This window comes from Rhinolophus sinicus, linkage group LG07, assembly GCF_036562045.2.
Source record: "Rhinolophus sinicus isolate RSC01 linkage group LG07, ASM3656204v1, whole genome shotgun sequence".
Taxonomy (NCBI): Eukaryota; Metazoa; Chordata; class Mammalia; order Chiroptera; family Rhinolophidae; genus Rhinolophus; species Rhinolophus sinicus.
The window spans coordinates 58,404,482-58,548,660 of NC_133757.1; positions in this window are offsets into that span (position 1 = coordinate 58,404,482).

Consider the following 144,179-nt stretch of genomic DNA (forward strand, 5'->3'; position numbering starts at 1 on the left):
TATAAACAATGAAATACTATTCTGCTATAAGAAAAGATGAAATAGGGCCATTTGCAACAACATGGATGGATCTTGAAATTATTATGCTAAGCACAATAAGTCAGACAGAAAAAGTAGTAGAGGTCAATGCGATTTCACCTACATGTGGTATATAAAACTGAAAACAACAAAGGAAAAGGACAAAGAAATTAAGAAACAAAAACTGATAGACACAGACAATAGCTTAGTGGTAACCAGAGGGTAAAGTGGGAGGGGGGTGGTAGATGAGAGTAAAAGGATCAAATATATGGTGGATATACAACATGATATATAGATGAAGAATTACAGAATTGTACACTTGAAACCTATGTAACTTTACTAATAATCGTCACCCCAATAAACTTTAATTTAAAAAAGACAATTTAATAAATTTGTTGGTTAAAATTTTAATATTGTAACATTCATGGCCTCTCTGAATAGCAATAGTAACCATTTAGAAATTATGATGCAAGGTAGCAGACCTAATGAGATTTCAAATTGATCATATTAAATACCATAATATTTTTTTCTGAGTGTGTTGGTTTGCCTAGACTTCTAATAGAGGGATAGCAGGCAAGTAAATGCCAGTGAAATTTTGGTTGCTGGAAATTCCAGAGTCAGACATGTTTTCTAAACATGTAGGTTAGAAAAAGCAACTTTTGTTCACTTTGAAAAAACCATGAGGTGTTTTTCAGTCTTTTACTGTCTGTACTGAATTAGTATTCTAAATTATGTTCACCTGTATATTTGTTGTTTATTTATTTTTGTTTTATTATAAAAAATTCCAATTCTATACAAAATTAGACATACTAGTCTAATAAACCTCCATGTACCTGTCACCCAGTTCTACAATTAACAACTCGGCCAATTTTATTTTCTCTAATCCCTAACCTATGTATTTCCCTACAAAATTATTTTAAAGCAAATTCCAGATATCATATTTTATCTGTACTTATTTCAGTAAAAAACAAACAAACAAACAAAAACTCTTTTTAAACATAATCCCAGACCTCTATTCAACAAAGAATAAAATATAATTTCTTTATGTCATTAGATATCCAATTTGTTCCATTGAGTTATGTCATAACTTTTTAATAGTTTGAATCAGAATCTCAGTGACAAAAATGACATTTTTCAATCAGTTAAGAATTCTTTTTTTTTTTAATTAAATTTATTGGGGTGACAATTGTTAGTAAAATTACATAGATTTCAGGTGTACAATTCTATATTACATCATCTATAAATCCCATTGTGTGTTCATCACCCAGAGTCAGTTCTCCTTTCATCACCATATATTCGATCTCCCTTACCCTCATCTCCCACCACCCACCCCCCACCCACCTTACCCTCTGGCAACCACTAAACTATTGTCTGTGTCTATGAGTTTCTGTTTCTCATTTGTTTGTCTTGTTCTTTTGTTGTTTTTGGTTTATATACCACATATCAGTGAAATCACATGGTTCTCTGCTTTTTCTGTCTGACTTATTTCGCTCAGCATTACTCTCCCAAGATCCATCCATGTTGTCACAAATGTTCCTATATCATCTTTTCTTACCGCCGAATAGTATTCCATCGTGTATATATACCACAAGTTCTTTATCCATTCATTTATCGAAGGACATTTTGGTTGTTTCCAAGTCTTAGCCACTGTAAACAAAGCTGCAATAAACATTGGAGCGCACGTGTCTTTATCTCTAAATGTTTTCAGATTTTTTGGGGAGATACCCAGGAGAGGGATTGCTGGGTCATATGGCAATTCTATTCGTAATTCTTTGAGGAACCTCCACACTGCCTTCCATAATGGCTGCACCAGTCTACATTCCCACCAACAGTGTATGAGGGTTCCTTTTTCTCCACAGCCTCTCCAACATTTGTTACTATTTGTCTTGTTGATGATCGCCATTCTGACTGGGGTGAGGTGATATCTCATTGTGGTTTTGATTTGCATTTCTCTGATGATTAGTGATGTTGAGCATTTTTTCATATGTCTATTTGCCATTTGTATGTCCTCTTTGGAGAAATGTCTCTTCAAGTCCTCTGCCCATTTTTCAATTGGGTTGTTTGTTTTTTGTTGTTGAGTTGCATGAGTTCCTTGTATATTCTGGATACTAGCCCCTTATCGGAGGCACTGTTTGCAAAAATCTTCTCCCATTCAGTTGGTGGCCTCTTTATTTTGTCAATGGTTTCTTTTGCTGTGCAGAAGCTTTTAAGTTTCATATAGTCCCATTCGTTTATTTTAGCTTTTACTTCCATTGCCTTTGGAGTCAAGTTCATAAAATGCTCTTTGAACCCAAGGTCCATAAGTTTAGTACCTATGTTTTCTTCTATGCAGTTTATTGTGTCAGGTCTTATGCTTAAGTCTTTGATCCATTTTGAATTAACTTTGGTACATGGTGACAAATAGCAGTCCAGTTTCATTCTTTTGCACGTGGCTATCCAATTCTCCCAGCACCATTTATTGAAGAGGCTGTCTTTGCTCCATTGTATGTTTTAGCTTCTTTGTCAAAAATTATCTGTCCATATTTATGTGGTTTTATTTCTGGGTTCTCAATTCTATTCCATTGGTCTATGTGTCTGTTTTTCTGCCAATACCATGCTGTTTTGATTATTGTAGCCCTGTAGTACAAGCCAAAGTCAGGAAGTGTGATACCTCCATTATTGTTCTTTTTCTTAAGATTGCTTTGGCTATTCGGGGTCTTTTGTGGTTCCAAACAAATCTGATGATTTTTGTTCTATTTCTTTAAAATATGCCATTGGGATTTTGATGGGGATTGCATTGAATCTGTATATTGCTTTGGGTAATATGGCCATTTTAACTATGTTGATTCTTCCAATCCATGAGCACGGAATGTCTTTCCATTTCTTTGTGTCTTCTTCAATTTCTTTCAAAAATGTCTTATAGTTTTCAGCATATAGGTCTTTCACATCCTTGGTTAAGTTTATTCCTAGGTATTTTATTCTTTTTGCTGCAATTGCAAAAGGAATTGTTTTTTGTATTTCTTTTTCTGAGATTTCATTGTTAGTATATAGGAAGGCAATGGACTTTTGTGTGTTGATTTTGTAGCCAGTAACTTTACTGTATTCGTTGATTGTTTCTAATAGCTTTTTGGTGGAGTCTTTAGGGTTTTCTATATATAGCATCATGTCATCTGCAAAGAGTGATAATTTAACTTCTTCATTCCCAATTTGGATGCCTTTTATTTCTTTCTCTTGCCTGATTGCTCTGGCAAGGACTTCCAACACTATGTTGAAAAGCAGAGGTGATAGGGGACATCCCTGTTGTGTTCCTGAACGTAGAGCAAAGGGCTGCAGTTTTTCTCCATTAATTATGAGATTAGCAGAGGGCTTGTCATATACGGCCTTTATTATGTTAAGGTATTTTCATTTTATACCCATTTTATTAAGTGTTTTAATCATAAGAGGATGTTGTCTCTTGTCAAATGCTTTTTCTGCATCAATTGATATAATCATATGATTTTTGTCCTTTATTTTGTTTATGTGATGTCTCACATTGATGGATTTGCATATGTTGAACGATCCTTGTGCCCCGTGGATGAACCCCACTTGGTCGTGATGAATAATCTTTTTAATGCATTGTTGTATTCGATTTGCTAGAATTTTATTTAGGATTTTTGCATCGGTATTCATCAGAGATATTGGTCTGTAGTTTTCTTTTTTTGTGCTGTCCTTACCAGGTTTTGGTATCAGGGTAATGTTGGCCTCATAAAATGAGTTAGGGAGTACTGTCTCTTCTTCAATTTTTTGGAAGAGTTTGTGCAGGATTGGTATTAGATCCTCTTTGAAGGTTTGGTAGAATTCACTAGTGAAGCCATCTGGTCCCGGACTTTTGCTTTTGGGAAGGTTTTGGATGACTGATTCAATTTCGTTACTGGTGATCGGTCTGTTTAGATTTTCCAGTTCTTCATGGTTCAGCCTTGGAAGGCTATATGTTTCTAAGAACTTGTCCATTTCTTCTAAGTTGTTGAATTTGGTGGCATATAGTCCTTCATAGTATTCTTGGATGATCCTTTGTATTTCTGTGGTGTCCGTGATAACTTCCTCTTTTACGGTTCTGATTTTGTTAATCAGTGTCTTCTCTCTTCTTATCTTAGTGAGTCTAGCCAAGGTTTTGTCAATTTTGTTAATCTTTTCAAAGAACCAGCTCTTTGTCACATTAATTTTTTCTATTGTCTTTTTGTTCTCTATTTCATTTAGTTCTGCTCTAATTTTTGTTATTTCCTTTCTTCTGGTGACCTTGGGTTTTACTTGTTCTTCTTTTTCTAGTTCTTTAAGGTGTAACATGAGGTTATTTATTTGGGAGTTTTCTTGTTTCTTGAGATAGGCCTGTAATGAGATAAATTTCCCTCTTAAAACTGCTTTCGCTGCATCCCAAAAATTTTGGTAGGATGTATTTTCATTGTCATTTGTTTCTATGTATCTTTTGATCTCTCCTCTAATTTCTTCTTTGACCCAGTCCTTCTTTAAAAGTATGTTGTTTAATCTCCATGTATTTGTGTTTTTCCACTTTCTTTTTACAGTTGATATCCAATTTCAAAGCCTTGTGATCAGAGAATATGCATGGTATGATTTCAATCTTCTTAAATTTGTTGAGACTGATTTTATGTCCCAATATATGGTCTATCCTTGAGAATGTTCCATGTACACTAGAAAAGAATGTATAGTCTGATGTTTTAGGATGAAGTGCTCTATAAATGTCAATTATGTCCATTTCATCTAATGTGTCATTTAGGGCTACTATTTCGTTATTTATTTTCTGTTTGGATGATCTATCCATAGCTGTCAATGATGTATTTAAGTCCCCTAGTATAATTGTGTTTTGGTCAATTTCTCCCTTTAGTTCTGTTAGTAGTTGCTTGGTGTATTTCGGTGCTCCCTGATTGGGGGCATAAATATTGATGACTGTTATGTCTTCTTGTTGTACAGTCCCTTCACCATTATGAAATGTCCATCTTTGTCTCTTGTTATCTTTTTCACCTTGAAGTCTGTTTCATCTGATATCATTATGGCTACACCTGATTTTCTCTGGGTACCATTTGCTTGGAGTGTCAATTTCCACCCTTTCACTTTGAGTCTATGCTTGTCCTTGTAGCTGAGATGTGTCTCTTGGAGACAGCATATGGTTGGGTTTAGTTTTTGATCCAATCTGCTACTCTGTGCCTTTTTATTGGTGAGTTCAGTCCATTTACATTTAGGGTGATTATTGATATGTGAGGATTTCCTGTCATTCTATCTTTAGTTTTCTGGTAAGGCTGTGTCTCCATTGTTTCTTTGCCTTTTGTTGTTGTCTATTATTTCTGTGTGGTGGTATTCTATGATGTTTCCTCTGTTTCTTCTTTTATTTCAGTATATATTTCAGTTCTGGATTTATTTTGAGTGGTTACCCTTAAGTTTATGTAAAAGAAAGTTTGATATTTAGAGTATTCCATTTTCTTCAGCACGCTTACTTTCTCCATTCCCATATTCGGTTCAGGCCTTTACTCTCCCCTTTTTGAGTTTTGGTTGCCACAAATTGTCCCTGTTGATGGTGGTCGAATAGCCTCCTTTAGTATTTCTTGTAGTGCAGGTCGTGTATTAGAAAATTCCTCAGCTTCTGTATGTCTGGAAAGGTCTTTATTCCTCCTTCATATCTAAAGGATATCTTTGCTGGATATATTATTCTTGGCTCATGATTTCTCTCTTTCAATAGTTTGAATATTTGGTTCCACTCCTCCTGGCTTGTAGAGTTTCTGCTGAAAAATCTGATGATAATCTAATGGGCTTTCCTTTGTAAGTTACCGTCTTCTTTTCCCTGGCTGCCTTGAGGATTCTTTCTTTGTCGTTGATTTTAGACAGCTTCAATACAATGTGCCTTGGAGAAGGCCTGTTGGGATTGAGGTAACTAGGTGTTCTATTTGCTTCTTGGATTCGAGGGTCCAGTTCTGTCCACAAATTTGGGAAGTTCTCATCGACAATTTGTTTGAATATATTCTCTCTTCCCTTCTCTCTTTCTTCTCCTTCTGGTATGCCCATTATTCTTATATTGCTCTTTCTGATGGAGTCAGAAAGTTCTTGTAGAGTTCTTTCATTTCTTTTAAGTCTCAAGTCTCTTTCTTCTTCTATCTGTGTCATTTCCAGGTTTCTATCTTCGATGTCACTGATTCTTTCCTCCATCTGGTCAACTCTACTACCTAAGCTGGTTATTTCATTCTTAATTTCTTCTATTGAGTTCTTAATCTCCAGAAATTCTATTTGGTTCTTTTATAAAATTTGAATCTCTTTCGTAAAATGCTCATGCTGTTCTTTGATTGTGTTTCTGAGTTCATTAAACTGCCTATCTGTGTTTTCTTGCATCTCGTTGAGTTTTTTCAGAACTGCAATCTTGAATTCTCTGTCATTTAAGTCACATATTTCTGTATCTTTAAGTGCCTTCTCTGGAGATTTTTCACTTTCTTTCTGAGCTATCTTGTTGCCTTGGTTATTCATGGCGATTACTGGTTTACTATTTCTCTTCCTAGACATCTACAGGAGTGACTTCTGCAACAGGTTGATAGGAAGCGGTCTTTCTTTTGTTTTCCAGTACTTGTTGGTAGAATGTTTTATTATTTCTCCAACTGCAACTTATTTTTCTTCTCCCACACGGTAGTGCTATGTTTTCTCTGCACTATTCCAACTTCTCACACAATGGGGGGATTCCCTGGGAGACGGGCTTCTCCTCTGTTAATAGTTCATCTAGGTCACAGGGCGCAGTGTCCCGGTGGGTATGCGGAGAGCTTTTGATGTTCCAAAGCTCTTCCAGCTCCTGATTCAGAGCCCGTATGTTTCAGCAGTTCTGTTTACTCCTGCAGGGATCCGCCCAGATAGGTGGGGCCAGGGGTGGGGTGAGTTGTGAGAGGTGGCCCAGAGCAATGGCGGCGACCACCACAGCCGGTCCTGCTTCCACAGCTCCCTCCCCTTTGCCGGAACTAGTTGGGCTGTGAATTTGTGTCTGCGGTCCACAGTTCTCAAAACAGCAAATTTTCTGTTGTTTTGATCTGACACTGCTACTGGTTCGCTTCTAGCACCGGGCAGGTGGGGGCAGGGCAAGCTCTGGGAGGGGATGGAGGGGGCGGCTAGTCTCAGTGCCTAAGGCTCCATTCTCTGCTCGGCAGTGCGGGCTTAAACCACTGTTTTCAGCCTTTTTCCCTCAGTCTTTTCTCTGAGGTCTCTGCCGTGAGCGTTGGGTTCAGCCGTGTTATATGCTGTCCCCTCAGCCCTGTGGGCCATAAGCGGAGCCCTAGCTGTCCGAGCTCTTCCCTCTCCCGCAGCTGCGGTAGTTCCGGGAAGCAGCGAGCTCGGTGCACTGAGCGAGGTCTGCGTCCTGCGCCCGCGCGGCTCCGTCTCCACGCACTTCTCCCTTTCCTCCTCCCTCCACTCGCGCGAATCTCCCACCTGTAGGTGATTTCAGTCGGTAGTGGGCCTCTTCGTGTTGCCTGTCTGCTGTGCAGGGAGTCCTTTGTGGAGTTTTTGTTGTTTGATTCTTTGTAAATTCCAGGGGAGCTTTACAGAGGCTCACCTCACGCCGCCATTTTTCCAGAAATCCTCCAGTTAAGAATTCTTAAATCTCTTTCAATCTATTTGTACCCTTCTCTAATACTTCTCATTCTCTTGAAATTATTATTATTATTTTTTAAATGAACTTCTGTGGAGATTGTAAAATGATTGTATCATTAAAATGTTATCTGGTATGCTTCTCTGCATCTGTTTCCTCTAAATTAATAGTTGGGTACATAGGTTTGACCTGACTTAGTTTTGATATTTCTGAGAAATATCAAAGGGATTGTTGATATTTGATATATCAACAATCCCTTTGGTATTATGAGGTAAAAATACTTCATATTCATTGGAGGTGTTGCATTCCTCCAACAAGACATACATGATGTCTAGTTACCTTTCTTTCTGTAATACCAATAGCCAATGAAAAACAATGCTTAGATCCACTAATAATTCATTAAGTGTGGCAAAATGGTGATAATCCAGTTTTATTATTTTTTCTGCATGTATTACCAGGGATGCTTCTATAAATAACCCCCACTTCTATTTGATTATCTACTGGTATATTTTTAATTAAAAAAATAGACAACATTTTAATTTTTTTCCCATTAATTACCTGTGGTTCAAAATAATAATTTGGTCCTCTAACATCCTCCCAAACTGACTGTGTATTTTCTTTCATTTAAATTTTATAATATTGCCTTTTAAACTCTAATGGATTGGGTCCATCATTCGTAATATTCTAAATATGAATTAATAGTTAAATTTCCCATTTTATGTTCTGATTTTTTTCTTTTAATATAATTAATAGCTCACCATATTATTGAACCAAAATATTACATTATAAGAACTTCATTGAAGTAGATTTAGGAAATCTATCAATGTTGAATATTTTCACAAGGTTTCAAGAGTTAATTATTAAACGTAATGTAATAAAATGATTTAACACAACTCTCTTTGGTCATTTCTCATGATTTTTTCAAAGAATAAATTAGAGAAGAGTTTGTTCTGAATCAAACAGTATATGCAATTTATACCAAATGTAGTGTAAAATTAACTCAATTTTCCTTAAGAAACTGTACCACTTTAAATTGTTAGCTGTGGGGCTGAGGAATTCCATGTTTCCCATTACAATTATTATATATATTTTTTTAATTATTACAAAATAAAATATATGAAAAATCACATCATATGGTAAATACAAACTTTGATTACTCAACTAGTTAACTTCTTCTTTGCCCTAAGATCTCAGCTCTAATTTCTCTTCTTTCAAGAAATGTCTATGAACACTCAAGATGGTTAATGTACATATTTAAGTTGATATTAGATAAAGTTTAGATTTTCCAGGTACAATCCTGCACTTAGTTCCAAAGTGTGTGTTCACCCCACACACACACCACAAAGCAATTCTGCAACACCAGCAGGGCATCCGGCAAGTCAATCAATTCTGAGACTGTCTACTGGGAGGTAGCACCAGATTTCACAGGCAAAGGGCTCAGTGCCATAAGACTGCCCTTCATTTCAGATACCAATCACAAATCTAGGTTGTTAACTGTGCTTCTGACCAACTGGCTATAAATCAGAGATTCCCACAGCCCCTTCTTGGGTTCAATTCACTTGCTAGAGTAGCTCACAGAACTCAGGAAACCAGTTTACTCACTAGATCACCAATTTATTTAAAAGAATATTAAAATATATGAATCAACTGTCAGATGGAGAGATACATAGGGCAAACTATGGGAAAAGGATGCAGAGTTTTCACACCCTCTTCAAAGGCCTCTCTCCCTGTACCTCCACATATTCACTAACCTTGAAGTTCTCACAACCTTGTCCTTTGGGGTTTTAATGAAGATTATTTATATAGGTGTGATTGATTAAATCTTTGGTCATCAGTGATTGGATTCAATCTCTATCTCCTCTCTCCCCACCCAAGAATTGGGGGTGGGAGGAAGGTGGCACTGAAGGTTTCAACTCTAGTCAAATTGTTGTTCCACTGACAACCAAGACAACTTTATCACTCTCAGCACAGAAAATTCCAAGGATTTTAGGAGCTATGTATTTGAAATGGGGACAAAGACAAAAATATGTTTCTTATTATAAATCATAATATTACACCAGCCAAAAATGTCTTCATTCCACATTGTGATATGGCTTTTTGTGGAAATGTTCTGTGTTTCTTCAAAAGTCTTGCCAATGAGAGGTAGCTATAGAAGAATTGCCATGTGGTCCCCAGATCAGATATAGGTAGAGAAGCAAAAATAAAAGAATGTTATTAATTACAGTGGGAATAACTAGCTGGTTTAAACCTATATATATATTTATTTTTCTAAAGCTGTGTAAATGGTATATGCCTTTCCCTAGATCTCTGTCTACATATAATACGTCTTATAATATAAGACGCTTCTTGCATGACTCACTACAGCTTTGTTCGTGACTAAGTCAGGAACTGGATAAACCCATTTTTGCCGACAGTGCTCAGTGGCTGCAGATCGATAAGAGCTAGGGCAGACTGAGTCTTGCCACATACTCTAAACCCCTTGTAAGCAGCCACTCCAGCACATTTTATCAGTTAATTGTCCCAGTAGAGAGCAGATGGTAGAATCAAACTGGATTCTTAAAGAGTGTCTAATAAAAGCCTATTAGCAAAGTTATCACAGAGTGTTAGGGAAGCCAATAAGAAATGGTAAAATATCCCAGGGCTAGTGACAGCAGAGACCAACTATCATTCCCTAAACCTGAGGAAGTTTCCTTTTCTCAGTAATACGAGTTAATAATTCTGAAACTAATTTCCATATATTCTAGGATTGGACAAATAAATAAATATATACTATGAATAATGGCAACCAGGTTTCTGAAGGTTGGAGAAAGGAATGAAACATATGGAAAGGGGAAGACTAGAATGAATCCTATGGTCTTAGATTATATGTGGAGTTATCACTATAAACTGGTAGACCTTCCCTAGCTCTGTTTGCTGAGAGGACCTAGAAGCAGCAATAAGCTCACCATTAAACCACTAAGAGGAACTAGATATCTATGGAGAAATGGCTAGTCCTAGGGCTGGGGCACTAAAAGTACCAGAGGAGTCTAGAATATTGTTTTGATCCTCAAAGTAAGGCTGGGCTCAAAGAATAGTGTGACATGTCAAGAGGTATCAGAGCCAGCTTGAAGGGCCCTCAGTAGTCAAGACTAAAAAAATGACTTAAAAATAAATATGATGTAGCAGATTATAACCCCATTGCATGAAATTAAAATGCTTGATCCATGCTGATGGAAATAATGGATATATAAATGGGAGAGAAGGAACAGGAAGAAATCAGAACCTGTAGAAAGCTACACAGCAGGCGCTATAATCTTTGTTATAGGGATGCAGTTCACCAGTGGAGACCCAAAAGGAAGAAAGCTGGAAGGCAAAGCATAGCCCAATAGCACTCTCTTCCACCCCTCCAGTCTCCTACTAGTTCCTTCCATTGATGTACCTTTACCTGAGACTAGAGATCATGGCAGCACATTGCTGCAATCTATGCAGGTCAGATTCCTAGAAAATAGAGAGCAAGATGACAAAATGGTTTGTGGTCCTGCAGGAGCAAAGAGAACATTCCAGCGAACACTTTTCAACACGCCATAGAGATTTTTCTAAAATAAACATTTAGCCATTTTGCTTTCTTTTATTAAACATTTACCACCAAAAAAGATGGAGTTTCACGAAGGTCAAAGTACTTCACAACTTGGCTTCAACCTATCACTTTAAATTTTCCTCTACTACTGTGTCTTACTTTCCCTTATAAACTAACTTCCAGTCTTATCAGACTATGTGATGTTTTTGAAACCACTCACTCACAGCACTGTGGCTTTACCTGTTATTTCATTGCTTGGAGTGCTCCTTCCTCACTTAGTTCATATAAAATTTCCTACTAATTCTTAATAGTTTAGGTCAAATACAACCTCACTTCTCTTCTCCCCAACCATCATTAAACAAGTGAAGTTCTCCCCCACTTTCATTAGGCAGAGGTAATTAATGTGAGATTTGTGCTTCAATAACACTAATTCAAAAATCAATTAGCACCTACCTACCATGTAGTTAAATATGTAAGATCTTTCAGCTAAACTGAGATCTTTCTGTTTTGACATGTTCCTCATATGGAGTTGAGGCACTCTATAAATAGTTGTTGAAATGAATACATGATGTCTCAAGTTATATAGTCATCTGATTTCCACATTATTTTTTATGAAACCCTACATTTAGTTACAGTATTTGAAGAGTCAATTCCTCAGATCACCTGGCATTTTCATCACCACACAGCTAATTCAGACCACCAACTCTTATATTAGTCAAAATGCAATATTATCTGTGAACAAAAAATTCTACTACTAAAAAATATTGAAAAAGTACTAAGACACCACAAGATATTTTAGGAATATCTTACATTTATACAACTAACATAGAAAATTACATATATATATATATATATATATATATATATATATATATACACACACACACACACACACACACACACACACACATATATAATTGGATTTCCAATTACATATATATAATTGGATTTGATTATGGCATAACATCACATAGGAGAAATCACAGGGCTTTTATATCTCCTCTTTACAAATAAAGAAATGAAGAAGCAGAAGGCTTAAATAACTTGCTTAAGGTCAGATATCTTGCAATGAGGAAGGATAGAATGTGCATGGTGGATACTACTTTCTCTGAAAAAGTTTATAAAAACAAAAGAGAACATGTCAATAAAGAGACACTCTTCTGTCAAGGGCCTTCGGAAAAAGCCAAACTTCCTGAATTTGAAATCGTAATATCTATCTACATGAACTTCCCCTCTTCTCCTTCCTTGAGAAGCAGCAGCAAAGATTGCCAATTCTGCCTATGAAAAGGGAGGACAATCTTCTTTGACATGACTTCTTTCCTTCTTTCAGGTCATGAGTTAAATGATCCTTTTCTGTACAAGGAATGCCATCCTTGTACAGAAAAGAAATCAATCAATGCGCGTCCTAAACTGAACGGATCTGTTTTACCCTCACTGACCACCTCTGGCTGGGGAAATGAATTGCTGCCAACTTTTTGCACCAGAGAAATTGTTGCTCTTATTAGAATTACTGGGTTGAGTTGGAGATTTGGTCAATTAACACTTCAGTGATTGCTACTACAAAGTGTTTTGTTTTAGTGATATTTGTTGTAGGAAACAAAGAATCTCACACTGGTTCAAATAGCAGGGAAGTTCATTATAAATATCCACATGAAAGTTGTGACTTAAATCTAAGACTAGAAACATCATAGGAGGAACCTAAATCCCAGGAACTGGAAGAAGAGTCTAGATTTGGGGTAGCTACAGGAACCTCAGTAGTAGAAGGAATCACGGGGCTTTTATCGAATTGGTCATGAACATAAACATTTATACTTTGTAGGTGTCTGTTTCTTTCTAGCCTGATAATGACTCACATGTTTCTGATGTTTCTTAACTTCTCAAGACAGTCAAACCTACTGGTCTAGAGTTATGCTTCTTAAAATTTAATATGAATATGAATCATGTGGGATTCTTGGTAAAAAGCAGATTGATTCAGGAGGTCTTGGATAGAGCCTGAGACTGCATTTCTAACAAGCTGCCTGGTGATACCAAAGATACTTGTCCACAGATCATGTTTTGTGTGGCAAGGTAGTGTCATTGTACCACATCCGACAATAGTACCAGGCCAGTTTAATGGCTCGATTGTCCTCAGGTCATGTCTACCATTTGTCCAACAACCTGGGATCTGGGTTTGGGGATAGGTTCTTTATTGTATTAAATACCCTTTACAGGGGCTGTGAGAGGGGAAGTTTACCAAAGAAGGGACTGGGATCGGACTGACACTTTAAATTATGCCTCCCATAAGCAGTCACTTTCCACTGAGAGCTAGCTTTTTAGTTCAGTATCTTGTCTACTACTGAGTATCAGCTTTGAAGATCAAAAGAGAGTCAGACACTCAGAGGCTCCCTACTTACCTTTAGCTTTAATTTTCAGGTATGCAGAACTAACCTCATTTTCCTGTAGCCTATTGTATAGTTAGGAAAATTGTACTCACCAGTAATTTCACTAAAAATGTGTCCATTTTCAAAACAACAACCTTGGAAATTGATACGGATTAACAAAAACTGTGGCCTTGATCATTTTTTTCTACATGTTGTGAAAAATTTAGAATCAGGTATTTTTAATACAAATTCTCAATCCTGCCACTGGAGTCATCGTCCTAACACACTTCATCTGACTACAGTCACTGATTCGCCTCCAGAATAAAGACCAAGCTCTTCCACTCTTCAGTGTTCTTCAGAACCTGATCTCAACTTATCTTTCTGTAGCATCTCCCACCACTTCTGCCACGTCATATCCTAAGTCATCCTTACGTTATCCCGAATTATTTGCCATTACTTATCTCATAGAATCTACCAGACTCTGTGATTTTATTCTAGCTCTTTCTTCCTAGAACATGGTTCTTTATGTATTTGCAGCTCATATTTCTACTCATCCGCTGATCATTTCAGCCACAATTAATTATACTATTTTCTCTGTTCCAACATCTATCAGTAGATACACTAAAATAGCACTTGGCCTAGGAATACATTTGTTTGTGCATTCGTCTACTATAAATAATTTTAAATATTGTATCTCTATAGATGAGCACAGTACTTGGTACTGCCACTTGGTAAATAGTTATTACATGAGTAAGTGAAGAGAATGAAGGCATCACTTGATCTGTAGAGGCAGAGTTGGAGGAACAGTGGTGGGGGGAGTCCTAGTAACAGTAGGGGGAAGAAACCAGCAAGTGACAAAAGGCAAGCCACAGGTCAGCAATATGTCATATACCCAGTGCTTGGACTCATAGATATTTCTGCTGTTTTCTTCCCACGTGACTCTATGCTGTGTCTGTTTCCTTTCAGCAAGTTAGAATGGTTTCCAAATCCTGAGCTCATATTTACTTCTCCTAAATAAAACTACTGTTTTTTGCTCATAATTCAGGATTCTGGTGCTATAACAGCAGCTGAATTAAAAATCAGCACCAAAAGGTCACTCATTGAAATGGCAGGGAAAGTTAATCAAAAAGCAAATAAAGCCAATTCCTTCACTCTTCCTATCTGATTATATTTCCTTAGAAGATAAAATATTTAATATATCCTAGAGCTATAGAGCCCAGGGGCTCTTATCGCTGAACAGTCTTATTGCAACAGGTTAGATATTCTCATGTTAGCATTTTATAGTGTTTGCCTGGAAAATATTTATGCTCATAAGGTCATTTGGCTAAGCTTTATTGGCTTATATTTATTCCAGAGAAAAGAATTTATGTATTTTATTTATTTATTTATTCATTTATTTTGCAGAAGTAAGCTCAGTGCTTTCCTGACTTCTCATGCCATCCATGATTTTTAGTAGTTACAGTTTAAATCATCTGGCCCAGAGATTTTTATATCTACATGTTTCCCTTTTGCACCAGAGGGCATGATGTGAATGCATTTACTATGAAACATACAGTCTATTACAAAGAATGGTTTGATCTAGTCAGCTCAAAGAAATGCTAACACACAGTATGAGCTAATGGCAAGAAATGAGAGAGAGAGAGAGAGGTTTGGGGGGGCGGGGAGAGGTATGTGTGTGTTTCTATTTGGATGGTCTGTCTTTATTTTAATAGAACCATCTCCCCTACCCAACAGAAACAGAAGAAAAGACACAGAAAGTGACTGGAGATATAGACAAGTGCCCCAGGGGAAGTGCACTAATCCAGTCTCTGCAGTTTCTCCCAGGTGGGGGTAGACTGACTGGCCTGGCAGCTAGGACAGTTATCTGTCCTCTTGTCTTCCCGATAGCTCCTGGCAGCCTTTCAAAACTTAAACTCCATGGTTATTTTAGAGTCATTGTTTTTGAAGGCCATGAAAATGCCATGTATCCACTTGCGTCAAATGCGTAGAGATCCCTGTGGCACTTTGCATGCCTCCGTCTTCTACTGCACGCAGTCCTCTTGGCCCTGGTAGCTGTGCCTGCTCAGCAGTATGTGTTTTCTGTTTAGCTTGCACTGGCAGGAGTTTGCATCCAGGACCTTGCAGATCTTCCAAAGACGCCATGGAACCTGACATACTAATACTCAGCGTAAAGTATAGTGAGCACCACAAGAACTTTCGAAATTCCCTCATCATTGCCTCTGCTGTCCACTATGTGAAGTTTGTGTGTCTCCCCAAGGTCTTTGCTTTCAAGTTCATTTAGGCTCCTTCTGGTAAACCTGAAACACAGATGTCTCTATAAACTTGAATTGGAACTTGCTGAAGCAGCTCAGTCCCCTGCTGGCCCTGCCTATTGCCAGAGGGAGAGTGTGGGCCTTCCCATAGGGCAAATTCTGCTGGTTGTGCACTTCCTGGTATGGAAGAAATTTCCTGTCTAGAGCTCCACCATTGCTGCTGATGTGTAGGCAAAAGCGGAAGAGGCAGAGACATGCTGAGGGGCTGTGCTGAGGCACCTCACTGTTACTGTCTGTGGAGCACAGTCCAGAGGCCTGGCTGGGCTACACCAAGGCTTCCATGGGCTTCCAGTGCAGGCTGGGCAGGGCTTGGTCAACTGCAACAGAAGCCAAAGCCGTGGAAGCCCCCAGGCCCTACCTAGGTTAGGCTATTTGCTTTCTGAATGTTGGCCTGGTCAAGGCTGGACCTTTTTGAAAGCAGGGAATTCCTATTTTGTATACATACATGTTTTTAGACAACTTGGGACTTGAACAACAAAATAACATACAACTTTTGAATGGATGAGAAAGAAGGGAAACCTTGAAGCCCAGCCCTTACTATGCTATTTAATACATTATAAATTGCATACATAAAAAAAAAAAAAAAAAAAGCCCAATTTAATTATTGCTGTTCTTCTTAGCGGGGACAGAATTCAGAGGTGAGGAAGAAGCAAACAAGATAATTAATACAATGAAGACATACAAAACACAATATAATAAATATATTTATTGTCTTGTAAGGATTATTTAATGCCATATAGGAGACTGACGGCCACATGAACACTAGAAAGAAGTCACTAAGCAGAGAAGGTTGGTAGATACTGACTGTGGCTCATTGGTAAACAGCCAGCTTTAGGTTTCTAGTAAGGGTTAAACTGATGTCAGGGGATACCTTTTAGTCTTGTCCCAGAAACTATTTCTGAGATATTCTGACATAAATCTCTGTATTTATAAAAAAAATAAGTATAAAATATAATGATATGTAAAACATGTACATATTGTTGGTTATAATCTCTGATGCTGAGATTATAGGTAATTTTATTTTTATCTACATATTTTCTAATTTGCATCCAATATAAATAACTTTTATTAAAAATAAAATTTCTATAAATCACAACTAGCTCTTACAGATCCTTGTATTACAGAACGTATTGCACTATATATAATGTTTTGTGTTCCTCCAACTAGGTCATGAAACCTTTGATGGTAGATATGTGAGATTTTCCTTAAGTGGCCTCCTTCATTCCAAACTCTCAGACTATGAGACTTGGGTTGGATATTCAGCTGTGACTAAGAAAAAATTGGATTTCTTTTTACTCAATCTGACCGGTGGTTCAATCATGGCGTCAAGAATTAACAGCTGTGTGACCTTAGGCTAATAACTTGTCTGTGCACTGATACCCTCATCTATAAAATTACTATAATGGTGCTTAAATCTTAGATGACCTGCCTTCCCTTTCGGTATCTGTATGCCAGTTCCTCTCTACATGTGAGCCACAGACCAGCAGCCTCAGCATCACCTGGGTGCTTGTTGGCAAGTAGACTCTTGGCCTCATTCCTGAACTGAAATTTGCATTTTAACAAGTTCCCCAGGTGAAATCACTATACAAAAATGGTGAGAAAAATTTATGCTATAGTGTGTGTGTTCAGAACATAATTGAATCATCTAAGAAATTGAATACACAAATATATCCCCGTGTGAGGGTCTATTTGGTAAACAGTTTACTTCCATGTTCCCTGCCCTCACTACATGCAATAATTCCTGACAATTGTTGATAAACTGAGAAAGGGATCAGAGGAAATTAATGTTGGACTTGGCCCTCAATAGCTAATGCCAAATTTCAAGGGATCTTTTCACAGTCTTCTGTTTCCTAAGAAAGAATCCAAGCCATCTCTCTACCTACCTTTAATATTATTTTTTCCTCTCTTGGTTAAAAAGATCCCTGAATTTCTGACATTTAATACAATATTCAGTGATTATTCAGTCTCAAAGCCACATAATTTGAAGTAATGTAAAAACAAAAGCCTGGAAATGTCAATGATTATCTTGAGGTGATGAATTTGTAATCCATTTCTGAAAGTGCTTAATTCCCTTTCATTAATGATATCCAGTATTTTTGAGGGGATTTGAGAAGAGAACAATCATTCACCATCAGTGGCAGTGTAAATTGGTACAAGTGTTTTTTTAGTGGGGATTTTACAGTATCTATCAAATTAAAACATGCATACACTTTTAACTTGCAGTTCTATTTCTACAAATCTATTCTACAGAAATGTTTATAGGGATACAAAAATATGTGTAGAAATGATAGCAGCATTATTTATAATAATGAAAAATATTATTTGTAAAAATGAAAAATATGAACTAAGATGAATACCCATCCACACAGAGATGACAAATGATCTATGGTACAATCATACTTTGCTTAATGGGTTCCTATCATTTTGTCCATCAAGATAACTTTTTCCTTGTGATATTTTTTTAGGGATGTGGAGAAACCATCAAATCTTTGGGAATCTACACCCAATTCCTGCCCCAAAATATATCATTCAAAATGGAAACTGGCCTATTTGCAATGATTCTGTCCCCTAGGCCACTGTTGAACATCCCATGCTTGGGTACCTGAACAAAGATGTGACAGTCATAATTCCCTAGTCTTTTACATACAGTTGATTGATCCAGAGATGGATACCTAACTCAAGTCGAATCAATTTGAGTCATGTCACAGATTTCTTAAAATGGAACTGAGGACCTGGGAATTGCTCGGAGCCACATTTCCTTTCCTGTAGAGATAATCTGCTTTGCAATGAGAGAGATCAATCAAAGCGAAAACCTGCAGTAACATGAGATGAAAAGAGTGTGCAAATTCTTGGTTCCACGAGATACCTAGTTCTACCCTTCTGATTTTATAGTTTCATTCAATTCTTCCTTGGAATACGTGAACCAATAATTTCCCCTTTTAATTGAACTAGATCAAATTGAGTTTCTATTTTGATGTTACATTGGTCAGAAAAAGGCAAGCTTCATTACAATATGAATACTTTGGTATAATTTTTATAAAACAAAACATATGCATGGATAAATATTAAAATCATCACAGATGACAGAGCAAAGTGGTAACAGTGATTTGCCCTTGGAGTAGTGGGGAACAGGAGAAGGAAATGCTTTTGCTTTTATATTGCATACTTTTAGATCGACTAAAATTGTGATACTAAACTCTATTTCTCTATTATAATAGATAAATAATTTTATAAGCCCATAATCTCAACAGTTATAGGAAGACTTATAAAGAAAATCAAACAAGTGCTTTGCAACCACTCCTTCTCAGATGTTCTGATACGAAGTGCACCTGCATTCATTGGTCCCACAGTGAAGCCAGTAGAAAATCATGATCGCTTCTGATAGAAAGCCAAAGATGCAGAGTAACTTCCCAACTCACAAATGCCTAACTTATGAACACCTGGTACATAAAAAGAAAGGCCACTGGCCCAAGATGACTTGCCAGGAGACAGCACAGCAGAGTGGAAAATGCTTGAGCTTTGCAGTCAGACTGCTGAAATTCAAACTGTGCCCCACTATTTACTAGCTATGGAGCATCAGGTGAGTTACTTAGCCTTTCTGCACCTCATTTTCTCATCAATAAAGAGTGCTGACAATTGTTCTTAACTCATAAGATTGCTATGCAGGTTAGTAGAAATAATGCAAAACAAAGTGTGGCACATATGACACACTCAACCTAAGCAAGTGTTAGCTATTGGTGTTATTAGAAAGCAGCTTGACCTCTTGGTGCTGAAGATTTCACTATGTCACTATATTCTTTCTCTAATAGCTAACTTGGTATCTGTTACCAGGTACAGACAGCAAATCCCTCAGAGTAGTGATTTGCCTGTCATGGTGACAAATTTCAACATGTTAGAATCAATTTTCTCAGAATTACTTCTTGTCCCACACATGGGCACATTATTTGATTGGAGTACAGCTACCCTAAAGTTTATTACGTTCATCACAATAAGAGCAGAGAGCTTGTTCTATTTCAAAAATTCTAATATGTAATTTTTTTCACACAGTACAGATTCCTGAAATCTGATATCTCTCAGAGCCAATGGAGGGTTTCAATATCACCAACCAGGCAGCAGGCCAGGAGCTCCTGCTGCTATAGGTTCTTATTGCTTGATATGGGCAAGCTTTGCCATAGCCGTCTCTAGAATATGATTCTGAATGTGTGTATTTGCATTGTTAGTATGTAGAGCATTGAGTTTAGCTGCCATGTATAATGTCCTCAAAAATAATAGACTATAATCAAGAAAACAGAAGCAGAATGAGAAGATATTGTGTATTCAGAAAGTTATAGAGCAGCACGGCAGACATTAAAACACCATATCTGAATACATCTAAAAAATTCTACAGAAGAAAGCATTGTGTTGAAAGTTGACTACATTTTTTCTACCTTTGTAGTTCATGAAGTAATGACACTATATTAGATAGTAACTTAGATTCAAATTAATATCGTAATTCGCATCAAGAAATATGTGCCCTCTTCCCCCTCGAGTTTGCCCACTTTACTCTGTCCCACGGTTCTCAGCACAAAATCTACTGAACACATATCATGTGGCAGGCCTGCTGCTGGGCACTGTTTTCCTTCCTCCAGAGGTTAAAGCCTTTCCCACTGCACTTCATCCAAAACAAAGATCTTCCTCACACCACCATTTTCAATGGCTGGAATTTTGCTTGTGATTCCAAGACTTCCGCTACCTTTCTGAGCAAAAGGAATCGGTGATTCAGCTGGAGGCCTTTACAAGAGCTCCTGCCACTGAGGTCGAAGAGTTGATTCCTGAGGAAGAATATGTTTACTCATAGAGAAGATGCTACTTATTATGAGTTATAGACGCCACGGAGTCCTCAGGTATTTATTAAACGCACACTGCAGATACAGTATCAATATCAAATCCCTAGTATCAAGATAAATACCGTTGGGGCATCTATGATTTAAAAAAAAAAAAAAAGCACAGAGGAAAGAACTAGACCAAGCTACCCCTGGCTGCTGAGACGGGGAAAACATGGCAGGAACACCCAGAGAGTTGTCATAGAATTCTGGCTGTCATAAGAATTCAAAGATAGAAATCAGGAAATTTCCCTCAAAGAGGAAAGTGAGAGTTTTCAGGGAGAACTAGAGAGATGTTCTCATTGGAAAAAACATTCTAGTTAGAGAGGACGCGGACAGTCCTCTCTAAGAAAACGAAAGCAGCTCCTAGAGATGGAATAGTGGCTTCCATGTCCAGGAGAACTCCCCCTACAATCCCAACTCAAAAAGCCTTTCTATCTTTCACTCAGGAATCACTTTTAGCAGTCGACACACTCATTTAATGAAAAGTGAGTATGTGGAATATGTGCAGGCACCAGTCTCATGCCACTGTCTCATTGAGTTCACTTTTGGACATAATTTATTTGAATGAATTGTCAGATGGGACTCTAGGGGATCAGAAAACGTGACCCCCCCCCAAAAAAAAAAATATGCTACTTTGGCATGTAGGTTATTTTGAACTGAAGGCAGTCACGACCCCATAGGCTCAGGGAAACTTCTACCCCTCCCTTAACTACCCAGAAGAATCCAAATTGGGGGTCTTTCCCAGAATAAGAGCTTTTATTATCACAGACATATTTTATCCGAGTAAGCCATCTGTATGACAGGCCAAACATCTAATTACCACACCTCGGCTATTCTTCTTATAGTCCTGTGACTTGCCTTCCTCTGTGTAAATCCCCAAGCCTTTTATCCCACCCTTAACTCAGTATGTTATGTATGCCTCCTTTTATCTTTCTGTCTCTGAATCTCTCATTTACGTGAGGTTTCTGACCCTCTCAACTATGTGGGTTCCCATATGTACGAAATTTAATTGATTTCCTCCTGTTACTATGTCTCATGTTGATTTGATTATCACACCAGCCGAAAGAATCTTTGTCGGGTACAGGAAAATTCTTCATCCCCTGCAGGACCAACATTTGCTATTTAAAATGCTTCTCTTTATGTCTGCCCCACTCTATCTCTTTCCTTACTGTTGTTTAGTTGAATTTCCACAGTAAAGTGAAACTTCACTATAATCCAATTAATGCAGAATTTCTAAACTGCGGCCCTGGGGACATCAAGGGAAGATTCACTGCATACTTCTAGTACCACTGGAAGTTTTATTCCCTGCCACAATTAGGCTTTAATGAGATATTTATGGGGAAAACGTTGGAACTTCCTACCATGTATGCCATTGTATTTTTTAGGAAATACGATTTAAGTTTCAAAGAATTTATAAGCAAGCTTTATAATTGATCCTTATTTTAAAGTGAGCGCTACCTGTGTGAGAATGATACACTTGGGGAAGCTCATGTGAGCCACTAACTTCACATTCAAGTACATCTGAAAACAGATTCAAGTTATTAAATTTCCTACATTCCTGTCAGGCCCTTCCTTGCAACACTAAAATTTGTCTTTCCCCCTTTCTATTCTTCCTATCATCCAACACTTAACAAAAGAATTTGGAGTACTTTGGGGAGGCCGGTTGGCTCAGTTGGTTAGAGCGCCGTACTCATAACACCAATGTCACTGGTTCAATTCCCACATGGGCCAGTGAACTGTGCCCTCCACAACTAGATTGCAAACCTATGACTCCACAACTAGATTGAAAAAAACGACTTGACGTGGAGCTGATGGGTCCTGGAAAAAACACACTGTTCCCCAATATTCCCCAATTAAAAAAAAAAAAAAAGAAGAAGTATTTGGAGTATCTTTGACCTTGCAGATAGTAGACTTTCAAATTTTATTTGTTGATTAAATAAATAAATGCATGAGCAAGCGAATGAATGAGCGAATAAACAATGAATTGAAAAGTTGATTTTCTGATTCAATTTAAAACCTACTCTTAGTTCCAAGCATTTGAGGAACAGAGTTATAATGACACTTCCGTGGTCAGTAGGTAGCATTTCTATCCTACACCTCTTTGAGCTACACAATCACACACCACCCCAAACTTCTAGGAGCTCTCCTTTCTTAAAATTATGTCTCCAGGAAACTGAACAATCAGGCCACCCTCCTGAGTAGCAGTCCTTCCCCCTTGTTTCGTTGGCTTTTGGGTATACATGACTGTAGGGACAGAGCCCCAGAAAGTAGTTTACAGGCTCTCGGCCTCACGTGGAGGGGTGCTGGCTCAGGTAGTAGATGGCCGTCAGCTGTGGCTGATTGGCCGTCAGCTGTAGCCAGTTAGCCAATTAGCCGCTAATATAACTGCTGCGGCTACGGAGTAGAGTGGAGGAGAGTGAAAGAGAGTCGAGTCGGTCAGTTGGCAGAAAAGCGGACAGCAGGTCGCACATCGTGTGAATCCAGCCTCCAGTGAGACTATAGAGAGGAGAAGAGAGGAAGAATGGAGGCTGGCGAGAGGATGGCGGCTGGGCTGGCAAGTGTGGATGGCGGTTTGCGGACAGTGTGGATCCAGCCTCCAGTGAGAGTATAGTGCCGCCAGAGAGAATATAGTGGTATGACTCCCCTACCTGTGGCTCCATGGGTGTTCCTTTTTGGCCTCACCATATCCTGCGTTCTTGTATGGGGAGCGGGAGCAGAGACCCCGCAGGCCTCCCTGCACGACACATGGCGCAGCGAGCAGGGTATGGTGCCGGCCAAGGCTCTCCCAAGAGTGGTGGAGCAGTTTGTGTGTATGAACACTCAGTGTCAGGAAGACCAGGAGGAGCAGCTGCCGGAGAGCTGGACCCCCGTGGAGGGGTGGGAGGATGTGGACGTTTCTCCCACCAGCACAGGAAAAGCCATGCAGCTGCTGCAGAGATGGAGCCCCATGGAGAGGTGGAAAGATGTGGACGGTTCCCCAACCAGCACAGGCCGGAGAAAGCAAAGGTCGTTGCGGCCCTGTGGGCCGGGAAGTTCCTGCTCAGGCAGCCTGGATGCGGGACTTATAGTCCCAGGAGGTAACACTGGCTGAGTCCTCCGTGGGAGATGAGGGTGAGGTCCAGGTCATCCCTCACCCCCAGGACAGCCCTGGCGAATGACTATGGACTATGGGGAATTGCCTTCTATCCCTAATTTAATGGACCGCTTGACTGTTTGTTTGGGAACTGTTGTTAGTGGAACTGGGGGATATTTGCTTTTGTCTCTTGACTGGCCGCCATTGAGAATATGTAAGCACCTTGATTGTGAGTTGCTGTTGTTCCAGCAGGGTACCCTGAGAGGCCCAGAGAGAGAGTGGCAGTGCCCTGAGAAATCCTAGCTGTGCCCAGGGAAACTAGTGGTACCCTAAGAAGTCCAGGAAGTCTGGCCATGCCCAGAAGTACTGGTGGTGCCCTGAGAAACCCTGGCTGTGTCCGGGAAGACAGGTGGTACCCTAAGAAGTTCAGGAAGTCTGGCCGTGCCCAGAAGCACTGGTGGTGCCCTGAGAAACCCTAGCTGTGCCCAGAGAGCCTGGCTGTGTCCAGGATATTGCATTCACCCCCAGGCTCCTCGCACAGGACCCCTCGCGGAAGACGCTTGTCGCGTAGATTGTGAGGCGAGAGCCTGTAGGGGTGGAGTGTGGGGACAGAGCCCCAGAAAGTAGTTTACAGGCTCTCGGCCTCATGTGGAGGAGTGCTGGCTCGGGTAGTAAATGGCCGTCAGCTGTGGCTGATTGGCCATCAGCTGTAGCCAGTTAGTCAATTAGCCGCTAATATAACTGCTGCGGCTACGGAGTAGAGTGGAGGAGAGTGAAAGAGAGTCGAGTCGGTCAGTTGGCAGAAAAGCGGACAGCAGGTCGCACATCGTGTGAATCCAGCCTCCAGTGAGACTATAGAGAGGAGAAGAGAGGAAGAATGGAGGCTGGCGAGAGGATGGCGGCTGGGCTGGCAAGCGTGGATGGCGGTTTGCGGACAGTGTGGATCCAGCCTCCAGTGAGAGTATAGTGCCGCCAGAGAGAAGACAGTGGTATGACTCCCCTACCTATGGCTCCGTGGGTGTTCCTTTTTGGCCTCACCATATCCTGCGTTCTTATGTGGGGAGCGGGAGCAGAGACCCCACAGGCCTCCCTGCACGACAAATGGCGCAGAGAGCAGGGTCCCCCGCATGACAATGACTTTGCAGCTTTCCTGAGAAAAAGAAGAAATGGTGCATGACTAAACCTGACTAAATCAGATCTCCCTTTTCCCACTCCCTCTCCCTTTTACTGCTTCCCACAACCCTGTCTTTTCTCTTTCTCCCAATTTCTCAATATGGTGCCTAATCCTGCTTCAGTCTTTTCAACTATAGCCTCATTAACTCTTACTGATTAATTCATACACCTCTTTGCAACTTCTTCCCGAATTCTGTGGGTGTTCCTTAGAGCCTCCGAAATCTCTTTGCTGCACTTCAAAATCTATTTACATAATGTTCTGTGTTACAAGTGAACTTGTTTTTATGCCGTTCATGCACAGTAAACCTTTGCCATTCATTTGACTGCTTGTTGTTATTCCACTGTTTTCACTCACTTCCCTGGCCAGATGGCCAACTTCCAAAGGTAGGTTACTGCTGGGGGAGCTGCTGCATAGTTAACACCCACCACGCACCAACTCCACTTTCAGCTGCAGGTGCAGAGATCAGTAGTTGAAATAAACTGACATGTGTTAAATGTCCATTTTGTGAAAAGTCACACACACATCCACATAAGATTATATCACAACGATGCAATATTTTTGATACCATTATGTCATTTTACTGAGTGTGAAATTAAGCCTTGGGAGATGTGTTACATGCAGGGGAATAACTCATTTTTGGAAGGCCAGGATTAGATCTCAAGTGTTTCCACTTTACCTTGTTCTCTTTCAAGACAAATCTTTGCCTAAAACACTATACCATTATCTAGTTACAGAATGTTTTCATACCAAATGGGAACCCTGTAACCAATTTAACAGTTACTTCCCATAGTAGGGTTGGTTGCACATTGTGTATCTAATTAATGCCTCTGAATGTACACTTCAAAATGTTTAAAATGGTAAATTTTATGTTATTTGTATTTTACCATGATAAATGCACACACACAAATTTAAATAGTCTTCCACTTCCCACTTTTCCTCACAACTCCCTTTCCTTAAAAGTTATGTCAATAATTACAGAATCCAGGATGAAATAGCTAAGCTGGTTTCATTAAGTTAAAACATTGTACACTATTTTCTTTTTCTTATCTCCATTATGACTTTACCTAGTTAAATATAGATTTTATGGCATGGGGACAGAGATAGTATTATCACTTATCAAAAGCTGCACTTCACAGGAGGACTGCAATGAGCTTAAAAAAACTAAAGTTTGCCAGAATAGGAATGCCATTTCTCAGAGAGAAATGTACCGTTTGCACAAAAAATGTCCTGGTATGTATTTGGTCTGCTGGATATAAAATGAATCTTGGAGCTTTCACTTGAATTTCTGCTTGACAAGCCTTTGACAAGATGTCGATGACTTCCAAATCTCTTTTCCAGCCCACACCTCCCTCCTGAGCACTAGTGGACATCACCTTGATATCCCTCAGACACCTGAAACTTAACTTGTCCAAACCTGTACACATTATTTTGCACTTTCAGACCTGCTGCCACTTCTGTATATTTGATTTTGCTGAAGATATAACTATCCACTCAGATGTTCAAACAAGATATCTAGGCATCATTGTCAAATTTTCCTTCCCCACCCCCATATTATCAGTCATCATATTCTTTAGAGTCTATCATAGTATCTCTCAAGGCCTACTTCAAAGGATCAGCCTCCACACACCTACGCACATATGCACAAGCAAAGCCTTCCATTTTGATTGCCTTTATAACACATTCAGCTATCCATTTGCTCTGGTAAATTGATCTCTGAAGTCACAGAAGTGGCCTGGGATCTCAGAGAAAAGAAAACTTGGGAAGCTAAATCCATGGAAGATAAAGAAAAATGCATCATTTCCCTGGCGCCTTTAGTACAAATTTTAATACTCTGAGGTTTTTTTTTCTTGTCACGTCAACTATTTAAATGGAAGCAGGCAACCTGAGGCCCTTTCTGTCTTAGATGAGGCCTAGAAAGATAGCTTCCCCTTAACTCCTCTGCTCATCATCTCTTGGAGAAGCAATTGTAAACCATATGTAGAAATTATTTAAAAGTATAAATATGTTTACCTAATATCACAGTTGCTTTTACCCATAGGTAGGATACTCAGAAAATCCAGAATACTACAATTCCAGAATCTTGGCTCTTAGATTGGAAAATCTGTGATCTAAGTGTATTTGTAAGAATAATTTTTCCCAGACTTGTAGATTATATTTCATAACTTCTAACTTGAAGTTGGACATGGAAAAACATAGCCGTTCCTTTACTGCCTAATGGGAAATCATGCAAAACAACAATGTGAATGAGAAATAGCAACTCAACACTATCATCCCCAAATTTTGACACTTGTGAAAAGGGTGTCAAAAGAAATGGATAAATAGGAAAGAGTATATGATGAATCTTTCAGTTTCCTGCCTATATCAATTTACTAGTAAGACACAAAAGCCAAAAGAAGCCACCTGTAATACCTTCATTCTTAAGGAATACTCCGTTTACCATCACACATAGGCCTGGTCTCTCCTTCAATTAACTTCCTGAAAATAATGGTTTCAGAAGAAAAATTAATTACTTCAAAAAAATGTAATCAAAAAGGAAGAGCCACAGGATCAAAGATGACATAAGAAACAAACAATAAATAAACCAAATGTGCATAGAAAGCATGCTTATCATAAAATTATAATAATAATAATAATAATAATAATAATACAGAAAATCTTAAAGTATTTCACCCTGCATTTTAAAAAATATAATAAAATAATCAATAAAAACAAGATATCCTAGACAAAGAAACATGAGTTTAGACCAAAATGATAAGATTAGAATATGAAATATGAATAGAAGGGCTAAGAAGAAAATGAGAGAACAAGAAAAATCACAGAAATGAAGGCACAACTGTTAATGACAACAGGAGAAAGCATATTGCTAAATATTCTATAAGGTCATAAGAGACAGGATTTAAAAAGGCAAGCAAAATGAAATGGCTATAAGTATTTCTAAAAGAATTATGAGAAAACAAAAGATGAGGGAGGTAAAAAAAAATTGTGTAAATTGGCTAACTAAAGAAAAAATTTAGAATAGAAACTATCTTTAAAGACATTATATGAAAACTTTCCAGAAACAAACAAGGTCTTCAAACAGAGACTAAAATTTTTTCTGTTCCTTAGGGAAACCCGACACAGAAGATCAACATAAATAAATATCCTATTAAATTGATCAGGTCACTTAAAAGCAAAAATATAAATCTGGGCTGAGACTTCTCCATAGCCATATTCAATGATAGAACACAATTGGAAACTTAAAAATTCTCAAGAAAATAAATGTCTGACTCAAGATTTATACGAGGTCTGACAATTAAGTTCACAAACTGTTGCAATGATGTTGCTAACCTTTTTTTTTTTTTATATATATATCAGAGGGATTACTCATTATGAATTTGTACCAGCTGGACAAACAGTTAACAAAGTTACTATTTGGAAGTGCTGAAAAGGCTGCGTGAAAAAGTTAGACGACCTGAAATGTTGCCAACAATTCATGGCTCTTGCATCACGACAATGCACCACCTTGCACAGCACTGTCTGTGAGGAAGTTTTTAGCCAGTAAACAAAGAACTGTATTGGAACACCCTCCCTACTCACCTGATCTGGCCCCCAATGATGACTTCTTTCTTTACCCGAAGATAAAGGAAATATTGAAAGGAAGACATTTTGATGACATTCAGGACATCAAGGGTAATACAAAGACAGCTCTGATGGCCATTCCAAGAGTTCCAAAATTGCTTTGAAGGGTATACTAGGTGCTGGTGTCAGTGCAAAACTTCCCAAGGGGAGTACTTCGAAGGTGACTATAGTGATATTCAGCAATAAGGTATATAACACTTTTTCTAGGATAATTTCGTGAACTGTCCAATCTCGTATATACTGTCCTTCACACATAAATGACACAGATAATATTTCTGCAATATATACTCTGGAAATATTATTACGTTCACCCCTTTTAAAAGAAATCACTAGAGGATGTATTTTTGCTAACCAAGAAAATAAGAGGCAAAAAGACAGAGCAGTAATGTATTTAGCTACAGAATTAATTATTTTAAAATGTGGAAATAATGCTTCCAGAAACAGAATGGAATGTTTTTCATATTGACAATGTAAATATAATGAAACTAACATTAATTTGGAATTCTTTGACCATTATTTATTCAAATATTTTTTCTGTCCTTTCTCTCTCTCCTCTCCTGCAGGGATTCCTATAATGCTCATATTAGGACATTTGAAGTTGTATCTGTTAACTGATATTCTGTTCATTTCTCATTTTTCTCATATTTTATTTTAAATAGTGTCTATTGCCATTTTCCCCATTGCTATTGCTTCTGCTTTTAATCCCATCCCTTCTACGTTCCTGAATCAGTTAGGGACATTACTGATGCTTAAACCATAACCTCAGACATACACAATTCAACTCTTTGCCCTTGTCATAATTTTATTTCAAATTACTTTTCACTTTTTGGAATATACATTGAGCCAGTGAATTTCAGAGTCCTAGAGTAGCAAGATAATACTTAGAAGTCATATACTGTCAACTATCAATTTGCCTCATGTGGATCTCTAGCACAAGAATGAACTACATTTGTGCATGCGTGTGTGTGTGTCCACGTGCATACTTATTCTGTACAATTTTATTACATGTTTACGATCATGTATCTACCATAACAATCAAGATAATGAACAGGTGTTGCATTGTCCTTTCATAACTACACCCACCTGTCCACCTCCACTCTTCCCCAAACTCTGACAAACTTTAATATGTTCCATTAAAAAAAAAAAATGTTTCCAATTCTTCATGTCAGAAGCTTGGAGGTCAACACTCCATCCTAAGAACAAGTAAAAAGCTAAACAGACTGAAAAATCCACAACTCCTCTAGGAGCCATAAAGGACCCAGGACAAACTGCTGCTCCCTAGATTGGAGAGATGGACAGGTGAATGCAGGGAGTTGTGACCTAATGGGGCAGAGATTCATTAGCAGAACTGCAATTGACAAATTGCTACAGGCTCAATGTGGATGACTCAGAAAGTTAAAAATTTGGGGCCCCTATAATAGTATTATAAAATTTACCTCCAGGAGCTTGACCAGGTTCCCACAGTAAATATGAGAGAAAAATCTCTTCCTGCTTCTGAAAGAAGATGGGGAAAGAAACCATTCTGAAATATAATCATGTGCCACATACGGATGTTTTGGTCAATGACAGACTGCATATATGACGGTGGTTCCATAAGATTATAATGAAGTTCAAAAAGTTATGACTTAGTGACGTCGTAGCCATAGAAGTATCATCGCATAATGCATCAATCACTCTTATGTTTGTGGTGATGCTGGTGTAAATAAACCTACTGTGATACAAGTCATAAAAGTATAGCACATACACTTATGCAGTATGTATAATACTTAAGATAATAATTGACTATGTTACTGATTTATGTATTTACTATATTATACTTTTTATCATTATTTTAGAGTGTACAGTTTCTACTTACAAAAAAATGTTCGCTCTAAAACAGCATGGTGTATTACATGAGCAGCAGCCGCATACACCTCATATTTACTGTGTCTCTTCATTGCATTATTTTCTCTTGATTTAATCTTGTGCTGTCTTATAAATTTAGTATAGCCTAAGCATACAGTGTTTATAAAGTCTCGGTAATGTACAGTCATGTCCTAAGCTTTCTCATTTACTTACCACTCACCGACTCACCCAGAGCAATTCACCCAGAGCAAAGGTCCCACAAGCTTCATTGAAGTAAGTGCCCTATACAGGTGTACTATTTCTTATCTTTTATACTGCATTTTTACTGCACCTTTTCTATGTAAAAATACTTACTATTGTATTACAACTGCCTAAGTATTCAGTACAGTAACATGCTACACATATTTGTAACCTAGGAGCAATAGGCTATACCATATAGCCAAGGTGTGCAGTAGGCTATAGCACCAAGGTTTGTGTAAGTGCACTCTGTGATGTTTGCACAAAGATAAAATTGCCCAACAATGCATTTCTCAGAACGTGTCCCTGTCATGAAGCAGTACACGACTGCATATGAGAGCACCCTATCCTTCATAAAGAGGTCTGCTCTAAGGACACTAATTAAGTGCAGCCTAAGTGGCTGGGGCATTATCACAGCCTAACTGACCTGGGAAGGGAAATACCCAACGCCAGCCCACTCGAGTCATCCTGTTCCACCTACGGGAAGAAAACCTGAGATACGCTTGTAAAGTTCACTGTCCAGGAGCATAGGCTCACTAAAAGACTGAGACCTCACCACAGAACTATAGAATACTCCCCCTGCACCTCAGCAGCACAACAGTAAAGGCCTGTTTTATGCACACACACACACACACAGCCAAAAAATGTATATACATTTTAAGAAAGGAAAAAACTATTAAAATTATGCTGATGGTAACTACTTTGAGCACTTCTTGTAATTGCAGAAGTCAAATGTGACTTGTATTCATCTTTCGTTATCAGTATATATTGAGTATTACAATTTAAAACAGTTTTTTCCTTTCTTAAAATGTGTATACATTGTTTTTTCAATATATGGATCAAACAATTACGCTCATGAACTCATCCTAGAAAAAGTGCTGCATCCCTCACTGCCGAATATCAATCACTATGGTCACCTTTGAAGTACTCCCCTTGGGAAGCTATGCACTTACACCAGCACCTAGTCCACCCCTTAAAGCAATTTTGGAACTCTTTTTCTGGAGTGGCCATCAGAGCTGTTGTCATATTACTCTTGATACCCTGAATGTCATCAAAATGTCTTCCTTTCAATATTTGCTTTATCTTCAGGTGAAGAAAGAAGTCATTGGGGGCCGGATCAGGTGAGTAGGGAGGGTGCTACAATACAGCTATTTGTTTACTGGCTAAAACCTCCCTCACAGACAGTGCCGTGTAAGCTGGTGCATTGTCGTGATGCCAGAGCAATGCATTGTTGACGAAAAGTTCAGGGTGTCTAACCTTTTCATGTAGCCCTTTCAGCACCTCCATATAGTAAACTTGGTTAACTGTTTGTCCAGTTGGTAAAAATTCATAATGAATAATCCTTGTCATATAAAAGAAGTTTAGCAACATCGTTGCAACACGTTCATGAACTTAAATGTCAAATCTTGTGTGTGTGTGTGTGTGTGTGTGTGTGTGTGTGTGTGTTACCCAGTACATAATGTCCTGCTTAAAAAAAAAAAAAATTACAAAGCATATCAAAAGAAAAACAAACAAGCAACCAACACTCTTGAAGAGACAGAGCGAGTATCAAAACCAGACATGGCAGGGATAGTAGAATGATCAGAACAGGAATTTAAAAGAACTTTGATTAATATGCTATGGGTTCTAGTTTAGTGGTTACCAGAGGGTAAAGGGTTGGGGGGTGGTAGGAGAGGGTAAAAGGGATCAAATATATGGTGTTGGAAGGAGAACTGTCTCTGGGTATTGAGCACACAATGTGATATATAGATGATCTATTACAGAAATGTACACTTCAAATCTATGTAATTTTACTAACCATTGTCACCCCAATAAATTTAATTTTAAAATGCTAAGAGTTCTGATGGACAAAAAGAGAGCATGCAAGAATACATGGACAATGTAAGCAGAGAAATAGAAATCCTAAAAAAGAACCAAAAAGAAATGCTAGAGAAGAAAAGCACTGTATCATAAATAAAGAATGTCTTTGGTGGACATTAGTAGACTGGCCATGGCTCAAGAAAGATTTTGTGACCTAGAGGATATATCAATAGAATCCTCAAAAACTGAAAAAGCAAACAGAAAAAGGCTGAAAAAAAAAAGGCAGAGCAGAATATCTAAGGACTGTGAGACAACTACAAAAGGTGTAACATGGGAATAACAGAAGGGAAGGAAAGAGAGAAACAGAAGAAATATTTAAAATAATAATGACTGAGAATTTCCCCAGATTAATGTCAGATACCAAACCACAGGTATAGGAAATTAAGATAACACCAAGCAAGATAAAAAAATTACAGCTAGACGTATAATTTTCAAGCTACAGAAAAATCAAAGACAAAGGAAAAATCTTGAAAGAAGCTGGGAGGAGGGAAAGAAACACCTTACCTCTAGAGAAACAAAGTAAGAATTACCTCTGACTTCTCCTCAAAACCAGGCAAGGAAGAATAGAGTGGAGTGAAATAGTTAAAGTGTTGAGAAAAAGTACCCCACCAACCTAGAATTCTGTACCCTGCAAAATTACCCTTCAAAAGCGATAGAGAAAAAAAGATATATTTTTTTTTTCAGAAAAACAAGAATGGAAGAAATTAGTTGTCAGTAGACCTGCCTTGCAAGACATCATGAAAGAAGTTCTTTAGAGAGAATGAAAATGATATAGATCTGAAACTTAGATCCACATAAAGTAAGAGAGAGCATCAAATAAGAATAAAGGCACAACAAAACCTTTTTTCTTACTGTTAATTGATCTAACACTTAACAGTTTGTTCAAAATAATAATAATAATGTATTTAATTATGTAGGCTTATATAAATATCTATATATATATCTATATCTATATCTATCTATCTAGATAGATAGATAGATAGATAGATAGATGTTTATATGTTTATATGTAAATGAAATGAATGACCCCACCAACACAACTCAAAGAAAGCAGGAGTAGCTATATTAATTTCAGACAGAGTAGTCTTCAAACTAAGGGAAGTCATCCAGGATAAAAAGGGCATTATATAATGAGAAAGGGTTAATTCTCCAAGAAGATATAACAGTCTGTAACATGTATGTACCTAACAATAAAGCATGAAACTATGTGAGGCAAAAATTAATAGAACTGCAAATAGAAATAAATATATCTAATACCATACTTGGAGACTTCAACACTCTACCATGAGTGGCTATATTAGGTTGGTGCAAAAGTAATTGCAGTTTAGAAGGTTAAAAACAATTGTAAAAACAGCAATTATTTTTGCACCAACCTAATAGCAGGCAGAAAATCAGTAATGATAAAGTTGAATGCAATGATGTCTTCAATCAACTGGATATAATTGACATCTATAGACTATTTAATCCAACAAAAGCAAAATAAACATTTTTCTCAAGCTCATATGGGACATTCACCAAGACAGACCACATTCTGGGCCATAAAACACTTCACAAAATGAAAGAAGGGAAGGGAAGGGAAGGGAAGGGAAGGGAAGGGAAGGGAAGGGAAGGGAAGGGAAGGGAAGGGAAGGAGGGAAGGGAAGGAAGGGAAGGAAGGGAAGGAAGGGAAGGAAGGGAAGGAAGGGAAGGAAGGGAAGGAAGGGAAGGAAGGGAAGGAAGGGAAGGGAAGGAAGGGAAGGAAGGGAAGGAAGGGAAGGAAGGGAAGGAAGGGAAGGAAGGGAAGGAAGGGAAGGAAGGGAAGGAAGGAAGGAAGGAAGGAAGGAAGGAAGGAAGGAAGGAAGGAAGGAAGGGAAGGAAGGAAGGAAGGAAGGGAAGGGAAGGGAAGGGAAGGGAAGGGAAGGGAAGGGAAGGGAAGGGAAGGGAAGGGAAGGGAAGGGAAGGGAAGGGAAGGGAAGGGAAGGGAAGGGAAGGGAAGGGAAGGGAAATCTTACTGTGTCTGCTCTCAGACTAGAATGAAATTAAACTAGGTATCAATAACAGAAAGCTAGCTGGAAAATCACAAAATATGTGAAGATTAAACAAAATGCATCTAAATAACCTACAGGTCAAAGAAAATATCTCAAATTTTTTAGTATTTTAAACTAAATTAAAAAAAAAACTTATTAAAATTTGTGTGATACAATGAAAGCAATGCTCAGACAGAAATTTACAGCATAGAATGCATGTATTATAAAAAGAAATCTAAAATCAATTCCTAAGTTTCCACCTTAGGAAACCAGGAAAAGAAGAGCAAATTAAATGCAAAGTAAGCAGAAGAAAAGAAATAGTAATTAGAGAATAAATCAATGAAGTTATAAATAGGGTATCAATAGAAAAAAATCAATAAATGCAAAATGTGTTTTTTTGAAAAGATCAATAAGTTAGCCAGGCTAACTACGAGAAAAACAGAGGAGGCACAAATTATTAATATCAAAAATGAAAAAAGCTACAATGTCAGAGGGGTACTTGACTTGGGGGGTTATCACTTTGTGAGGAGTGTAAATGTCTAATCATTATATTGTTTTGTACACATGAAACTAATAAAACATTTTAAATGAAAAAAGGAATATCACTATAGACCCTCTGGACATTAAAAATATAATAAAGGAATACCATGAGCAGCTCTAAACCCACAGATTTGATAATCTACACTAATGGACTAAGTCCTTGAAAGACACAATTTTTGCCAAAACTCTCACAAGAAGAAATAGACAATCTGAATCTGCCAGTTTCCCAGCCTCTTCTCAACCTCAGATATGCATCTCATGACTCAGTGCTCTGGATGGAGTAAGCGTGAAATGCCTCTTGGCATCCTCTTGCACAGCTGGAGAAGCCAGGCACTCACTCACATGCTCTCTCTTTCCCCTGAGGGAGAAATCAGGGAACTAGAAGATCTCTCTTGGGGAAGTGGTGAGGCAGCTAAAATCGTGTCTTCCTTGTACCCACTCCAGTGCATCCAAAATCTCTGCCCCACCCCCAGTGGAGTGCTAAAACTTCTCTTTTGGAAAGCTGGACATCCGCGAAGGCTCTCTCGTCCATGGGTGACTGTTTAAGTGGGCATTTTCCAGACACTCTTAGACCAGGTTGAGAGGGCATGGAGCTGGCTCATGATCTCCATGAGTTCCATGTAGGGGTCACAGCCAAAACCAAGGTCTGTGTGCCTGTTACCAATGCACATGTGTGGGAGACTCCGTTGGGTCCCTTGGCAGATGGTGCTGGATCCTACAGCTCCCACAAAGTCACTATTGTCCATGATGGATGACAAATTATTGTTGTTGAATGGGGGTAACAAATAAGGGATGTCTTATTCACCCATGTTGCTGATGCCATCATAAAAATAGAATCTTAATAAAAATAAAATTACACATAGATATAGGAAAAATAATGACGTAATAATTTTTTACTTATTTAAGTATAATACATATTAAAACTCTAAAACAAAATACTGGTGGGGGTAAACAGTCATACCTAGTTGCAAGGTTTCTCCAGTTTATTTGAAGGGGTTCCATATTAGGTCTAAATAAACTGAAGAGTTTATGATATTAAGATTAATGTCAATCATTAGGAAAACAATGCAAAAAAACATATTTAAAATGCCAACAGATAATTTAAAATGGAATTCTAAAAAAAGACTTAAATAATCCAAGAGAAGTTAGGCAATGATGAACTGAGGGAAAAAAAGTCTGTGAAGACAAAGAGAAATCAAAGAAAAAACTGTAAAACTAAAGTCAATGATATTTGTAACTATTTTAAATGTCACTAACTAACACACAAAAGAAAATGCAGAGATTGTCAGATTGATCAAAAAAGCGTGACTCATCTACATTTTTCATACAAGAAACACATCTTAAATATAAAAATAAATATAGGTTGACTGTAAATGATAAAAAGGAGATACCCCATTCAAACTGTAAGCATAAGAAGGGAAGAATAGTTATATGAAATCAGATAAAACATACTTTAAACCAGATATTTGACAGATAAAAAGGATTCTGTTATAATGGTTAGAACATCAATTCAAGAAGACATAAAATACTGTACCCTTAAAATCACATGATCAAAAATTGATGTAACTGAAAAGAGAAGTTGCTATTTCCAAAAGGCATATGCATCCCTATGTTCATTGCAGCATTATTCACAATAGCCAAGATATGAAGCAACCTAAGTATCCATTGATAGATGAATTGATACAAGAAGAGGTGGTACACATATAATGGAATATTACTCAACCATAAAGAAGAATGAAATATTGCCATCTGCAACAACATGGATGGATCTAGAGGGTATTACGCTAAGTGAATTAAGTCAGACAGAGGAAGACAAATACAACATGATTTCACTTACATGTGGAATTTAAAAAACAAAATAAATGAACAAAAGAGAAACAAACTCATAAATACAGAAAACATTTTGATGGGAACCAGATTGGAGGAGGTTGGGGATTGGGTGAAAAAGAGGAAAGGATTAAGATGTGCAAAATGCCAGTTACAAATAAGTCACGGGGATGTAAATTACAAAATAGGGAATATGGTCTATAACATTGTAATAACTAAGTATCGTGCCAGGTGTATGGATACTAGACTTACTGCAGTGATCACTTCTTAAGTTATATAAATTTCTAATCACTATGTTGTACACCTGAAAATAATATAATATTGTATGTCAACTGTAATTGAAAAATTTTTTTAAATGTTAAAAAAGAGAGAAGTAGATAATTCTGTAGTCATTTTTGAAGATTTTGACACATCTCTCTTTTAATTGATAGAATAACTAGATAAAATATTAGCAAAGACATAGATGACATGAATGATATGAGAAAGGAAGAAAGGAAAAGAGACATAAAAGGGACAAAATATGGAAAGATGCAAAATTTTGTTCATTGGCAGATAGCATGATTGCTTACCTAGAAAATTAACAAAATAATTATTTGAACTAATAAGAGAATTTAATAATGTCACAGAATACAAGGTTCATTTACAAAAATAAACCTCTGTGTTTATATGTTAGCAGCACAGAAATGGAAAATAGTAAAAAAGAATTTCATTCTTTTCATATATCACCAACCACCTAAAATAAGAGATGTTTTTAACACAAGAAATTTGAAGATATATAGTTGCAGTATACTGAAAACTACAAAATACTACTGAGAAATATTAAAGAATAATGAAATAATGAAAAGGTATACTTTTTGGAACTAAATATTGTTAAGCTATTTATTATTCCAAAATTGGTCTGTAGGCCTTATGCAATTTCCAGCCATATTTATAACAGGCTTTTATTGTAGCATTTAGTTAGTTAATTCTAAAATTAATATGGATATGAAAATGACATTACATATTTAAAAATCTTGCATAAGAACTAAGTTATAGGACTTAACACTACCTGACTTCAAGCTTTTCTATAAATCTACACTAATCAAGAGTATGATAGTTACATAAGGATAGACATACAGAACAATAATAGTGAACCCCGAAATAGATTTATACAATCATGTGATTTTCAAAAAAGATGCCAAAGCAATCTAATGGAAAATGAAAATCTTTTCTACAAATGGTGTTACAACATTTGGATATATATGAAACATGTAAACTTCAACCTTTACTTCACAGTATACATAAAAATTAATTTAAGATGTATACAAGATCTCAATGTATTAGCTAAATTCATGAAGTTATTTGAATAAAAAGACAGAAGGTTATATTCATGACTTGGAGGCATGCAAATATTTTTTAAGTCACAAATAGCACACAAATAAAAAGATAAACTATACCCTATTAAAATATAAAACTTCTGCTTATGAAAACACCCTTAAGAAAATAAGTAAATAAACTGAGACTAAAAAAAAAATTCCCAAAAATATATCTGACGAAAGATTGGTATCTAGCATTTATAAATAATCCATGCAACTACATATTGTATTGATGAAAACCTCATTAAATAATGGGCAGAATATTTTAAGATAGTTCACAAAGCAAGATATGTGAATAATCAATAATCATGTGAAACATTTTTTCATGTTATTATTCATCATGGAAATGCAAATTAAAACCACATTGGGATCCATTACACATTCACCAGAATACTTAAAATTAAACAGGCTGACAATACCAAATGATGGCAAGGATATAGAGGAACCAGAACTAGCATACTTTGTTGGTAATAGTGTAAAATGATAGAAAGCCACAAATCCCACACTAGAAAGGTCAAAAAGAACAAATCCTAGGCTCTAGTAAATGTTGATGAGGATGTTGTGCAACCACAGCTTTCATCCATTGTTGGTGGGCTTGTCAGCACAACCAATTTGAAAAACTAAAGCTGAACTAACACATGCCCTAGAACCTAGATATTCCTCTACTAGGAATTGGCACGTGTATACAGAAAAAGATGTGTGCCAAAATGCACATAGTGGTAATGTTGAAAATAGTCAACAGATGTACATACACAAATGCTCATTAACAAAAGAAAGGGGAAAGCTGCAAAAAAATACAGAAATAAAAATTAAAGAATTACCACTACATGCAATTTCATAGATAAACATCCAAAACTTGTTGAGTAAAATATATTGGAAACATAAGAATGCATACAATACCAGAGGTCTGACAACTAAGCTCACGAACTTGTTGCAACCATGTTGCTAACCTTTTTTGATATCAGAAGGATTATTCATTATGAATTTGTACCAACTGGACAAACAGTTAACCAAGTTTACTATTTGGAAGTGCTTAAAACGCTACTTGAAAAAGTTAGACACCCTGAACTTTTCGCCAACAATTCATGGCTCTTGCATCACGACAATGCACCAGCTCACACGTCACTGTCTGTGAGGGAGTTTTTAGCCAGTAAACAAATAACTATATTGGAACACCCTCCCTACTCACCTGATCTGGCCCCCAATGACTTCTTTCTTTACCTGAAGATAAAGGAAAAACTGAAAGGAAGACATTTTGATGACATTCAGAACATCAAGGGTAATATGAGGACAACTTTGATGGCCATTCCAGAAAAAGAGTTCCAAAATTGCTTTGAAGGGTGGACCAGGCACTGGCGTCAGTGCATAGCTTCTCTAGTGGAGTACTTCGAAGGTGACTGTAGTGATATTCAGCGGTCAGGTATGTAGCACTTTTTCTAGGATGAGTTCATGAACTTAATTGTCATGTGTTCGTATAATTGTACTTATACAGGTTTAAAAAGTGTATAAACCAATCTACATTGTTCGAAGTTAGAGAGGGGTCACACTTGAGAGTTGGTGAAAGTGAGCATAAGAAGGACCTTTGGAAAACAAGTAATATTTCATTTCTTGATTTGATTGCTTGTTAAATAGGTCTAAATGGGTGGAAAATCATCAAGCTCTGTTCTTACTCTTTGTGCACTTTTCTGAATGTATGTTTTACCTCAGTAAAATTTTACTTAAAATAAAAAAGCACTGGGAGTAACATCAGCAAAATGGTGAAATAGGCAGCATCAAGGTCTCTTTTCCTGCCTCAACCTTACAAACATCACTAAACAAACAGAAGCTGTCAGAACCAATTTTGTCAGAACTCTGGAAGAACAGTCAAAGGTTTATAACCAAGCAAAAGATGAATCACAAAAAAGGCAATTTGAAAATGGTAGGAAAATATTATGGTTTTGTTTGTTTGTTTGTTTTAACTTGCCTTTGCCTCACCCCTTCCCCCATGCAGCAGATTTTGAAGCAGCAGCAGCTCTGTGTGGGACCCTGTCCCTAGATCTAGAAGCATCCAAGATCTTATTCTCAAATTATTATGTATATCTGTTCAAAATTGTCTGGGGGCTACCTGAGAGATTGATGTGAGCTCTTCACCTTTATTTAATCTAACTGAGAACTCAGCATAGAAAAGTGGTAACAACTGTTCAAAAACACTGCAAGGTGAACCATACTTGCAGATGCCTAGGGCAAAAGATGACAATTGAAAAATATTTTTGACTGTCTAAAGCCCTGGAGGAAAAGTTGGGAAAGATTTTTTTTTGGAAATTGGGACATTCAAAAGCACTCATGTATGTGGTATATTTTTAAAAGTCGCATGCACGCCTAGGGCAAGACATACACTCATAAAAGTCCTGAGAAGACCCTAAGCTTTCACCTTGACCTGACACCTGGGGTTAGTGCAAGCCTGGCTGAGTGTTGGGGTGTCGCAGCACAAAGACAATCACAAAGACTGGAAGAGGTGCTTGGTTTCGTCTTTTCTTTCCTTTGCTTTTTTCCTTCCTTCCTTCCTTCCTTCCTTCCTTCCTTCCTTCCTTCCTTCCTTCCTTCCCTCCCTCCCTCCCTCCCTCCCTCCCTCCCTCCCTCCCTCCCTCCCTCCCTCTCTTCCTTTCTTTTTCTTTCTTTTTCTTTCTTTCTCCTTCTCCTTCTCTTTAGCTCCTGGAGTTCAAGTCATTCTCTATCAAAACAGTAGCTGAATGTAAGCTAAACCACACACAAGAAGGCATAATATCTTTGCAAAAGTAGTTTGGAAAATTCACTAAACAAAACGATTACCATTACTATGCCCTTCAACAATTAATAAAATGGCAAACTCTGGAGTGGGGGAAAATCTGATTTCCAGAGATACCATGTTTCTAATATTCAAAAGTCCAGTTTTCAATGACAACAACAACAAAATCACAAGGTATACAGAGAAACAGGAAAGTACGGCCCATTAAATAGAACAAAACAAACTGACAGAAACTATCCCTGAGGAAGCTCAGAAACTGCACTAAGTAGGTAAAGAGTTGAAATCAATTTTCATAAAAATGCTCAAATAACTGAAAGAAAACATGAACAAAGAACTTAAGGAAATCAGAAAAAAATATATAGGAACAAAATGAAAATATCAATAAAGAGACAGACATTATAAAAATGAATCACACCAATTCTGGAACTAAACTAAAATTCACTAGAGTTCAACAGCTGATTCGAGAAGGCTGGGAAAAAAAATAGCAAGTATATCTGAAGATCAGACAATTGAAAATTATTGAATCTGAGGAGCAGAAAGAAACAGAATGAAGAAAACTGAACAGAACCTAAGGAATCTGTGGGACCAACATATGCATTATTAGAGAAATAGAAGCAGAGAAAATATTTAAAATAATAGCCAGAAACATCCCAAATTTGACAAAATCCACAGATCTAAAACTCCAAGAAAATTCAATGAACTGTAAACATAATTGTCGTGCGGGAGACCCTGCTCGCTGCGCCATTTGTCGTGCGGGATGGCCTGCGGGTTCTCTGGCCCCGCTCCCCACAAAAGAACGCAGGACATGGTGAGGCCAAAAAGGAACACCCACGGAGCCATAGGTAGGGGAATCATACCACTGTGGTCTCACTGGAGGCTGGGTTCACTGGACGTGCGACCTGCTGTCCGTTTTTCTGCCAACCGACCGACGACTCTCCTCCACTCTCCTTGGCTCTGTTCCTCCACTCTCTTCCGCTCTCCTCGGCTCTGTTCGGCTCCTCGGCAGTCCTCGGCAGTCCTCGGCTCTCCTCCGTAGCCGCAGCAGTTATACCAGCGGCCAATCGGCTAACCAGCCACAGCCAGCGGCCAATCAGCCACAGCCGACGGCCATCCACCACCCAACCCAGCACCCCTCCACGTGAGGATGAGAGCCTGTAAACTACTCTCTGGGACTCTGTTCCCACAATAATAAACTCAAAGAAATACATATCAAGACATATTATAATCAAATTAGTTAAAGCCAAAGGAAAAAAATAATTTAAACAAGAGAAAAAGAATCAACTTATCAAGCACAAGAGATGCTCAGTAAGATTAACAACCAATTTCTCATCAGAAGCCATGGATGCAGGAAGACAGTATGATAACATATTTAAAGTGTTGAAAATAAAAGGAAAAAAAAAACTGTTAAGAAATAATTCTGTATCTGGCAAATCTGTCCTCTAAAAATGAAGAAGAAATCATGGCATCCCTAAGCAAAACAAAACAAAACAAAACAAAAAACAGAAGGAGTTCATCACCACTAAACCTGCCTCATAAGAAATCTTAAAGGCAGTCTTTCTGATTGAAATGAATGGGCACTAGACAGTAACTAGAAGCCATATAAAGAAATACAGATCTCCAGTAGTGGTAAATATAATACATGGGCAAATGTAAAAGCTGTATCAGTGTGTTTTTTGTAACTCTACTTTCTATTTACTATATGATTGAAAACACAAACATAAAAATAATTATAAATCTGTATTATTGGGCATCCAATGTATAAATAAGCATTTATCCAAAGAAGATACACAAATGGACAATAATCACAGGAAATGACACTAAACATCAATAGTCTTTAGGGAAATGCTATGAGGTATCACTTCATATCTATTAGGATAGCTATAATTTAAAAAAATATTAAGTGTTGGTGAAGATGTGGAGAAATTGGAACCCTTGCACATTGCTGGTGGGAATGTAAAATGCTGTGTCAGCTGTGGAAAACAGTTTGGCAGTTCCTCAGATCATTAAGCATATATAAAGTTAGACAATTAAGTTAGTGAACTTGTTGCAACAATGTTGCTAACCTTTTTGGTATCAGAGGGATTATTCATTATGAATTCGCACCAATTGGACAAACAATTAACCAAGTTTACTATTTGGAAGTGCTGAAAAGGCTGCATGAAAAAGTTAGATGACCTGAACTTTTCACCAACAATTCATGGCTCTTGCATCACAACAATGTATCAGTTCACAGGACACTGTCTGTGAGGGAGTTTTTAGCCAGTAAACAAAGAATTGTATTGGAACACCCTCCCTACTCACCTGATCTGGCCCCCAATGACTTCTTTCTTTACCTGAAGATAAAGACAATATTGAAAGGAAGACATTTTGATGACATTCAGGATATCAAGGGTAATATGATGACAGCTCTGATGGCCATTTCAGAAAAAGAGTTCCAAAATTGCTTTGAAGGGTGGACTAGGCACTGGTATCGGTGCATAGCTTCCCAAAGGGAGTACTTAGAAGATGACAGCAGTGATATTCAGCAATGAGGCATGTAGCACTTTTTCTAGAATGAGTTCATGAACTTAATTGTCTGACCATATGGTCCATATGGTCCATGGTTCACAGCAGTTTCATGACAGTGTTCTCAGACCATCACCTTCTGGACCCCATTTCTGCTTAATCATATAAATGTTCTATTACTTAAAAAGTAATACATGTTCTTTCCCTAATAATAATACATTTTTTATTTTATTTCTATCATATTTAGCAAATCTACAAGGAAGAAAAGTCAAACCGTATGGTCAGATCCTAGGAATAAGCTGTAAATGATCTAGTAATGAAGCTTGGGCAGAAAATTTTAGTGTGAGTAGACACCCACCTCTATTATTCCATCAGTCCTTTTCCTCTCCATCATAGAGATTGATTAAAGCCATTATCATCTCATGCCTGGAACGCTGCCAGCCATCCTTCTCTTCTCCCCACTGCCTGGCACACCTCCTCCACTCTATCTTTAATATTGCATCAAGAAGGATTTCTAAAAAACAAGACTTAATCATGTCATGCCTGCTGCATCCCCATTCCTATCTCCCCTGAAACAAGAGTAACACTCAGTGTCTTAGAATCATAAAAAAAGCCTTCGATACCCTGGCCCATCACAGAACTATCCTCATAGCTGGTGCTTAGTAAATAAACACGTACTCAATGGATAATCAGTGGTTTCTGCCAAGACAAAGAGAAGCAAAGGTAGGCACAATGGTGGGAGTAAATCCCCCTACTTTATACATATTTTCTGAGCATTGTCTCTGGAGAAGATTGAGATGGGGAAGGATAAGATATTTCAACCTCAAATACATCCTTCTTCCACCCTATCTCTTGCCCCAACCTTTAAGGACCTGAGAATCTAGTAGGGGATGCAATGCTTGTACAGAAACTGCCATGTGGTTAGGACTTGATAAACAAGCTGCGGGAACTCAATAGGAGGAGATTAATTTTTCATGTTGGGGATTTAGAGAAAGCTATAGACATTTGATCTGGGCCTTGATGAAGGAGTAGGCAGGTGGGAAGAGGCAGATCTCCAGCCCCTGGGCAAAGGCCCTTTGGTATGTGAAGATTAGGGAAGAGACAGTGTTGTCATGCTGGTTGACTATAACATGGGACATGTGAAATTTAGCAATGAACAGTAAGGTTGGGATACCAGTGTGGATAGTTTTGGAGGGTCTACAAAGCTAGTTAGAGAAATTTGAAATTTAAGCTAAGCCTTCTCTATGAAGACTCTTGAGACCCTGGCTAATTCTCTGCAAAGCCTGATCCCCAGCTGCTTTCTCTCCCAGCCTGCCCTCCCTCGCTGAAATTTATTCAGATTCACTCTGCCCTTCTCCATATTCTTGCCTCCAGCTCTGTGACAGCTTAAAGCAGCTTCTTGCTACCATAGGACACTGATCCCCCCAATCATTCTTCATGTTGCTTTATATATCCCTAAGCCTGGGTTTTTCTCCCCAGAAGGCTAGGGATCAGAAAGAAAAGAAAAAAAATAAAAAGAAAGAAAGAAAGAAAACATTGGCTGACCGACAGACAGATCTGCATTCTAATCTTGGCTGTTCTACTTGTAGATATGTGATCCTGGGGAAATTACTTAAACTCTCTGAGCCATCTGTAAAATGGTGATAATAATTCTTATCTCAGAGAGATGTCATGATGGTAAAATAAAATGGTTAAGTCTCTAGTTTTCAGATGCTTCATAAAACACTAGTTGTCTTCCCACTGCAGTCTCCAGGCTCAATAAGGTCAAATTGTGGGCTCAAATCCCCCCTCACCCCAGTCCTCAATTAGAGCAGCTTAATAAATTCTCTACTGTGATCATTACTAACTCCTGCTTTCTTGCTCAGAGGCAAGGAGACAGGATTACACAGCAAGGCTTAAAGTCTTCTTTTTAAACTTGAACTAGGTTCATCGGGGAGTCTTGAAGCTAAAGCTTTGACCTGGTCTGGCATTTGAGCTGATTCACATTAGAATTGCCTTTGTAACAACTGGAGGGGAAAGAAGAAGGCTTTAATCAGTCTAAGCAGAGAGAAAAAGTAATTGCAAATTTATGGAGACAAAAACAGGTGTGTGAAATGGTGTGTAATGGAGCTTACCACAGTTTCCCAGGACATAGTTCCTACTTGGGAATTCTCATACTAGAAAAGAATTAGGAGTATCTTGGCAAGTTTGTGTTATAGGAAGAGCAATATTTATTCAGCACACAGATAGCTAGTGGATGCCTTGACAATTGCAATGCAGGTTCTCTGACTTGATTCTGGCTCAAGTGCTATTTAGAAACTTAATCACATAATGACCAGGAGCCCCAAATTCTCATGTGGATCTCACTGAAATCTTTGTGCCTGCTGGATTCAGGGTGCAGATAAATGAGGGTGGCTGGTAGAGGAGCATCTGCTGACTTGAATTAGGAAAAGGTGTCAGCTCCTGGCTTCTGACCTACAACAAGAACATCCCTGCATCCAGGCACAGACATGTTACGGAACCCGGCAGATCTCATCATCCTTCATGGCAACTGGGTATGGATCTGCCTGAGCTAAAGGTGACACCACTTTCTCCTGCCAAGCTTTGCGTAGGTACCCTTGAATCCACACTATTTCATAGGCTCATGGAATATTAGAGTTGAGGAAATTTATGTCTATCTCATTTTGGGAATGAGAAAAAAGATGATGTAGGAATATTTTCCTGTGAGTCCCCAAATGATGTAGGTGATGTTGGATCTGCTGGCAGTTTCGGGGTGTGGGCCGAGATTGTGTCTCATGAGACCGAAGAATGGAAATATGGACCCAGAAGAGGCAAAGAGTTTTTAAAAAAGGATAGTTTATTGAAAGCAAAAAGTCAGAGTTCCTGAGTGGGAGGGGGTCCTGAATGGGGGTGGCCCATGACTGAGGCAAAAGCTCTTATTTTTATACCTTCCCTTGTCTGTTTGGGGAAGGGGAGCTGTTTGAAGAAGGGAACTTGTTTGAAGAAGGGAACTGGCACCTTCTAATGAAATTCGTCTACCAGGTTTGTTCTGCTTGCCCATCCTAAAGGAATCAGCAAAATAACCCACTCTTATCTATCAGATCTGCTTCATTTGTCAGACCAAAAGGAATTTTATGATTAACCTCAAGGCCTTGTTACATTTTGTCCTGGAGTGAGGAGTGATTTCAAAACTTGAAGTTTTAGGATATGGCTGTCTTTTGTTTATTCCACCAGGGACCTCCCTGTCTACCTAGGGACATGCTAGCTAACCTGTATCAAAGAGACCCAAAGAAGGCATAGTTGTTAAGATCACAGGGATAGTTATAAAAGTAAAAGACTTCTGTGAAAACATAGGTTGCCTAGTTCTTAGAGTGTTACTCTTTTTATGTTATTTACCAAGATACAGTAGTAGACAGTAATCCTAATGTAATTAGCTGTTCTGCCATTAACACAGACAGTGGGACTATTTGACTGTTTTCTTCAAATGCTAAGCTATGTGTACAAAAAGCCATATTGTCATTTTCTAAAATTTGGCTAAACTTTAAAATTTCAATCCCTTAATGGTTAGTTGGAACCATGTTCTTTACAGCTTCACTTTGTAGAGTTAAGAAATAAAGGGCATGAGAGGGCTTTAACATATTGTCATGCAGGGACTGTGGTCCCTCTCCCCACACAAGAATGTAGGATATGGTGAGGCCATAAATGAACATCCATGGAGCCATAGGTAGGGGAGTCATACTACTATAGTCTTGCTAGCGGCTGGATAAGACCCAAAAGCAAACATCCGCCAATACCCCAAAGAGGGGTCTTCCTGCACCCGTCTCTCTGGTGGCCGGGCGAGACACTGGAAGTAGGATCAACATGATCCTCAATGCATAATCTACTTGCTAACTGGACTTGCTAGCCGCAATCCACCGTCTGCTTCTCTGCCAACCAACCTTCCCCCCAGGGCAGCCACAGCAGCTGTATTAGTGGTCAATGGCTAACTGGCAACAGCTGATGGCTGTGGCGTCCAGCCGACAAAAGTTGTGGGGAGTGAGGAGGGTGGCACAAGGTTAAGAAAGACAGTAGACAAGAGTAGAGTGCAAGCAGGGCCAAGGGACTCAAGTCTCAAGGACTGAGCCCCAAATCGGGCCAAAGCATGGCTTTTATTAGTTAGGTGTGGAAGCAAAAGAAGTAAAGCTTGTCAACCTCAAGATCTGTGAATCCCATATACTACAATGGAAACTGATTTAAGCCAATCACCCTTGCCTGAAGGCAGCCAAACCGTAAGTCTCAGGATAAGTACTTTCCCAAGGGACAAAACCTTTATGCACATGAACAGATGGAGAGCACATCATTGAGTCACTTCCCCTGCAGGTTGTGGGAAGGAATGCAGCCACAGAGGCAGAGGCTCTCCTTAGCAGAGGGAAGGTGGGGGGCTGTGCCCACCTCTATCAACCCGCGAGTTCCCCAGATGGTCCCCACATGGCTGTGTCTGGCTTGGGTTCCCCACCCCCTGTGGGGAGTCGTACCCATCTTTGACTAGGCAGCCATCTTTCTGGGGCCAAACAGGGAGACATAAAGTGTAAGCACAAAGGTGAAGCGAAGTCCCTGAAAGGATCTGTCTCACAGACTCTACTTTCTTTAGGGGCAGGTACGAGGAGACAGACGAGTAGGCTGCTGCGTGGCAACAGACAGCCACCCAGCCACAGCGGATGGCCATTAGATCACAGCTGATGACCATCCAATAACCGAGCCAGCACCTTTCCATGTGAGGCCAAGAGCCTGGAAACTGCTCTCCTGGCTCGTCCCCACACATATACTGAAGGAGTAAACATAGAACTCTGCCACAGACACACTGTAATTCATAAAATGAGTAAGAGGAGGCCCAGAAATAGGATAAAGTCATAGCACAATAAAATATATAAGAAATCAATTTTAATTATTTTTCAAGTAATTGGAATTCACTCTTTGGTTACATTCCTAATCTACTTTTTCATACTATATTCAAGCTTTCAAATATTGAGAGGCTCTTATAGGTGTATTTTGATGAACAGAGAACTGTTTTCAATGGTTCCAGATAAATCAGAAATGCTTTCTTTTACATTCATCAAAATCCTTCTGACTTGCCCAGGCTTATCTCCATTCAAATTACCTATTAGTATAGCCAGAGAAATATCTAATAACTTTTAATATGCTCAGGTCTGAAGAACTTTAGGTATTAAAATCATCAGCTGGCTTCAGAATTGGTAGAAGATTGGGAGCAGGGTGAGGGGGATAAAGGGTAGCAGGATTATTTCAATCCTCCTTGATCCTTGACTCCTGCATGTTAGGTATATGTCTGCGTATCTGCCTGTTTAGCTAACTATCTACCTATCATTTTCCTATTTATTTTGCTAGTGTATCTCTATGTAACAAGAAACTGTAGGCAGAGAGGGAAGACGTTGTCAACTTCCTGCAGTTATGGTCACCCACAGGAGGGAGGCTGTCCCCAAACACCAAGCAACAGTCCCTGATGTAAATGCAATATAGCGACTACTTGTAGACCATTGGTGCTTGTTGCTGTGCTCCTGGCTCAATTGCTTTCACAAGACAAGCTGTAGAGGCAGATACTAATGCAGCTGAATATATAACACAAGGGGCCTGTGTACAAGCAGTCTCAGTCTTATAGTGCTCTCACCTTTCCATCTCCCACCCAAAATTAGAAGCAAAGAGCTGCTCTATACGGGTTCAGCTTTTCCAAGGAGGTAATGCCATACCTGCTTGTGTATCCACTCCTAATGTTGCTACTTCAGACCTGGAAGCTTACTTCTCCTGGACTTTAGTGCACAGCAATTAGAAATCAACATCCTTTGTAGTTCTGTGAAGCTTAGTTTTGCTTAAAAATGAACTCATAACTTTTGTATAAATATGCCATGTCTTTCTTGATGCTTGGCAAGTGGTAAGTGCTTATTCATTGAATGAAGGACTGCTTTGTACTCACATTTTTCCTTTGCTAAGTTGAACCCATTGTAGCAGAATTTAATAAGTTTCCTCTATGAAAATAACATCATTTCATAACTTCTGATTAAATAACATCCCTTTGTCTTCCCACTCTAACTGTTTGTTCTTCCTGCACATTCTCATCTAGTGGCATGGAGTTCACTCCCATTTGTACGGCTTTTAAGTCATCATCTGCAGCCAAACTTCAGTCTTCATCTCCACGACTATGTATCAAGTTCCCTGCTATACACCTCTGTCTAAAGGACCTACAGGTACCTCAACACTAACATGTCCAAAGGTGAACTCATCAACCTTATACCTTCTGCCGCTCTATTACACACACATACACATACTCTCAATTGATCTGCTTCCAGGGCTTCCCATCTCAAAGTACTGAACAGGTTAGAATCGGAAAGCTTGCTTAGCCTCTTTCTCTCTGTCAAAATCTACTGAAGGCTTTTGTCTCAGTGGCCCATCTCTATCCCTTTAGAACAGAGTTTCAACTCCTACATATGACTTCTACTTAAGATGATGCTTACCTCTCTCCTTAGGCATTTCCCCCATAAATGAATTCCATTTTCTTAAGCATATTATGTTCTAGCACAGCTCTCTTCCATAAACATTTTCTTTCCATCTCCCAAGTGTTGCCCTGTGAACACTTTAGATTTAATTCAAATGTCATTTCTTCTATGAGTGTTTACTTCTTCAATTAACCTGTATTTCTTGCATGTGTCTCTCTTGTAGCACTTCACCACTACAGTGATTACTCAATTTTCTTTGTCTTGCATGCATTGCAAAATGTGTAATCATGTTCCTTTCTTTTCCATTTCTCCAGCACCTAGCATGTTTGTAGTATGTATTCAGTAAATATTTATTGATAATCAAATGAATAAATGTTAAGAACAAAGCCCTTGGAAGAACAGGCCTCGTGGGTGGTCATGGGTCTGAGAGTAGGGAGCCATCTTTCTGGGATGACAGCTCAGAGAGATTGAGGGGCAGTATTAATTGGAAGCAATATGCCCTAGAGGATCACTCAGTCCTGCAGAAACCTGATAAATGGCACGCCTGCCCTACTTGAAAGAAAGTTGGCACCATAATTTTCATAAAATAAGAAAAAGTATTTGTCACCAAAATGTGGTGACACGTTAACACCTTGCATCAAATATGTGCTTAATCTATGACATGAACATGGTCTGAAGACAAGCATGCTTTTGGTCCAGGGCACCTGGTTACAAAGTTAAATGATAGATCCCTAATGGCCTTATTTTCCTGAAGAGAGCATCATGCTATCATCCATGAATTTATATAAACTATCTAAAATGTATCTCTATTTCAAAATGTATTACTTTTTTTTCCTTAAATGTACTTTTTTCCAGTTTCAGACCTGTGGTTTGGGGAGAGTGCTTCGTAGTTCTATGATTCTGGGATTGAATGAACTAGTCATCATTCACCTCATCCATATAATTATAATTTTATGACTTATATCATATGGTCTTTCCAATTAAATGCCGGGCCCAGTAGTTTCTCAATTTCATCCTTGAGTACCTTCCTAATTCTTAGATGGATGCTAGTTCACTTCCCCCAGTAATCTCTCTATAATTTCTTTATTAGTTAGATCCAGAATATATGGAATGCGAACATCATGTAAACTAGTATTATTTAAAAAAAGAAAATAAGAGCGAAAATCTTCCATAATAAATATAGGGGTCATCCATTTAATTTCCAGTTATTCTTTTATTATCCTTAAGCAGCTTTTATTTTTACTTGTTTGAATTATGGCTTCATGTGTTCCATAATTTTTGTTTTGGTCTAAGAAATAATTTGTTTTAATGTCTTCCTTTTTTTGAGGAAGAAATTGGGGAGAAAGGAATAAGAATGTTTAACAAAGATGAAAAAATTGAGTCCTTGTCTTTGCCATTTAATTCATTTCTACTCTCTGCCAGGAACAATGCAGTATTTTGATTGTATCATGGTTATCAAATAGACATGGACCCTTCCCTAAAGAAAAAATACAATAATAAGCATGCACATAAGTGTATAACTACTCATATATTATGTATAATGAAAAAATAAGATATTGCGCCAAAGAATTAAGTGTGTCTTACTTGAGAATAGGTAACCCAGGAAAGTCTCTCTGAAGAAATTACATTAATTCACAGATATGCACTAGAATAACAAATGGAAGAATAGGAAGGAAAACATCCCAGTCAGGAAACCCCATGGGAAAAGACTCTGGTCTGGACTGGGAAAATTCTTGGTCCTGCCAAGTTATACAGAGAATTTCAATGTGGTTGAAGCCTCATGACAGAAGAAGGAAGAGGCATGAGATGAGATGAGATGAGACGAGATGAGACGAGACGAGACGAGGCGAGATATGACAAAGGTAAGTTGTGGCCAGAAATGTCTTTTAGGCATTATAAGTGCAATAGAAATCTCATGAAGGATTTTAAATATGAGAATGGCATGACTAACTTTGTTTGAAAAGACCAGTCCAGATGCTTTGCAGACTGATGTGTTGGTAAATAAAGGTAGAAAAAGGAAGACTAGTTAAAAGACTAGTGCAGTAAGTAGGAAATAAATAATGGTAACCTGGATAAGAAATGCTACAAGAGAGATGAAGAAGAGTTCTTTAGCAAATTACTCAGCTGTATAACATGGCTATTATAAGTACCTACCTCATAAGATCAAAAAGATCATAAGATATTATGCCTTTAAAGCACAAAGGACAGTTCTGGCACATAGAAAACATATACATGTTTATTACTACTACTACAACTATTATGACTACTACTGTTGTTTGGAGTTACGTGGTTTGGTTTTATGGGTAGCGTTTGGATGGCAATGAGGGAAAGTAGATTTATATGTTGTGTTATACTTTATTGGTTTAGAAAGAAATTTGATAGAATTATATTATGGTGTATTCTTTTAAGGGGTGGTATTTAGAATGATGGTAGGTGATGTCTAACAGGTATTGAAAGAAACGAATGAACCAGTTGATTTTTAAAAGATCTAATGATTAACTGACTCAGGGCCAATAGAGCCTCACCATCTTTCTTTTCACCTCTCTCCCCTCCAAAAAGATTTTTCAGTATTTTTAAGCCTTAGAGTTTCAATCTCTAAGAATGATACAAATATTGTGATAATTCTCTACTGATATTAGAACCACTCCTTTCATGGAAATAGAACCAGGACTTCTTTTAATGTCAGAACTAGAAGGGAACTTGGTGGTAATTTGTTCTAATTCTCTTGTTTACAAATATAGAGGCACAGACTGAAGGAGGAAAGTGCTGTGACTCTTCCAAGGGACCACATTACACATTGAAAATGCCCTTGGTCTAGGTATCAGAGCAAACCAAGTTTGAGCTCTGAATCTATCATCACCATATGATGTTGAGCAAACTGCTTAAGCATCTGAGGCTCAATTTCCTCATTGTAAAAGGAAGATTCTAATATCTGTCCTACATAGCTAAAGAGTTGCCATGAAGAATGGCTATGATAATGTACATAAAAACATTTTACAAACTCCCAAGTGTGTTTGTATCAATCATCTGCCATGTGTACAATCACCAAAACAACAGGTAGGCATACTGATTCAATTGTTTGCCTAGAGGTAGTCAGTGTAGCTCATGGTATGGTGCTCAAAAATTCCCGAGGTAAGTTAATCGGGAGGCTGTGTTCTTAGCTCATGTCTAACTTACATAGGTCAGCAGAGAATCTTCAAGTACGTATTTCATGAATTCTTAAAATGTTTAAACCTCAATACAACCTTGGACTAGTACTGTTACTTATATCTTACTATAAGAAAATAGGCCCTGTTTAAGTAACTAGATTAATTAATAAAACCAATAAAAGGTCACATAACCACTAGGTAGCAGAACCTGATTTCAAACCTTGATCTGCCTTGTTCCAAAAGCCATAAAATTTTGACTAACAGTGAGACTATACAATAGTCACAGAGTTAAATTGATACAGCTTCTGCAAAAAAGAATCCTTAAATTGATCAGACTTGATTAGGAAATCAAACGCACATTTTTGTTCTCCAGCATGTGTTAAAATGCAGCTTATATGATATTGAAATTGAGCAACTGGGGGTAAAAATCACTGGTAAAAACACACTGCAGATGGCAATTAATTATCACACAGGCCCTGCTCTATTATGCAGTAAAAGACTGATAAAGATGCTGAGACAAGACTGAACCAGGAAATGACAACATACAAGGAAAACTGCCCTCTGCTGGTCAAGCCAGTGTCCTGTCCTTGTTAAACAGGGATATTATTCAAAGATGCAAATGAGATATTTTGAACACTTTTATATTTACGACTTTATTACTCTGAGATGGTTGGGAGTTTTAATTTTGTGGTTAGCCCACCTGCTGTTTCTTTATTAAAATCCTAGTTCTGATTAATCAAAAATACTCTTTGTAGTCAGGTCACATAGATTCCATAAAACAGGATGCAGTAGTTTGCCCTGGATTTGGTGTGAGATTTATCTTTTAAAGATGCACACTGATTTATCTGTGTGCTCACAAACGTGGCAGTGAATTAAAATATGAGAGCAAGTGGGAAAGGTTCATGGCTTTCTGAATGTGATCATAAATAAAGGATTTCGTGACCAAGTTGCTCTGTGTAATAGCCGTGTCTCTCCACACCTATGGGCATATCGAGGTCACTCTATAGGTGACAACCATGGTAAACTCGCACAGGGTTTGCATAGCTTTATAAAATTGGCATAAAACATCCACAATTCTATCAGCTGCCACGGTGTTTTTTATACATGTGGCACAAAAGCCCGTGAATTCTTTGAAGCAACAGAAAGGATGATTATCTTTCCGTCATCATCCAGATTTTTGTCCACTGTCAGTGACCAAGAGAGCAGTCTTTATGTTTTTTTCTATGGAGCTTCAAAAAGCAGCAGGGACAGAACCTGGATATAAGATTCAGGGACAGGGTAGCACAGCACTGAAGCTGTTCAATAGAAGTGGAGAAAGTATCTAAAGGGGATGTAAGTGGAGTTCTGTTATATGTTTTTTCAAAGTACATTTTGGATTCTATTTTGCCCCCAAATAGTATTTATTAAATATCCACATGAAAATGATATTCTCTTAGAGATTTGACATGCCAATTTAATTACAAGTCTCTTTTGTGGCAACTTCTACTATTTCCCCCCACCCCAAGAAACTAATATTATTTCAGACATAACACATAATTAACTGTAAATTGAAGTCTGAAACTATAAAACAGATAAGACAGTCATGGTCAAAAGAGTGCTGCTATTTACACTGAATACAAGAATTTCTTTATAACCTTCCTGCTGAGATGTCAGGAGACTTTCTTACAGAAGAGACTTCTGTAAATACAGAAAGCAGCAAAGGAGAGGCGACTGACATTGCTCAGGAACCATATCTCTCTGTCTATCCTGTATCTTTGGGCATGTCCTTGACCTGTCTGAACCTCAGGATGTTATGGGCATAACACCTACCTACTGGATTCTTTGGAGAATTAAACTTCACACATAAAATGCCTAACACACAGTGGACATCACAAACAAAACGTTAATTTGAGTCTTCTTTTTCCTGAGCAAATGTAGCTGGCACTATTACTCTTAGTGGTCATTCCTCTAGCCAAATAACTTCCTTTCTTCACTTTCTCTGTCTCAAACATGTGTATCCTTAAGCACCTCTGGTGTGAAATGGTTAGGCCATAGAGCCTCTCCATTACAACCCGAAAACTAGGAAGAAGTGATTGGAAATATCCCCTGGCTTCCGGGCTCTCGTATAACCTGCTCTCTAGGTGTCCACTGCTGACGGCCCTGCAACAATGTTCCCAATTCCTAGAGCAACTGTGCACCTGTATGTTGAACTCACCCTAGATGAGGATAAAATTTAGTGCTATGTGGAAGTCGGCGATCCAGGTGATCCTGTGTAAAAGACATGAGAAGGAGCCATCACGAGCTTGGTTAAGAGATAGTTACCTAAAAGGGGAAGAGAGTGACACAGTCAGAGATGTCAGCCACAGTGGAGCAAAGCTCTTTATGAAATGGGAGGGAGAATGCTTCAGAAGCAGCACAGGAGAATCACAACCCATCCCTACACTGGCTTTTACTTCAAAAGTCTGGGGCACCTTTTCCACCTATCCAAAAGTCTGCTCGTTCTCCAAGCCCGAGTCAAAGGCCATTTCTCATGGAGCCGCCCTGCTCTTCTTCAGCCTACGCAGATTTCACTTCCCTGACCCCTTCAGATGTTTGTTTTCTGTAACACCTGGTTCAGCACTGCAGCGTATAAAGCTCATCTCCTGCCTGGGTAGTTCCCATTGAATTTGTCTCCCCAAATAGGCTGCTGGCTTCCTGACGATGGCAACCTCAGCTTCCTGTCCACTTACATCTCATCATCTTAGCATGATTTAAAGCATACGTGCGAGATCACAAATATAATCTAATTATATATACATTCCCAAACTGTCTTTTTTTTAGAAAAAGACCCCCCCTCCCCCCTTAATTTTGAACGTGACCTGCATGATCCAGTTTGGAATATAAATTTGGAGTGTGAAGTGTAAAGATAATCTAGTTAACTATTTAAGAGTCTAATTTTCTAAAGTAGCAAACAATTCAAGAACTTTCTCTGTGGTGTCTCCTCCTTACAATCTATGTAGCCCTTCACAATTTGTCCGAAAACCTTCAAGGCAAAACCTCATTTGGAAAGTATGAAAAACTAGAAGCCTCCAATTTTACTAGTTTGTAAAATCGAAAATTCTAGCGCCAACCTTGAAATTCTGATTCAGAAGAAGAAGAGGATAAAAGTCTAATAAACCAAATGACATAACCTGAAGTCTTTCTTATCTCCTCTTTCTCAAGGTAATGTTAGATGACTAAAGACAACTATACTGGCCTATTTAAAATGAATCTGCCTTTGTTCAACATAAAACAAGAAAAACTCCTGAAGCAAGTCTTCAATAGAAGCAGCCTACTTTCAGTCTACTTTCCTCTGGCTTTCTCCCCCTCCTAAGTATCCTTCCCATTTCTCCTTCTAACATAATATTTTGGTCAATGGAATGCACATAAAAATGCCTTGTTTTCAAATGTTGCATTGTGTCTGAAACTACATTTAAATATATGCCTTAATTAACATTTGAAAATCAATTTATGTAATCCATCATGTCAATAGGCTAATGAAGAAAAAATTATTGTATCAATAAATGCAGAAAAAAAATTTGATAAAACCCAACATTCATTCATGATTAAAACTGAGCAAACTAGAATTAGAGGGAGACTTCCAGAAATTGATAGGGAACATCTACCAAAAGAAAACCTATATGTAATATTCTTAAGGTCTGAAATTAGCTGTTATACCCCTAAAATCAGGAACAAGGAAAGATGTACCCTCTCACCAGTCCTATTCAACATCATATTGAAGGTCCTAACTAATACAATTGGAAAAGTAAAGGAAATTAAAAGCATACAGACTGGGAAAGAAGAACTAAAACTCTCCTTGTTCACAGATGACATGATTGCATATGTAGAGAATCCCAAACAATAAAGAAAAATGCTCCTGAAATTAATAAGTGATTATAGTAAATTTCCAGGATAGAGGTTAATATACAAAAGTCAATTGTTTTCCTATATACCACCAATGAACAATTGGAATTTGAAATTAAAAACACTATACCATTTATATTAGTACACCAAATTAAACAATTAGGTTAAGTCTCACAAAATATGTACAGGATCTATATAAGGAAAACAATAACACTGAAATAAAGAAATCAAAGAAGGTTTAAATAAATGGAGACATATTCCATGTTTGTGGATAGGAAGACTCAATATGTTAAGTTCTTCCCAACAGAAACAACATAATCCCAATCAAAATCCCAGCAAATTATTTTGTAGATATTGACAACTGATTCTAAAGTTCATATGGACAAACAGAAAACCAAGAATAGTGGTCAGGGGACTGTCACTATTCCACTTCAAGATTTACTGTAAAGCTATAGCAATCTTTACAGTGAAAAAAAAGATTTTACTGTAAAGCTGGTAATGGTGAAACAATAGACAAATAGATCAGTAGAACAGAATAGGGAGCTCAGAAATAGACCCATAGAAATAGAATCAATTGATCTTTGCAAAAGAGCAAAGATAATTCAGTGGAGAAAAAATAGTCTGTTTAACAGATGGTGCTGAAACAACTGGACACACACACACACACACACACACGAATCTAGACATGGACCTTACACCTTTCACACAAATTAAGTCCAAATGAATCATCTACTTGAATGTAAAACACAAATCTCTAGAAAATAACATAGAGGAACACCTAGGTGACCTTGGGTTTGGTAATGGGTTTTTAAATGCAACATTAAAAACATGACCCATAAGATAAAAAATTGATAAGTTAGACTTCATTAAAATTAAAAAAATTCACTCTATGAAAGACACACTTCAGGGGGAAAAAAGACAAGCCACAGAGTGAGAGAAAATATTTACAAAATACCTATCTGATAACATACTTACCCAAACTCAACAATAAGAAAACAAGCAACCCAATAAAAACATGGGCAAAAGCTCTGGATACCTCACTAAAGAAAACATACAGAAGGAAAATAACCATATGAAAAGATACTCAATACCATATGCCATTAGGAAACTGCAAATTAAAACAACAATGATATACCATTATATACTTATTAGCATGGCTAAAATTCAAAATACTGAGAATATCAAATGTTGACAAGGATGTGAAACTACAGGACCTGTAACTCATTGCTGATGGGAATGTGAAATGGCATAGCCATTTTGGAAGACATTTTGGAAGATTTTACAAAGCTAAACAAGGGCTTACATACAAAGTAATCATGCACCTATGTATTTGACCATATGAGTTGAAAACTTATGTCCACACAAAAACCTACATATAAATATTTATTGCCCCAAATTTGAAGCAACCACGATGTCTTTAACTAGCTGACTTCAAAAACAAACTGAGGTGCATCCATATTATAGAAAACTAATAATAAAGATAAATGAGCTATCAAGCTATGAAAACACATGGAGAAATCTTAAACATATATTGCTAAATGAAAGAAGCCAGCCTGAAAAGGCTGCATTCTGGGTAATTCTAATAATATGAGATTCTGAAAAAGGCAAAACTATAGAGTCAAAAAAGTTCAGTGGTTGCCAAGGGTTGGGTGGGGATAAGTGATGAATAGGTAGAGCACAGAGGATTTTTAGGGCAGTAAAACTATTCTGTATGATGCGGACATGTGACATTATACATGTGTCAAAACCCATAGAAATATACAACACAAAAAATAAACTTTAATGTAAAGTATGTATTTTAGTTAATAATATCATTATTGGTTCATCAATTATAACAAATGTATCACACTAAGGAAAGATGCTAGTAATAGGGAACACTGGGTTGAGGGGTGATTGGGAGAGGGAGTTTATGGGAACTCTCTGTACTGCCTGCTCAATGTTTCTTTAAACCTAAAACAGCTCTAAAACTGAAGTCTATTTAAAAAAAGAAAATGTCATCTCAAATGATCCTCTGAAAATCTCTGGCAAATAAGGTTTATGATATCATATTACGGATGGCAACGCTGAACTAAAGCTCAAATATGAATCAGTAATAGAAGAAAAAGATGAAGTTCTGACTTGTATTGAAGTACCCATTTGAGTTATAATGTATCAGAAAGGGTCATCCAGTAAAGGATAAAAACCTAGTGGTATATGAACAACTATGTCCAGAGATTCTAGAGCTGGTCTGTACAATACGATTGCTATTAGCCACATTCTTATGGCCTGTTCTATCTAAGGTGATACCAGAATGCAGAGTTTAGCGAGATCGCTGGGGGGTATAGTTGGGAGGAAGAAACTTAGAAGACTGACAAGAACATAGATGAAGAACAAAGTTTTGAAAATTTAAGGGCATTTGTAATGTTCTGATTTTGCTATTTCTGTTAGTCCTCTCTAATTGCAGTATTTTTCAGTTCTGAAAATAATTTGAATTACATTCTTCTAAGGTATTTGTACACAATGTACGAGTATATTTTTGAGTCTCAAACGAAGACAAACATAGTCTCAAATTCTCTGGGACCAGATTCGAGGACTCCGTAGTCTTAACTAGTTCCTCAAGTGATGTTTACATACAGTTTAAAATTTCCCCTTTAGCTAGAGGAAAAAAAATAACCTTAAAATAAAAAGTGTACATTTATTTGTTTTAAAAGTCATTTTGGTGATGGAGGAGGGGAAGGTTGTCCACACATCGATAAGAATAGTAGCTGATATAGGCACTAATGAGATGAAATATGCCTGGGCCTAGTACCAGGGCCTAGTGTGTGTATATATATATATATATATATATATATATATATATATATATATATGTGTGTGTGTGTGTGTGTGGTTGTGGGGATGAATGTGGATCTATGAAACAAAGTGAAAATGGGCAAAAACCTTTGGAACTGCATGATAATATATTCCGTTGGGTTATCTGGCATTTCTTTATAATGCATTATTTTTCACATTGACTTCTACACTCATAATGTAGAGGAAAAACAGGCAAGAACTGTGTTTTAATCACTGCTTTATCTCTTCAAATGTAGGTAATAGTGGCCCCATCATTTAAGCTCACTAAATGTCACCTTCAAATGTCAAATCAGTATGGGATGAGCTTCCCTATCTCACTGGGTTAGACCATTGAATTCAAGTTAAGTAATCAGTAGAACACCATATTAAGAAGCATAATGTGATAGCTGAATATAAGCTTTCATGATATTTTAAGTGCTAGAATGATGTCTTGAGTTGGGAAATAGCAACAGGATTTGAAAGATGATGGAAAGTAAATTTTCATGTTCTTTCCATCCTTTCATGCCAGCATCTTTGGCTTTGTTGATGAACTTCTCGCTTAATGGCCACATTATAGGGAATCAAATTATGTCTGTAATTAACTCAGACTTAATAATGCAATCAAATCATCTGCCTCCATTCCTAATTACCATTTTCCCCAAGGGAATGACCCTACCATGTCACAGTGCCTTCAGTACAGTGGAGTAAATGAAGCCTGGAGGAGGCATCCTACACTTACTTTTCTTCCCACCATTTTCATGTGTCTACAGCTTTCTAAGAATTCAATAAAAAGCATCTATTCAGCACTTCTTGCTTGCAGAACTGTGGTTTTCATCTAAATGACCCATGAAGCTGTTCTACATTAAATGCTCTCTTGTGTAGAATCTGTTAGAGGACACCTTATGAGACCATTTACACAATAATTATTTCTAGTCAGGTGTAAATGGTAACCTCTTGTCTACTTCAAGGAACTATTGTGGACTTCATTTTACTCCTACAACCACCTTCAGGTGTCACCTCACCCCTCAACATGCATGTGTCCTGGAAGAGTTGATACCTCAGTATCTGGATACCTTATAGTAATAAAATCTTAGAGACTCATGATCATCTTTGGAGCAAGAAAAAACTGGTGTTCCCAGATAGGAGCCTGCTAGAATTTGCTTGCTATTGTAGGTCAGGTGGTGTTCCCAATTATTTTTCGTATGTACTAGCATTGATCCTCCTTGGGGCACATGGCAGACAGTAAGTATTTTCTATGACAGTCTTCCTCACTAGGATGAATTATGTCCTCAGAATCCTCACGACTATGTTCTAGTCAGCCACTAATAGCCAATCACAGTTGGCATGAGAGGTGAAACGTTTTCACCATTTGGACTGTGGAAATATATAGGTTTTAGAATCAGGCAAATCTCTTATAAATAATGGCTTTGAATACCTTATATAACTACTCTTATTTCTAAGATAGGATAATAATATCTACAACGTAATGCTTTTGTGAGGAGTTGATGAGTACATGAGCGTGTGCGCACGTGCACACACACACACACACACACACAGATTCACACAGTGAACCAAGTGTAAGTAGTGACTCAGATGTTATTTCATTTTAACTATACGTATCAGCAGGACACTCTGATGTCAGTACGTCACTGGGGAAGAAGAGGCCCAGCCAACGGCCTAACTTGTCTTCTACAAGTTCCTAACATTCTCAGGGAAATCAGGCCCTGGTGTCAGTCACTGTGACAGTTACCAAATGCAATCTTACTTTTAAGATATTATCCATTCTATTTAAGGATAAAGAGGCAACACCATTTTTTAAAATGAATGTTTCCTTGGTAAATGACTCAATTCCCAGGGCCTAAAGAAAAGTAACACAGTAGATAAAACCCAGGCTCTATACAAGAGCAATAGACACAATACCATAAGAAAATGAGACAAATCCAAAATGTGAGAAATTCAACAAAACAACTGGCCTGAATGTTTCAAAAAGTCAATATTGTGAGAAAAGAAAAGAGATGGGGAAATAGTTCTATTTCAAAATAGACTAAGGAGACATACAGATCTAATGTAATGTATGAACATTGATTGTATCTTGATTAAAAAACAGCTCTCTACAAATATTTTTGAGGGCAATTGGGAAAATTTGGATATGGACTGGATGTTAGCTGATGTGATATAGTCTTAATTTTCTTAGGTATGTTACTAGCATCATCGTTACCTGTAGGAGAAGACCCCTGTATTTAGAGGTGAAATGTTATTATGCCTAAAACTTATTTTCAACTTACTCAACAGAAATACACAAAACAACTTGCAGTGGGTATATGGATGTTCATTGTTACTATTCTTTCAACTACTTGTGTTTGAAATTTCTCATAGCAACAAATTGAAAAAAAAAATAGAATATTTGAGTTATACTGCCCAACTCTGAATGCTAGATTCATATCTTCTTAGGTTCATGGATTTTGGCAAGCAAATTCACCATTTTGTGCCTCTAATTCATCATCTGTAAATGTGGAAATAATAACGATGCCTTCCTCAGATCATTAGTGTAAATATTAACGTTCTAATGCAGATGTAGTTCTTAGGACAGTGCCTTACAGTGAGTGCTCAAGAAATGTTAGCACTAACTACAACACAGAGAAAAGCTGCAGGTGTTCTGATCTAGAGTGGGAAGGTAGACACTGTGCATTGTAAATATCACACTTTCCTCATCTTCTCTACCCTGTCCACCCTAACACCCAAGCAATTATGACATCCACCACAAACATCTACATTATTCAAAATTTGTTATTATTGCCTTGATTAAATTCAATTCCAACTCTCCTATTTATTAAAGGACCTTCCCCATCCACATGAGGCTGTAGAATCACAGCACCTTTGTTACTGAGATTGGCAACAATCTCCCAGGCCCACACATCAGCTATGTTACCTTTTCCTCTGTTTCCTACATCTTCTTTGTTTTTTATCCCTAGTGTTTTTCATTGTATTGGGAATTCAACTATGTATTTGAAATTTTCTTGTAGTTTATAAGCTTTCAGGGTGTTTGTAGAGAAAGCTTATTTCACCTTTCACGTTGCCAGAAATGGAATCTAGTGGGCATTACATGGAAAAAAAACAAAAACAAAACTTTTCTTATATCTCCTTACCTGGACCTGAAAGATAAAAACAGGGACTCAGTGTGTATGTAACCAAAGTCATATCAAGTCCTAAAACAGGATAAACCAAAAGCGTTTGCTCCCAAAAGAATAGGAATATTAAGGAAAATGTTCCTGGCATTGGGAAAATATCTATTAATTGAAAAGAAGTATAGAGGTAAAAATTGGGGAGTTATCAAATTATGAACCATAGAAAAGACCACGAGGATAGATAAAATTAGCCTGGGAAAACCATCTAGAGTGAAAGGAGAAGAAAACATGGGGATAACTTTGGAAAATCCTAAATTTAAGTGACAAAAGGAGCAGCTACTATAGAGCTTAAAAAGAAAAAATAAATAGTTTAACTATAGAAGTTAAAAAGAAAAATATATATGTACACATAACACATACACACATACATGTATACTTGTATACATATACATATAAATATATATTGAATTGTCACCAATTCAGCACCAAGAGGAGTACCCAAGTTGGTGAGGGGAGAGAGACTTTATTCACTGCAAACAGCTCAACTGTGAAACAGTACAGCTATAGAACAGCTCAATTGCCACATAGCACAACTGTGATGCAGCCTGGGCAAGGCAGCCCCAATTTTAAAGGCTCTGGTCCAGTGAGACAGCTACACTCTGGACTGCAGGTCAGCCAATGTTGCAGCTCAGCTAATATTGCAGTTCTAGCTGGGGAAACACAACCTGAGATAGAAACTGACAGTACGTTCCACCAAGGCAGAGAGGATGCTGGCTTACATAAAGAATAGTGCCTGCCCTCGGTCCCTGATTGGTGTGTCCTCATGAAAACTAAGACTCCAAATCCTCACAGTTTGAGTGTTCTAAAAAGCACTATCCTGATTGTTTGGAACAGAGCCACTCTGATTGGTCAGTGAAGATGCTAATGAGGATATAGCTGCACAATTCTGATTGGATGAAGAATATCTCAGTCCTATTGGTTGAAATACAATCCTAGGAGCTCTCTTATAAGGGACTCAGACAGCAGGAGCACAGTGCAGGAAGCTTGGTGGCTCAGTCTGTGGCTTTTCCCTAAAATGCAACGTGCATGATGGGCCTCTGCAAACACTGGCTGCTAGATTTTGGTGATGAATTTGGTTCTGATTAACCACAGAGAGTCTCTCTTGGCAGGTTTATTCTCAGCATCAACAATATACACATACATATAGAGTAAACCTTAATATAAAACAGAAAATTTAAAGTTAAAGCCAAAAATGTCTTATTTTTCATAAAAGAGGGATACCGAACATTTTCAAATGGAAAAGAGAGATTACTAAAATGAAATCTGAGAAGCAGTCATTGGATTTAATCAATGGGGACTAATTGATAACCTTGTGCAGAAGCATCTCAGTAGACTGATTGATAGAATTAAGAAAATGTACTGGATTGATGTGAGTAGAAATACAATGTTACAAAAATGGTGGAGTTCATCATACCTGTTCTTTCCAATAATCCAGAAACAACTATACAAATCTTATTGTATATCACATTTGGATTGTACAAACACCTCAAAAATCAATGTACTAGAAATCAGTCATTCTTACTCTGCCTTTCGCCCCCACCAAATTTCCCTCCTCTAAAATTCCATATCTTAGTTAATATCACTACTTTATGTTGTTTTTCATGTAAAAGCTGTGTAAAAGTGAGAGTAGATAGTGAAGGTTGGAAAGCCTCTAAAGCCGTCACTCATGCTGATTTTGGTTTTGTGAGGTCAATGCCACAAGCTACAATTTCGCAAAAGTCTTAAGATACACGTCTAAAAATATTCCTGGAATGTTACTTTTGACATGTACAGAAAAACGTATTTACTAGGGTGTCTATTGTGGAATTGGAAACCAATCCAAATATTTATCTAAAAGGGAATGTCTCTATAAGGTGAGGTATAACCATTCTACTGGGATATTATGCAGTAGTGTAAAAGGATGAAAAAGCTCTGTCTATATTGATATGAAAAGGGATCTTCATTAAAAGACAATGTTGTGATAGAAAGTGTGTACCACTTATATATTCTCTTGGTTATAAAGGGAAAATACACAGGTGTACGTGTCAAGAAGGATACCCACGCTGTGTGTGAGTGTTGAGGAAAGAAGGTGGCAAGTGCTGAGATAAGCTTCTCCAACCACTGCCAAATTTCATATCAGGAGATAAAGTTGCTTGCTTAACAAGGAACCCGCTCAATTATCTGCATCTGTAATAATACAAATAATTATAAAGTCACTTGAGTGATGTGTTCTCTTTATTTTTTCCTCTCTCCTAGAGTTTAATATTATGTCTCCCTCCCAACTTCCTTTTTTAGGATAGCTTTTTGGTAGTTGTTAATGACTCTTGCTTTAAGTAAATATGTGTAATATAATAAAACTAGGCTTGGAGTTTAAAATTTTTCTTTCAGCAAAGTAATTAATTATAAAAATAGTGACTCCAGTCCGACTGCATTAGAACTTAATCATACTGATATACGCACTGTGTTGAATCAAAACTCAAGTTGAAGATTCTGAGAAATCATGGAGAGTAAAAAGTCAACTTGAATAAATGTTAATATCTTATTTATTCTAAAAGATAACCATTTATAGAACCTCAAAAAATTAGTCTCAAAAGTAAACGGGAGCTTAAAAACTGTCCACACTAGCTTCATATAAGGTCTGACTTCCTTCTAATATATGTTGACCAACCATAAAACAGAACATTCTTTCTCCATTTCTAAACAAATGATAGATGAGAATTTATTAAGTCATCACTAAGATATAATATTTGAATGTCTGATGGTTAGTAATGGCAGTATGTAATCATCGTATGTTGTGTATTTGTTTAATAAGATTTCAAATATACTTGTTTATGACTTAAGAAGTTTCCACTCACTTGTTACTGACAAAGACAAAAAATATTTGTTTTAGAAATAAAGTTCTTTTGATATAAGAATAAAGTAAGTTGTGTCAGGATGTTGTCATCTCATCTGCTGTCATTGATAAGCACACAGCATGTGGAGAAGAAAATATGGCCAGGAAACACTTAGCGTTTAAGTACTGAGAGTTTGTGAGGACCATTCAAGAGTTTTGGTCCTGGCAAGGCACACTTTGCTGACCTAAATAGCTCTCTGAAGATTTTGAGACACGTGCTCCTGCTGTGGCCAAGGTGACTCCAGTGGCAGTGGTCCTAAGCTGTGCAAAGGTCCCTGGAGTGATAACCCTTGGAGCAGACTACCCTGCCAGCTACCACCAGTGCCTTCATTCCCTAGCAACGGGCTCTAACAACAAGGGACTTTCATTTTGCTCTGGCAGCTGGAAGTCAGCTCACAGTTGGTTAAGCTGTCTCTCCCACGAAACCAAACTCATAAAAAAAGTACACCTCAGTTAAATTTGGGCTTTTTTCCCTTTTATCTCTCCTTGCCTGGAACAATAGTGTAATCCGTCAATCATTGCTTTGGAGTGTGTTAGTTCTTTATTAGCTTATTAAGAGACATGATCCTGTACTCTACTGGCTTATGAAATTATTATAATTCCCACAGCTAACCTGTGCTCAACAAATTGCTAGCAAAGACAGAATCAGTCTCTGAGTATAACTTTGCTGCCTTCCCAGAACAAAACATTGAACAGACATGAAATTTGCACAGGGAGGGATTAATACATATAGAAACATATTTGAAAGATGTATATGGTGAAGATAGATTAGAATGTATTAAAACTGTAAGATTAGAGAGTCTTTCTAAACATTACATTAATACAAATTAATGACTTACATTCATCCTGATAAAAAAAAAGTGAACACCATGTTTTATTTAGTGTATAATTGAATCTAATGCACACACTTAACTTAGTCCTCTCTTATGTTCTTCAATGATCTGTTTACTGGATTCTAATAAGAAAAACAACGAATGAATGAGACGTGGGGGAGGCCATAATGTTGGCAAATATCTCTGAAGTACTAGGCTACACAAAGTACTTAAAAGTACTTTAAGGGATGGTAATCTAGTTTATATTCAATTTATTTCATTTTCCTTCAAAGCCCTGAGGAACATACTCCATTTGTTGCACAAAAGCCAATTACAGTAATGGGCTGTTCATAAGAGTTTCCAGTTTTCAGAATTAGTTTTTACTATTTAACAGTAAATTTTTGGATGGCTATGAGGCTAATCATTTCTAATTCTTCAGTAAGTATGTTTATATGACCGACATAAATACTACACCATTCTCTTAGTATTCAGTGTAGACTAACATGAACGAATTATCAGAAAAAGAAAAGAAAATAAAAAAACCTTGGTTTATCATGAAAACAGAATCACAAAGAATAATTTCACGGCAACAAAGTCTCCCTGGCAGGAATATAAATTGTTCATATAAAATGCTTTTGTAACATTCCCATTGGAAAACAACTCTACTTTAAAGCTAGTTCACACAGTCAAAAAACATGGTCCAATGATAAATTCTTAGCTCCACAGCAACCTTTTTACTTCTTTAAATGAAACTCATTTAGAAGTGTTAAGTGGAGCTGCTCTGGTTAAAAAGCAATGGGGAGGTTTCTAGAAGTTTGCCCTTAGGTCTTGCCCTTGCATCTTCCTGAGAGATGCTCCTCATTAGCTCTCTGCCCTGGGGCAAGTTATTCTCTTTTCTGGCTTCAGTTTTCCTGTCTATAAAAGAAGGCAATCTTCCCTCTCTCAGAAGCTTGTTGAACAGATGGAACTGTTCAATGCGGAAAAGTCAACCAATATATGTCCAATCGATGTTCATTCAATGTTACTTTCTTATCCTTAAGCCTGAGACCCTGAAGCCCTAGATAAAGAAGATATTTTACTTTCTGGACCACTTATTTCTTGCCCTGGTCTTTGGGCCATAATGTTACATCATGATCTAATCAAATGAAGCGTTCAGGCATTATTTGGCCTTTGAAGGTTTTTTTGTTTTTATTTTTTTTACCAAGATTTTTAAAATTAAGTTTATTGGGGTGACAATGGTTAATAAAATTACATAGATTTCAAGTGTACAATTCTATAATACATCATTTATATATCACATTGTGTTATATATCACACAGTCTTATCACTGTGTCACATAACACATAGTATGCATCACAGAGTCAGTTCTTCCATCACCATATATTGACCCCCTTTACCCTAATCTACCACCCCCCTCTCACCTTACCCTCTGGAAACCACCAAACTGTTGTCTGTGTCTATGAGTGTTTGTTCTTTATTTGTCTTGTTCCTTTGTTGTTTTCAGCTTTATATCCCAAATTCCATAGTATTTCTCAGTGGGGGCACTATGGGCATTTGAGGTGGGAAAATTGTGTAGGGCTGTCCCAAACATATAGGATGTTGGCATATCTAAATGCTTCCTACTAAGTGCCAAAAGCAAATCAGTCATTATAACAACCCAAAACAAGGAAATCAACAGAATACATCTACGCATTTCCAGTCACCCAGTTTCCTCTACAAAGAGCCTCTGGACCCTTCAAAATCCTACAATAGTTCTTTCTACTTTATGTGTGTGATCTCACACAATTGAATAAAATACATTTATTATCTAGTTTATGGGCTAGGTTCAACTTAAAGTTTATTTAAGATAAACTCAACTTCTTCACTTATTGTTATAAGCAACATTTGGTCCAGGTTATCTAGAAGGTACACGAACATGCAGGCACCATCAACACTTCAAGCTGTTGGTAGGTAATTAGCTTTGAGAATTAAAAAACAAAACAAAACAAAAAATACATGACCTGCACCTGGAAGCAAGCTGTAAGTTCCTCTCATGCTTAAAGGATGTGATCTATCCCTATGTGGAAAGCTTCAAAACCAGAAACAGAATCCTCACTATCCACAAGCCCCTTTGGATAGACTGTCAAATTTATCTAATTAGCTTTTATGATTAGAATATAACCGGAACCATTTTAATATTTCTGTGACTAAATGTCATCCTTCTCACATCCCAAATAACCCTGTACTTCATTTTATTTAAGGGGTATCTCCTTTTTTTATTTTTTGCGCTAAATTTCTCAATCCCAATAGTTAGATGTTAGAATAAATTAGATGTTTGGCTTTTCAGATTGAGTAGTTTGTGATTTCCTTTAACAGTTTCCTCCTCTGCCCTATGGATGACTTTTGTGTTTTTCTGTTTTAAAGTCTAAGTGGCCTATTTGCTATTGGCTAATTTTCTATTTCTGATCTTGAGGCACCTCTAATTCTCAGCTGATTTTCAGTGCAGATGACTGACAAACTTCTCTGAAAGAAATATATAAAAACAACTCCCTGACTCAGTTTACCAGCTCTGCCACCTCCCTTTGTTGTCTCTGAACACATATGGTCCCTATCCACCAGGCAGTTGGTATTCCTGAACTGAACTCTTCATAGTAGGATAACCACGTCTTCACATACCTTGGCAATCACAATGGAAATTTTCACCTATAAGATGTGGCTAGTCGGTGTGTGGAAACTTTTTTGTGCCTGCACTTGACAGTAGATCTGCCTCTCTCCCTAGTTACTCCAAATCAGAAACTGTACAGTCACACTCTGGAGAAGCAGCTTAGCCACAGCCCAACTGCCGGAGGCAATCACTAAGCAGCTGTCAGAAAGAACCACAAGTGCTTTCTCTTTGTTGTTTTGGTGACAGTGGCTGCTGTCTGATTTGGCTTCTGCTAACAAACAGAGCCACTGAGAGCTTTTCAACACATCTCCAAACCCTCACAAATGAGTCTCTGCAGGCTCGAGTAGGATGAGCTCCTCCAGTCCCTAAGTCAGACAGAAAATAAGGGAGCCCTGTGGCTGTCATGCTGGTCCAGCAATCCCAGGGACCCAGAGAATGGCACCCCTTTCCTCCTTCACTGGCTCCCCACATCCCAAAGAAAAAAAGTGGAACTATTATTAAGATAAAGGAAGGTGAACAGGCAAAAAATAAATAAATAAATAAAAAATCCTAACACATAGGATATGTTACATAATCCCTAACATGGGTTATGACAGGGTCACTTACAAATTTCCCTGCCCACAGTGATTCATGCTCAGATAAACAGTTGATAACTGTTCACAAGAGACATTTTGTGGACTTTTGCATCAACCACAGGGGGAAAAATACCAACAGGCCTGCTGTCATTGTCCAGGTGCTTATGTTCTATGGGCCTTAATTAATTTCCTGTTTGCTTCAATTGTCCTATTCTTCATGAGAGTGTTTTGTTTGTTTATTTTTTAAATCAGAGAATTTGATGTCAATCCATCTGAACACCAGCAAATGAAATAAACCCCAAGATCCCTGGGTAAAAGTGGAACTCAGTATTGTCTTTTCAGCTATTTAAATAACTGCTCCCCTCACCCAAAGAGCCTGCCACACAAAATGCAGCTCATTGCCCCACACAAGCAGGTCCTTGGAGTTTGGGTGGGTGTTGCTGATACTACTCTCAAGATAGGAAGCCAAGGATCGGAGGAGGGCATGATTCAGTGTTTGCTCCAAATACAGCATTCCGATTGTCCTGGTCTGTGCAGATAGTAGCAATACAGCCTGCATTCTTAGGGCCCAGGGACAATGACTGTTCCGTATCTAACAAGAGTCAATGGAGTTAGTGCCTGACAATCCAGACCCGTTTTGATATCAGACCTCTAGGGTTTGAGTACTGCTCACCCTCCGGCTATTCCTTGGACCAGAATACCTAGCTCCTAATCTAGTGTCTTCATTCTCCAGATTCTTCAATGATTATTTACCCTTCCTGATTTTAGCAGTATTCATTGTCAGACTAAGGGTAACATTCCCTTAAGCCTGCCCTCCTCAAGCCTGTAGCATCTGGCTGGGCAGCCCTGATGGGGCATATTTCAGCTATGCATTCTCATCTTGAACAATTATTGTGCAGAGAGATGTGTGATATCTCACATATGTATGTGAAGCTACTGAGCTTACATTTAGAGAGGTTTTGAACAAGATTCCTAGCAGGATGAAGACTTTTTATTAAATCATCAACATTCTCAGTCTTGTTTCCCCCCTTGTTAGCAAAAGATTATGTATGGAAAATGGAAAAGGAAAGAAATATAAACTATATATTTATCCATAGATACACAAAATATTTGTACTATACCTGAATTTGTTCACTTTTATTCCTGTTCCAAGACTTGGCACTGTGCATGAGAGACAAAAATGTACCTTGAAAGACCTACTCTAGGTTTCTAACAGACCCTACCCATTTCTGTGTGAAAAATTACTGTATCATACTGCCTTTGGTTGAGGCTTTGTTCTACAGACTATTTATGAAAATACTATTTCATGCTCTAATGTTTCAAAAGTAGGTTGTGTTTTTCTTATATTATTCCTGGATCATCTTTTCATTATTGACCAAATTGTAATTATTTGTAATTTAAAATTTACATGAAGCTGAGTCCTATTGGAAACAAACTGACTGAAACTCTAAATTATATGCAATTGTTAATTAGAGTAACACTGAAGAACCAGTTTGTAAAGTTCACATAATTTCTATTGCTATCTTTTTAATGGTTTATGGAATATATTAAGAAAATATTTTAATTTATTGCCATGACATTTTATAAAATACATAACGATGAGGCAGAAAAGGGTTAATAAAAGTGTACCTAAAGGGGGACTGCCTAGGCCTGCATCCCCTCCCCAAGAACAGCCCTAAGATGTCTAGACCCTCATAAAAAGATGAGATAAGACCCAACTGGTTTTAACTGGTTCTTGACACATGCGCAAACTGCAAATACCTGCCCGTTAGTTGAACTCTAGCCTAATTATAATGCAATTAGAATGGAATGAACATTAAGACTCGGCCCCCCCATGGGTTCTTCAGTATGCATTCTGGGTAAGAGCATGCACAGAAACTAGTTATATAACTAACATATGTCAATCAAATGACGTCAGTCTATACGTCACATCTCCTGCCATAAGGAAATTTGCCTACACTCTCCTATATAATATAAAGCGAACCTAAAGTTAGGTGCAGTCCTCTGCCCTGGCAACACCTAGGCCGGCTTCTTTCTTCTTGAATAACTTACTTCCTTGCTCTCCTCATTTCAGGCTGAGTCTGTGAATTCTTTTCAACTTTTGCTAATGACCAGGGGTTAATTCCAATGACACAACACATAACACAAAAAAGGAAAATGTTAATTGTGTGTATAATATAAAGTTTTACAAATTTTAAGGGACTGAAATGAAAGGAAAGCTAAAATATCACTATTTTTCAATTTAATGAATGGTTTCCAGCACATAATATTTTAAAACAATTTTTAAAATCCATCTAAATTAGGCTATGTGTGTGTGCATATGTGTTGTTTTGCCTCTGGCTACACTTCCAAAACTTAACATTTTTCTGGAATATTCTCTCTAAGCAGCTATTGAAAATTAACCCCATAAACTATTCATTCTCACAGGTAACATGTTGTTCCTAAAACAACAGAAAAGATAGCTCTATGCTAAATACTCCGAACTCCACAGCTTTATTAACTTTGACTTCCTCCATAATCCCCCTAATTTCATCTCATTAGTTCTAATTTTGTTGCCATATACAATGCTACCCACTTCCACCCACTTGTTGTTTATATCCACCTAATATTTTGGATTCTTTAACAGGTTCCTCCTTCAATTGATTCTTAGGCAAACATTCATTTTGATAATCCTAAGTGTTGCTCATAAGTCATTTCCTACTAAATTAGCTAATGCCTTATTTTTTTTGGACACTGAAACACTGAAGGTATTAATTGCTACATATATTTTTGATAGATAGTGCAGCATTAGCTTTCTTATCCTAAAATAGAGAAAACAGTCCCTATTTTGCAAGCTTTTTAGATTGCAATTGGATGCAATAATACATATGAAAGAACTCTGTAAACTAAATACCACCACCACAAACAGTGCAAAATACTATTATTTATTAATCATTATGATTATTCTTATTTCTGATAGAAATTTAAAGTATAGACAAGAAAGATCTGTTTTCTTGAATGTTAAAAACTTCTATCAACCCCTAATCTTAGTGTAAGCCACTCCAATGTGGTTGTCCGAAGCCATATGAAAAGATAATCAAGTTGGGTAAATAACTGTGCAGTTATTACAACTTGACATTTTGGCCCAGTCCTCAGTGCTATCTCCTGCTTGTTGAGCTGATTTGTACCATCTGTTAACACTGAAGAACATATTTCCTCTCTAGCAGCCTAAAAGAATACTTATGCACTTATCGCAGTACTCCTTTGTACTGCTTGTGTTCCTGTTACGTTTCTTACATAAAGGACGATACTCAAATTACCTAATTTCAAGAAAATATAAATCAACTGTAAGCAAGAATGTGCTGTATTGGAGAAAAGATAATGAAACAGAAGAAAATCCCAAAAGAAAAATCTTGGCAAATATGATAAATTAACTTTTGACAAGGTAGCAAATTCAATACAATGCAGAAAGGATAGTCTTTTCAACTAATGGTGCTGCAACAATTTAACATTCAGAAGCAAAAAAAGAAAAATCATTTAATCAATCAATAAATCTCATCGTTTGTGGTAAATTATATTTCGACAAGTGCGGCAAGACAATTCAATCAGGAAAGGATATCTTTTTTCACAAATGTCACTGAGCACTGAAACTACTTTGCATCCACAGGCGCAAGAATGAATCTGGATCCCTTCCTTACACCACACACACAATATAATGCAAAATTGATCATAGATCTAAGTGTAAGATCTGAAACTTTAAAACTCTTAGAAAAAAATATAGCAGTGAAATCTGCTTTGTGTTAGGCGATGGTTTCTTTTTTCATGACATCAAAAGTACAAGTGACCAAAGGAGAAAACGATATTTGGACTTCATCAAATCTAAAGTACATGATGTACTTCAAAGTACATCAAGGAGGACATAAAAAGACAACCCACAGAATGAAAGAAAATATTTGCAAGTCATATCTGAGAGAATCATGTACCCAGAATATACGAGTATAAAGAAGAATTCTTACAATTCAATAACAAAAGAAGAAATAATCAAATTTAAAAATGGGCAAAGGTTCTGAATAGAATTTTCCAAAGGTATATAGAAATCCCCAATTAGCACATGAAAGATTTGTAACGAAGCAAATCAAAACCACAATAAAATACCAATTTATACAATCTAAGGTGACTATAATCAAAAGGCTTAATAATAAAAGTACTGGCAGTGTAGGGATGATTTTTTCCTGCAGGCCCCCGCTAAGAGCTCCATCTCCACTTATTGGAGCTGTCTTCAGTGGGCCCAGCAAGCCCCCGCTAAGAGCTCCATCCCCTTATCGGAGCTGTCTCCCACAGGCACTATGGTTAGAGGCCTCCCTGTCAAAACAATGTTTAGCGATCACAGCTGCTAGGGACGGACCTCCCCAGCACCTTGGCCAGGTTTTCCCCCAACTCGGAGGCCTAACCCTATAAAACAAAGCGCCCAACCCCAGTAAGTGCTCAGTTATTTGGGAACAATCCTGCTGAGCTCTCTGGCGTAATAAAGCTGTGTTCTCCCTGATCTCTGCATGCCACTTGAGTCTCTCGGTCCTTGTCATTTTTCCGCAACAGCAGAAATATGGAGAACTTAGAACACTCAAATATTGTTAATGGGGATGTAAAATGGTACAGCCACTTTGTAAAATAATTTGTCAGTTCCTCAAAATCTTAAACATAGTGTTACCACATGATACAGCAAATCCACTCCTAGGTACATACCCAAGTAAAATAAAAACATACATCCAAACAAAAACTTGTATGCTAATGTTCATAGTAGCATTATGTGCAATAGCCCCCACATCAAAACAATTCAAATGTCCATCAACCGACAAATGCATGCAGAAAATCTAGTAAATCCATCCAACAGAATGTTATTTGGCAATAAAAATAATGGATTACTGATACATGCCACAACATGGACACGCTTTGACAACATCATGCTAAGCGAAAAACCTACACACAAAATACCACGTATTGTGTATATCAATTTATATGTAATTGCCAGAACATAAATCTTTACATACAAATTACTGGTTGCCTAGGGATCCAATAGGAGAAATTGGCAGTGACTGCCAGTGAGCATAGAATTTTCAAAATGGGGTAACCAACTTGTTAAAAAATTAGTTTTTGATGATGACTCACATCTCTATAAATATACTATAAAAGCATTTTGTACACTTTAAATTGGTGAACTATTGGGTAATTGAATTATATCTAAATAAGCTGTTTAAAAAGAAGTTGATATTAACTTTGCAAAATAATCCATATTGGGAGGTTATATATATCACTAGTACCTAAATAGTAGTATGTGCTGCTTAAATGTGTACATAGAATTTGGAAAAAAAAAATATTAGAACTACCTAATGTTAAAACTCTGTGACTCTTTCACCTTGTATTATTGCTGGGGACAGTTTTCTAGATAGAAACTGCATTTCCCAACTTTCTGGTATGTTCTTGTGATTAGTGCTAGTCAATACAGTCAACTGAAGTGATGTTTGCCACTTTAGGACAAGGATTTTATAAAGCAAGTATGCATATTCTTGTGCTCCATTTTGACTTCAGACAGTGGAAACAAAGCATTTGACTATTATATGCCCTCAAAAATTGTCTTGCATGGTTCTTCAATAAATAGTGCTGGGAGATTTGGAAAGTGACGTGCAAAAGAATGAAACTGGACTACTATCTGTCACCACGTACCAAAATTAATTCAAAATGGATAAAGGACTGAAACATAACACTTGACAATAAACTGCATAAAAGAAAACATAGGTGCTAAATTTATGAACCTTGGGTTCAAAGAGGATTTTATGAATTTGACCTCAATGGCAAGGGTAGTAAAAGCTAAAATAAATGAATGGGATTATATCAAACTAAAAAGCTTCTGCATAGTAAAATAAACCATCGACAAAATAAACAGGCAACCAGCCGAATGGGAGAAGATTTTTGCAAACAATGCCTCTGATAAGGGGCTAATATCAAAATATACAAAGAACTCACACAACTCAACAACAACAGAAAACAACAATCCAATTAAAAAATGGGCAGAGGACCTGAAGAGACATTTTTCCAAAGAGGATATACAGATGGCCAAAAGACATATGAAAAGATGCTCAACATCACTAATCATCAGAGAAATGCAAATAAAAACCACAATGAGATATCACCTCACCCCATTCAGAATGGCTATCATCAACAAGACAAATAGTAACAAGCGTTGGAGAGGCTGTGGAGAAAAAGAAACCCTCATACACTGTTGGTGGGAATGCAGACTGGTGCAGCCGCTATGGAAGGCAGTGTGGAGGTTCCTCAAAAAATTAATAGAATTAGCATATGACCCAGCAATACTTCTCCTGGGTATCTATCCAAAAAATCTGAAAACATCCGTAAAGATATATGTGCTCCAATGTTCACTGCAGCTTTATTTACTGTGGCCAAGACATGGAAACAACCAAAGTGTCCTTCAATAAATGATTGGATAAAGATGTAATATATACACAATGGAATACTATTCTGCCATAAGATGAAATAGTGCCTTTTGTGACTATATTGATGGATCTTGAGATTCTGTTAAGCGAAATAAGTCAGGAAAGAGTCGAGAACCATATGATTTCACTGATATGTGGGATATATAAAACTGAAAACAACAAAGGAATAAGACAAACAAACAAAGAAACAAAAACTGATAGACATAACAATAGTTTAGTGGTTACCAGAGGGTAAGGGGGTAGGGGGCTGGTAGATGAGGGTATCATATACCAGGATCAAATATATGGTGATGGAAGGAGGACTCTGTGTGAACACACAATGTAAAATATAGATGAATAGATAATGTATTACAGAATTGTACACTTGATACCTATGTAACTTTAGTAACCATTGTCACCTCAGGAAACTTTAAAAAAAAGATTTAAAAAATTGTCTCGCAGAAAAGCAACTGAAATTTTAAATTTTCTTTTTTTTTTTTTTAATATCAGCTATTGTTATCCTAACACAAGAGACAGTGATACATTACTAGGAGTAGTAAATGATGAGAACTTGGTAGTTTCTAATGAATTCATGGTAGCTTAGCCAAAGTAGTTTTTCTTCGTTTTAATGGATATATGGAATCAAAATCATGGATCACAAAAGAAAAAAGATGCACGGAAAACTACATTGGGCTTTCTTTGTTCACTTCTTCCTGTAAGGACACATGATAGATTATATACTTGCAAAACACATTGAAGTTAATCCCCAAAGTCTCCTAAAATGTTATCATATACTCCCCCAGATTTTTTATCTTGCTCATTTTCTTAGACAAAATTGTTCTAAGAATTTTCCTAAAACAAAAGAAACACTTCTAAAACAAGAAAACCAAATTTGCTCATTAGGTAATCATATTACAGAGATAACTTTTGACTTTTTACCATATATTTTCAAGGGAGTGTATGAAAGGAATTGCATGGATATTCTCTTTTGTTTAGCATTTTTCTCTAAATCAACAAACACATGACAATATTTCTGTTAAGAACAGAAAATTAATCTCTTAAGAGTGGTAGTATAAATCTTAGCAATTTTCTAATTCCAGAGTGTATCATGGTATCTCTTTTTCTTTTTTTGGTTGGAATAAAAACTTCCATTTTCCTTTAGAACTCACACATGGTGGGTCTGGATACTTGGTATGTGGTTAGTGTCATGTGTCTCATCTACATTACATGTACCCATTCATTTGCTTTTCTAAATATAAAGATGTCATACAGTCAAACTTTTACCAGTGTGGCTGCAAAGGATATAGCGCATGGCCCAACCTAAATAGTGGGTCCTGGGAATCACAAGATTTTCCTTTTCCTTGTTAGTCTTGGGCCAGTTCTGTTCTCCAGGGTCTCTGAGAGTTTTAAGAAAATCTTTAATCCTCTACAAATGAGTCCCTTAAGACTGAAGCAAGAAAGGTATGTGGATTCCCATGTCTTAAAGACAGGAAATAGGAAAACACGTATACCATGTTTCCCTGAAAATAAGACCTAGCCAGAAAATCAGCTCTAATGCGTCTTTTGGAGCAAAAATTAATATAAAACCCAGTCGTATTTTACTATAAGACCCGGTCTTTGTTTAATATAATATAATATAATATAATATAATATAATATAATATAATATAATATACCAAGTCTTACATTAATTTTTGCTCCAAAAGATGCATTAGAGCTGATTGTCCAGCTAGGTCTTATTTTTGGTGAAACACGGTACTTAAATGTTTGGACTCCACAATCTATGAACTGAGTAGGCATTAGACAGAGACTGAGGACTAATTTATTTTGAGGGTTGCAGTTTTCATGCAGTTCATCTGTTCAGTTAGAAAATCACTCAATCAAGAAGGAAAATATCCCATTTCTGTTGAACAAAGATAAAACAAATGACAGCTCTCTAGGACCTGGGAATTGTACCAGGAAATATGCTCATCATCATAATAGCACTTCTCAGCTGCGTATATGAAAATGGTTCGATACCCTTAGTAACTTTTAAAACACCATATGAAAAGAGTTTGTGATTTTTAAAAATAAAAGAAAATGAAAGAAAAATGAATAATAAAGAATGGCAGGGAAACTTAAAATGGTTCGAGTTGGTAAATTATATAAATAGCACTATGGAAACTTGAACAAGTAATATGAAAGAGATCCTTAAGTGAACAGAATCTTAAGGTGTTCTTCCATAATGTAGAGAAGAAAGGCAAAAGTTTACAGGAACAGAAAAGTTAAGAATTCAGGGCAACCCTGCAATCTACACATTACATGGGATCTTTGGAAGGCACCACAGAAATTAGAAAAGAAATGATCAAAACATAATAAAGTAGAAGTTAAAATAAAAGACAAAATTAGCACATTTTGATAAAATAAATTAAAAATGAACAAATATAAAAATAATGGTATTATTAGTACTAAATTAAATTAATATAGAAAAAATACATGTGTATGCAAATGATGTCAGGTTTCTGCTAACGTAACACAATTCAAACTCAACAGACTTGTTTGCAGGCTCAAAGACAAATGTCAAAGAAATATATATATATATATATATATATATATATATATATATATATATAGTTTTTTAATTAAAATACAATTCTGGTTCCAGTTTTGTTGGAATAGAAGATCTCACCAAACTGACTTAGGCAGAAAAAATCATGATAAAATCTGAACATATGTGATACAAACAGCAGGTATCTGAAGCCACTGGAGGAGAGTACACAGAAGTAGATGGAATCTTATAGGGTGTATACATTCACAGGTGAGAAGTTTTACAAATTGATTTCATGTTATCATGGTTTTTAGCTGGAGCCAAACCATTCAACATGGTGTGGGAAGCAACAAGGATGTCACTGAAAAAAAACACAGTCTTTTGGGCATGAATACTCATTACCTCCAAAGAGTAGAAGAATTCCAAAAGGCAAAGAGACAGTGAAGGGATCCTTTGATCCCATCTACTTTTATCTCTGAACCATATACATGCAGGAAATTCAAAGCAACTTAGCTAAAAACAAAAATTCTGAATTACGATAAGGAGGGTGGGGGGGGGGAGGGGGGGGGAGGGGGGTGGGGGGTGTGGGGTGGGAGATGAGGGTAAGGTGGATCGAATATATGGTGATGGAAGGAGAACTGACTCTGGGTGGTGAACACACAATGGGATTTATGGATGATGTAATACAGAATCGTACACCTGAAATCTATGTAATTTTACTAACAATTGTCACCCCAATAAATTTAATAAAATAAAATTTAAAAAAAAGAAAAATAAAAAAAATGTGTCATTTCCACAGGACAAAAATCACAGAATTCAGATTCCCCATGCTCAGGATACAATATAAAAGTTACCCAATGTACAAAGCATTACAAATTTGGAACATATTCTCAAGAGAAAAGAAAAATCAATTGAGACTGATCCTGAGATGATCCACATGTTGGCACCAGTAGCCAAGAATTTCAAAATGAAAATTACAACTACCTTTAATAAACAAAATATATACTTTCAATGAATAAAAAGGTAGAAAATCTCAGCACAAATAAAATTATATTTTAAAAGAACCAGTCATTCTAGAACTCAACAATGCAGTATCTACAATAACAGTCAAATATGAGTGGCATAGAAAAGAATATGAAAACTTGAAGATAGATCAACAGAAAATATTTAATGTCAATAGGTCTGAGGAGAAAAAAATATTTTAAAAAGTGAACAGAATCTAAAGTACCTGTTAGATGATATCAAATGCTTGAAATATGTGTAAAGTTCTGTAAAGAGTGTAGAGAGAAAATGGTGCAGAAAAATATTTGGAAAATAATGTCTGAAAAATTCCCAAATTTGATAAAAGACAGAAGCCATTAACTTAGATACAAGATGCACAATGAGTGGCAATTAGAATAAACATATGGAACCAAAATGCAAGTGACAGCATAATCAAATTTTGCCAGCTAAGTAGAAAGAGCAAATCTTAAAAGCTTCTAGAAAAAAATAGCACCTTATATTTAAGTGGACAATGATTTATTAAGAGCTAACTTTCATCAGAAAACATGGAGGAAAGAAGAAGAAATGAAAAAACAACCTTAAGTATTCCAAAAGAGGGGTTAATTTAGTGTTCTACATCCAAACCTTAAAGCATGAAGTTAATATGAAACCATTTTCAGTTTAAAGAAATCAAAGAGAATTCATTGCCAGGAGAGCTATACTGTAAGCTATGCTAAGGGAATTTTTTCAGACTGAAGAGAAATGATACCTAATAGAATTTGGATCCTTGGAAAGGAATAAAGAACATTGGAAATGGTAAGTATTTGAGTAAATTCAAAATAACATTTTTATTTCTTCTTAATTTTCATATATTTCATATAATTAAAGCAAAAATTACAATATTGTCTTATGGACTTTAATATATATGTACCAGGGATGCCAAAAAATGTATACACATGAGTTGTAGTCATCTTTTGTTATCAGTATATATCGAGTGTTATAATTTTAATACAGTTTCTTTTCTTTTTTAAAATGTGTACACATTTTTGCACCTTTTTACATATTTATATATTTATGAATATATGTTATATATATTTAATATATATATGTGATACACATAAAACAACTATATGCATAGAGTGGAAAGTTTTATATTTTATGGGAAACAATTCAATATTAACTTTAAGTGGACTGCGGAAGTTAAGGATGTATGTGGTAATGTCTACAGCAACCACAAAAATATAATGCAAAGAACCATAACTAAAAGCCAATGGGAAAATTAAAATAGAACCTCAGCATATATTCAAATCATTTGAAAAGTCAAGAAGCAAAAAGAGAAATAAAATTATGAGAAAATAAGAAACAACATAATAGAAGACTCAACTAAATCATTTATTATATTAGAAGTTAATGGACTAAACAATGTGCATATTCCTTATAACAGAGGTTCAAAATATATGAAGCAAAACTAATAAAATTAATGAAAGAATTAGACAATCCTATAATATTATGACTTTTTAACATCATCACCTCAGCACCTTCAGAACTAGACAAAAGATAAAGCAAAAAAAGAAACAAGATCTGAACACCCCTATCAAACTCACTGATATAATTGATATTTACAGAACCCTACACCAAACTACATCTGAATATATACATCTACAAGGGCAAGTGGTTTCTTTACCATGATAAATGATATGTTGGATTATAAAACAAGTACAAATTTAAAAAAGATTAAATCTTTCAGAGTGTATTCTCTGAATACAATGGAAGTAAATTAAGAGTCAATGGCATAACCCAAACCCCTCAAATGTGTAGATATAAAATAACATTGATCTGAAAATCCAAAACTTATGAAATATCAAGGATAACTAAAAATGTTTTAAAATGAATGATAATAAATATATACCACATAAAAATTTGTGTAGTGCTATTGAAGCAGTATATATATAGGAAAAGTTTTAGTTTTAAATGTACATATTATAATAAAATAAATTCAACAATGAGGTGTAACTGTAAGTAATTAGAATAATAGATAATTAAACCAAACTAAGTATAAGAAACAATACGCTAAAAGCATAAATATAAGACAAAATACAAACTGAAAAAACAGAAAAATCAATAAAGCTCGGAGCTGGTTCTTTAGGAAAAAAAAAAGAATACAATTGAAAAGCCTCTCTCTAGTTAAATTGATCAAGAAGAAAAAAGAGGAAAGATACGTACTGTCAATATCATGTATGAAAATGATTTTATAACTACAGGTGTTAGAGGTGTTAAAAGAATAAAAAAGGGAATATTATAGATAATTTTATGTAAATAATTTGACAACCTAGATGAAATAGACAAATTGCCTAAAAAATACAAATTACCAAAATTGATATAAGAAGATATAGAAATTTTTAACAATCTGATATCAATTAAAGAAATACAACTCACAATGAAACCCTTCACAGAAAGAAAAATCCAGGCCCAGGTCACTTCATTGGTTAATTCAATAACTTATGTAATAATAAAATAATACAAATCGCATACAACTCTGTCATTAAAATAAGGATGAGGAAAGGCATCTCAACCTGTTTTATGACACAAATATTGACCTGAAACAAAAATCAAAGAGGTCCCAAGAATCAAAATTACAGACAAATATCCTTTATAAACATACAACAAAAATTCCCAATAACCTTTTATCCAATAGAATTCAACAATATACAAATAATAATGTGTTATAACCAAGGGTAGCTGTTCCTGGGAATAGAGGGTGGGTTTGACATTTGAAAATCAATGATGTAACTCAGAATATTAATAAAATAAAAGGAAAAGAAAGATGTAACACTTTTAATATTCCTTGAAAAGGCAAAATAGATAGATAGATGACAGATGATAGATAGATAGATAGATAGATAGATAGATAGATAGATAGATAGATAGATAGATAGATAGATAGATGATAGATAGATTGGACGATCTAGGAAAAGCATCTAACAAAGCATCAACACCTATGCACCCTAAAAATTCTCAACTAGCTACATTTCCTCAATGAAATTAAAGATGTCTATTAAAAACTACAACTACCTTGTTTCCCTGAAAATAAGACCTAGCTGGACAATCAGCTCTAATGCACCTTTTACAGCAAAAATTAATATAAAACTTGGTCTTACTTTACTATAGTATAAGACTAGGTCTATAATATATAATATAATATAATATAATATAATATAATATAATATAATATAATATAATATAATATAATATAATACAATATAATATAATATGGGGTCTTATATTAATTTTTGCTCCAAAAGATGCATTAGAGCTGATTGTCCAGCTGGGTCTTATTTTCAGGAAAACCCAGTAAGATCATACTCGATGGTGAAATGTTAAATGCTTTCTTCTTAAAATCAGGAACATGGTTTGATGTTCACTCTGACTGCTAATATTTAACATCCTAGCCTGTACAATAAAGCAGGAAAAACTAAATAAAAGGCATACAGAAAGTAAAAGAAAAATAAATAAAACTGTCTTTATTCAATTATATAATCATGTACACAGAAAATCCTAAGGAATCTACCAAGAGACTATTAGAGTTAATCAGTGAAGTTAGCAGGATCTCAACATACAAGTTCAATATCAAAAATTCCATTATATTTTCATGTATTAGCAAATAAATAGAAAATGAAATTTTAAAAGCATGTATTTCCAAAAGCATCACAAATACTTAGGGATAAATTTAACAAAAATGTATAACTCCTGCACTTTCAAGTGTAGGAAACACTGAAAAAGGAAATCAGAGAAGACCTACATAAGTAGATACAAAATGGTCATGAATTGGAAGATTGGGAGTGCTTACAATGACAATTCTCCCCGAGTTGATCTACTGATTGAATGTAATCCCACACCTCATCTTTGCCAGCTTTTTTGAAGAGATTAATAAGCTCATACTAAAATTTATGTTGTAAGCAAAAGACCAAAAATTTTTGTAAAATAAAAACAGTATGAAGGTCTTAGACTGCCTTATTTTAGACTTACTATAAAGCTCCAGTTGTTAAGAGTTTATAGTCTTAATAGAACAAGGAAGCATAATAGATAATCCAGAAACAGACCTCCATTTAATGATAACTTTTCTTAGAAAGGTGTTCAGATAGTTCAATGAAAGGAAAGATGGTCTATTCAACAAATACCATTGGAGCAAATAGAAACCTGTATAGGAAAAGTAAACATTGACCCTTACCTCTTACCAAATAGAAAATTAACTTGGAATGGATCAGAGACCTAAATGTAATTGCTTAAACTTCTAGAAGGAAACAGATGATTTTTAGACTTTTGATTGGGAAAAGATTCTTAAACAGGCCACAAAAAAACATGAGCCATACAATTTTTGAAAAAAATGACAAAAATACTTTAGCAAAATTGAAACCTTTTCACTTTAAAACACAGAATTATAAAAATAAGGCAATATACTTACATATATATATATATATATATATATATATATATATATATATATATATATATATAAAATGATACAAGGCTTGTATTGAGATTATGATAAAGAACTATTACAACTTAATCATAAGAAGACAAACCCAATTTTTAAAGTGGGTGAAAAATGGGAGGATACACTTCACTAAAGAAGATATACAAATAGTAAATAAACCTATGAAAATATGTGCAACATTTCCAGTCATCAGAGAAATCAAAACTAAAACAACAAGACACCATTACCCACCCATTAGAAAAGCTGAAATTAAAAAGAGAGACAATACCAACAGTTGGTGAAGATATGGAGCAACCATAACACTTATATTCTGCTGTGGAAATATAATACAGGATAGTCACTTTGGAAAACAGTTTCACAGAATCATATAAAGTTCAACATAGATTTACCATAAGACCTAGAAATACCAATCCTAATTATTTTTTCATTGAAAATGAAAACATACTGGTGGAGCCAAAAAAATGTACATAAGTGTCCACTTTGGTCAACATTGTTCAAGCAGTAGTTCGCCGTAATCAGAAGTGTCTGGATGCTGATGGTAACCACTTTGAGCACCTCTTGTAATTGCAGAAGTCAAATGTGACTTGTATTCATCTTTTGTTATTGGTATATATTGAGTATTACAATTTTAATACAGTTTTTCTTTCTTAAAATTGTGTATACATTTTTTTGGCACCCTCTGTATATTCACACAAAACCTTATACATAAATGATCATAGCATTATTTACAGAAATTGAAAACAATCTAAATTATAGTCAGAAATATAGTCAGAAATTGAAAACAATCTAAATATCCATTAACTGATGAATGAAGAAACACATTGTGGCATATCTATACTTTGGGAATTACTGAGCAATAAGAAGAGACAAAATGTTAATGTGTGTGAGACAACATGGATGAATCACAAAAACATTATGCTAAGAGAATGAAGTCAAACAAATGACTACATCATATACGGGTCTATTCTGTGAAGTTTTGTTTGTTTCTTTTCATCTGTGAAGGACCCAGACATTTTGACCTATAGGGTCCCATGGTCTGGATTTTGCTACTTACTCACTCTTGGTACAATTCAACGTGTTCCACTGTCCTCTGTTTTTCCTGCAAATATACAGCTGATCCAGAGACTGGATTTGACATAGTATTGATCCCTTTGGCAAAACTACTGTTTTTATAAAATTTAATAACAAAAATATAGATAACAAATTAATGGTTGTATGGGCCAGGGTTAGGTGAGCACATCAACTATAAAGGAACAATGAGCAAACATTGTTCATTGTTTGTTCATTGTCATAGAAACATCTCATATCTTACTTATTGTGGTGTTAGCTATATAATAGTATAGAATTCTCCAAATTTATCAAACTGTATAATTAAGTTAGCAAATTTTATTGTATATAAATTATATTTCAATAAAATTGGAGGAGAAACAAAAACACTAAATAATATTTTAAAAATGAACATGTAAAAAAGCAAAAATACCTACAATTTCATTACACAAAAATATATCTTAATATTTCATTTTATGGTTAGAATTTTCAATGTTTATATCATTCGTGTTTCTCTTTATTAAAATGTTATATAACACATATTTAAAAATATATTTAGCAGTAATGAATACCTGCTGAAAAACTCTAAAATTATAGAATTAGATACATAAAATATGGATAATCTTCCTATGATTTATTCTATCTAATTACAATTAATAATTCAAGAAGAAGGTATTCATGGTATACGCCTTCTTTCTTGGCCAATTGTAGAGAACTACAAAAAGTATTGTTTGTAGTATGATCTCACAACACAATTAAATGCTTTTCTTTGCTCAGCTCCATGACCACTAAAAACAATAGATGTCGCTTCTCTCTTCGGCACTTGTTAACCAAAAGTTTAAACTTTTATATACTTAGTGGATTATGCTGATAGAATTATTAATTCCAAATAAACGTTTTTTTCTACACAGAAGTAACTGTACAGAGCAAAAAAATATACATTGTCATTCACAAGACATTTGAGAAGTGGTATTCTGAATTTTCAAATTGAATGACCAGGGATAATTTTTATTTTTATATTGGTAAATTAATATCTGTCATAAGACTTCTTGTTTGAAATCTTTTTTTTAATGACTTGTGATATAGTAAGGTTTAACTATGAATATAAGAATAAGAGAGTGTGTAATGTGTTTCCAAATATTATATTTATGTAAGCGAAATTATTGCATGAAAAGTATCCAGTTGATAAATTATTGAGTTTAATGGAGAACATGCTAGTGTTAGTGAAGTATGAATCAACTTTATTAAATGTTGGAATGTATATTTTATTTGACAAGAATGTGTCAGTAATTCTAAACCTTTAAGGAGCTCTGTAATTTTTTTTTTTAAAGTACTACTGTGGTGTCTCACATGTCTATCAGAAACCAAAAAATATTTCTCTTCCACTGCTAGAATTGTCCATATCAATAATTCTGCTTAATCTTTTAAGAGAGATCATTGTCTGAAATGGCTGTTGGTTGGCCCGCTGATAAATGGCCTATGTCCATACAGAGCAATAAACTGCAAAATGTCTGACTGTTCATTCACCACTCAAAACTCTCCCTGACAGCACCAAAACAGCACCAAAGGCCAAACAGGAATAGACACGGCTTTAATAAGATGAGGGAGAATGCCAAGATTCACGTCCAAGGTCTTTTTGCAGCTTGCTTCTTTCTCTCACAAGGCTCAGGACTTGAGCTACTCCTCCAGAATACCAAATGCCTGAGAATGGGAAACCTGATACACCCCTCATTTGTGTGCTTAGATTAAAGCTGATCACAGTTGTCTGGATAAATTTACACAGGATGGCCAGCTGCAAAGCAGCCTCCCTGGTATTGGACAAATAACAGGCACCTTTAAGCATTTACCATTCAAGGAGAAACAGTATCTCTATAAAACTGTTGTTTGAACAAGCACCTTTCCTGAGCCTGGGGGAGTATGGTGGTAGTGGGGGGGTCACTCTGCAGCAAAAGGAAAAACTAGACAAAAGCAGTATGTTACAATCTGGGCCTTGAGAGCCAATCCAAAATTTGATGTCTGGTTAAATGGAATGATTTCAGAAATTTTGGTTTTTAGCTATTGCAAGAGAACTAAGTAGCTTCCCATTGGATTGGGATTTTTTTTTAAGCTATAGCTTTATATTCATTCCATACTGTGTAGGAAATGTTTGTGAGCTGTGCCAGTGGTTGAAGTGAGAAGTCATCATATGAATGAACTGGAAAAATAACCTGTAGTGAGGTTGTAATCCTGGACCTACAATTTTGTAGCCTTCTGTGAGATTCAAATGTCTTCCTCCTCAGAATAGGGGTGTTAATATTGAATCTATATATTGATCTTGAAGGGCTGTTAGAGGAATGAAATAAAAGATTTGATGTAACATCCTTATCATATATAATAGAAGACCCTCAGGGTTGGGCCAGTTTTCTTCTTTTCTTTTACTCAGGAGAATAGACTCTAAGTCCCAGGTAGTCAAGTGGGAATTCTTCCTTGATTCCATAATTTAGCCCCATTATATGCTTTTGTCTCATCTACTTGATCCATTTAATCCTTTACATCCCTTTTTATCTCATTCACATCCCCCATTCACACACACACACACACACACACACACACCCTCCTCCCCTAACCCCTACTTCCACACACCAACACAGGCCAACACACAAATCTGGCTAGGACACTTGATTTATAACACACCTTCATCTTTCCCATTTTTAGGCTGAAACCTACCTTAGTCAGAAAGTATATGAAGAGTCCATGCCTTGACTAGTTCCCACATTCCATTGGCTCAGAATCAAGTTGCATTATAACCAGTCACAGCCGACTATCATGTTTTACATCTCTCCAGTTCTACTTTCTGTATGATAATTACATGTGCCCCACCCTGCTGAACTCAGACCTGCTCTATGATATGCTCTGACTAATGAAATTTGAGAAAAAAATGATATATTTCACTTCTTGGCAAAGGTTTTAAGAGCCAATGCTTATGTCATGCATTTTTTTCTTTCCTTCTTTATGACTAAAATTATCCTAGAAAGTGGCCACTTTGTTCGCCTGAGTCACAAAGAGCAGACAAAACGATAACACAGATCAAGATTCCCAGCCAACATTCAATGGAAATATATCATAAACAGGAAATAAACATTTCTAAACCAATGAGATTTCGGAGATTCTTTATTACTACAGTTTAATCTACCCTTTCCTGATTAGTGTATTACTCCAGCCTGAATTAGGTCCTTCATTTTAAGTAAATAGACTTCATTCTTGTTTTATGTTCTTGAATACAATACTTGTAAGCCTTTATAATACTGTAGTAATTTCATTTGACTGGATCTGTTTTATACACTCCAGCTCCACGTTAAGCGACTATAGCTCTGTGCTTGAGTCTATAACACATTACTTGATAATCATTTCTTGGATTCCCATGTAGCATTTGCCCTGGGTTTCCTATCAATAAAATCCTCCGATGTGTTGCAAAACCCATTTATTCATTGTTAGTCCTTAATGATGACTGCTTTCCTGAACCGTGATCTGATAAAGCCATCCCTCCTTGTGCACCAGCATTGTATTGCTGGCTTTAGGATCTTTTTCAGCCCCGAAACCTGTATATAGTCCCTTTGTTGTCTGTTCAGCCCCTTTTGCTCTGGCAAGATTTGGTTGCATGTTAATCTCGAGCTATATCATGAATAATTTTGATCAAACTACACTTTGATCAATAATAGAATATAAACACCAACTCTGTTAGTTACTGACTTTGTGGCATTATCATTTTGAGCTTTAATTCTGACTTACCTTATGATTTCTGTGAGAATTTAATAAAACATGTTACCCAAAATAGTTTGATTAATTGTGTGTGTCAAATTCATTTACCTACGGGAGCTGGGAAAATGATTCAGAAAAGTAAATCTTAATTTTCTATCACTCCTATGTGTATACACACACACACACACACACACACACACACACACACACACGCATTTCTTAGAGCTAAGTGAAATGTCTTATACAAATTTTTATAGATCCTAAAGTTGATAAGAAATAATCTGTTACACTGTCACATGCAACTCACCATATAGCTCTCCAGTAAGCAAGGTTGATGAGGGGGGTTTTGATAGAAATTTGAAATGAACAATAGAATACTAGGTGAATATTTGGCCTAGCATACAGTTTAGGTTTGGAGTTAAATATTAGCTGTCTGATATATTTCATATTTTCTCATCTGACTATCTGTAGGAGATATAAAAGGAACAAGTGACATACTCCCAAGGGGGTACATAGTGTCACTTCTGATCAACTCCCCCAGTGGTCAGTTGCTCCTCTGGTTGATCATAGACTTACATAGGGAAACCAGTGAGTTAAGAGAACAAATCAACAAAATAGGTTAACATATAAGAAGGATAATTTTTTTGAAAGACTACTTGAGTTCAAACATTTTCACTGCTATTTACTTTGAGTAAATCACTTAATCTTGATAAATCATGTTATATCATCTTTAAAATGGTAATATATAGTAGCACCTACCTCAAAGGTTTGCTGTAAGAGTAAAATGACATCATGTATGAAAACTATTTATCCTAGTGTCTGATACATAAGTATGAATAAAATTAGCTGTCATCACCATTATTATTTTTAAGCAAAGCATACAGTCATGCATTTTACTCACCCTCTACTCATCTCACTTTCCTTACAGCCAAATTATCCCAACTAATTTTCTGCATAGCACATTCATGATTTTGCTTATTCCATTCCGCTATTCCTTCAACGCTTATGAGCTCTATATGTCTGTTTGCACATGAAAATAGACCCTGTGTGAATGTAAACTCCTCACCTCTTTCCTTCTTCATATGCCTGTTGCCTCACCATATGGCTCATCCCTTCAGTACCCAGCAGGTCATTACTTACTAGGTAAGAGTTCCGCCGTGCTAACCTACCCCTCAGATAATTACAATAAAATATTAATGCCAAAGCTACTGAAAAATTAAACTGTATGTGATCTTCCTCAGAATTATGCAGCAATAATTCTGACAGTAAGCTGCTGTTGCCCAAACAAACTGTTAAAGTAAACTGCTGCAGCTCAGAGAGGTGGCCTTAACCAGGACGTACATTCTTCTTGGCCCTCCCTTTTCATCATTCGGCAAGCAGTTGCCTTAGTACTCAGCTTTGGTTGGAGAAAAAAAAAGTGGCAGGAATGTATCAGCATCTCTCTGTCCCCGGATGTCACAAGGACAGGGTCTGCACGAGCTCAGTTTTATGGCTGGTGAGTCATCTGATCTTCCCATCTTGAGTGCTCTTTGATTTTACCGGTGAGAAAACTAAATCCCAGAAACATCGTGATTGCCCCAAATCTTGTGTTAAACAGTATACTCAGTGTGTTTCTTGAAATCATCTATTTCATTCTTTATCCTGTAATTTCCCCCAGTGTTTCTCTTAGGCATTCTGTCTTCAACAGCTTGCTTTTACACTTCTAAGCATTGGCTGCCCCAAACATAGGAAATGCTCATTGTCTCCTCTTTTTCTTTCTTATTTTGTTTTTTACTGCATGTTTTGTCCTCTTTCTCAAAACCCAGTGTCAGAATCATAGTGAAACTGTCCCTTTGACTCACTAACGTCAATTCCCTTATCAATACATACCAACACTCAAGCTTATATTTATATTTATCATTGTTGGTTTCTATGTCTTTATTTCCAAATATATTATACTCTGATGAAAAGCCCTATATCATTTTTATGGAGGTTTTTAAAATTAAGAAATACTTCTTACATCGAACTAAATTGCATATAAGTCTAGAAGCTATCATACAGAATGATAAAGTAAACACTTGGGTACTCAGTACTTAGCTTACAGGACAAAACATTATCAACATTTTAAAGCTCCCGTATACCTATCAGTGAAAAAAAATACACCTCCTTCACTTCCAAACTTAATCAATACTTCTAATTGTGTATTTATTATTCCCTTGCTTTTCATCGTAGTTTCACTACAGATATGTATCTATCATTAAACATGATATTGTTAATTTGATGGTATCCTGAATGGGACCCTGTCTTTGTTATTGTTTTACTGTTGGATTCAGCACAAAGCCTGAAAAAGTAGAAATAGTGCTTTTTGCTGGTTGTTTAGTTTTTACATTATCTGAATGAGCAGAAGAATGCATTATCTCTCTGAACACCAGTAGGTGCCCTGGGAGGTGGCTGTGAAGGATCAGTGTGATCTCCATGTGACGGATGGGAGACATGAGGCTCTGCGATGCTCTGTGGACACAGTTTTAGCCTTGGCTTAGTAGACAGAGGATCAGAGAGGTTTCGTTCCTGACTCCTCCTCCGTCATCACTGCTGCACAGTAGGCAATCTTACAATGTCACTTGGGTTTTACTACAGTAAAAACTATTTCTGAGATTTCTTGAAACTTGACCACTTTGTCATGTTTACTGTTTTTCGTCTCCCCACAATCCCCGGCATGCTGACTTCATGTTTTATAGAAAACAGAAGTAAGATGCTGATAAAAATTACATCTTTCCCGTTTTAAAGTGGTAATTCCTGAATTATCCTGTTGGTATAAGAGAGAAGAGTTGTGGTGTGGGGGAGGGGAAGAGGCTAGTGCCATAAGGACAACAAGATGTGGCCAAAACCTTGTCCATTGAATTCATACTGGTACACATGAATTTCAGCAAATACCTCATGAAGTTTGTCTTCATCTTCATGACCCGGTAAAATATTCTCCTGTTTTTCTCTCACTTTTGTTCTTTGTTGAGATCCTCGATCATGATTTTGTTTTGGTGATGTTGTATTTCCATTCTGATCCAAACCACAGGTTACTGCTACTGCCTAGCTGTTCCTCCTGCAAGATCTAGGCAAGACCTGTCTCTTTGCTTAAGTTGGCACTCTGTTTCCCACTCTCCTAGGAGCTTTTCCTCACTTTTTCATCATCTTCCCAAACTGTTAATACATTAGTCAATGTCCTAGCTGGTAATAAATGAAATGAAAGAAAGAAGAAAAGCCAGCAATTTGAAGGGTAATAATTCAGTTTAAAAAGTATGAATTTAGAGTTTAGAAAATGAGTTTTAAATATCTAGTTTCTATCAATTTTGAGCTGTGTTTTCTTGGTCAAATGACACCATATGTGCAATAGAGGACATATAATATTTGCTTCACATGATTACTTTTTTTTTTTTAAGATGATATAGTAGAATGTACTGTCTAAGCTCTCAAGGACTAAACAATTATAATTTTTAAAAAACTAATGCTTAGGACCAGTAGAAGATTGGAAAGGTGTCTAGTTAAACAGTAGTTACTATGAAGTTTTTGACACTACTTTTTAAATGATCATTTTCTTGTAAAAAAATGAATGCATCTGGAAATGACAAATGCATACTAAATATAGAGAAATAAAATATATTAAAAAGATCTGAGGGCCGACCTGGTGGTTCAGTTGGTTAGAGCTCCATGTTCCTAACTCCAAAGGCTGCTGGTTCGATTCCCACATGGGCCAGTGGGCTCTCAACCACAAGGTTGCCAGTTCAACTCCTTGAGTCCCGCAAGGGATGGTGGGCAGCGCCCCCTGCAACTAAGATTGAACACGGCACCTTGAGTTGAGCTGCCGCTGAGCTCCCAGATGGCTCAGTTGGTTGGAGCGCATCCTCTCAACCACAAGGTTGCCGGTTCGACTCCCGCAAGGGATGGTGGGCAGCGCCCCCTGCAACTAAGATTGAACACGGCACCTTGAGCTGAGCTGCCGCTGAGCTCCCAGATGGCTCAGTTGGTTGGAGCGCATCCTCTCAACCACAAGGTTGCCGGTTCGACTCCCGCAAGGGATGGTGGGCTATGCCCCCTGCAACTAGAAACGGCAACTGGACCAGGAGCTGAGCTGTGTCCTCCACAACTAAGACTGAAAGGACAACAACTTGACTTGGACAAAACTCCTGGAAGTACACACTGTTCCCCAATAAAGTCCTGTTCCCCTTCCCCAATAAAATCTTTAAAAAAAAAAAAAGATCTGAGAAGTAGTTAAAAACAATGAATATATTACTGTAAAATATGCCTTATTTTTCAGGCTGGTAATCAAAATAGGCAATAAACTGAGTATTTTATCTTTTCTAATAACAAAGGAAAATTATAAGTATGTCTGGAGAGATTTGATTCAGGAATAGTTGTCAAAATTTTCAGTAGTTATAATGTCTCTCTTTTTGTTTATAATAATTATGCTTCATGTAAAGCTACCTACTTCCTACTAGGCTCTTTATTGTATCTTATGTAAATTTCTACATATTTAAAAATAGGTAGCAATATGTGAACATTAGAAAGTGTCTTTCACACTAAGATCAATTGCCTACTGTTTTACAATGGCAGATTATAATGGAGGAGAAACCCAAATATCAAGATCCTAAGCTCTTTCATCTGGGATCACGAGTACTCCAATGCCACTAGGAACAAATTTACTCAAAATTGTCTGACAAGGCCAGAAGGCGCATGAGGTCGACAACATGTGTAAATAAAAATGACTAGTTTCTCTCAGTCCAGTAACTTCATAACATAATTTTTATTTGAAAACGTTGACTTATTTCTGGAGTACTTACCAAGAGTAAATTATAGTCATTTTATTTTTCCTATTCAGAAGTTATGGGGTTTTTTTCTAGTCACTATAATGATACCTATGTGAATTTACCTTACATTTTGTGAAAATACTTTGAAAGTGTTGCCAAAAAGCCTTCACTAATAAAGCAGCTTATTCTGCTGAAATGTTTGTTACTCATGACCCAGTGGTTTCCTCCCTCTTAGGCCTGAAAAGCTTATCTTTCTCCAAATTTAAGTTTCTTTTTAAGTTTATGCTTCCAAAAATAATTTACAACACACGCAATTTAAACATCTTCTTGGGACTAGTGTTTTGAAGTAGATTTAATGACATTTATAATTTCCCTTGAGGAATTTTATCTTCCTACTAAATGCTTTCTCTCTCACTCCTCTCTCTCTCTCTCTCTGTGTGTGTGTGTATATATATATATATATATATATATATGTATATGTATATGTATATATATATGTATATTATATATATGTATATATATATACACACACACACACATGCATATATATATATATATATATATACATACACATGTATACATATATATATAATGGTTTGTTGTATATTTATATATATAAAATAGAATTTATTATTTCTCTTGGTAAAAACTATATATATATGTATATATATATATATAGAGAGAGAGAGAGAGACAGACAGAGAGAGACAGAGAGATAGAGAAAAACAGAACACTTGGTAGGAAGATAAGATAAAATTTCTCAAGGAAAATTATAATAAATTCATATATATATATATATATATTTGCATGTGTGTATATATGTATAAATATGTGTTTGTGTATTATATATATATATATATATATATATATATATATATATATATATATATATATATGCTTTATTCACTTACTTTATATTTCCAGGGAATTGAAATATTTCTACTCATGGGAAAAACTGATTAAGAGAAAAATGTATCTGACTAGTAATTTCTGATGCAGTCTTTTCATACTTGACACATACAAGTAATGATGAAAACAAAACAAAAAGAAAACATGAGTTTATCCATGTATTGCTAGAAATGAGAGGCATTTTCACTAACTGAAACACTATGGATTGCACTAAGGAACTCCATCTGTGGCCTGCATGTGCAGAGCCATAGGAAAGTGGTGTGGTCTGCAAGAACATGAGAAGGTGTTTCATCCTTTCTCTACTCTTTTCCCCATGCTCAGAAATGTGAGAGCCCACTGAACAGAAAACCTGGGGTCTGGAACTCTACTACAAGACTGTTATTCTGTGAGGTGGACAGAGCCCTGCTCTACTCAAGCATCCTTGAATACCTTTCTATACACATCCATATGGAGGCCACAGAAATAAAAAAAATACAAGTCAACCAGAGCAGTGGGAACTGGTGGTGGCATGCCTAATGTTGGGAAACAGAGTCTGTATGATTGAAACATGGCAAAATAATATAGACAGAATGAGTCTTAGATGCTGTATGTGTTTAAAATGGATTCAGAAAACCAGAGAATTAAGCACAAGAGGCAGTAGAAATCTCTTCTCAGTCCAACAGAGCTAGAGCTACATATTATGAAAATGAAAATCTGTTTAGATGCAGAAGAAGTTCATTAATGGACTAACTGACCTCTAGAGATGTAATGGGGAGTTGGCCATCACTCACGTGAACCGTATAGAGAAGGGCAATTCACCTATCATGTACAGAGGGAAAATCACTTAGGTTTATCTTTTTTTTATTTTTCAACAATGATTAACTAAAATAAAAACAACATTTGATATGTGTAAAATGTATCCATTTACCAGATATATATTGTGCCAATATTTGTTCTTGGCTCTGGGGATGCTTTTAGAGAAACAGGAAGCAAAAATGAAAAGGAAAGAAGATTAAAAAACAACCATCAGAGATAGTAGATTAAGGAAAAATGACCTAGAATAAAAAATTAAAGCAGAAACAAAATAGAGTCTCAATAAAAGAAACAGGATATTCATTAAAGGCAGTAAATCATAAGTATGAAAAGACCCTCTTCTCATTCTTTCCAGATACACTTTTCCTTGATTTACTGCTGTCATTCTTCCATCCAAGTGTTTCCAGGAAAACTCACCCCTCACCTTCATTTCTAGGGAGAGAATTAACCGTACAAATGACACTTTTTCAAGACCACCACCCTAATGCTTATCTCCGTTCAAGGTCAGCAGAAATGAATAGTGGTAATTCATAATGACAAAAGAGTCTAGAATATATAATATCCCTAAGTGCCCATTTTAAAACTCAAAAATAGACCTTTAAAATGTATAAGGCAGTTTTCCTGTCAAGATGGCAGAATGAGTAAACGCTGCACTCACCTCCTGTCATGCAGGGTCTCAGCTCCCGCTCCCCACACAAGAACACAAGATATGGTGAGGCCTAAAGGAACACCAATGGAGCCATGAATAGGGGGTTCACACCACTATATTCTCGATAGCGGCTGGTTGAGACACAACGTGTACCCTCTCCGCAGGCGAGGGCTCCAAGTCACCCGCATCTTCCACCGAGGACTCAGCAAGCATTTCTTCCTGGGACTACAAGTCCCGCATCTGGGCCACCCCAGCAAGCACTCCCCATTCCACACGGCCGCAACCACCTTTGCTTTATCTGGCCTATGCTGGTCGGAGAACGGTCCATGTCTTCCCACCCCTCCAGGGGGGTGTCTAGCTCTCCAGCAGCTGCTCCTCACAGGCTTCCTGTGACTGAGTGTTCATACACACAAACTGCTCCACTGCCCTTCGGAGAGCTTTGGCCAGCACCATACCCTGCTCGCTGCGCCATGTGTCATGCAGGGTCTCAGCTCCTGCTCCCCGCACAAGAACGCAGGATATGGTGAGGCCAAAAAGGAACACCCACAGAGCCACAGATAGGGGAGTCATACCACTATATTCTCACTGGCAGCTGGGTTAGAGACACAGGAAGCAGGAGCCGCAACCTGCCGTCCACTTCTCTGCCAATCAACCAACCCAACCCCCTACCATAGACACGGCAGTTATATTACTGGTTAATGGCTAACCAGCCACAGTGGATAACCAGCTGATTATAGCTGATGGCCATCTAATAACTGAGCCAGCACCTTTCCACATGAGGCCAAGAGCCTTGAAACTGCTCTCCTGGCTCTGTCCCCACGCCTCCTCTCAGGACCACACTAATTACAAATAAACCACAGAACAACAATTATTGAGAATCACCTGAAGTCTAGCTCAACTGAAGCCCTACAACTAAGGACATGCAGAAGAAGCTACCTCGAGACAGTAGGAGCGACAGAGACTCAGAATGGGCTGGACCCATACCTGCGTTTGACCATTAAAAATTGGGAGGGGTACATATCAGCTATAGATGTCCCCCACCCCTCAAGAGTGAAGGGTCCCAGACCCTCTCTGGGGACAGAGTCCCAGAGAGCAGTTTCCAGGCTCTCGGCCTCATGTGGAAAGGTGCTGGCTCAGGTAGTAAATGGCCGTCCACTGTGGCTAGTTGGCTGTCAGCTGTGGCTGGTTAGCCAACTGGCCACTGATATAACTGCCGTGGCTGCGCTGGTTGGTGAGTCGAGTCGAGGGGAGTCAGTCGGTTAGCAGGCAGGCAGAAAAGTGGACAGCAGGTTGCATGTCGTGTGAATCCAGCCTCCAGTGAGACTATAGTGGTATGACTCCCCTACCTATGGCTCCGTGGGTGTTCCTTGTTGGCCTAGCCACATCCTGCATTCTTATGTGGGGAGTGGAAGCTGAGACCCCGCAGGCTGCCCTGCATGACACCCTCTCCAACCCAGGGTTTCCGTGCCGGGGAGAGAAGTCCCCATAACTTCTGGCTGTGAAAACCAGCAGAGATTCTGGCTGATAGAGACAGAAAGCAACTGCACTGCCAGATGCTCCTCTTAAAAGGACTGCACATGGACTTACCTGCTCACGGACTCACTTGCTCTGACCTTCAGTGCTGGGGCAGCAGCTTGAAAGGCAGCAGGGATATACAGGGAGGAACTGAAGTGTCTAGTTTCAGGGAAAGGACTTGAGGGGCAGCTTTTCCCAAGACAGAGGAGCTAACGGAAGCCATTGTTTCTTTGTTGAGCCCTCCCTGCTCCCTGTGTGCAGACACAGGTGGCCGCCGTATCTGAGTCTCCATCCAACTGGCTATCACCTTTCACCTACCCCATCCTAATGATTCCCTAAGACCACACCCCAGCCAAGTTTTGGCACACCCAAGCCATTTCCAGTGGCTTTTCCATATAAACGGTCTGCCTTGGCTCATGCTGCAGACTTTCCTAAAATCTTTCAAAGGTTCACAAAACCCAAACAAGCAGCACCTGGCTTTGGCATGTCCTGTACCTCTGGCTGAGCCACCTTAAGCCCAGCATAGCGATAGCTGGCATTGGTTCGTGGCTTGGCACCTCCAAGCACAATGTGGGCGACAGACATGTCTGGATTGCTTTGTGGTTCATGCCAGGTGGCCCTGGTCAGGGCACAGACTGAAGCTGAACTTGGCCTGCAGTGGGTCCCCTCCCAGCAGTTGATAGGGCTGACAGGACTAGTGGCCAACTTTGGAACGGGCTGGGGCATCACCTGGCCACCTCCAAGGACACACACCCAAAGGGCAGACTGGGCAGGCTCCAAAGCCCTGCTAAAGCCCTTGCATAACAGCTCCTCCACTGTAGTCACAGCCAGTCCTTACAATCAATCTACCTGAGGGTCAATCCCTCCCACTGACATGCAAACAGCAATCAAATCTCAACTACATGAGGGCACACACAACCCACACAAGGAACACAACTGGAGCACCTGGCTCTGGTGACAAGAGACACTACACCACTGGGTCCCACAGCACATCTACTACATAAGGTCATTCTACCAAGACTGGGAGGCATAGCAGCACTACCTAATACATAGAAAGAAACACAGGGAGGCAGCCAAAATGGGGAGACAAAGAAACATGTCTTAAATAAAAGAACAGGACAATGCTCCAGGAAAAGAACTAAACTAAATGGAGACAAGCAATCTACCAGACACAGAGTTCCAAACATTTGATATAAGGATGCTCAATGATTTCAGGGAAAACTTCAACAAATAGATAGAAACATAAAAATAGAGATAGAAAACCTTAAAAAAGAACCAGTGAGAAATAAAGAATAACTGAAATGAAGAATACATTAGAGTGAATCAACAGTAGATTAGATGAAACAGAGGATCGAATCAGCAAGTTAGAAGATAAGGTATCAGAAAACACCCAATTAGAACAGCAAAAAACAACAACATGAAGACAGTTTAAGGTGCCTCTAGGACAATACCAAGCATACCAACATTTGCAACATAGGGGGAGCAGAAAGAGAAGAGAGCAAGGGATTAGAAACCTATTTGAAGAAATAATGAGAGAAAACTTTCCTAACCTGGCAAAGGAAATGGTATTCAAGCCCAGGATGTGCAGAGTCTCAAACATGATAAACCCAAAAAGTTCCACACTAAGACACATCTTAATCAAAATGCCAAAGTTTAAAAACAAAGAAAGAATCTTAAAAGCAACAAGAGAAAAACAGTTAGTTACCTGCAAATGAGCTCCCATGAAACTGTCAGCTCATTTCTCAACAGAAACTTTGTAGGCCAGAAGAGACTGGTAGGAAATATTCAAAGTGATTAAAAAGCTAGGACCTATAATCAAGATTACTCTACCCAGCAAAGCTATCCTTAGATTCAAAGGACAGATAAAGAGCATCCCAGAAAAGAAAATGCTAAAGGAGTTCATCCCCACCAAACCAGTATCATGAGGAATCTTAGAGGGACCTCTTTAAGATGAAAAAAAAAAGTCAAAAATACGAATAATAAAATGGCAATAACTACATATCTATGCACAATTACTTTCAGTGTAAATGGATTAAATGCTATAATCAAAAGACATAGGGTGGCAAAATGGATAAGAATGCTGCTTACATATGCTGCTTACAAGAGATATGCTGTCTTCAGTTCAAAAGACACACACAGACTGAAAGTAAAGGTATTGTAAAAGACATTTCATGAAAATGTAAATAATAACAATAAAAAGCTTATGCTGGGGTAGCAATACCCATACCAGACAAAATAGACATTAAAACAAAGACTATACAAGAGACAAAGAAGGACCCAGTAATCACAGTTCTGGATATTTATCCAAAGAAAACCCAAATGCTACTTGGAGGGGATATGTACATCCATATGTTCATTACAGCAATGTTTACATAGCCAAGATATATGAAGGCAACCTGGGTGTCCCTGAATGGATAAATAAATGAATAAATAAATAAATAAATAAATAAATAAATAAATAAATAAAGAGGTGGTACATATATACAAAGAATATTACTCTGCCATAAGAAAAGATGAAATCTTGTCATCTGTGACAACATGGATAGACCTAGAGGATATTGTGCTGAGTGTAGTAAGCGCGACAATGAATGACAAAAGTCATATGATTTCACTTAGAGTGGAATCTAAAGAACAAAATGAATAAACAAACGAAACAGAAACAAACTCATAGATACAGAGAACATTTTGATGATTGCCAGATGGGAGAAGGTTTGGGGGTGGGTGAAAAGGGGAAGGGATTAAGTACAAATTGGTTGTTACAGAGTAATCATGGGGATGTAGGGTATAGCATAAGGATTATAGTTAATAATATTATAATAACTATGTATGGTGTCAGATAGGTACTACGTAGATCTGTTGGGGTGATAGATGGGAGGGGTTGGGAGCAGGGTCAAAAAGGTGGAGGGATTAAGAAATACAAATTGGTAGTTATAAAATAGTCATAAGTATGTAAAGTAAAGCATAGGGAATATAGTCAGTAATATGGTAATAATTATGTATAGTGCCACGTGGGTACTAGTCAGGGGGATCACTTCGTAAATTATATAAATTTCTAACCACTATGTTGTACATTTGATATTAATATAAAATAATATTGACTGTCAAAAAAGAAGAATGTGTTCATTGTTAAAAGGTATATCAGGACAATGATTATGAATTCCTTGAGTACAAGGACATCTCTTACTTAATATTGTATCACCAAACGACTGTATAATATCTGGTGCATAACAAATGCTTCATTAAATGTTGCTGATTTCACTATAAGCAATTTCAGTCCAGTCCAACGATAGGGGCAGTAGACAGATATCAGTGGGCTAACAAGTCAAGGGAAGTGAGAAAATAAACAACTCTTTTAAAATGCTTGTTTCTAAAGGTAGTAAGAGTCACCCCAACCCACAAAAATTTAAAAGGCAAGGGTACATTTTGTACTATGTTTTTTTTTTTTTTGTGTGTGTGTGTAGTTTTAATATGTGAGAAAATTGTACATGTATCTTTGGTAGGAGAAAGAGCAGCACAAATGGGGAGAAATTGAAACTCCAGGAGAGAAGATGAAAGGTAGATACGGGAATTAACTTTAAGGAAGTAATGTAGATGCAGGTATTTGTAGGTGAAGAGGAAGACATGCATGCCCAATGGCCCCTAATTTTCAAAGTCGAGGTGAACTTTGCTCTGCTCGGACAGTAGAAAAACAATGGGGACCACACAAAAACCTCTGGAATAGCTGGAAAATGGGAGTGGAAATTGAGCTACCAGCATAACTTCATTCCTCACAGACATTTGTCACCACATGAGCCACACCTTTATTCATTAAAATATATTTAAAGTACTTATTGGTAGGTATGTAGTTATTGTCATTTTATTACAAAATAGTCATGGGGATGTAAAGTATAGCTTAGGGAATATAATGAATAATATTATAATAAACCTATATGGTGTGAGGTGGATGCAAGACTTATCGGGGGATCACTTAGTAACATAAATGTCTAACCACTATGCTGTCTACCCAAAACTAATATAATATTGAACGTCAACTGTAATTTAAATTTTTAAATTAAATGTAATTTAAAGTTTTAAATTAAATGTAATTTAAAAAGAAAACAAAGAAATATGCCTCCTCTCTTTGATACTAATATCTCTAACCCCAAATGAAGCATGTCTCTTCTGAATCAGTTTTCTGTTCAGAATAACTGAAAACCAAATGGGCTATGTATAAATGTCTATAACTATTTCCCAAATCATATTTAATTAGCACAGTATATTCTTGAATTTATGTAAACATATTATTTTTTCAGAGACATATTTAAGCATTATGAATTATTCAAGAACAAAATAAATGGAGGAGCCTAGAGATGGATTTGCTCACTTACCTTTGTGTGTGCACTCTGTTGAACGCAGAATATCTTATGAGTTATAGAAAAGCATGACCTACTTTTAGACAAATGCTTTGTAAATTTCATATGCAATGGTTGAAGAATATATTAAACCCTAATTGAACTAAGCCATCTCATTACCTGGTTATACTGACCGATGAGTGTTTCCATGGTGATGAAGCAATCAAGTTAGCAGGTCCTACTGTGAGAATTTTCTATTCTGGATGCTTTATCAAGTTCCATCTTGCTCATTTCCAAATATTTTCAATCAGCAGGGATATAAAGAAAATGATTTAGTGACATTGAAACAGGAGCCATAAAGGAAAAAAGGTTTCTTGAACAAATCTTACCCCAAAATATGTTGGCATATAATTTACAAAGGAAGCATTTTAAAAAATTCAGTAACACTTTAGGCTCTCAACAACAAATTAAAACCTTTCAAGATGTATGTATCAATTTTAAATTTTATAAACTTTTATATATATTCAGATAAAAATCAAAGCTCAAACAATCAATGTTTTCTCTGCACAATTGGTCTCAACGATAATTATAGTTTGTGCTATGGACTGAATTGTGTCCCCTCCAAATTCATATGTTGAGGCCCTGGCCCCCAATGTGTATTTTAGAGATGAGGCCTTTGGGAGATAATTAGGTTTAGATGAGTTTATCATGGTAAAGCCCCTTTTATAAGAAGAAGAGACACCAGAGTGCTCTCTCTCCTTCCATCATGTGAGAGCACAGTAAGAAGTGACCTATCTGTAAACCAGGAAGAGGGCCCTCACTAGGAAACCAAATCAGCTGGCACCTTAATCTTAAATTGCCAAAACTCCAGAACTACCAGTATGATAAATAAATTCCTGTTGTTTAAGCTACATAGTCTATTTTGTCATGGCAGCCTAGGCTGACTAATACAGGTTGCTTAAATGAGAATTTGGGGGCCCAAATATATCTTACAGCTTGGTGGAGATCAGGTGTTGACAAAGGATAGGTAACTTCCGTGCTCAAAAATAAAATGTAAGAGCAAGAGTTCAGAGTAGTTTCAATTATATATCAAAAAGAATACAGAACTGTAAAGCAGTGACTGAGACTGAATTTTTTTTAATTTTCATCACTCCTGTATGTTTGCTATCATTGCTATTCTCAGCCTAAGTGGCAATAAAAATTCTCAAATCCTGAAACATTATAAAATTGTGTTCAGGAGCACAAAAATGGAGAAGAACCAAAAATACAATTTTCTTTTTTTTTTTTTTGGTCATTTGCAGTGTGGGAGGAATACTGCATGAAACAAAATGACAGGAATTAATAAAAAAAAAATAAAAGTTCTGGATAAAAATGGCAATAGACTAATCATGCCAAAATGTGTCTCCTAAATTTCTCATTTAAATTGCTATGAAGGTATGCTAAAATATTATACACAGACAAACAACCACACTGTAAACCAAAAGTAATACAGGGCAATTTATACTAACTGGACTTTATGTGCTACAAAGAAAAGTATCATCTCTGTTTTATTTCACTAGTGTACGCACAGAATCTAGGATAGCCTTTGACATTCATTAGGTGCTCAACAAACATTTGTTTTCATCATTGTTAACTGGAAAATTATTGGGAATTGATTGAGAAGAACCTGTTGAATCACATATTATATTCCTTTCCCTTTGAAATATAACATCATGGACAGCTTCCAAAGAAAGTAGGCAATACAATTCCCCATCTCAATGTATAATCAAAGTGTTCCAGGTGTTACTTTGACCAGAGGAAAATTTACTATATAAGTGCTATCAGGTAGGCCAGTCAGAACAAGAATAATCTGTTTCCTTTTAACAACTCTTCTTACATATATGTGGCTCCACAAGTCCCAGGATTTCACCTTGCAGGAACAAGAGAGGAGTGTAAGATAGCATACTGCAATGTGGTAAATATAGATACCTAAGGCAGCAGAGTTTGAATTTTGGAATAATTTATTTTTGGTTATTTAGACTTTCACATCTACAATATGAAGAGAATTATAAATAACATTTACTTGCTTGGCTTTTTTCTAGGGTTAAGTTGCCAAAGTAAAGTAAGTACGACTGGAATTCATTTCAACACATCCACACACAAAACAATGCCCAATGACATGGCAAACCAGGAGAAGTGAAATACTTGTCCATATAACCTTCAGATCTAGATTTGAGTGGAAAAAGGTAACAACATGTAAGTGGACAGTGAGCGTTGAAGCTAGGTCACCCCATCCATGGTTTACGGCGGCCAACATCAGAACTGAAAACCATGATTTAAACAAAATTCTGACTGAAGCAATGATAAATGGGACTTTTGAAATATTAAAACTTGGAAAGACTCAGGAAAAACATGATTGAAAATAATTTTTATAAAAGGTAAAGAAAAAAGTATATATGAGTACACCAACGACTGTATTTTCTTCTAGTTACTTTCACCCACTAAAAATAGATGGTGCTCGTTTGGGCAGCACATATACTAAAAATAAACAGATGAGTATGTTCGGTAATAACTAAAATTATAACCTCCAATATAAAATTTAACCTTCCCTAAAATATTATTTTAGCAAAAAAAAAATGTAGACTAAAGTCCAAAACACTGGTTCCTTGATCACTGATGAAACTCCCATCACTATCTAATTAGCAATGCTATTGATTCCATGGGAATTTTGACAACTTTTTAAATCTTTTTACAATCTTTTAAATTTGTTTTGCTCTTTTCAACAAGATATCTTCAGTAAAATGTGGTGTATCTTGAACAAAAAGAAGTTGAGTTCTCACCAAGTAATTGAAGTTGGTAGAAGTACAGTAGATCCCTGAACATGGGTTTGAACTGTGCCAGCCCACTTACAAGTAAATTTTTTTCAGTAAATACAATGGCCCTTTCCTAGCCTCAGGTTTCCCATCCATGGGTTTCACATCTGCAGATTCAACGGAGGATTGAAAACTATTTTCACATTTCCATCTGCAGATTCCCAACTGCCCAAGACAAATACTTTTTTCAATGTCTGGTGTATTGAATCTGCAGATGCAAAGGGCAACCTGTAGAGTCAAGAGTTATATGTGGATGTTTGACTGCGGTGGGTTGGAACTCCTAATTTCTGCATTGTTCAAGGGTTAACTGTATTTATATCACTAATGTATTTTACCAACTACTGGCCTATGGCCCTGAGAGATAAAATAAGTCCCCATAATCCATGGGGGTTATGTTTCAAGAGCCCCATGGATGCCTGAAACTGCAATAGTACTGGACCCTATACGTGTATATACTATGTTTTTCCCTATACATACATACCTATGATAAAGTTTAAATTATAAATTAGACACGGTAAGAGATTAACAATAACTAATAATAACTAACAAAAGTTATATTTTTTTCTCAAAATATTGAACTGTACTCACCCTTCTGATTATGATATGACATGATAAAATGTTCTATTACGTTGAGAACTTTTGCCTTTTAACTTAAGGAAGCACTTTACAGCTTCTCTTTGTCATATCTGAATTGCCAGCATCCCTATTCTTATGCTAAGTCCATTATTAAGTAAAATAAGGACTACTTGAACACAAGCACTGTGTTGACAGCAGATTTGATAACCAATACAGCTACCAAATGACTAACAGGTGGCTAGTGTATACAGTGTGGATACGCTGCACAAAGGGATAATTCACTTCCCAGATAGGACATCGCAAGATTTCATCACACTTCTTAGAACAGCATGCAAATTAAAAATTATGAATTGTTCATTTCTGGAATTTATCATTTAACATTTTGGACCTTGGTTGATGATGGGTAACTGAAAATCTAGAAAGCAAAACTGCAGATAAAAGATGGGGGTGGACTACTGAATATATATATCCCCTCAGCACAACTGATTTTTCATTCCTTCCTCTCTGACAGTGATTGTGTGTAATGTTATTTTCTCTCTTTCTTTCTCCCTTGATTTCCTGTCTCACCAGCCAAAAGGAAAGTCTGTTTAGTTAGGAAATATTGATATAACTCATGTAAAGAACAATGAAATGTTAACTAACCAAATGAATCAGTGGATTCTTTGTTCTCCGATCTTCCTTTTCTGTCTGGGCTCCATTTTCCCCATTTTAATTCATACCTCCTCCAAAATTATATACTGTAAATTCTTATCAACTGACTCTTTCCTTCTTCTTTCTCTATCTCCTCATAAATCTCCATAATTTGAGTTCCTATGAAGCTTACTATTGTTGTGTGTGTGTGTGTGTGTGTGTGTGTGTGTGTGTGTGTGGCTATACTAACACATGAAGTAAGTTTTTCCAAAAATTTCTGAAACAAGAAGCCAATTTACTAGATTTTCCTAGGTTATGGAATAAGGTTGTTTTGGATTCTTATTTTTCTGCCTATACCCTGCAAAGTATCAAAAATATTCCTACAAAAATTGAAAGAAAAAAGCTTAGTTATAAAAAGTTCTATTTTTCTACTTTTCATTATTTCTTTCCACTGAACCCACCAACCTATGAGGCTAAATAGCTCTTACAACAACAGGTATTAATATTGGAGCAAATAAAATTTGAAAACATTTCTGGAATTAGTTTTATATGAGATATAAAATTTGGGTCTAAATGTTCCTTTAGACTCACCATGGCCAGTCAATCTTTCTGATTTAGGAAAGTAGAGTCCCATCCAATCTCATAATTTAAAGTAATAACTGTAGTAAGAGCTGACAAATTTCTAATTAGCCCGCTTCTCATCAATGTGTTCTGTGGACAATTAAACATGTGAAGTTTACAAAGTAGGGGTAACTTACAGAGATAGAAAATGTGACTTTCAGAGATGAGAATCCATGGAGTAATTCTTTATGAGATTGCCTACTACCTTGGAAAAATGCAGACAAATCTGGCTTTTGACCCAACAAAATGTGTGGGACCATTTTTTTTTGACTTGCAGTAAAATCTCTAATTCTCAAATATCTTGTCTTCCTATGCACACCCTTCATTCCTTCTTTGTATTAGCTCCACTACATCGAATAGCTGGCTTATGCCACTCACACCTTTTTCAAGGCTGTCTCCCTGCTAATTTGTCTCTCCTGACTAGATTCATTTGGTTTTACAAAATGTTGTCCGCATAATTTTGAACTGAATCAACTTCCTTGAGACCTGAGCTCACATCAGAAATGTACCTTTCCAGAGGCTGAGGCACATGCTTTCTCTTTCTGGATTCCTGTGAGGCATGAACTTGGGTGACTCAGCTAGGCAATTGAAGTTTCTCTAGCAATATATCACTAGTGTTCTTCAAATCATAGTAGTGTACAAATGCTCCAGCATTTGCCTGCCAGAGCAAATAAAGAAAGGTCCTCAGAGCGATCCATATGCTGTGATGTTACTCACCAACGATACATTTTCAATGAGATCAGAGAGAACAGTCTGTGTCCCAGACTGAGCCTCTGGTTGTCACAGAAACATTCGTGATCATTGCAAGTTTCTTCCACCAGCTACTGCCAGATGTTAGCCTCAGGATCTCTATTGTTGATTAAACTTGATATATTCTTAATATTAGTAACTTGAAATTTCTCAACAAATGATTGAAGGAAAGCAAACTCTTTTCTTGAGCATACACTATAGGTTGGGTACAGTACATAAGCAACATACTTATGTTAATACATTAATATCAATGACATTTAGGAAAAAACAGGATTATTTTTATAAGATGGAAAAATCAAAACTCGATGAAGCTAATAACTGATTCATGACTACACCACTCCTCATTTTGAATATAGCTTCATTATTTTCACTTTTTTAAAAGACTCCATCATTGTTTCCAACATTCATTTTAGAATCCCATTAAAAAATTTCATTTTTACCTCCACCCATCATAATTTTGGGAAATTTCAATGCTTATGTGACTTACCCTCTAACCCAATTTTACAAGCCTTTGACCGCCCCAAATCTAGTGACTTTATATTCATTCCTTAGAAATTCACTAGTTATGTCAACACCTGGATGGGCTGCACTTTTGAATTTCAAACTCTAATATTTCATAATTTGCCTCGCCCTTCGAGACAACCCATTTTGTTTTCTCCTTCATGCACATATATGTGCTCATAACTGCATCAACCCCTCCAGCACCCCAAATTGCCTATGTCTTTTGGTCTTCCAAGATCTAAAATAATCTCACTTTTTCAGCTGTCTCTATCTGGAACTGTCCTTTCTTGAATCCTGTCATCTACCTTACACCCTTCCACCTATAGTGCTCCTGTAACAATCCCTTAAAACTGGTCCTGTTTATCCTACTTTACTATTCTCTACTTTGTCTGGGGTACTCCCTTAAAAAAAACCCACAAAAATATGGGTATTCTACAATACCCTCTAGTCACTAGTATTTCTTTGTTTTGCATCCACATTGATCAACTAGTTATCTATACATGATGTATTCATTTGTTCTGAATTTCACCCTCTACCATTCCATTAAAACAGCTGCTAATAATGTTACCTATTGCTGAATCTAACAGGCATCCTCATTTACTTGATCTGTCTGGAGAATTTTGTACAATGAACCACTCCTTTTAGTACTCCTTTGGACATCATTTAACTGAATTTTTTCCTATCCTTCAAGCTTCTCCTTCTTTGATTCATTTTTAGGATTATTCTATTCCGCATAGCAATTAAATATTGGAGTTTCTCAAGGTGAGGCTTTCTCCTAGCAAGCTCATCAATGCAAAGATTTCAATTTCCACTTATATACACTTGACTGATAAATGAAACCTCTATACCAGAATTATCCAATGGAACTTTTAGCACTGTTGGAAATGTTCTATAATCTGTGCCATCTGATATGGTAGCCATAGTGCATAAACCTTTCAGTTTCTCCCACTGCTCCTGAGATAAACACCTAGCATATATTCAATATCCTCAGGGTCACTTCTCTTACCATGTTCCTTCTTCCTCTAGAATTTTATGCTGACCATTTTATTCTGCAGATGTCACACCCAGTTTTCCTCTCACTATAAGCATTTGAACACTTCCTTAGAGAGGCCTTTCTTGAGCTCCATAATCATATCATTTCTCTCAATTATGTCCTGGGAAATTGTGTTAATTTGTGTGATTCTTTTATTAATACCTGATTCTCTAACATGAAAACAGAGGTTTTTGCTTTTTGCAGATGTTTTGTTCACCATTTTATTTCCAGTGCCTGAAAATTAAAGTTACTGGAATATAACAGATATTCACTAAATATGTGCTGAATGAATACATGAATAAACATTTTCCTAGGTTCTAAAGTTTCCGAGATATCTCCAACTTCTTCCTAGACTTCCTGAATTATATGCCCCAAAGGCATCTAAACATAATTTTAATGCTTTCCCTTACTCTTACTGCTACACACACACACACACACACACACACACACACACACACACTATGATAGCATCGTGGACCTTGTCATTCAAGATCAAGATCTGGAAGGTTCGTTTACATATGCTTATACTTTCTCTTTAGCTCTGTACAGAAAAAAAAATACAAGACTTATTGAGAATTATTAAATAAAGAGGTAGAGAAATAAAACTTGTACATGCTTTAGAAGACCCAATACTGTAAATAATACTGTATATGAGTAGGTATATTTCTGAACTGTCTATTCTCTTCCATTGAGTAATGTGCCTATCCTTATTTCAATACTACACTGTATTAATTGCTAGAATTTTATATCTTAATATCTATTGTGTAATTCCTCTAAACTTGTTCCTTTTTAAGATTTTTTGAATAATTTTCCCCTTTGTATTATAATGTTAATTTGAGTAACAACTTGTCAAAATTCTCCACCAACATGTACCACGTAGATGGTTTAGAAGACCCACTACTGTAAATAATACTATATAATCTCCCCAAAATTGACCTATAAATTCAATGCAATTCTAAACACAATGTAACAATACTATTATTGATGATGCAGGGGTTGCATTGAATCTAAAGATCAATTTGGGGGAAATATGTATAAGAATATTCATACCAGCATTATTTAGGAGCCCCAAACTAAAAACCACCGAAAATGTCTATCAACAGTAGAACAGATAAATGTATGTGGGATATTTATACAAAGGAGAAATTATGAGCAGAAACTGTCAATAACAGTGCATAACAAAATACTTGAATTTGTCAAACATCATTGTGAGGACAGAGCCCCAGAAAGCAGTTTCCAGGCTCTCGGCCTCACATAGAAAGATGCTGGCTCAGGTAGTAAATGGCCATCAATTGTGATTGGATGGCCATCAACTATGGCTAGTTGGCCGTCCGCTGTAACCAGTGAGCCATTGGCCACTACTATAACTGCTGTGGCTGTGCTAGCAGAAAAATGGGGGCTAGCAAGAAGATGGTGGCTGAGCTAGCAAGAGCGGATTGCAGAGAGGCGGATGCAGCCAGGGAGAATATAGTGATATGACTCCCCTACTTATGGCTCCGTGGGTGTTCCTTTTTGACCTCAACGTGTCCTGTGTTCTTATGTGGGGAGCGGGAGCAGAGACCCCACATGACACCCCGCGTGACAATCATTTTGAGCCAAAGAAGTCAAACCCAAAAAAGAGTACACATTGTTCTGATCATATTTATAGAAGCACAAAAACAGACAACTCTAACCTATGATTTCAGAAGTTGAGTTTATGGATAGTGACTGGAAGGGGGCATGAAAATACTCCTGGGGTTGGGAATCTTCTAATTCTTGGCCAGTGTTAGTTACATCACTTTATGAAAATACATTAAGCTATACACATGATTTTATATATGTATGTATACATATATAAACAGTTTATTGAAAGATAAATTCAATCCCATTTCTCTCAGTTTTATCACGTAAGTATCAATTGAATCCACACTTTTTCATCCCTCTGTCATTGCCTCAGTTCAGTCTCTCATCATCTCTCACCTTCAAAATAGCTGTAGGTAGCTTGCTAACTTGTCTTTTTCCACCCAAAGTTATCCCCATGCAACCATATGTGAAAACCCTCTAATGGGCTAAAATGAACACCCCAGTGGCTTATTAAATCGTTTTAATGTCTGCCTCGTTACAAAACTTAGTATTCAAGCTCCTTGCTGACAAATCTTTCATTATTTCTATTTGCCTCAAATTACATCTATGTCCAATGCTCACTAAATTGTTTGTATCCCCGGTGTATATTAAGAATTGACATACACTATTTTATAATGCTCAAAACTTAATGACAGCCAAGCTGGCATCTGATACCAGGTCTGCATGTTCTTTTCATAACATCACAACATCCATTACTGCATGTGTAGGGAACAACTTATTACAGAATCAGTGTTCTGTAGAGTGAGAGTGGTAGTGAGATAGATTAGAAGGGGCAAGACTGAAAGTAGAAATAACAGGTGTAATCTGTTTGTTTAACACAGATAAAAGCCACTGACAGCTTGAAGACAAATTAAATTAGAAATAAGTGATATAACATTTTAAACATCATGAAATTTTTATTCTTATAGGTGATGAGAAGACTAATAAATCTAAGAGATGTTAATTAATTACTTCCTAAAAGTGTGGGTTGAACCAGATGTTCTTTTGAGCTTTATCATTCAAGCATAAGATTAAAAAAATTGTCTGGAATTTAATAATCAGGAATCTATCACACCCACAAACACTGCCTGAAAATATTATTTCTAGGTGTTTTGTAAGTGACTCGTTACTTAAAATACTTATGGAATATTTTAGTATAAAATATGAAAGAAGTCATAGTATAAAAGAAATGGTTGAGAATCATAAAATTAAAAAATCTATACTCACAATATCTAATTATTAATATGGTGGTTATAGTTGATAAAATGTACAATATAACAGTTATTTATTATTGACAATTATAACTGAGGTTTAAAATCACACCTTATTAAAAATTGGAGACAAGTGAAGAAAATAACATGCTCTCCTACTATGTGGTAATGTACATTACATATCATAATAAATAATATTTTTCTTTCTTACGATAATAGGAAAATAAAATTTCAAACATGTTTACACTTTAAAGGTAACCATACTTAGTATAATTAGTATGTGTAAGATTCTAGTCAGTGAAGGAAAGAAGCATAAAAAACTTGTTTGATAAAGGCCAATCTAGGAAAGAAAAGTAATAAAGCCTAAAAGTACAAAGTATAAAATAAGAGGGCAAAATTGCAATAAAAAAATACCAGTTATCACAATTATTGTAAGAGAATTAAATTTCTCTTGTATTGGTAAAAGAACCTAAAATAATTATATTATGTTAATAACAGACACAATAGAACAGAATGAAACAGAAAAGGTACATCTAAAAAGATGGACAATTATCTATGAGGCAATTTCATATGAAAAGAAAATAGCCTTGGAAATATCACTATTGTAGTCTTCAAAAGCGTCAAATGGGAAAATGAGCATACTTTACATAAATAATAAATGAATGAATATATATATATATATATATATATATATATACATATATATATACATATATGTACTCAATTATTAACATTTATGTTTCAAATAATTTAACAGTAAAATATTTAAAACAAAAATGTAGAAATACAAAGTAGAGTTTATAAAATTACAGCCACAATGAAAGACTTGAATATATCGCAATCTTTAACACAAAAAACAGAAAATAATTAATAGAGATAGATGACTTAAATAAGATAAAATAATGAAAACTAACAGCCATAGTAGTATTTACTATGTGTCAGGTACTGCTATATCCATTACATGTGTTATCATATTTTCAACTCATTTACTACTCATAACAGCCCTCAGTTACTATTATAATCTAATTTACACATGTGGGAATTAATACAAGCAACATTCAGTAGATGGACTAATATTACACAGTTTGAGATTAGGTGAGCTAAATATTGAACGCAGGCAACCTGTTTCCAGAACTTTAGCTCTTAACTACTTTGTCTCTTAATTAATAAGTCAGACTGAAGAGGCATAAATAGATTTTGTGCCTAGATATAGAATGGACACATTCTCTTAAATGTTTATAATACCTTTATATATAATCAATAAATTTCAAAACACAGAAAGTATGCAAACTGAATTATCTTGCTTAAAGCAATAAACACCAAGTGCAACAAAACTAATATAAGTAGAATAACAATATGTTTTAATAAATAAGTTTGGAGGCAAAGATAACTGATATTACAGACATTTTACAACAATAAAACAACAAAACTGTGGGGAACAAAGGTGTACACAGAAAAAAATAATAAACTTACATAAATATTATCAAATAAGAGAGAATGTCAAAGATAATAAAAAAGGAAGATAAACAAGAAAGAAAAAGGAAAGGAAGAAAGACGAGAGAGAGAGAGAGAGAGAGAGAGAAAGGAAGGAAAAATACAAACAAATAATATGTATATATCAGTGTAGGAAAAGAAAAAAATATGAAGGATGCTGAAAAAAGGAGTATTTAGTGGTTTGGAAACTATAGTGTAATATCGAGTAAATAAGAACAGTTCATAAATCTGTAAATGCATGATTCTGATTGTGTTTCTATAAATAAATAATAGATTTTTTTTAAAGATAGAAACACAGTAAATTCACTGTGATAATACAGCTATAGAATTACCAGTAATTATCGTTGTTATGATTTAGCATACATTTTAAATGTTCTACAATGAATATGCTGTCTCATTCCATTTATATGTAGACTAATTACTACTTACACAATGCTGAGATCAGCACTGAGACACAGGATGATGAACGAAACGTACAACAAAAGCTAGAATCCAACGAGAAAATTAAAAAGAACAAAATAAACAGACAAAAAAAATTGTATACACACAACAGAATAGCTTACACTGAAAAAACATTGTTAGACAAAATAAAAAGAGGTAGACATTCATTTATAATTCTGTTTATCCAAAAACATACTAAAATGATTCAGTGTTAAGTCAGAGCGCGGTTGGTATCCTGAAGAAATGAAGGGTAGTAGTAAAAGACAATCAACAAGAAAAAGACACAGGAAAACTTTCTGCATTGATGGAAATTGTTTATACCTTGTTTGGAAGGGGATTACCTTGGCAGAATACTTAAGAAATCTATGTTCCCATTCCTTGAATCTGGGTTGGTTTTATATGCTTTGGTCAATAAAATGAAGTAGAAGTGACACTGCCACTTCTGAGCTCAGGCTTCCAAAGCCATTGTTCATGTCCTTTTCTCAGAACCCTGTTGCTGCCATCTGAACAAGCCCAGATTAGTCTTTTGGTCAGTGAAAGGTCAATTGAAGGACAGCCTCTTTTCTCAGTTTTACAAATAGTAGCCCTCCTAGACAAGATTGCCCCCAGTCAATTCCTAGCCGACCATACACACCGAATTCCTACTGAGACCAGCACTATGCAGCAGACCAACACACCAGTGACAACACTAAATGTTTATTGTTTCAAGTCACTTAATTCTAGGTGGACTTGTTAAGCAGCAATAGCTAGTTGATAGGTATGAGAACAAAACTGATTGCTTTCCTGTTTGTTGTGAAGAATAAGTGAGACAGCGGAGTTCAAAGAGCACAGAAAATGGAAAAGTGCTACAAAATATAACAAATTGATTAGACAATTGTCTCTTTTACAGTTTTCCCTGGACCAGAAAAAGAATCATAAAATGTTAGAGCTATATTTGAGATCTGCTATTCAAAGATGACACATGGACTTTGTATCAAATGGAAAATCTCATTAAACAGCAGTCACAGCCTGAGTGCTGAGCCATGACAGATTGTACCTCTGCACCCAGGAGGAAAGGTGACTGACTAATGCCTGCATTAGGTTTGGAACACACAACTGGCTTCTGTCCCTGCTTTTGTCCAATCTCCTCATTTTGAGATGAGAAGCTGAGATCTTGAAAGGGAAAATGTCTGGAAATTCAGAAATTCGTGTTAGATGAAACTTTTTAACCCATGTCTTTTGAGTAAGTTGATCCAAATTATACCATACCCGTGTGTACTATGGTAGAAAAAAGATGAAAGAACCACTCCCCTCTTTTCCTCTCCAAGTAGATTGTGTTGATATCATGGTCCATTTTTCAAGACTATGTTAATCCAAGACTTACTATGATCAGTACATTTGTTAGAAAGAGGGAGAAGCCCATTCTTATTTCTCATGAATTCACCTGAATGGGGATGTTGTGTCACCACAATGCCCAGCTTCAAATTGAGCCAAGTGTTCACCGTGTTTAAGTAGTAAAGTCCAAGCAAGCAGTAGGAGAGAGACTTGTGGAAAATCACTGACTGTAGTAGGTGGGAACCAAGGAACGTCCTACAGGAAAATTTAGTCAGAAAAGTCAAACCGATTAGAAGTGAAACAGTCTTACATTTGAAGGGAGATGTCAATGGTGCGTGCATTCCTTGGGGCATCCTCAAAAGACATGTAATAGAAATGGCCTACTTTGGCCAAAAGACTGTGATATTCAGACTCCAGAGTTACAGCAGGTGACGAATTGGATCCAGGACATACCATCCTATGTACTCTAAGTATGAATAACAGTTCACATCAGGGGTAACCAGAGAAAACCATGCCAAGGGGCTCATTGTATGTCTCTTCACCTCAAAAATAACTCAAGCTCCTAGTGGGCTTCCAAATCTGCGTGGGGTAAACTTGGGAGCAAAATGTCTTCAGTATATTATTCTCAGCTGCTTGGTTTAATCATAGATGAGAAAAATTTAGCCTTTCAGCCCTATCATTGGGATCGTCTCATTCATGAAAGTTATAGATTTCAGATATGAAGATATCAAAGGGAATTTGTAGGCTCCTTGGCAGGGCCATTAGCATATTGTGTCTAGTGGATCTGCCAATAGGTGACAGATGTGTCCAGCACTAGCCCTGGCATCTACTCCTGTTCTTGCTTGGGCTTTGGCAGATGTTATGTACTTCTCTAAAATGATGTGGTAGAAACACTATTGATTTGGGATCCAACAGACTTGGGTTTAATTCTAGCTCTGACACAAACTATGTGACTTTGCTCAAGTGTATTAACCTTGAATTCCTGTTTCCTCACTTTTACAATGTAAAAATAATACTTCATATGGTTGTTTTAAATGTTAATAACTTAATGTAAGTAATGAAACTAAGTAATGTACATGTATAAGAAAAATGTCTCATCTATGTCACGTGCTCAAGAATGGCAGTGCTCCTCCACCTACAAGGCAAAGATCATGCCTCTTTCATCAGTGTTCTCACTAGAGAATGGAAGATATTCAATAAATACTAGCAAAACTGCTGTCTCTATTTCCAACATCAATACAGTCATTTGAACTTTTTAACTTTTATCTTCCTGAACCTCTTATTGATTATAAAATCAGTTGTTTGGAGTTTAACCTTAGACTCTAATCAGTCGAACCATTGGACCTAGTCATGCTAGATGTAGCCAGGGTGTTTGTTGTCATTCAATATTAAAGTTGCCAACTTATGAACACACAACGTGTGTTTTGGGTGTAAATCAGAAATCATCTTATAGTTTCCAGGAGAGACAAACAATAGCAGGAAGAAATGGTTTACAAAAATAAAGGGAAGACATTTTTTCCATTAGCAATTTCTGTATACTTTGAAAAAAAGGAGCAGGATTCACCCTGTCATTTAGTCTCACATCATGATAGTCTCATTTATCAAAGTTATGGATTTTCAATATGAAGATATCAAAAAGAATGTGCAGGTTCCTCAGTAGAAGCTATTGTATATTATTTAGTCATATGTATATTATGATGGAACACCTCAGTCCAGATTTAGGAACAAAGCAGAGATTCAGAGCTGCTGGGCTAATATCCTGTTAAGACCTGAACCCCTGAGACCTGGAATCCGTCCATCCCTCCCACCAAACTCCCCCCAACCCCTGGTCCTATCCCTATCTAATAGTAGCCTGGAATATAGCTGCTCCTTTCTGATAACCATTTCTTTCTTTCTTTGACATTTCTTTCTTATGAATCTGTCATTGTTATAATATTTTCAGAGACAATGAAGGGTGATTTTAACTACAAGTAATCAGGCTAGATTTAAAAGTTACTGACTCATCTTTATCTCATAACTTTTGGGGTCACAATGAGTAAATCAATTAACTTATCTGACCTAAACCAATTCACTTTTCTGAGCCTCAGTTTTCTCAAATGTAAAGAAAGATGAACTCTTTAGTGTTGGACCAATTTTAAGGCCTTTTAGGATTCATTCTCATGTCCTTTCATAGCTTCACATTCTTCAACTAGAACCGACTCATTTATCTGCAAGAGCAGCTGCAGATTCCAGCCATGGACAACGGCTGAGGGCAGGCATAAAAAGGCAATTCCATGATCATTTCCTCTTGCATCCTCCAGCGAGTCAGTCACATACCAAGAAATTCCACCTACCACATTTGCAGAGCCCAGATACTCTGCCCTTCCATACTTCAGTGTCTCCCTTTGGTAATTTCAGTCTCCACTCTGAAATTCTGGGTTTTGTTCACACTTCCATTTTCCCTTAGGTTGGCCATAACTCTTTTTGCACCCCATCCCCGCTGTTTACTCCAGGTTGTGTTTAAAAACTATTTTGAAAGCTCTGAGTCTACTTTTTAGGAACAGCTGTTCTCAGTCAAGGTCGTTTCTGTTCCACAGTAGTGAATTAGCTCAGACTAACTTTTCTCCCCACAATTACAGGCTTACTGCAGTCATCCTGTGGGAACTGTGTCTGGCAGGGAAAAGTATGTGGGCAGAACAAGCCCGCAGCCCCTGGATGACAGGTCTCCCCAAGAGAGCCTTCCCCAGCTGGAGCAAGCCAAGCCTAGCCTTTCTGCTGACAGATGCTCCTACTTCCAGCCATGTGTCTCCCAACGTGTTGTTTGAAAAGGCCTGCAAGTTAGCTCTGTGGTCTCATTTCTCTGAAGAGCTCCAGGGAAGCCAGCTTTCGTGGTGACTGTATATTTGTGCTATTCCTCTGTTTTAAGGCTCTCACAGGCTCCCTATCACCTGAAGAATTCAGTAGTCCCCCTTTATCCATGGGGGAATACGTTCCAATATCCCCAGTGGATGCCTGAAACTGTGAATAGTACCAAATGCTATATGTACTACGTTTTTTCTATACATACATACCTATGATGAAGTTTAACTTATAAATTAGGCACCAAAAGAGATTAATAATAACAACTAATAAAATAGAACAATTGTAACAATATACTATAATAAAAGTTATGTGAATGTGGTCCCTGCCTCCCTGCCATAAACAGATAACCAAGATGGCTACTGAGTGACTCATGTGCAGGGAGTGAATACAGTGTGGAAACGCTGGATAAAGGGATGACTCAGGTCCTGGGAGGGAAAAAGCAGGGTGATTCGAGATTTCACTACGCTACTCAGAATGGTGCACAATTTAAAACTTGTGAATTATTTATTTCTGGAATTTTCCATTTAATATTTTGGATAGTGGTTGATTGCAGTAACTGAAACCACAGAAACCAAAACCACAGATAAGGGGAGACTACTGTAATATGTCAACTTTTTTAGTATAATCCACAAAGCTAGTGTTCTCATTTGTAAAATGGGAATAACACTATCTTACTTACAGGGTTGTTCTGAAACTTAAATAATCTACCAATATGCCTAGATTATTGCATGGTAAACCAGGGTACTCATGAATTACCCATTTTCTTCTCTTTTCTGATTCCTGATCTGGTCTTTATCTTATTTCCTGCTATTCTCATCCCTCACTTAGTTATCTAAACTACTCGAATTCTTCAAACATTTTCAAATTCTGTGTCTTTTACCATACAATTATCTTGAAACTGACACTGCCCTTTTCCTCTTGGAAAAAAAACAAAACGCTCACACCTCACATGAGAAAAATGAAGGTGAAAGGGGATTGTGCTGCCATAATATTCAGCCCCATTTCCTGTCTTCTTCATTAGACTGTGCTTAAATAACTGTGTAAGACAGCTGGCCCTCAATAAATGACTGCTCACCAAAGACATGAATGATGCAGAAAAGTCTCCTTTTTGGCCCTTGATTCTTTTCTTACCCACATCATGGGCTTCTCTTTTCTTTAAAGATATATTTCATTAACCCAGTTGTGTTTCAGTATATACCACCTTAGAAGTTCAGAAGAACTTGATACATCATCCAAGCAAGACATTTTTTTGCTTTGCAGAAGTGGAAACAGCCTTGGAGACTTCTGAATCTTTCTGAGGTCCAAGGTGAAGAAGTGAGGGAAGTGGAACACCAATGACAGGCACTGTTTGCAAGCAGGTGTTCTTTGCACAGCACTGTTTAGCAGGTTGGGGGAAGTCATTGATTTATTTTCATATCTACGTAAAACTTTGAGCACAGCACAGGCATCAGTTCCTCTGCGAAGCTATTAAAAACTGATCTAAACTGAGTTGGTCATTTATAGTTCCAATCTTTGGTGAATATTGGCATTTTGCCCCAAGTTAGAGGTGGGTAGAAATTATATGTCTGTTCTCATAAGCTCAACTGAGTGGCATAAAATGAAAGACAATTTCAGACCAAATACTGCCACCTAAAAGGACATTTATTATCTAAGTAGGCATATAACGATATCACTACTAATTATTTAAGCTCGTTGAAGTCCCAATTCTCTGTCAAGCACAGCGGCTTCCCATGAAGCTACTGTATAAAGGCTTATATGAGAGGCTCACCCCAGGGAAAATGCAACAGATAATTTGATAACATAATCAAATCATAACCTAAGCAGAATATTCTGTTAATTAGGGGGACACATAACCAAATGCAATTCTAGTTCTAAGGCACTAGTGTAAGTGGTTGAGGTGCCTATGGTTCACTAAATTCTTATTCACTAATTATGCAAGAATGACTGTAAGTGCACACATTATTCTAGCCAAATAGCCAAGCTCATGCATTAAACACCGTAAGTTTTGACTAATACAAATTATTTGTAGCATATGTTATGTAACTGGTAATCCCACTTGAGCATATCCTGATACTAATATTTGAAATGCACACCTCTAAAGTACAAACACTCTGGATAAAAGTAACTCACCACACCTAAGACCTGAGTTCCACATTAGACAACATTTGGATGTTAACCGATCTTCCTAGGGCATAGATTAAATTGGTTTACATACACATATATTACTTTGTTTATAGACAATGTAACACTACCTCCTTTGTGATCCTGCTGCATCCTTCGTACCTCTCTGTTAGAACCTTCAGTGTATGGAGTAGTTGTTCTAGGTAATGTGCCTGCCTCTGCCACCAGAATTTTAGTTATTTCTATGCCCTATAAACACCCATTTGGCACCATGACTGGCATAAAGTGAACATGCAAAAAATGCATATGATCTTTGAATAAAAGACAGAAATAGTGAAAAAATACAATGAATAAAATTAGAATAAGCAACTTTAAAAATGACTGCTTATATTATAACAAAATACCATAGACTGGGTGGCTTAAAAACCAGACATTTATCTCTCACACTTCTAGAGGCAGGAAGTCCAAGATCAGGGTGTCAGCAGATTCGGTCCCTTGTGAGAACCCTCTTCCTGGCTTGCAGAGGGCTGCCTTCTCTCTGTCTTCACATGGAGGTGTGGGGAGGAGTGAGAGCATTCTGGTCTCTCTTTCTCTTATAAGGACACTGATACCAGCATGGGCCCCACTCTCAAGACCTCATTTAACCTTATTAACTCCCAAAGGCCCCACCTCCAAAAGCCATCACTTTTGGGGATAGGGCTTCCCTTCCACATCTGAATTTTGGGAGAACACAAACACTTAGTCCATAACACTGCTGTAGTCTGCTGCCTCCACTGTAATCGTTTTGACCAAAACCAAAGCAAAAATGGTAAGGAAGGTACTCTTTTCTCTTAGAAACAGCCCACAACACAGAACTAGATGAGAAAAACTAGAGCTCTGTATTAAGTTAGATTGCACTTCTATCTGACCTTCTCTTCCATCAGAGAGGCCAGTATGTCCCAGGGAGAGGCAGTGCTTCAAGGAAAGCTAATCTCACTAGAGACGGCAGAGTGTTTGTGGCCAGTTGTCACATGCTGGGGGGGTGGGGTGGGGGGTGCAGGTACACAAAGTATGCCAGGTTATAGACAACTAGACCATCTAAAACCAGCTTTGTCCATTCCTACTCTGTTTGCTTTATGTCAAGAGGCTTGATTCTATTGTTACCCAGCATAGAAAGTGGCTTTCAGAGTTTACTGCATATCCTGACATGAAGGGTTCTCATTGTCTAATTTGTATTCTAATAAGTGCACAATTGATTCACAAAACCTTGGTGCTGTTTAACCCAACAAATGAGTCATTTGCTTTTCAAATTACAGGGAGATTTGAGGTCAGGCAGCATGGGTAACCACACAGCCTTGGCCTGAGTGACCTAGAGGAATGCAAACAAGCAGCCTGTAGCTTGGAAAGCCATCTCCATCTGAGTGGTCAGTGCCATCATCCTCTTACAACACTCAGGGGACCAGGGGGTTAGCATGCCCACGCCAGCATATGGTGCACATCTTATTACCTTAATCATGAACTCCAGCAAGCTGTTTTCAAGATAATTTGGGCCCCTGTGAATAGTCTTCCATCTTCCCAGCCCTGCTCAGCTCTGCAATGAAGGATATATGCACATCTATCTCCTTTGCCCAGTGGACTCCAAAGAAATTTTACCAATGTTTGTAATATCTGCAGAACCCCTCTGTAAATAACGCCCAGGCCACACTGAGAAGACTGAAGCCAGAAAGCTCAGTTCCACAAGGTGTTATTATTGTAGTTAAAAAGGAAGAAAGACCCCCGAACAGAAGATTCACAGTAGTCTGGAATAAGACTGTTTTTATTTTTTTCACGGCTGTTTAATGGAAGATTATTTTTTCTATTTTTTGGAAGAATAAAGTGAATTCACCTTCTCTATTTGGAAGCCCCTTTCTTTTTATGCTGGTCAGTGACAAGTTAAAAAAAAGAAAAAGAAAAAGAATAATGATAAAAGGAAGTCTCAGTTTACAAAACATATGTGCAACTTGGTCTCTACTCAGGCAAGCACCTCCCTCTCTAACCTCAATCCCTGTCTCTTCAGTCCTTCCAACCATGAAGACTGAGGTTTGCAGGACATTCTTTAACTAACAGTGTCCTGGGAAACATCTGGTCTGGAAAGTGAGAAATATATTAGAGATATACCTTTATGATTAAAAGAGAGACTTCGTTTCACCTTCAGAAGACGTATTTGTGACTGATTCCTAACAGTAAAAGAGGTGATCAATGTAAGGACATTTTAGTATCCACAGGTGGAGGACAAATGGTAGCACAGAGGCAAAAACTAATATTTATTAAATACCTAATTTATGGAAATAAAGACCACCCAAGTGAGAAGTAAAGGCTATTTGTTCAGAGCTTGTTAAAGCAAAGGAGTCAGCCATCATCACTTGTATTTGGTAAAGACTCAGAAGCAGACAGAGGAGTGGAAAAGCTTAATGGTGGGGAAAAGGGCAGGCTTCAGGTCTGCCTTGATTGGAAACTTGGCGTGGAAGCTGGAGACGGCTAACTAGAAGCGGGTGCATCCTGTGTCATTGCTTTGGAAAGCGTATTTGGCTTTCTTTGGTTGGTCCTGAGTTGGAAGCAGAGGCAAAAATTAGGGAAGCTGGAAGTCCTGCTCTACTGGACTGATTATTAACGGAAGCTATGATTTGGCTTCCTGGACTGGATGCTGAAGACGGTGTGGGTCAGAATTCTACTGTCTTAGACTTTGTCCACTTGTCATATCATGTCCACTATTATGTACATTTTCTATTTATACATATAGTTTCTCATACCAAATGCCAGGCACCATAATTTTATTTAATCTCTGCAACCATGCTGTTAAAAAGGACTTTGTTTCACTGTCTCACAAAAGAAGAAACTGAGGCAAGTTGTTCAATGTTCCAGAGCTAGTACATGGCAGGACTCATCTTGGATGTTGGGAAGTCTGACTCAGAAGCCCATGATCTTTGTCTGAGGTGGAGATGTGCCTTCCTTGTGGCCAGAATTGGAAGCATCTGCAGAGATTAGGGAGATTGAAGATATAACCAGTTTTTCTGTTTCTATAATGTTTGGTAAAGCCTGGCTTCCACATGGTCTTTCGTTCCATCAGTTAATAACTGGAGACTGCGCTCCAGAGCTTATACTAAGGCGTCTGATTCTAAATTACAAGGAATCCCTAGACAAGTAGGGAATGCCTATTATTGAGGTCATTATCTCAAAATATATGGCCATTAAAATGATTTGTATATTTGTACTTTTACAATTGAATCATGCTTTGAGTTACATTAAAATAAAACAATATTGAAAAATGGAGACCCTTACTCCAGATTTAGGGAATTTAAAGTGAAGCCCATGGGTGTTTTACTTGTATCTCTGGAGGACGGCAAGATATACCCCAAAGATGTGCAAAATATTGTGCTTGTGAACATGTGTGCACTTTTACCCCTGGGTAAAGTGTTGACACTGTCATAAGATTTTGACAAAGTTTAATGACCTCCCAAAACAAAAGTCTTAGCATCTGTAATTTAACAACAACAACAATAAAAGCACTCCACAGTCTATAACGATGTGCAGTCAGGATTGAGATGCTGCTCCAAAGAATTTCATTTTATATTGGCCCAATCTGCCATGTCTCTGCCATCTTTGTTTATATTTTGAATGCTGTAAATGTATCCACCTCCAAGATGCCCATAGGAGAGCCATCTTCTGTTGTAGGCACTGCTGACAAAAAACAAAACAAAACAAACAAACAAAAAACAGCTTATTTCTGCCTCCTGTTTGTACTTTCTCTGGTCCTAGATATCTGGGAGAATTTGCAGCTTCACAATTTACTTTCAATCCCAGATCACATGATGGGAAGAAGGACGCCTGAAATTCCAGCTAAGATAATTAATAGCCAGGGGGACTAGACAAATCACTTTTTTTTGAATCTTGGTTTTAATATCCTTACAGCGATTGACTGAATTAAAGCGTTTTTGACAATGATCTGGTCAAACCTAAGTTTGGGGTTCATGTTTCTATCATTGCCGAAAGGCACTCTTAGCCTGGCATCAATTAAAACAATATCACTGGTTTTATGTATTTAAGTTTCAGGTAAGATTTCATTTGAAAACGGGCTACAGTGTAAATAAAATTTTGAAAACTATTAAAATGAACTCTAAGGAGTCTCTTAACTCCAAGAAATATTAAATTTTACAGCTACCTTTTCTTTAGTGTCACCCATGGAAGGACGAGATGAGAGACCTTCCCAGAAAAGAATATGCATAACATACCTATCTATCCTCCCTGCTCCAATTGTTTTGCACAGCTAACCTGTTCCCATATTAAAGAAGGGAAAGTTGAGGGTTACATTCTGTCACTGGATCCTTTTGATTTAACAACTGTCACATAAGGATGGTTTTCATGGACAGAACCAGTCTCAAAATTAGGGAAAAGCAAATTAGGTCTTTTATAAATTTATTTCTTCATCCCGCATACTCCCAATCAGCAGAACTGCCTGCACTCCCAACGGGAAGATGGTCAGTTGGATGGGATAACTTCCTGGGAGGGGTTAGAGAATCATGTGCCCCACTTCTCCAACCCCATCACTTTTCACATTGTTTCTGCAGCTGCCTTAGGACCTTCACTATGGATACTGTTTTTAAGGTGACTTTTATAATTTTATCTTGAGGTTTTAAAACCAGACTTGGGAGTTTTGGGCTACAGTTCTTTTTAATGTATCTCAGTTTCTTTACAAGGTCACTGTCTTCTATATGACTGGTTCCTTGGTACTCTGCCCTGGACTGTCCATCGTCCCTTGTCAGACCTCCACCTCCTCCTTCTCCTCCTCCTCCTCCTCCTTCTTCTCCTTCCCTTTTTAAAATATCTTCATTGAGATAGAATTCAAATGCCATATAATTCTCTCATTTAAAGTATACAATTCAAAAGTTTATAGTATATTTAAAAATATATGCAACCATCACCACATTCAATTTTAGAACATTTTCATCACAACAAAGAGAAACGCTTTACACGTTAGCTATAACCCCCACCCCAACCCCAGACCAAAGCAACTACTCTATTTACTATCTCTATAGATTCCCCTATTCTGGACAATTGTATTAATACAACCATGTAATATGTGGTCTCCTGTGACTTTCTCCTTTCACTTAATGTAATGTTTTCAAAGTTTATCCATGTCATAACATGTATAATTAGTAGATTCCCTTTTTAAGGCCAAATAATATTCCATTGTATATACGTAACACATTTTGTTTATCCATTCTTCAGTTAATGGCCATTTGGGTTATTTCCAACTTTGGGCTGTCATAAACAATGCTGCTATGAACACGGAGTACATGTTTTTGTGTGGACATATGTTTTCATTTATCTTCGGTATATACTTAGAACTGTAATTGCTGGGTCACGTGATTACTCCATTTAATGATTAACTGTTTAATACCCAGATTATTTCCAAAGTGGCTGTACCATTTTATATTCCCAGGAGCAGTATATGAAGGTTCCAAATTCTCCACATGCTCACCAACATACAGAGGTGCTCAAAGTGGTTACCATCAGCATTAATTTTAATATATTTTCCCTTTCTTAAACTGTGTGTACATTTTTTTGGTATCCCCTGTATTTTGTGATCTTTCAATCTAGATATCCTAGTGGTGGTGAAGTGGTATCTCATTGTGGTTATGATTTGCGTTTCCCTGATGACTAATGATAATGAGCATCTTTTTATGTGCTAATTGGCGATTCATATACCTTCCTTGGAGAAATATCTCCCTATTCAGATGCTTCGACATTTTAAAATTACGTGATTTGTCTTTCTGTTAGTGAGTTATAAAAGTTAATTATCTATTCTAGACACAGGTCCTTATTAGCATATGATTGAAATAAGTTTCCTATTCTGCAGGTTTGATTTTTCACTTATTGATAATGTCCTTTAAAGCACAACATTTTTAATATTGATGAAATCTAATTTACCTCGTTTTTGATGCTCATGTTTTTGGTGTTGTATCTAAGAATCCTTTGCCAAATTAGAAAACATAAATATTTATCTCTGTTTTCTTCTAAGGATTTGATAGTTTTAGCTCTCACATTTAGTTATTGATTTATTTTGAGTTAATTTGTGTAATGTCATGTGAAGTAGGTTTAATTTCATTCTTTTGCATGTGGTTATTCAATTGTCCCAGTACTGTCTATTGAAAAGACAATATTAATAGTCTTTTCCTGTTAATAATCTCAGCATCCTTGTTGAAGATCAGCAATGACCTCAGATTTATGAGTTCATTTCTGAACACAATTATATTCCTTTGATCTATATGTCTATCTCCATGCCAGTTCCATACTGTCTTAGATTATTTTTGCTTTGCAGAAAGTTTTGAAATCAAAAAGTGTGAGTCCTCCAACTTCGTTCCTCTTTTGCAGAATTGTTTTGGCTCTTCTGGGTCCCTTGCAATTTCACAAGCATTTTAAAATCTCCTTTCAAATTTCTACAAAGTCAGCTGGGATTCTGATAAGAGACTGTATTGAGTCTGTAAATGGATTATGGGAGTATTGCCATCTTAACATATTAAGTCTTCCAAACCATGAACATGAGTGTTTTCCATTTATTTAATTTCTTACAACAATGTTTGTATCACCAGTGTTTTGAACTTCACGTCTGTAGATAATTTGTCTCCATTTTGTTTAGTTATTTTTCTGGAGCTTTGTTCTGATCTTTCATTTGTGACATATTTCTTTGTCACCTCATTTTGGCTGTCTCCCCCTGTTTGTTTCTATTAGGTAAAGCTGCTATGTCTCCTGGTGCTAGTAGAGTGGCCTCATGTAGTAGGAGTCCCGTGGGGCCCAGTGGCACAATCTTCCTAGTTACCTGAGCTGGGTGCTCCAGGTGGTGTCTCTTGTGTGTGTTGTGTGTGCCCTTCTGTTGTAGTTGAGACTTGATTGCTGTTTGCATATCAATGGGAGGGATTGACCCTCAGGTAGATTTGTTGTAAGGACTGGCTGTGACTACAGTGGAGGAACTCTTGTGCAGGGGCTGCTCCTATAAAACAGGATTTGCTTCAGTAGGGATTTGTTTCTGGTGCATGCTTAGTCTGTCTTTTGGGTGTGTCATTTCTGGAGGTGGTTAAGTGGTGCTCAGGTATGATCTGAAGCTAGCCACCAGTTGTGCTGGTTCTGGGGCCTCCTGTAGGGAGGTGGAGTGGGGCAGGGCTGTGTTGTAGGCCAAGGTCATCCGCTGCCTATGCCCTACCCAGGGTAATTTGATCTGAGCGGCTAAGTGATCTGCAGATGGTTGCCACTTGTGCTGGGCTTGCAGGTGCTTGGGAGAGGCTAAGCTGCAAACCGAGGCTGGCTACCACTAATGCTGGGATTTGGGTTGCTTAGCAAAAGGCATGGGGCATACTGAGGCTGGAAGCTGCTTGTTTGTGGTTTGTGAATCTTTGAGAGATTTTGGGAAACTCTGCAGTGTGAGCTAAAACAGACCATTTGTATGGAAAACCAATGTAAGTGGCTTCGTGGTTCCAAGAAAGAGGGCTAACATTGTTTTAATATCTGTTCTGTATCAGGCTCTTTATGTGTGTGTGGGGGGAAAAATCTGAGGCTCAAGGGTGTTAACCTTAACCTTGACCAAGGTCACTGTTCTAATAAACTGGGAAATTAGAACATAGCTCAAAGCCTGAATCCAAACTCAATGCTTTCTTCCTATGCTGTGCTGCTTCCCTACTTCCTCCACTCCTAAATTAAAGACTTAACAGTTACCTTGCAAAAGACTACATAATTGTCAGAATGTACTGATCTGAAGGCCTATCAGATGCATTTTGGGAAGATTATGGATTATTTTTTCTCTTTAGATATTCCTAAAAAGGCTAACAAAATGTCTTAATTCAAACATCTCATCCTTCCCTACATTCTAGGTAGGATTCTGCTATAGTCACTCTGAGTTATCTAATAATGAATAGACCTGAAAGTTGTATCAGAAGATGGGAGAGCCTGGAAAAGCTACTCTACTGATAGGAATGTGGACAAGCTCTTAAAGCTTATATAAATTAAATCAGTTAATAAGTAATGCCTACTGCATAGGATGGTTATAAGGAACAATGTTATGAGGTCTACAAAGAAAGCGCATTACGCCTTATGCATAATGGAGCTCAGGAAATGAAAGATTGCTTTTCCACTTACCAATGAGATTAGGGGCTGACATCACTGATAAAAGACTGTAAGAAAGGCCCGGAAAATGGGATAAGAGGCATTGCCCTGACTTGCTAGTCTCTCAGCCAATGCCTAAAATATTGTTGAGAATTCTTGATAAGAAACCACACTTATAACTTCAGGGCTAAAGCTAACTCCAGCAGCAAGGAGCCTTCCCTCTCTATTTGGAAAGACATTGTTGCTCAGGAATCTTTAGGCCATTCCAATGTTCCAAACCTGAGTTTGGTTTATATCCTAGAGATGGGTAGAGAGTATAGGTCTTTCTAGGTAAGGTTTCTAGGCTGGAGGTTCAGGCACCAACTCAACCAGGGCTCAGTTCTGTTCAGGACCAGGACCTCTTCAGATAGGAACACATCTAGATTCTCCAGAATGTCTGCTCTGCAAACACTTCATGCTTGGATGTACTACCACTAAGTCTGTCATGAACATTCTAAGCCAATGCTTCTCAAATGATCATTGCACACTATTCATCTGGGGATACTGTGAACAAGCCCTTTCTCATTCAGACTAAATCTGCATTTATAACAAGCTCCGTGATTACACTGTGAGTAACGAATCTCCAAGCCACTGGTTCTCAGACTTTAATGATAAACACAGGCTTGTTAAACTCCAGCCCCACCCTAGAGTGTGTGATTTAGTAGGTTTAGGGTATAGTTCCCAAGTTTTCGTTTCTAATAAGTTCCCAGGTGATGCTGATATTGTTCGTTGAGAACCACTGTTCTAAGACATACACAAAAGGGTCACTGTAATGCAGAATCTCATATTCATGTATAAGCCACCTGAACTGATAGGCATAGATTTGTGCATTGTTCTAGCTTCCTGTGACAACTGTGCTTTCAATCCCACAGTTTTTTCTTTTATTACTTTTGACTTCTACTTTAGCACTTCAATTTCCTGACTATTTCAGCTTCTGACTGAGAACTCCATCTCCCTCACCTCAAATAAACAAAGAGGGCGGGACTACAGAGAACACGGATATTGGATGGCTGGGAGGCTGTCTTTGCAAGCTAGGTACCATATTGCTTCCCTGTTCCAACAAACTCGACCTAACAATATAATTCAGCAGAGACACCTCTTAGAGGCAGCACCATCCTACTGTTCTGAAAGGAAAGGAGGAAAGACTCCTAGAAGAAGAAATAGAAAGTTAATTCCATCTATCATTCATGAAGGGCTCTGTCCTGTATCCTACCCCACCATGGTTTCCCCCAGTTTTACATTTTTCTTCATTTTGTCAGTGATCTTGAGGGAGAAGATGGAGTAGGAACACTACTTGTCTATTTATTGAAATGAAGCAAAAGATGTTTTCTTTCTTTAACCTACCCCATCCTCTGACCCAGAAGGGTCCCTCCTGAACCCAGTCTATAGCTAAGCTCCAAAATGGCGAAAGAAACATGTCACTGCAGCACCAGACAGCTGCTGACTGTGACTGAGAGAAGTGACAGACATTTCTCCTCTAGGCTTTTAATGTGGAACCACTCTTTTCTGTCAAACCTGTCTGTCTGCACTTGACCTTTCAGCAAAAAGTATGTAGCTCTGTTAACAAGCCTTTCCTGGGTAAGAAACGATAAATCCACTCACACTGCTCCAGCTTCCATACCGTGGGGGCTCTACCCTTGATGTCGCAGGATACCATACTGGGTTCCATTGCAGGCACATTTGGGGGCAGGTTTGCTTCACACTTCATGTACAAATTCAAATGGAGGTGGAGTTCTCCATAAGAGAAGCATTTCAAAGTGTTAGATTCAGTGCTCTGCTACCTTTTAACGATATTAATTAATTGATGTCCTGGAGAGCCAAGCAGAGTTGGTAATTATAGAAAAGAAAGTGATAAAGATCAACTATATATTTTCCCAACAAGCCTTCTCAGCTAGCCAATTAAACCTTTACTAGGATCTCAGGTTTACAGCCCCATCATACCGATTTTGAACGGATTATACATGAATAAAACATGTTGATAATTTCTATGAATTACTAACATTTTATAATAAAATGGCAAATATGTATATTTCACCTTTTATATGCCAGGCAGTGTTCTAAGTGCCTTACATTTTATTGTCACAACAACTAAATAAATGTGGCACTATTAACATTTCACCCAGAGATTAAGTATTCTCCTGGGATCTACTGAGTGCTAGGGGCAAGGTTCAAACTCAGGCTCTCTGACTTATCACCTTTTGGATTTTACATTTCCCAATCCCTTGCATATGGTCTACTTATTTTGGAAGGCAGGGGTATTTTTACATTTTTCAGATGAGAAAGATGAGATTGCGAGAAGCTATGTGATATCTCTGAATTTTGTGCAGTGCATTTCTGGAGTTAATTCAAACCTTTTCCTTAAAAGCTGCTGTAAGGCAGTCTGGAATTTTTTAAAGCACATCCCTCTCCTCTTCAGTACAGAAGAGAAGTCATGAAACAGCAGACTCAACCAAGGCACAGAGCTTGCTGTGAGAGCTCTGCAAAATCCCATGTATGGTTAGACCTGGGGAAGCTCAGCACAATAACATAACTTTTCCCTAAAAGCTTTGAATTTTTGATCACCCAGGGTGGGTGGATAAATATTTCAGTGAGAGTTTTCTCTGCATCCTGATACATCTGGCCCCTGGTCCCTTGATCCCTGGCCACTCACTCATCGTGTGATTCCATGTAAAGTTTTAGATCTTCTGATTCCCCCCACCCCCGCCCCCTTACATTCTACCAGGAGAAATCAGCCAAACACAAGAGGGGGTATGGTAGGTGAGTCTGGCCTTCCTACTCTCCCCCCAGCAGCCTGCCCTCACTTCCAAACAGCTCATTGATGACACTTAAAGGCCCTGGGCAGCCTTCCTGGAGGGCTAGAAAAACCAATGGCAGCCAACAGTTTCTGTTCTCTAAGCCAGCCTAAGTGGGCACTTCTGTCACAGTCAGAGACTCTGGCACAAAGGGCCCACCGCCCACAGCACTTGTTGCTATTAAACTACCAGATAATTTACTGACTCATTATGTATGTTATTTATTTTCTCCCCTAGAGCTAGAATGTAGGCTCCACAAAGGCAGGCATTTGGCCATTTCTTGTAATTGATGCTACTACCTAGAAGTGTCCTCAGCACATCCCAGAGACTAAATACAGCAAGTGATAACTAGATGAGTGAATGAAGTGCCTTCTGAATATTACCTTCCACAAGCATCTCATATTACTAAAACTTCAACTGATTACATTTTTGCTAAAAGCACACACGTCCATTATTCCAAGCCAGATGGCTAGAATAGGGCTAGTGGTGTTACAGTCACCCACTTCATCTCCCTCTTATTTTATCTCCTCACCATCCCCATTGTCAGTTTTCTAGACCAGGAACTCATTGTCTGGTCTCTGCTTGGGTCCCATAAGCTTCTTTGCCTCTGTTCTGACATCCATTCAATACTCACTTCCCACCAAGCCACAGAGATGTTTCTGCAACCTGCACATAATCTTGTCACATTGTTTCTTATGATCTTTTGATGGTTACCTATGCTCTCAGGATAAGGGACCTATTCCCCCTTTTGGTATATAACTTTGGTCAGGGTCTACCACTATCCTCAATGTAGCTGCATTTCTCAGCTTGATTTCTCCCTCCAGCCACACCTGGCCACCAGGCTGGTGCCCCACTGGTTCATGAGCTCTTTTGCTTCCCTGACTTTTTACTGTTTTTTCCTTGACCTAGAAATAGCCCTTCTCCACCAGGCTGCATCCTCTTCATTAAGGTACAACTCAAGTTATATCTTCCCAGACTTGGTTTTATGTCCTTCTTACCTGCACCCATAACCCTACCACTTATGTCTCCAGTTGTAATTGTTGACTCTTCATCTGTCTCCTCCACTATAGGATAATTTTCTCAGAGGCAACAGATGTCTTTCAACTCTGTGTCCCCAGAGCCTAGTACAGGGTAAGAGGTAGAGTCCTCACTAAAAAACTGCTTAATATAATAACATGGAAGGAGCTGAGGGAAACACTTGTATTTTTCTCTGTCCCCCATCTTAAGCGGGTTCTCATAAGTTGTGAAATAGCTTAGAAAAGATTGCACTTTTTAGCAATTAGGTCCATGGAGATGCAGCATAACTAGGGTTAGCTACATCTGGGTAAAATCCTAACTCTTGCAATATGGTATTTTAGTGACTTGGACTAGAGCCAGACAGATTATTTTTTTCCAAATAGGCCTTATCTAGGTATTTTCTGACATGTAAAACAGCATGATAACAACTTCTAAGTAACATGTAACATCCTAGACTTAAATTTTTCAGTCATTACAGAGCAGGTATGATCTCTTCTTCATTGTCCCTCTAGACCCAAGAGCCTGGATTCTAAGCCCATCCTCTTTGATTAAGGTGGAAATATATGGGTATTGGCTTAAGTTTAATTAAATATAAAGGCACAAGAAAGACATTTAAACTTTTTGTAAAGACTAAAATTGTAAGCTGTGGTTTCCTAATCCACATCAGTGATGGTCTAGACTAGAGCAAGGTCAGAATGGTGACAGGGAAACAGAGAGGGGAGAGGCAAGGGTGACCTCCTCTTCTAACCCTTCTCTGGACCTCACTTCCTCCTGCATTGCCATCTCTATACTTGAAAACAGCCATCAGAACTCAGCATGTGTACTCGTAAAGTGTGGGGAGTACCACATCCTAGTTGCTGGGCCCAGAAAACTTTGCACAGCTCAGTCTGGCTCAATATGTCACCACTCATGCAAGTCAATTCTTCAGTTGAATCAAAGAGCAAAATACATAAGAGCAGAGGCCAAATTAATAGGAACACAGCTTTATATTTATAATTGGGGAAAGAAACATAAGAGACCATCGAGCCAAATAGGAAAGGGGCAGCTATAGGCAGTAGTGGGTGTCCTGCCAGTTCTGGCCCAGAGCTTAGGTCTGCCAGGCTAAACGTCAAAGCCAAGGATGGCTTGGTTGATTATACATACAGAGCTCTTCTCTATTCCACACAGTGGAACTTCTCAAGTCCAGTGTGTTGACATCTGGTTGGCCTCATCTGCCCCACATATTTTAACACATGTACACATACACACACGCACACACACACCCTGAGTTGTGGGGCCTCCAGTTTACTTTAAGAAAAAAAAGAAAAGGTTAAGTTTGTTTGACATAACCAAAAGGGACTGAGCCTCTGCCCAGCAGAACAAGGCCCATTCATGGGGTCCCGTGGTGCCCTGCCATTTCTAGAGGAAGCCTTTCCTCCTTAGTTGCTGAGGTCCTGGATCTTGTGCTAGTATAAAATTAGTGGATTGGAGGCCTAGCACTTGTTTCCATGGAAGCCCTGAATAAGTGATGAGGGTGCCTAAAGGAAACACTTCTGCTCGCTGTGTGCATACAAGAGGCACAGCTGCTCTAACCAAAGCTGGTGGCAAAGGTGCTCCCAAGCACAGGTATTTTCTCAGTAGTGCTGGTTCCTTTAAAGTTAAGGGTAGGTGGGTCCCTAGAGTTCTGACCTGAGACAGTGAGACTAGAAGTGTCTCCCTTAAACTGTAGGGAATATTGCCTTTAATGAAACATACTCTATGTCCATAAGCTCCCCATTACTCGAAATATTGGTAAGAATGGTAGTGTCTCCAGACACATATATAATGCTGGCCTGTCCCATTGCACAACCTGTGCCCTGGACAGGTGGTGCTTAGGTACTCTGCATGAAGGTGGGACCAGAAGTATCTCCAAGTACAGGGGTGGTGCTGTCCCCTCCTATTGTCCCACCTGTGCTCTGGACAGGTAGGCTGCAGGTGCTCTGGCTGGAGGCAGGAACAGCACAGGCTCCACACACAAGTATGGCACCAGGCCTTCTGATTGCAGCGATGTACAGTGGCCAGAGAGTCCCCAGGTGTTCTGACAAAAGTCATGAAGATAAGTATCTCTAAACACCAATATGGTGCTGGTCCCTCTGACTACAGATGTGTTCTGACCAGAAGGGCCCCAGGTGATCTGACCACAGGGAGGAAGAGAACTGTCTCCTGCACATGTCTCTTCTCGGTGGTGCCGTCTCCTCCAACAGTAGCAGGTGTGATTTGTAGGGTCATAGGGAGACAAGAAGTCAGCCCCAAGTGCTGTGACCAGAGACAGGAAGGAAAGTATCTCCCAGAACAGATTTGCTTTCCATACAGCTGGTCTCCAATTGCAGTGAGGGCCTTCTCCAACATCAACAGTCATGAGGGATTTCCCTCTCACCTCTCAACCAAGCTGAGTGCTCCAAACATGGAGTTAGGACCTGAGGCAGCCATACTGACCCAAAGCTGCTGCTATCCATAGGGCCTGCAGAAAACGCAAATGGGACTGCAGTGGTGTTGGCTAAAGGTGAGTTACTGTCTCAGTGCTGGGTATCTTGGTGGCAGCTTCAAAGACAGAAGTAGTGGCTATGCCAAAGAGAAAGACACCTGGAGTGTCACAGAAAGCCAGTTAGGCACTGACAGGAATGCCAAAGGTGGAACACAGGGAGGCTCAACCCACAGGAGCTATTGGAATTGCGCTGCCTGTGGGCGGTTTCGCTGAAACAGAGGTTAAATCTGGAGCTTATACTGCCGTAGCTGAGATTCCAAAACGACGAGAGTTGTCATGGTGATGGCTCCAGGCTGCCACCCATCAACAGACCAAAATGTGGGCTGAATGGTTTTCCTGGATCAAAGTAAAGGTCAAAATTTGCCTTTGGGTCACTGACCCACTGTGCCGATAGCTGGTGGCTACTAGTGCTGAAGCGGGGCTGCCACTGCGCAGGCACTTCTCAGAACAAAGAAGTGCCACAGAAAATGGAAAGACGTTCTCACTGGAGGTGTGAAGATGGTACCTACACCAGTGTCATCAGAGTCAAAGGAGGCTTAGATGCTGAGTCTGCAGAGGTGCCGGCTCCTGGAATAGAGGTGCCTGGGGAAGCCGTGATGAAGAGGCTGCTATATACAGGGACACCTGGGAGAAGAGTTCCTGGACGCTGCCCATCAGGGGCCCCCAAGGTGGCTGAGGGGTGACTCATGGGCCAAAGGGGAGGTTGAAAGTTGGGGTAGGGCTGCTGACCACAAATGCATGTAGGCTGGAGATACCTGCTTCACACTGCCTTGGGCTGGGACAGAGGAGTGAGGTCACCTCTGAGCCTATGGGAGACCGGGAGGTGAAACCACTGGTGCTGTGGTGTCCAGATCAAATACAGCAATGCCCAAAGCAGGCGGATGGGTTGAGTTAGCCATGCCGGCTGCGACAGTGCCATTGACTGGGAAAGCAGAGTTGGTGTTGATGGGGAAGACAGTGGAATACTGGAAGAGGGGGTCTGTAAGACCACAGGGGGAGAATCCACACACACAGACAGGTGACTCCACTCTGCAGGAGGAAGGCCTGAAGGAGAGGGTTGAGGTGCTAGGTCAGAGGACGTTGGAAGTAGAAGATGCTGCAGCTATGACTGAGGGGAGAGAATGCAAGGGTCTGCTCATTTCGAAGCATAATCCCCAAGCATGGGCTTGAATCCAAAGAGAGAGATTCCACAGAAAAACAAAAAGCAGGGGAGACAGGAATTGTGCATCTCATTTCATAATTAACATCTGGTGTGGGGGAAGGCACAGGGCAGACAGGACTGGGGGAAGCAGGCCAGCCAAGTCAGTAACTGGTAATGTGGTTGTGCCTGGGATCTGCAAAGAAAGCCATTAAGCACAAAGTAAACAAATACACAAGTACTACACACAGAGCAGTTTTATCCCAGTCGTTAAAATGGTGCTGTTTTGTGTGGAGGTCTGAGTCACACGGCGTGGGTGAATAATGTTGCTTCAATGAAATGTCTCTCATGCTTCCCTGCAACTGTGCTTTGATTCCATTTCATTCAGCAACATTTAGTCTCCTAACACAGTGGCTGATAGCAAGGGAAACATGCCCTGGATGGAAAAGAAAAAGTTTTTGATAACTACAAATAAGATTTCCAATTGCAAACCAATAACTTAACTCTGGTTTATTCCTCAATCTCTATAATCTGGTTGACATGAATCAGTCTTCTATGCTAGACAACTTGCAATTTTCCAGATTTTTTTTTTTTTTTTCATTTGCTTTTGATTCAGCCCTGCTAAGAGTGCGACGAGGGCTATGCTGATAGCCCTTCCTCACTCACCAGTTCAGAGTTATAAACCAGGTTTCCTCCACTCCCTGAGCACATATCTGGAGGGTGTCTCACAGATCTTGTTTAGTATAGTATCTAAGGAAATGTTAAGTATAAAAATGGGATACAAGACCAAAAAAGTTTGGGAATTACTGACTAAATGGATTCTCTTCATGGCAGGATTGCACAGAGCCTTTGGCATTCTGATATACTTGACGACTTTCCTAAAGAAGGATATGACGTGGAACATGTCATATTTACCCATGTCATTTTATTTCATAGTGTCTGAGACTAGGTTCTAGTAAGATGTTTCAGAATGTGCCAATATAAAGACCTTCAGTATCTTTGGGAGCTGAAGCACTGTAAAATAAAATTGCATCTACGAATATGAAGGAGGTCTTAAATTTGTACAATATTTTCTTGTTTCTTGTGGGGGAAAGAAATCAGGTGTAGCTGATATAATGCTGGACAGGAACTAGGCAGCATTCTCTGTTTGACAAGCTGTCAAGGACTTGAGGTCACTGTTAAGTCACCGTCACTTTCTTCCTCTCCTGGTTGAGTGATTCAATGGACTTCCTCAGAGGAAAATGAGCCAAAGACAAGTCAAATATACTGGAAATTCCTGCCTCATAGCAAAACAAAGTGCAACAGGCATTTTTAGAAGCAAGATCTTTCCTGTCTGACAACTCCAGGACAACACAGTTCTTCACATTTGTGGGGACAGTGAGCTACCTCCTGCTCTACAACTAAAACACACACACGCACACACTCACGCATACCCATCCTTATCACACCAAAACACACAATAAAGTTATGAATTTCCAAAGAGTTGTCTATTTTGTGAAAGACAGCAACTCATCAGTTATTCCTCCGAGCAGCTGATTTTCACGTTTTAATAGCATTACAGAAAATCTATCGCCACTATCTTTAATACAAGGGCATCTGATGAGTTCATCAGCCTTGTCTTCATTTGAAACCAGTCAGCATTTCCCCAGCTCAGTACAGCTGCAAAGAGCTTTCCTATTTGAGCTTCTATATTCCAGTGCATATAAAGCTAGTAAGTGGGGGGGACAGGGAAAAAAGGGGAGAAAAAAAGTAAAAGTTCTTTTTAAAGTGAGTTGCTCACTAAGTTTTGAATTGGAAACAATAGTAAAAAAATAAAAATTTGTAAGCTTTTTAAAGGTTTTTATATTTATTTTTCTGTTTCTCAACTTATTCATAGGTGTTTATTATTATTACGATCTAAGAAAATCTGAGGCAGCTATGATATTGGACCTCAATTCAATTTCTGATTCCAAAACACCTCATGTGGAACCTCAGAAAATCCACAAATTCTCTGAATTCAATTTCTTCATTTCCTAAATAGGGAGTAATGAAAAACAGATTGCATAGGTTTGGTTCACTTAATGGTCACTCCAAACTTCTCCCCGGGCCATCTTCTACTGTGTCTCCTAGAATGACCAAACTAAAACTAGACCTTCTAGTTGTATACCTTTGTATCAGTGATGACCATGTGTCATAATTCTGGACAATGAGACATAGGAGGGTTTCTCTGGGATATGTGAGAAACATCATACTTTTTGTTACTGTCGTGCGGGAGACCCTGCTCGCTACGCCATTTGTCGTGCGCGGAGGCCTTCTCGCCGCGCCACCTTTCAGGCGGGGCGGCCTGCGGGGTCTCTGCTCCCGCTCCCCACACAAGAACGCAGGACATGGTGAGGCCGAAAAGGAACACCCACGGAGCCATAGGTAGGGGAGCCATACCACCACGGTCTCACTGGAGGCTGGGCCAACCGGACGCCGACCTGCCGGCCGCTTTTCCGCCAACCGACCGACCAATGACTCTTCTCCACTCTCTCCTCTGTTCCTCTCTCTCGGCTCTGTTCGGCTCCTCGGCAATCCTTCGTAGTAGTCGCAGCAGTTATACCACCGGCCAATTGGCTAACCGGCCACAGCCAACGGCCAATCAGCCACAGCCGACAGCCATTCACCACCCGAGCCAGTACCCCTTCACGTGAGGCCGAGAGCCTGTAAACTACTCTCTGGGGCTCTGTCCCCACAGTTACGCAGCCCAGGGAGGTCCCTGAGCTACTGTATGTCTAACAGTCTCCCAGCTGATTCCAATTTCTTCATGATTTGCACTTTGAGTAGCAAGGAAGGTGAGTAATGAGGAACATATCCTTCAGTGTGGTAGGACAGGTAGAGCAGAGGGGTGGTTTGCAAAGCAAGTAGGGTGTTGAATTATTATATATATATAATAAACAAAAAGATTAATTTTATTTCTTTGCTTCCAGAGAGGGAGGGGAGAGAGAAGAAGGGAAGTAGATTGAGTCACTTGGTGGGAGTCTGGAACTCTAGTTGGTGAAAATAATTTAGGATATTTTTGAAAGACCAGAAATGCCTAATATTCACTTTTTAGTTGCTTTTAACTTGTCTCTAAAAATTACTAAAATCTTCTCCACACCTAAAGTTCTTTGGTTAATAAAGAATGTTTGCTTGTTTTTTGTCTTAGTGTAATAAATGGGAACACATGCACGGATCTTTGAGTGGATTCATACCGAAATCTAATAAGGGAAGCAGAGGTATGAGCTAGAGGCCTTGAAATGTGAGCCCATTAAAAAATTAAAAATCTTTGAATTGACATTGGACTTTTCACAAGCTGTAGAATGGGAGTTTGTGCCAATGCTACTTATGCCATAAGGGGCAAAAAGTCCCCAGCTCAGTGTTGAGTTACGTTTGCATCCCATGCACATGTGAAAAGAAGCAAACATTAGGAAGAAATAAAATCATTATAAGTATGACTCCCAGTCTGGCATGTAAAGAATTTGGAAGTATTCACTTTTGTCCTCACAACAACAAAAAAAGCAAACAAACTGAAAACCAACAACTCCTGTTAGATTCACCAGATAATTGAGGTCACAGGGCAAATCACTGCCCCCCAAAATTGGAGAGACAGACAGACAGGCAGTTTCCAAGAATCACAACTTACTGGCGCAGAAGCCCAGGAGGAGAAAACTCTGTGGGAACTAGTACCAGGGAAGGATAAATCTAACTTGTAACTGGTTTGTTTTGGGGGCTTCAATGTGGACAAATCTGAGAGTTAAAAACTCTAGAGAGGTCTAGTCTTGGGGAGAACCACACTCTGTGTTTTATCTCCAGGGGCACTACCAGATTTCTCATAGTGAAGATCAGAGAAAAATTCCTTCCAGCAGAGGAGGAGAAAAGTGTCCATTATGAATTTTGCTCTTCCTGACAAGGCCTGCCCTTAAGAGAATTTTTTCTTTGTTTTTTTTTTTTTATTTTTTATTTTTATTTATTTATTTATTTTTTTACCAGAGCATAACTGACTGGGGCCTCATCAGAGCCTAAATGATCTGAGGGAAGGGAAATACTCAACTCCAGCTCTCTCCAGCCTTCCTGTCTCACCTAAGGGTAATAAAGCAAAATAAAACTGAGAAGAACTTGTGAAGGTCACAGCTCATGGGCACTGACTCACTGAAAGACTGATGCATAATCATATAACTGTAGAATGCTTCCCTGTACCCACACTTTACCACCACATCAATAGGGCTTCTATATAATAACAAGGAAATCCAATGGAAAAACCTGCATGATCAGACTTTATTTAAGAAAGAGTCTCTAGGGAAACCAAAAGACAACAGATGAGACAAAAACAAGGACATCAGAAGAACTTTTAACTTATGACATCTACAACTACAATGGACAGAAAACATAGCTAACCCCTAACCAGATTTACATAAAACCTCACATTAAAGGACTATTTACCGAGTTTATTTTACCCATATAACATGTCAAGCTTTCAAAAGTTAATTATGAGGCATACTACAAGACAAAAAAACACAGTTTGAAGAGGAGAAAAAACATCAGAACCACACTCAGATATAGCAGAGATGTTGGAATTATCAGACATCTCTGACAATTTAAAACGACTATGATAAATAAGCTAAGGGCTCTAATGGAAAAAAATGGACAACATGCAAGAACAGATGGGTAATATGAGCAGAGAGATAAAAATCCTAAGGATAAAAAAATAAAAAATGGTAGGAACTAAAACACTGTAACAGAAATGAAGAATGCCTTTGATATATACTCATCAGTAGAAAGAAAAGAAACAAAAAGCTTGAAGAAATGTTAATAGAAATTTCCAAAATTGAAATACAAAAGAAAAAAAAAAAGATGAAAAGAACAGAATATCCAAGGACTATGGGAAAATTTTAAAAGGTATAACAAATGCATAATGGGAATGCCATAAGGAAAAGAAAGAAAGGAACAGAAGAAAAATTTGAAGCAATAATAACAGAACTTTCCAAATTAACAATAGACATCATATCACAGATGCAGAAAGCTTATAAAACCTGAAGCAGGATAAATACCAAAAAATGATACCTATACATATCATATTCAAACTGCAGAAAATTAAACGCAAAGAAAAAATTTTGAAGAGGCCAGAGAAAAACACTTTACTTACAGAGGAGCAAGGATATGAATTACCCCAGACTTCTCTGCAGAAATCATACAATCAAAAAAAGAACAAAGAGTGATAATTTAACTTCTTCATTCCCAATTTGGATGCCTTTTATTTCTTTCTCTTGCCTGATTGCTCTGGCAAGGACTTCCAACATGATGTTGAAAAGCAGAGGTGATAGGGGACATCCCTGTCGTGTTCCTGAACGTAGAGCAAAGGGCTTCAGTTTTTCTCCATTAATTATGAGATTAGCAGAGGGCTTGTCATATATGGCCTTTATTATGTTAAGGTGTTTTCCTTCTATACCTATTTTATGATGTAATACAGAATTGTACACCTGAAATCTATGTAATTTTACTAACAATTGTCACCTCAATAAATTTAATAAAAAAAAAAAGAAAAAAAAAGAAAAGGACAGAATAAAATAATTAAAGTGTTTAAAAGAAAAAGTACCACCGACAGAGAATTCCTTATCCAGCAAATTATCCTTCAAAGGTGAGAAAAAAAATGCTTTACCAGACATAAAAATTGAAGGAACTTGTTACCAGTAGTCCTGCCTTGCAAGAAATGTTAAAGGAAATTCTTCAGAACAAAGGAAAATTATATAGGTTTGGCATTCAGATCTACATATAGAAAGGAAGACCTCTAGAGAAACAATGGATGAAGGTAAAATAAAATATTTTCTTCTTATTATTCTTGATTGACCTATTACATAAATTTATTTAAAATAATAATAGCAACAATGTATTAAGAGACTATAGCTTAGATAGGTGAAGCGTATGAGTGCAATGTTTAAGGGATAGGAGAGAGGAATTGGGAATACTGTTAAAAGGTACTTGTACTATATACCTATATGAAGTGATACAGTGTTATTTAAAAGTGGACTTGGATTAGTTGTAAATGTATATTGCACTTAAGGGTAACCACTAAAAACAAACAAACAAACAAACAAACAAATAAAACCTCTATAAATATATATGTGATGTGCCCAGGAAGGAGAAAAAAATTGAACTGTACAAAAGGCACAACTAAAACCAAAGAAGGCAGACAAAGAAGAAGACAAAAAAGAAACAAAGAACAAGAAAATTAAATAGTAAACAGTAAAAACATGTTGGATTTATCAATCCAACTATATCAATAATCCTTTTAAATGCCAATGGTCTAAATACACCAATTAAAAGAAGACTGTCAGAGTAGGGAAAGAAGAAAAAATGATCCAATTATATGTTTTCTACATAAAGCCCATTTTAAATATAAAGACACAGATTAAAAGTAAAGGAATGAAGAAAGATATGCCACATTTTCCTGTTTGCATACCACAAAAAAAAGAACTCAAATCAGTGATGTTCTTTCTCTCATTAGACACGGATTATTAAAGATTAAAATTGTTCTGTGTTTCTTGTTTTAAAGTACTTTTATTTGCTTTTGCTTTTGTTTATGTCTATATTAATTTATTATAGGGCCTGTCAGTTTTAATCATATCAAATTAGATTGTTTACATAGGTTAATTCTCTAGATTGACTTGAATTCATTATCTCTATTGTGGTTACTGTTAGTTTAAAGAAAAATTCAAGTGATGATTCATTTTATCATGAACCATTCTGTACCCTCTAAGTTTAACTCTCTCTAAACATAACTAAGCAAAGCGAAGGCTGTTTGACATTATTTGTAGAGTTACTTACTTATTTCTATTAGTCTTCTTCTGAGTATATTTTGGAAAGAGAAATCTAGGAATTTTGTAACTCAAACACAAAATACTTTCTCCCCAGGAGGACTATTGCACTTTGAAAGTAATACTATGGTAGTTTTTTGTGATTTATCCGTTAAATATATGCCCCTGAAATAACATATTTGATCATTCATGTCATTAAAAGTTTTTTCAACAAATATCTATGAAAAATTTAATATGCACTAACTCTTTTGGACCAAAAAATTCTATACTCTGCGTTTTTAATCTTTGTCTTGACCTTCTGACCTCCTTCATGGTATCCACCATGAGGGACCCCTTCTTTTTTCTTCTTCTTTCTCCTCCTCCTCCTCCTCCTCCTCCTCCTCCTCCTCCTCCTCCTCCTCCTCCTCCTCCTCCTTCTCCTCCTTCTCCTCTTTCTTACAGTTTCAGGTGTACAAAGCAATGTAATAGACATTTACACCCCTCACAAAGTGATAAACTCCCTCGTCCAGTTACTACCCCTCTGACATCGACTATAGCTGTTACAATACCATTGACTATATTCCTTATTCTGTACTCCACAACCTGTGACAATGGATTGTTAATTGTAATTGACATTCAATATTATTCAACTTAAGCTTCAGGTGTATAGCACAGTGGTCTGGCTTCTACACCGAGAAAGACAAATACCATATGATTTAACTTATATGTGGATCAAAAGAACAGAATTAATGAACAAACAAAACAGAAATAGACTCAGAAATATAGGGGGTGGGGACTGACGGTTGCTAGATGGGAGGTGGGGTGGGGACAGGGGAGAAGGTGAAGGGATTAGAAAGTACAAATTGGTAGTCACAATATAGTCACAGGGATATGAAATACAGTATGGGGAATATAATCAATAATGTTGTAAAGATTAAAGTACATTTGAAAGTACATTTGTGTGTATGTGAAATTTAATGTTTTATTAGTCTACAGCTAATCAGTTTATTATAATTGTACGTAACGTGAGATCAACGTCTTGTGTTTTCAATCCTTTGAGTTAAAAATTGTCACTTGTTTTTGTTTTAACAAAACCAATACCCTTGTCCCGTCTTGGGAGGTTGATTTTCAGTAGAACATATGTCTGACATAAATTGTCAAAAAAGGGAAATGTATGAGTCCTGATAAAAAAAAAGTTGAACTTCACTAAAATTAAAAACTTCTGATCTGCAAAAGACACTGTTAAGAGAACGAAAACTCAAGCCAGATAATGGGAAATTACCTTTGCAAAACACATATTTGATAAATGGCTGGTACAAAGAAATCTTAAAACTCAATAATAAACAACCCAATAAAAAATGGACACAAGTTCCAGACAGACATCTCACCAAAGAACTTATACAGATGGTTGGTAAGCTTATAAAAAGATATTCAACATCATATGTCATTAGGAAATTGAAAATTAAAACAACAAAGAGATAACCATTATACACCTATTAGAATTGCTAAAATCTGAAATACTGAGAAAACTAAATGCTAGAGAGGATATGGACAACAGGAACTCTCATTCATTAATGGTGGGAATGCAAAATGGCACAATCACTTTGGAAGAAAGTTTGTCAGTTTCTTGCAAAACTAAGCATACTTTTACCCTGAAAGAGGCAAGTGTTCCAAGTTATCCTTTGAACCAGATCAT